General features: G+C 42.0%; 10 protein-coding genes and 1 long non-coding RNA gene across 18 annotated transcripts; 4 read left to right on the top strand and 7 right to left on the bottom strand.

Annotated features, from left to right (window-relative positions):
* The first annotated feature begins 8,822 nt into the window (after nt 1-8,822).
* On the top strand, nt 8,823-11,601 carry LOC146669169 (uncharacterized). The gene has a single exon (XM_085405631.1). It carries the CDS (start codon nt 9,928-9,930, stop codon nt 11,374-11,376), a length of 1,449 nt encoding a protein of 482 aa, XP_085261757.1. The 5' UTR covers nt 8,823-9,927; the 3' UTR covers nt 11,377-11,601.
* Nucleotides 11,602-11,675: 74 nt separating this feature from the next.
* Nucleotides 11,676-28,000, bottom strand: LOC146669168 (mitochondrial tRNA methylthiotransferase CDK5RAP1-like). Of its 3 annotated transcripts, XR_014911686.1 has the most exons (7): nt 27,239-28,000; nt 27,057-27,160; nt 26,938-26,972; nt 26,750-26,850; nt 26,007-26,677; nt 13,730-14,259; nt 11,676-12,732 (listed from the first exon to the last, which is right to left on the bottom strand). XR_014911686.1 is itself a non-coding variant. In XM_085405649.1 (5 exons), the coding sequence occupies exons 1-5, from the start codon at nt 27,522-27,524 to the stop codon at nt 18,225-18,227; spliced, it is 720 nt and encodes a 239-aa protein (XP_085261775.1). In that variant the 5' UTR covers nt 27,525-27,981; the 3' UTR covers nt 17,359-18,224. The 3 variants fall into 3 exon arrangements, 2 of the variants coding, with proteins under 2 accessions (XP_085261775.1, XP_085261776.1); XM_085405649.1 differs by lacking the exons at nt 11,676-12,732; nt 13,730-14,259; nt 26,007-26,677 and adding an exon at nt 17,359-18,418 and having other exon boundaries at nt 27,239-27,981; XM_085405650.1 differs by lacking the exons at nt 11,676-12,732; nt 13,730-14,259 and having other exon boundaries at nt 25,598-26,677.
* Nucleotides 28,001-28,684: 684 nt separating this feature from the next.
* On the top strand, nt 28,685-31,226 carry ghrh (growth hormone releasing hormone). The gene is made up of 6 exons (XM_085405651.1): nt 28,685-28,728; nt 28,952-29,039; nt 29,710-29,814; nt 30,627-30,731; nt 30,839-30,964; nt 31,061-31,226. The coding sequence occupies exons 2-6, from the start codon at nt 28,963-28,965 to the stop codon at nt 31,071-31,073; spliced, it is 426 nt and encodes a 141-aa protein (XP_085261777.1). The 5' UTR covers nt 28,685-28,728; nt 28,952-28,962; the 3' UTR covers nt 31,074-31,226.
* A 3,312-nt stretch (nt 31,227-34,538) lies between these two features.
* On the bottom strand, nt 34,539-47,735 carry rpn2 (ribophorin II). 2 transcript variants are annotated; one of them, XM_085405627.1, is made up of 17 exons: nt 47,643-47,735; nt 47,114-47,304; nt 46,918-47,013; nt 46,624-46,799; nt 46,443-46,518; nt 45,819-45,953; nt 43,948-44,124; nt 43,731-43,849; nt 43,387-43,492; nt 39,321-39,412; nt 39,087-39,201; nt 38,675-38,869; nt 38,509-38,595; nt 38,323-38,418; nt 37,756-37,831; nt 36,136-36,265; nt 34,539-34,977 (listed from the first exon to the last, which is right to left on the bottom strand). In XM_085405627.1, exons 1-17 carry the CDS (start codon nt 47,653-47,655, stop codon nt 34,962-34,964), a joined length of 1,896 nt encoding a protein of 631 aa, XP_085261753.1. In that variant the 5' UTR covers nt 47,656-47,735; the 3' UTR covers nt 34,539-34,961. The 2 variants fall into 2 exon arrangements, with proteins under 2 accessions (XP_085261753.1, XP_085261752.1); XM_085405626.1 differs by having other exon boundaries at nt 34,878-35,573.
* Nucleotides 40,059-43,355, bottom strand: LOC146669166 (uncharacterized). The gene is made up of 2 exons (XR_014911682.1): nt 40,280-43,355; nt 40,059-40,135 (listed from the first exon to the last, which is right to left on the bottom strand). It is a non-coding gene; the product is annotated as an uncharacterized LOC146669166 (long non-coding RNA).
* A 1,232-nt stretch (nt 47,736-48,967) lies between the features above and the next one.
* On the bottom strand, nt 48,968-57,815 carry mybl2b (MYB proto-oncogene like 2b). Of its 2 annotated transcripts, XM_085405628.1 has the most exons (15): nt 57,551-57,815; nt 57,019-57,115; nt 56,812-56,883; nt 56,636-56,728; nt 56,318-56,538; nt 55,644-55,776; nt 55,490-55,549; nt 55,187-55,387; nt 54,742-55,014; nt 54,527-54,666; nt 53,466-53,562; nt 53,270-53,377; nt 50,206-50,310; nt 49,985-50,116; nt 48,968-49,887 (listed from the first exon to the last, which is right to left on the bottom strand). In XM_085405628.1, the coding sequence occupies exons 1-15, from the start codon at nt 57,568-57,570 to the stop codon at nt 49,759-49,761; spliced, it is 1,881 nt and encodes a 626-aa protein (XP_085261754.1). In that variant the 5' UTR covers nt 57,571-57,815; the 3' UTR covers nt 48,968-49,758. The 2 variants fall into 2 exon arrangements, with proteins under 2 accessions (XP_085261754.1, XP_085261755.1); XM_085405629.1 differs by lacking the exons at nt 48,968-49,887; nt 49,985-50,116; nt 50,206-50,310 and adding an exon at nt 52,143-52,478.
* Nucleotides 57,816-58,115: 300 nt separating this feature from the next.
* LOC146669163 (uncharacterized) lies at nt 58,116-59,457 on the top strand. The gene is made up of 2 exons (XM_085405625.1): nt 58,116-58,651; nt 58,740-59,457. The coding sequence occupies exons 1-2, from the start codon at nt 58,618-58,620 to the stop codon at nt 59,225-59,227; spliced, it is 522 nt and encodes a 173-aa protein (XP_085261751.1). The 5' UTR covers nt 58,116-58,617; the 3' UTR covers nt 59,228-59,457.
* A 5-nt stretch (nt 59,458-59,462) lies between these two features.
* On the bottom strand, nt 59,463-64,425 carry ift52 (intraflagellar transport 52 homolog (Chlamydomonas)). Of its 2 annotated transcripts, XR_014911681.1 has the most exons (14): nt 63,933-64,425; nt 63,507-63,594; nt 63,227-63,356; nt 63,055-63,130; nt 62,830-62,901; nt 62,621-62,747; nt 62,448-62,531; nt 62,282-62,350; nt 61,895-62,049; nt 61,728-61,815; nt 61,498-61,606; nt 59,764-59,909; nt 59,589-59,689; nt 59,463-59,557 (listed from the first exon to the last, which is right to left on the bottom strand). XR_014911681.1 is itself a non-coding variant. In XM_085405620.1 (13 exons), the coding sequence occupies exons 1-13, from the start codon at nt 64,049-64,051 to the stop codon at nt 59,648-59,650; spliced, it is 1,305 nt and encodes a 434-aa protein (XP_085261746.1). In that variant the 5' UTR covers nt 64,052-64,424; the 3' UTR covers nt 59,463-59,647. The 2 variants fall into 2 exon arrangements, 1 of the variants encoding a protein (XP_085261746.1); XM_085405620.1 differs by having other exon boundaries at nt 59,463-59,689; nt 63,933-64,424.
* Nucleotides 64,426-66,352: 1,927 nt separating this feature from the next.
* Nucleotides 66,353-70,938, bottom strand: srsf6b (serine and arginine rich splicing factor 6b). 2 transcript variants are annotated; one of them, XM_085405624.1, is made up of 6 exons: nt 70,704-70,938; nt 69,846-69,988; nt 68,443-68,561; nt 67,932-68,134; nt 67,698-67,760; nt 66,353-67,290 (listed from the first exon to the last, which is right to left on the bottom strand). In XM_085405624.1, the coding sequence occupies exons 1-6, from the start codon at nt 70,808-70,810 to the stop codon at nt 66,912-66,914; spliced, it is 1,014 nt and encodes a 337-aa protein (XP_085261750.1). In that variant the 5' UTR covers nt 70,811-70,938; the 3' UTR covers nt 66,353-66,911. The 2 variants fall into 2 exon arrangements, with proteins under 2 accessions (XP_085261750.1, XP_085261749.1); XM_085405623.1 differs by having other exon boundaries at nt 68,443-68,564; nt 70,704-70,937.
* Nucleotides 70,939-71,145: 207 nt separating this feature from the next.
* On the bottom strand, nt 71,146-75,370 carry acot8 (acyl-CoA thioesterase 8). Its single transcript, XM_085405622.1, has 6 exons — nt 75,160-75,370; nt 74,119-74,255; nt 73,687-73,912; nt 72,723-72,880; nt 72,441-72,632; nt 71,146-71,437 (listed from the first exon to the last, which is right to left on the bottom strand). Exons 1-6 carry the CDS (start codon nt 75,357-75,359, stop codon nt 71,319-71,321), a joined length of 1,032 nt encoding a protein of 343 aa, XP_085261748.1. The 5' UTR covers nt 75,360-75,370; the 3' UTR covers nt 71,146-71,318.
* Nucleotides 75,371-77,691: 2,321 nt separating this feature from the next.
* Nucleotides 77,692-113,923, top strand: LOC146669159 (phosphatase and actin regulator 3-like). 2 transcript variants are annotated; one of them, XM_085405617.1, is made up of 8 exons: nt 77,692-77,942; nt 107,178-107,336; nt 107,468-107,542; nt 107,682-107,822; nt 108,759-108,989; nt 109,063-109,270; nt 111,865-112,055; nt 113,718-113,923. In XM_085405617.1, exons 1-8 carry the CDS (start codon nt 77,834-77,836, stop codon nt 113,873-113,875), a joined length of 1,272 nt encoding a protein of 423 aa, XP_085261743.1. In that variant the 5' UTR covers nt 77,692-77,833; the 3' UTR covers nt 113,876-113,923. The 2 variants fall into 2 exon arrangements, with proteins under 2 accessions (XP_085261743.1, XP_085261744.1); XM_085405618.1 differs by lacking the exon at nt 77,692-77,942 and adding an exon at nt 102,019-102,290 and having other exon boundaries at nt 113,718-113,920.
* Nucleotides 113,924-123,357: the final 9,434 nt, after the last annotated feature.

Genomic DNA, 123,357 nt, shown 5'->3' with positions numbered 1-123,357 from the left:
GTGATGGTACTGTTTCAAGTTCTCTCATTGTTTGACATGTAGGGCAGATATTTTGGTGACACTGAGATCAGCCAGACACTAAACAGCAGTGTAATATCAACGCTAGATTAGATGTTTTCTAATCCGATAAACTGAAATGATTCCAGTTTAGAGAAGATGTTTGTCGCCTGTTTGTTTGAGTGACAGGAACAGGAAACAGTGGCTGGAAATGACTGTTGTGTTACATGAGGGTAAAGAAGGGCTTTAAGCACCTGGGTAAAAACTGGACCCATGATGAAACACTACAACAAGTACAACATATTCTTCAGTTTTAATATGTGACCATACTGTGCAGACTCTATGGTAAATAACAGCGATTGAAACTTTACTGATAATTTGTCCAATTTAAAAAATGCCCTCTTCCACAAATGTCCTGTGACACACTCATTGGCTAAAAGAATGATGATGTCACACACATTTAGAATCATACCACCATTCTGATCCTTTGATCCTTTGATCCTTAAAACCCATAAATAGGGGTGAAAAGCAACCACTTTTAGTCCGTTATTGGCAGCATTTAAGTTCGCAGCATTCGAATCTTCGCCAGAGAAGCATTTCAAAACTTTTGGTCAAAGGAGCTTTTGGTCAAAAACTTTTGGATCCTTTGCAAAGTCAGTGCATCCAGACCTCAACATGTCTCAAAGAGAAGATCCAAACGGACAAGAAGTTGACCCCTACGCTCTTCCCTGGGATCAACCACTAGACCCTTACCTCTCCTCTCTTCCTTGGTGTGAACAGGTAGAAGTAGAGGACAAGCGCTTGGAAGAATTAGAGAATGAAAATCTCATCAGCAGAGAGAAGATTGTGTTATTGACACAAGAAAATGAGAAAAAGAGCGCCGAATTTAAAAAGCTGTCCTACCAGCTTCAAGATAAGGAAGCTGTTATTGATGAGAAACAATGGGAACTCCTAGATAAGGACAAAAAGATCCAAGAGCTCCAAGCAAAGCTTGATGAAGCTCTGCAAAAAAATACAGAAATCCTCCAACAGAAGAAACAAGAGGACAGAAAGCAGAAAGACATGAAGTTTCAACTCCAAAACACGGAGATACAACACAGAGTGCTAAAAGCAAGGCTTGATTACCAACTGAAAGCAAATGAAGATCTTCGTCAAGAGAAGAGGCAACATGAGATCAAGCAAAAAGAAATGGCTTGCAAGCAAAAAGACATGGAGTGCCAACTCCAACAAATACAGGAAAAAGACAGGATGCTGCAGGCAAGGCTTGATAAGACACTGCACAAATATGAGGAGTTGCTGCAAGAGAAAAGGCAACATGAGATCCAACAACAAGAAATGGATTTCAAGCTTCAGACCACCAAGAAAAAACACCAAGACTTGCAAGGAAAGCTTGACGAAGCGCTGCAAAAAAATGAAGAAATCATCCAAGACAAAAAACAGCTGGAAAGGAAGCAGAAAGACACACAGTACCAACTCCAACAGATGCAGGGAGAAGAAAGGATGCTGCGGGCAATGCTTAATAACACACTCCAAAAATATGAGGAGTTGCTTCAAGCAAAAAAGCAACAGGAGATCAAAGAAAAAGAAATGGGCTGCAAGCTTCAGAGCGCTAAGAAACACAGCGAAGGCTTGCAAGGAAAGCTTGACGAAGCTCTGCAAAAACATCAAGAAATCTTTGAAGAGAAAGAACAGCTGGTCATAAAGCAGAAAGAAGAGAAACTTCTTCTCCAGGAGTTTGAGAAGAAAAACCAAAACCTGCAAGAACTTTACAACAAAATGAAGTTCAAAGCATCTGAGCTGGAAGGAGAAAATGAAAAGCTGCAAAAACAGGAGGCAACATCTAAAGTGCTGAAAGAAAGGTTGGAAGAAAAACAAGCCGAAAAAGAAGAAGTGCAGAAAAAATGCAACAAGCTGCAGAAGCAAAACACAGAAAAAATCGAGGAGCTGATCCTCATCCTCGAGAAAAAGCAGAAAAAGAAAAAACGCTTCTTCTGGAGGAAGAACACTCCTTCTTTCACTACTGCCAATGTCACCTCTTCTTCCCCCACCTCTGCTCCAGCTTAATTCCCCCCCCCCTCCCCCCAACCACCTCTCCCATCTCCCTCCCCTCTTTTCACAGTCACCCCCCAACCAGTCCCGACAGTTGACTGCCCCCTCTAGAGCCTGGTTCTGTCATAGGTTTCTTCCTTTAAAGGGAGTTTTTCCTATCCACTGTCGCCTCGTGCTTGCTCAGAGGGGATTGTTGGGGTTTTCTCTCCTCTCTCCCTTTACTTTACGCTCTTCTTTACATCCCACCCACCCCCACCTTCTCTTTTTTCTTAATAATTGAACAATAAAAACAATTGGTCACTAATTAAATGTGTCAAATCAATGTCTTTATTCAAGAATACAAGAAATGGGTAATAGCTGCATGTGTGTTTGTGTGTGTGCATAATATGCATACTTTACGTGTTGGATCCAAATCCCACAAGGAATTAAATAAAACAAGAAGACAAACAAAAACAAATATTTCTCTCCCTTCCCAGGTCAGGAATCAGGATGAGGAAGAAATGAGGTCAGATCAGTGCAGGTTTTTGCACTACTGACATAAAGTTTCTGCTGATTAAAAAAAGTATGTCGATATTTCTGAAATACATTTGCAAACAAATAACTTTGACAACTTGTGTTTTTTCATAAAAGAAAAATCAGAGAGCAGAGCTGGTAAAACAGCTTAGCTCCGCAGGTTACAGGAGATCAGATGCCAAATACTTTTCATGACAGTCTTCGTTACTGCATAAATCTCCCCTTTTATCATTGATCAGTAAATCACTGCATATACATTCATCTAACCGTTATAATTTCATGAGTAAAGATTCTCAGATGACTGAATGGCGGTTTTAGTAAATGTTGAACTTTATTGTGATTTCTATTTTTAGAATCAATTGCACACATTTTGATTTCGTTTTGCAAGCTGCTGATTTCACACAGATCCACTGCCCAAACGTGCCTTTGAGTTTTTCATCATTTAACAAGAATAGGCTCAGGCAATCATTGTGGAATTAGGCTTTGGGAAGGTCTGGGGACAGGTATGATGATGGTGGTGGTTTTAAAGCACTGTGGCACAACAGCTTGACTCAGGGAGATGTTAAAGATGCCCGCTAGGACATCAGTCAGCTGGTCAGCACGGGCTCCGAGCACGCGTCCAGGTATATTGTCTGGTCCAGCAGCTTTGTGTGGGTTGACTTTAGTGAGAGTCCTTCTCACACTGGCCGTGGACAGGGACAGCACTTGGTTGTCTGGCGACGGGGTGGCCCTCTGTAGTCCATCTTGCATCCCATTTAAAGAAGTTCGTGTTCGCACTGCGCTTGGATGTCCTGGCCTCTGAGGTTAAGGTGTACGGCTCCTGGTTGTCAACTGACCAATTTATCATGGCAAAGCCTGTGGTGGACAAAAGATAAGAGGCTGATTATAAAAATGATCCATGCACATCTTATGACCTACAGCATGTACAGTTAACACAGCTAAATGGCTGTGAAATTGTAAAATTACTTTTGAAATAAAGCTATTCAAAGTCATTTAACTGGGACTATAATAATAGCAATGTTAGTGCTAATGTTTGTTTGCTGGCTAATTAAAATAAGCTGCTAGGTGATGGTACTGTTTCAAGTTCTCTCATTGTTTGACATGTAGGGCAGATATTTTGGTGACACTGAGATCAGCCAGACACTAAACAGCAGTGTAATATCAACGCTAGATTAGATGTTTTCTAATCCGATAAAATGACATTATTCCTGTTTATAGAAGATGTTTGTCGTCTGTTTGTTTGACTGACAGGAACAGGAAATAGTGGTTGGAAATTACTGTTGGTGTTACATGAGGGTAAAGAAGGGCTTTAAGCACCTGGGTAAACACTGGACCCATGATGAAACACTACAACAAGTACAACATATTCTTCAGTTTTAATATGTGACCATACTGTGCAGACTCTATGGTAAATAACAGCGATTGAAACTTTACTGATAATTTGTCCAATTTAAAAAATGCCCTCTTCCACAAATGTCCTGTGACACACTCATTGGCTAAAAGAATGATGATGTCACACACATTTAGAATCATACCACCATTCTGATCCTTTGATCCTTTGATCCTTAAAACCTATAAATAGGGGTGAAGAGCAACCACTTTTAGTCCGTTATTGGCAGCATTTAAGTTCGCAGCATTCGAATCTTCGCCAGAGAAGCATTTCAAAACTTTTGGTCAAAGGAGCTTTTGGTCAAAAACTTTTGGATCCTTTGCAAAGTCAGTGCATCCAGACCTCAACATGTCTCAAAGAGAAGATCCAAACGGACAAGAAGTTGACCCCTACGCTCTTCCCTGGGATCAACCACTAGACCCTTACCTCTCCTCTCTTCCTTGGTGTGAACAGGTAGAAGTAGAGGACAAGCGCTTGGAAGAATTAGAGAATGAAAATCTCGTCAGCAGAGAGAAGATTGTGTTATTGACACAAGAAAATGAGAAAAAGAGCGCCGAATTTAAAAAGCTGTCCTACCAGCTTCAAGATAAGGAAGCTGTTATTGATGAGAAACAATGGGAACTCCTAGATAAGGACAAAAAGATCCAAGAGCTCCAAGCAAAGCTTGATGAAGCTCTGCAAAAAAATACAGAAATCCTCCAACAGAAGAAACAAGAGGACAGAAAGCAGAAAGACATGAAGTTTCAACTCCAAAACACGGAGATACAACACAGAGTGCTAAAAGCAAGGCTTGATTACCAACTGAAAGCAAATGAAGATCTTCGTCAAGAGAAGAGGCAACATGAGATCAAGCAAAAAGAAATGGCTTGCAAGCAAAAAGACATGGAGTGCCAACTCCAACAAATACAGGAAAAAGACAGGATGCTGCAGGCAAGGCTTGATAAGACACTGCACAAATATGAGGAGTTGCTGCAAGAGAAAAGGCAACATGAGATCCAACAACAAGAAATGGATTTCAAGCTTCAGACCACCAAGAAAAAACACCAAGACTTGCAAGGAAAGCTTGACGAAGCGCTGCAAAAAAATGAAGAAATCATCCAAGACAAAAAACAGCTGGAAAGGAAGCAGAAAGACACACAGTACCAACTCCAACAGATGCAGGGAGAAGAAAGGATGCTGCGGGCAATGCTTAATAACACACTCCAAAAATATGAGGAGTTGCTTCAAGCAAAAAAGCAACAGGAGATCAAAGAAAAAGAAATGGGCTGCAAGCTTCAGAGCGCTAAGAAACACAGCGAAGGCTTGCAAGGAAAGCTTGACGAAGCTCTGCAAAAACATCAAGAAATCTTTGAAGAGAAAGAACAGCTGGTCATAAAGCAGAAAGAAGAGAAACTTCTTCTCCAGGAGTTTGAGAAGAAAAACCAAAACCTGCAAGAACTTTACAACAAAATGAAGTTCAAAGCATCTGAGCTGGAAGGAGAAAATGAAAAGCTGCAAAAACAGGAGGCAACATCTAAAGTGCTGAAAGAAAGGTTGGAAGAAAAACAAGCCGAAAAAGAAGAAGTGCAGAAAAAATGCAACAAGCTGCAGAAGCAAAACACAGAAAAAATCGAGGAGCTGATCCTCATCCTCGAGAAAAAGCAGAAAAAGAAAAAACGCTTCTTCTGGAGGAAGAACACTCCTTCTTTCACTACTGCCAATGTCACCTCTTCTTCCCCCACCTCTGCTCCAGCTTAATTCCCCCCCCCCTCCCCCCAACCACCTCTCCCATCTCCCTCCCCTCTTTTCACAGTCACCCCCCAACCAGTCCCGACAGTTGACTGCCCCCTCTAGAGCCTGGTTCTGTCATAGGTTTCTTCCTTTAAAGGGAGTTTTTCCTATCCACTGTCGCCTCGTGCTTGCTCAGAGGGGATTGTTGGGGTTTTCTCTCCTCTCTCCCTTTACTTTACGCTCTTCTTTACATCCCACCCACCCACCCCCACCTTCTCTTTTTTCTTAATAATTGAACAATAAAAACAATTGGTCACTAATTAAATGTGTCAAATCAATGTCTTTATTCAAGAATACAAGAAATGGGTAATAGCTGCATGTGTGTTTGTGTGTGTGCATAATATGCATACTTTACGTGTTGGATCCAAATCCCACAAGGAATTAAATAAAACAAGAAGACAAACAAAAACAAATATTTCTCTCCCTTCCCAGGTCAGGAATCAGGATGAGGAAGAAATGAGGTCAGATCAGTGCAGGTTTTTGCACTACTGACATAAAGTTTCTGCTGATTAAAAAAAGTATGTCGATATTTCTGAAATACATTTGCAAACAAATAACTTTGACAACTTGTGTTTTTTCATAAAAGAAAAATCAGAGAGCAGAGCTGGTAAAACAGCTTAGCTCCGCAGGTTACAGGAGATCAGATGCCAAATACTTTTCATGACAGTCTTCGTTACTGCATAAATCTCCCCTTTTATCATTGATCAGTAAATCACTGCATATACATTCATCTAACCGTTATAATTTCATGAGTAAAGATTCTCAGATGACTGAATGGCGGTTTTAGTAAATGTTGAACTTTATTGTGATTTCTATTTTTAGAATCAATTGCACACATTTTGATTTCGTTTTGCAAGCTGCTGATTTCACACAGATCCACTGCCCAAATGTGCCTTTGAGTTTTTCATCATTTAACAAGAATAGGCTCAGGCAATCATTGTGTAATTAGGCTTTGGGAAGGTCTGGGGACAGGTATGATGATGGTGGTGGTTTTAAAGCACTGTGGCACAACAGCTTGACTCAGGGAGATGTTAAAGATGCCCGCTAGGACATCAGTCAGCTGGTCAGCACGGGCTCCGAGCACGCGTCCAGGTATATTGTCTGGTCCAGCAGCTTTGTGTGGGTTGACTTTAGTGAGAGTCCTTCTCACACTGGCCGTGGACAGGGACAGCACTTGGTTGTCTGGCGACGGGGTGGCCCTCTGTAGTCCATCTTGCATCCCATTTAAAGAAGTTCGTGTTCGCACTGCGCTTGGATGTCCTGGCCTCTGAGGTTAAGGTGTACGGCTCCTGGTTGTCAACTGACCAATTTATCATGGCAAAGCCTGTGGTGGACAAAAGATAAGAGGCTGATTATAAAAATGATCCATGCACATCTTATGACCTACAGCATGTACAGTTAACACAACTAAATGGCTGTGAAATTGTAAAATTACTTTTGAAATAAAGCTATTCAAAGTCATTTAACTGGGACTATAATAATAGCAATGTTAGTGCTAATGTTTGTTTGCTGGCTAATTAAAATAAGCTGCTAGGTGATGTTACTGTTTCAAGTTCTCTCACTGTTTGACATGTAGGGCAGATATTTTGGTGACACTGAGATCAGCCAGACACTAAACAGCAGTGTAATATCAACGCTAGATTAGATGTTTTCTAATCCGATAAAATGACATTATTCCTGTTTATAGAAGATGTTTGTCGTCTGTTTGTTTGACTGACAGGAACAGGAAATAGTGGTTGGAAATTACTGTTGGTGTTACATGAGGGTAAAGAAGGGCTTTAAGCACCTGGGTAAAAACTGGACCCATGATGAAACACTACAACAAGTACAACATATTCTTCAGTTTTAATATGTGACCATACTGTGCAGACTGCTGATGAGTTACACGGTTACATTTCATTAATCATTGTTAAACTAAAGTGGTAAGCAGTTACTTTATCCTTTCACTTAAAATTTCCAGGAAAAACACTACCTTGGCTACTTTTGTGCTTACATTTGATCTATGCTGGGTCACTACTTTTGCACTATAATGCTGCTGCTGACACCTTGGTTCACACTGACAATTAGGAAAAAGCTGATAGGAAAAGAAGGATGGAAAATGCCTGGAATTTAGTTACACTTGCAAATACTGCTTCCTCCAAACTGCAAGCATCAATAAAATGTTACAGTATTGTTTTCTATATCTGTGCATATATCCTTATTGGTAGTTTTCTCGAAATAGAAGATCTTCATTTTAAAAAAAAAATCTCTGATAACATTGCTGAAGCTAGCGCCCACCCCTACTGCGCGTACTGCAAATAGAAAACTGATATATACTTACATCATGAAGCAGTTGATGTCTGGTTTCCGACAAATACAGTAAAGAGGTGCGTTCTCCCCCTCCATACCAGTGTTCTCAGGCACTGCTACATGGTCAGTGTCAGACACTTCACTGTCCTACAACATACCACATAGGACCACATTAGAAATGACATGTATGTAGACATGCTAATTATACCTGGCTAAATGGATGCAGTAACAAAATGTTACTTAACTACTCTAGTTATTAGTTTCCAGATGTGTGCAGTTGCTCCAGTCTTACTGACAGTATACTGTTTCAAACACCAGTGCCAACATTTTATTTTTTAAATCTTAGTATGATTCTGCACCAAGACTTGTGGCCTGTTGCTCGGTAACTTATTGTCTGACTACATTAACTACAGTTCATAAACATCATTCATTTTCTCCTACTTATTTTATTCAGGTTGTATTCCAGCTGTCATAGGGCAAAAGTACACCCTGGACAGGTCGCCAGTCTGTTGGAGGGTTATTAGAGAGACTCAGACAACCACTCACACCAACAGCAACTAACCTAACCCCGCGCATGTCTTTGGAGTTCAACACCAGTCTGGCCGAATCACAGATAAGCAGGGTGTCTGTGCTGCAGAGCACAGCTGTGTCAGAGACTCTCGACATCAATGTAGCGTTAAGGATGCGGAGCGATGGGTGCACTAACACAATGTAAATATTAAAGTTCTCGCCATTGTCAATATGCTGTTGCGCTCTTGTTCGTATTATTGCAACCATATCTCGAGTCTAGCTTACCCTAAAAGTTTGGAGAGAATTGGTCTGTTAATAAACGCGATCGATTGTTTGGGACTGCTCTAGCAATCACGTCGCATAAACAACTCTACTTCCGGTGGGAAAACTAATTAAGGGTAAAGTCGCACTAATAACACCTACCACTCGCGTTCATAAGCATACACTATGATCACTTCCACGCAGTAACGTTGTAATAAATGTAATCCCCGGTAAAGTCAATTAGCGAACACTACTGGCATGTAATGCCAATGGCGACCATTTCACAAACTGTAGAAAATGCTCAAAATGTTGTCGGGACCAAAAGTGAAGGGCTGACAGTTGTGTTTATATACGAACCGTAAGCGCTAATGTTGGTTAGCATCAGCTAAAGCGAGGAAGTTTGACACTTGCAGAGGCAGTGAACGCAGAGAGAGCTTAAAAACGCATTGTGGGGTTTTTTTGTTTAGTCTTTGCTTCGTTGCTTTGCTTCGGGATTTTTTTTGCATTAAGACGTTGCACACAAAATTACAGATATAACGGTGACTTAGCTGCTCGTTGGATAAACCCATGGATCTTAGAAAAGATCAACACTACTCGGATGTAAGCACCCGTGTATAACACAATAGGCAAAATTACGCTTGCTAACCTTTCCACATGACAGGCTTCACATTAAATAAACATTTTTTCAAATACTCACCATGATCTGAGACCGTTTAAATATTTTGTTCCTCTGAAAATATGGCAGTATGAAGCTAAACCTTTAGCTTGACGGCTAAAGCAATGCTAAGATTTACACGGAAACGATCAGCGGACATCGGTCTACATTCTTCTTCTATGGTAGCAGCCTGGGCAGAGTAACAGCCAACTTTAAACTGCGCCATCTGTTGGCACCAATTACAGTAGAAAACATTATTGCGACAACACGTTTTTGGGGGAAAATAACAGAGATTGAAACTTTACTGATAATTTGTCCAAGTTGAAAAATGCCCTCCTCCAAAAATATCACGTGACAACCTCATTGCCTTACAGAATTATGACGTCACACACATGTAGAATCTTACCACCATTCTTTCCTTTGATCCTTTGATCCAAAAACCTATAAATAGGGGTGAAGAGCAACGACTTTTAGTCCGTTTCTCGCAGCGTTGATGTGTGCAGCATTGAACCGTTCGCCAGAAAAGCCTTTTGAAATATTTGGATCCTTTGCAATTGTAACTGTATCCAGACACAACATGTCTCAAACAAATCCAAAGGGACAAGAAGTTGACGCCTACACTCTTCCTTGGGATGAGCCACTAGACTCTTCCATTTCCTCTCTTCCTTGGTGTGACCAAGTGGAACTAGAGGAAAAGCGTTTGGAAGAAATGGAGGCTGAAGCGCTCAGAAACACAGAGAACATTAAGTTCTTGATGGAGGAAAATGAGCGAAAGAGCGCTCAACTAAAAAAGTTATCATACCAGCTTCAAGAAAAGGAAGCTATTATTGAGGAGAAACAACAGGATCTCCATGACATGGACAAAAAGAACCAGGAGCTCCAAGGAAAGCTTGATGAAGCCCTGCAACAAAATAAAAAACTTGCCCAAGAGAAGAAACAAGATGGCATGAAGAAGAGAGGGCTGCACAGCAATCTCCAAGAAATGGAGCTAATGTACAGTGTAGACAAAAAAAGGCTTGATCGCACACTGCAAGAAAATGAAAAGCTTCTCCAAGAGAAAAGGCAACAGGAGTTAAAAGAGAAAGAAATGCATTCCAAGCTTCAGAGCATCAAGCAACACAATGAAAGCTTGCAAGGAAAGCTTGATCAAGCTCTGCGACAAAATAGAAAACTCCTCCAAGAGAAGATGCAAGACAGCACGAAGAAGAGAGGGCTGCACTCCAATCTCCGAGACATGGAGCTAATGTACAGTGTAGACAAAAAAAGGCTTGATCGCACAGAGCAAGCAAATGAGAAGCTTCTCCAAGAGAAAAGGGAACAAGAAATCAAACAAAAAGAAATGGATTCCAATCTGCAGAGCATCAAGCAACAAAATGAAAGCTTGCAAGGAAAGCTTGATGAAGCTCTGCAACAAAATAAAGAAATCCTTCAAGAGAAAGAGCAGCTGGACAGAAAGCAGGGAGACATGGAGTGCCAACTCCAGCTCATGGAGGGAAACAACAGGATGCTGCAGGTAAAGTTCGATGAGACACTGCACAAATATCAAGACCTGCTTCAAGAGAGAGAACAGCTGGTCGGTAAGCAGAGAGAAGAAAAACTTCTTCTCCAGGAGTTTGAGAAGAAAAACCAAAACCTGCAAGAACTTTACAACAAAATGAAGTTCAAAGCATCTGAGCTGGAAGGAGAAAATGAAAAGCTGCAAAAACAGGAGGCAACATCTAAAGTGCTGAAAGAAAGGTTGGAAGAAAAACAAGCCGAAAAAGAAGAAGTGCAGAAAAAATGCAACAAGCTGCAGAAGCAAAACACAGAAAAAATCGAGGAGCTGATCCTCATCCTCGAGAAAAAGCAGAAAAAGAAAAAACGCTTCTTCTGGAGGAAGAACACTCCTTCTTTCACTACTGCCAATGTCACCTCTTCTTCCCCCACCTCTGCTCCAGCTTAATTCCCCCCCCCCCCCTCCCCCCAACACCTCTCCCATCTCCCTCCCCTCTTTTCACAGTCACCCCCCAACCAGTCCCGACAGTTGACTGCCCCCTCTAGAGCCTGGTTCTGTCATAGGTTTCTTCCTTTAAAGGGAGTTTTTCCTATCCACTGTCGCCTCGTGCTTGCTCAGAGGGGATTGTTGGGGTTTTCTCTCCTCTCTCCCTTTACTTTACGCTCTTCTTTACATCCCACCCACCCACCCCCACCTTCTCTTTTTTCTTAATAATTGAACAATAAAAACAATTGGTCACTAATTAAATGTGTCAAATCAGTGTCTTTATTCAAGAATACAAGAAATGGGTAATAGCTGCATGTGTGTTTGTGTGTGTGCATAATATGCATACTTTACGTGTTGGATCCAAATCCCACAAGGAATTAAATAAAACAAGAAGACAAACAAAAACAAATATTTCTCTCCCTTCCCAGGTCAGGAATCAGGATGAGGAAGAAATGAGGTCAGATCAGTGCAGGTTTTTGCACTACTGACATAAAGTTTCTGCTGATTAAAAAAAGTATGTCGATATTTCTGAAATACATTTGCAAACAAATAACTTTGACAACTTGTGTTTTTTCATAAAAGAAAAATCAGAGAGCAGAGCTGGTAAAACAGCTTAGCTCCGCAGGTTACAGGAGATCAGATGCCAAATACTTTTCATGACAGTCTTCGTTACTGCATAAATCTCCCCTTTTATCATTGATCAGTAAATCACTGCATATACATTCATCTAACCGTTATAATTTCATGAGTAAAGACTCTCAGATGACTGAATGGCGGTTTTAGTAAATGTTGAACTTTATTGTGATTTCTATTTTTAGAATCAATTGCACACATTTTGATTTCGTTTTGCAAGCTGCTGATTTCACACAGATCCACTGCCCAAACGTGCCTTTGAGTTTTTCATCATTTAACAAGAATAGGCTCAGGCAATCATTGTGGAATTAGGCTTTGGGAAGGTCTGGGGACAGGTATGATGATGGTGGTTTTAAAGCACTGTAGCACAACAGCTTGACTCAGGGAGATGTTAAAGATGCCCGCTAGGACATCAGTCAGCTGGTCAGCACGGGCTCCGAGCACGCGTCCAGGTATATTGTCTGGTCCAGCAGCTTTGTGTGGGTTGACTTTAGTGAGAGTCCTTCTCACACTGGCCGTGGACAGGGACAGCACTTGGTTGTCTGGCGACGGGGTGGCCCTCTGTAGTCCATCTTGCATCCCATTTAAAGAAGTTCGTGTTCGCACTGCGCTTGGATGTCCTGGCCTCTGAGGTTAAGGTGTACGGCTCCTGGTTGTCAACTGACCAATTTATCATGGCAAAGCCTGTGGTGGACAAAAGATAAGAGGCTGATTATAAAAATGATCCATGCACACCTTATGACCTACAGCATGTACAGTTAACACAGCTAAATGGCTGTGAAATTGTAAAATTACTTTTGAAATAAAGCTATTCAAAGTCATTTAACTGGGACTATAATAATAGCAATGTTAGTGCTAATGTTTGTTTGCTGGCTAATTAAAATAAGCTGCTAGGTGATGTTACTGTTTCAAGTTCTCTCATTGTTTGACATGTAGGGCAGATATTTTGGTGACACTGAGATCAGCCAGACACTAAACAGCAGTGTAATATCAACGCTAGATTAGATGTTTTCTAATCCGATAAAATGACATTATTCCTGTTTATAGAAGATGTTTGTCGTCTGTTTGTTTGACTGACAGGAACAGGAAATAGTGGTTGGAAATTACTGTTGGTGTTACATGAGGGTAAAGAAGGGCTTTAAGCACCTGGGTAAAAACTGGACCCATGATGAAACACTACAACAAGTACAACATATTCTTCAGTTTTAATATGTGACCATACTGTGCAGACTGCTGATGAGTTACACGGTTACATTTCATTAATCATTGTTAAACTAAAGTGGTAAGCAGTTACTTTATCCTTTCACTTAAAATTTCCAGGAAAAACACTACCTTGGCTACTTTTGTGCTTACATTTGATCTATGCTGGGTCACTACTTTTGCACTATAATGCTGCTGCTGACACCTTGGTTCACACTGACAACTAGAAAAAAGCTGATAGGAAAAGAAGGATGGAAAATGCCTGGAATTTAGTTACACTTGCAAATACTGCTTCCTCCAAACTGCAAGCATCAATAAAATGTTACAGTATTGTTTTCTAGATCTGTGCATATATCCTTATTGGTAGTTTTCTCGAAATAGAAGCTCTTCATTTTAAAAAAAAAAATCTCTGATAACATTGCTGAAGCTAGCGCCCACCCCTACTGCGCGTACTGCAAATCTAAAACTGATATATACTTACATCATGAAGCAGTTGATGTCTGGTTTCCGACAAATACAGTAAAGAGGTGCGTTCTCCCCCTCCATACCAGTGTTCTCAGGCACTGGTACATGGTCAGTGTCAGACACTTCACTGTCCTACAACATACCACATAGGACCACATTAGAAATGACATGTATGTAGACATGCTAATTATACCTGGCTAAATGGATGCAGTAACAAAATGTTACTAACTACTCTAGTTATTAGTTTCCAGATGTGTGCAGTTGCTCCAGTCTTACTGACAGTATACTGTTTCAAACACCAGTGCCAACATTTTATTTTTTAAATCTTAGTATGATTCTGCACCAAGACTTGTGGCCTGTTGCTCGGTAACTTATTGTCTGACTATATTAACTACAGTTCATAAACATCATTCATTTTCTCCTACTTATTTTATTCAGGTTGTATTCCAGCTGTCATAGGGCAAAAGTACACCCTGGACAGGTCGCCAGTCTGTTGGAGGGTTATTAGAGAGACTCAGACAACCACTCACACCAACAGCAACTAACCTAACCCCGCGCATGTCTTTGGAGTTCAACACCAGTCTGGCCGAATCACAGATAAGCAGGGTGTCTGTGCTGCAGAGCACAGCTGTGTCAGAGACTCTCGACATCAATGTAGCGTTAAGGATGCGGAGCGATGGGTGCACTAACACAATGTAAATATTAAAGTTCTCGCCATTGTCAATATGCTGTTGCGCTCTTGTTCGTATTATTGCAACCATATCTCGAGTCTAGCTTACCCTAAAAGTTTGGAGAGAATTGGTCTGTTAATAAACGCGATCGATTGTTTGGGACTGCTCTAGCAATCACGTCGCATAAACAACTCTACTTCCGGTGGGAAAACTAATTAAGGGTAAAGTCGCACTAATAACACCTACCACTCGCGTTCATAAGCATACACTATGATCACTTCCACGCAGTAACGTTGTAATAAATGTAATCCCCGGTAAAGTCAATTAGCGAACACTACTGGCATGTAATGCCAATGGCGACCATTTCACAAACTGTAGAAAATGCTCAAAATGTTGTCGGGACCAAAAGTGAAGGGCTGACAGTTGTGTTTATATACGAACCGTAAGCGCTAATGTTGGTTAGCATCAGCTAAAGCGAGGAAGTTTGACACTTGCAGAGGCAGTGAACGCAGAGAGAGCTTAAAAACGCATTGTGGGGTTTTTTTGTTTAGTCTTTGCTTCGTTGCTTTGCTTCGGGATTTTTTTTGCATTAAGACGTTGCACACAAAATTACAGATATAACGGTGACTTAGCTGCTCGTTGGATAAACCCATGGATCTTAGAAAAGATCAACACTACTCGGATGTAAGCACCCGTGTATAACACAATAGGCAAAATTATGCTTGCTAACCTTTCCACATGACAGGCTTCACATTAAATAAACATTTTTTCAAATACTCACCATGATCTGAGACCGTTTAAATATTTTGTTCCTCTGAAAATATGGCAGTATGAAGCTAAACCTTTAGCTTGACGGCTAAAGCAATGCTAAGATTTACACGGAAACGATCAGCGGACATCGGTCTACATTCTTCTTCTATGGTAGCAGCCTGGGCAGAGTAACAGCCAACTTTAAACTGCGCCATCTGTTGGCACCAATTACAGTAGAAAACATTATTGCGACAACACGTTTTTGGGGGAAAATAACAGAGATTGAAACTTTACTGATAATTTGTCCAAGTTGAAAAATGCCCTCCTCCAAAAATATCACGTGACAACCTCATTGCCTTACAGAATTATGACGTCACACACATGTAGAATCTTACCACCATTCTTTCCTTTGATCCTTTGATCCAAAAACCTATAAATAGGGGTGAAGAGCAACGACTTTTAGTCCGTTTCTCGCAGCGTTGATGTGTGCAGCATTGAACCGTTCGCCAGAAAAGCCTTTTGAAATATTTGGATCCTTTGCAATTGTAACTGTATCCAGACACAACATGTCTCAAACAAATCCAAAGGGACAAGAAGTTGACGCCTACACTCTTCCTTGGGATGAGCCACTAGACTCTTCCATTTCCTCTCTTCCTTGGTGTGACCAAGTGGAACTAGAGGAAAAGCGTTTGGAAGAAATGGAGGCTGAAGCGCTCAGAAACACAGAGAACATTAAGTTCTTGATGGAGGAAAATGAGCGAAAGAGCGCTCAACTAAAAAAGTTATTATACCAGCTTCAAGAAAAGGAAGCTATTATTGAGGGGAAACAACAGGATCTCCATGACATGGACAAAAAGAACCAGGAGCTCCAAGGAAAGCTTGATGAAGCCCTGCAACAAAATGAAAAACTTGCCCAAGAGAAGAAACAAGATGGCATGAAGAAGAGAGGGCTGCACAGCAATCTCCAAGAAATGGAGCTAATGTACAGTGTAGACAAAAAAAGGCTTGATCGCACACTGCAAGAAAATGAAAAGCTTCTCCAAGAGAAAAGGCAACAGGAGTTAAAAGAGAAAGAAATGCATTCCAAGCTTCAGAGCATCAAGCAACACAATGAAAGCTTGCAAGGAAAGCTTGATCAAGCTCTGCGACAAAATAGAAAACTCCTCCAGGAGAAGATGCAAGACAGCACGAAGAAGAGAGGGCTGCACTCCAATCTCCGAGACATGGAGCTAATGTACAGTGTAGACAAAAAAAGGCTTGATCGCACAGAGCAAGCAAATGAGAAGCTTCTCCAAGAGAAAAGGGAACAAGAAATCAAACAAAAAGAAATGGATTCCAATCTTCAGAGCATCAAGCAACAAAATGAAAGCTTGCAAGGAAAGCTCGATGAAGCTCTGCAACAAAATAAAGAAATCCTTCAAGAGAAAGAGCAGCTGGACAGAAAGCAGGGAGACATGGAGTGCCAACTCCAGCTCATGGAGGGAAACAACAGGATGCTGCAGGTAAAGTTCGATGAGACACTGCACAAATATCAAGACCTGCTTCAAGAGAGAGAACAGCTGGTCGGTAAGCAGAGAGAAGAAAAACTTCTTCTCCAGGAGTTTGAGAAGAAAAACCAAAACCTGCAAGAACTTTACAACAAAATGAAGTTCAAAGCATCTGAGCTGGAAGGAGAAAATGAAAAGCTGCAAAAACAGGAGGCAACATCTAAAGTGCTGAAAGAAAGGTTGGAAGAAAAACAAGCCGAAAAAGAAGAAGTGCAGAAAAAATGCAACAAGCTGCAGAAGCAAAACACAGAAAAAATCGAGGAGCTGATCCTCATCCTCGAGAAAAAGCAGAAAAAGAAAAAACGCTTCTTCTGGAGGAAGAACACTCCTTCTTTCACTACTGCCAATGTCACCTCTTCTTCCCCCACCTCTGCTCCAGCTTAATTCCCCCCCCCCCCCCAACACCTCTCCCATCTCCCTCCCCTCTTTTCACAGTCACCCCCCAACCAGTCCCGACAGTTGACTGCCCCCTCTAGAGCCTGGTTCTGTCATAGGTTTCTTCCTTTAAAGGGAGTTTTTCCTATCCACTGTCGCCTCGTGCTTGCTCAGAGGGGATTGTTGGGGTTTTCTCTCCTCTCTCCCTTTACTTTACGCTCTTCTTTACATCCCACCCACCCACCCCCACCTTCTCTTTTTTCTTAATAATTGAACAATAAAAACAATTGGTCACTAATTAAATGTGTCAAATCAGTGTCTTTATTCAAGAATACAAGAAATGGGTAATAGCTGCATGTGTGTTTGTGTGTGTGCATAATATGCATACTTTACGTGTTGGATCCAAATCCCACAAGGAATTAAATAAAACAAGAAGACAAACAAAAACAAATATTTCTCTCCCTTCCCAGGTCAGGAATCAGGATGAGGAAGAAATGAGGTCAGATCAGTGCAGGTTTTTGCACTACTGACATAAAGTTTCTGCTGATTAAAAAAAGTATGTCGATATTTCTGAAATACATTTGCAAACAAATAACTTTGACAACTTGTGTTTTTTCATAAAAGAAAAATCAGAGAGCAGAGCTGGTAAAACAGCTTAGCTCCGCAGGTTACAGGAGATCAGATGCCAAATACTTTTCATGACAGTCTTCGTTACTGCATAAATCTCCCCTTTTATCATTGATCAGTAAATCACTGCATATACATTCATCTAACCGTTATAATTTCATGAGTAAAGATTCTCAGATGACTGAATGGCGGTTTTAGTAAATGTTGAACTTTATTGTGATTTCTATTTTTAGAATCAATAGCACACATTTTGATTTCGTTTTGCAAGCTGCTGATTTCACACAGATCCACTGCCCAAACGTGCCTTTGAGTTTTTCATCATTTAACAAGAATAGGCTCAGGCAATCATTGTGGAATTAGGCTTTGGGAAGGTCTGGGGACAGGTATGATGATGGTGGTGGTTTTAAAGCACTGTGGCACAACAGCTTGACTCAGGGAGATGTTAAAGATGCCCGCTAGGACATCAGTCAGCTGGTCAGCACGGGCTCCGAGCACGCGTCCAGGTATATTGTCTGGTCCAGCAGCTTTGTGTGGGTTGACTTTAGTGAGAGTCCTTCTCACACTGGCCGTGGACAGGGACAGCACTTGGTTGTCTGGCGACGGGGTGGCCCTCTGTAGTCCATCTTGCATCCCATTTAAAGAAGTTCGTGTTCGCACTGCGCTTGGATGTCCTGGCCTCTGAGGTTAAGGTGTACGGCTCCTGGTTGTCAACTGACCAATTTATCATGGCAAAGCCTGTGGTGGACAAAAGATAAGAGGCTGATTATAAAAATGATCCATGCACGCCTTATGACCTACAGCATGTACAGTTAACACAGCTAAATGGCTGTGAAATTATAAAATTACTTTTGAAATAAAGCTATTCAAAGTCATTTAACTGGGACTATAATAATAGCAATGTTAGTGCTAATGTTTGTTTGCTGGCTAATTAAAATACGCTGCTAGGTGATGGTACTGTTTCAAGTTCTCTCATTGTTTGACATGTAGGGCAGATATTTTGGTGACACTGAGATCAGCCAGACACTAAACAGCAGTGTAATATCAACGCTAGATTAGATGTTTTCTAATCTGATAAAATGACATTATTCCTGTTTATAGAAGATGTTTGTCGTCTGTTTGTTTGACTGACAGGAACAGGAAATAGTGGTTGGAAATGACTGTTGGTGTTACATGAGGGTAAAGAAGGGCTTTAAGCACCTGGGTAAAAACTGGACCCATGATGAAACACTACAACAAGTACAACATATTCTTCAGTTTTAATATGTCATCATACTGTGCAGTAGGCCTGTGCGATATGACCAAAATCTCATATCCCGATATCAGACATCTATCGTCCTGATAACGATATAAATCACAAAATTTTTACATTTTCTGAAAGTTCTGTGAATCTCCTGCAGCTCGACTTGCGTGAAGTGTTTCCAGCTGGGCGTGGTGTGCCTGGAGTCGAGTGTTTTATCCGATGCATGAAACGATACATTTTTAGACATAACGATACATTTTTAGACATAGGTTGTAACAGCCGCTGTTTTCTTTGTGAGTATTTATTACACGGCGTGCTGCGGGGAAAAGCCTGTTCTAACATTCGAGTCTAAGGTTTATGTTTTAGCACCTGGCGGCTCTTTTTTGCTTCTCATCCGTAAACACTCTGAATACTCTTTCACGTAATTCGGTTTATTTTGAAAAGTCTCAACAGGATCTTGAGCTTTATCCTGAAAGGTTTATGTGGAAAATAAACAAGCGGACACGCGATGGTTTTACCGTCGTTGTTGCTAACGACAACGCATAAAAACAGTCACTTGTCCGTCTGTAGTGTGGCTATATTAAATATAAGAGAAAGAGAGAACTTTAAGAAATTAATATAGCCACTACAGTGACCATCAAAATGGTGAAAAAATATTGCCGTAAACAGTTTATTTTGCGACACCACGAAACAAACGATAGCGTAAAATGAAACGATAGACGTTTTTATATCGTCATCCGATATATATCGTTATATCAAACAGCCCTACTGTGCAGACTGCTGATGAGTTACATGGTTACATTTCATTAATCATTGTTAAACTAAAGTGTTAAGCAGTTACTTTATCCTTTCACTTAAAATTTCCAGGAAAAACACTACCTTGGCTACTTTTGTGCTTACATTTGATCTATTCATATTAATGTACAGAATTCACCTGCTTGCTGCTACTGCACATTCACCCAATGTGTGTGTGTATATATATATATATATATATATATATATATATATATATATATATATATATACACACACACAACAAAAATATAAACGCAACACCTTTGTTACTGCTCCCATTCCCCATGGGATGGACGTAGAGACCTAAAATTCATTCCAGATACACAATATAACCATCCCTCCCAAACAGTGGTCACAAATCAGTCCAAATGTGTGGTAGTGGGCACATCTGCTATATTGAGATAATCCATCCCACCTCACAGGTGTGCCACATCAGGATGCTGATCTGACATCATGAGTAGTGCACAGGTGTACCTCAGACTGCCCACAACAAAAGGCCACCCTGGAATGTGCAGTTTTGTCTCACAGCAAAATGCCACAGATGCCACAAGCAATGAGGGAGCGTGCAATTGGCATGCTGACAGCAGGAATGTCAACCAGATCTGTCGCCCGTGCATTGAATGTTCATTTCTCAACCATAAGCCGTCTCCACAGGCGTTTCAGAGAATATGGCAGCACATCCAACCGGCCTCACAACCGCAGACCTCGTGTAACCACACCAGCCCAGGACCTCCACATCCAGCAGGTTCATCTCCAAGATCGTCTCTGACCAGCCACCCAGACAGCTGCTGGAACAATTGGTTTGCACAACCAAACAATTTCTGCACAAACTGTCAGAAACCGTCTCAGGGACGCTCAACTGCATGCCCGTCGTCCTCATCGGGGTCTTGACCTGACTCCAGCTCGTCGCCGTAACAGACTTGTGTGGGCAAGTGCTCACATTCGATGGCGTCTGGCACGTTGGAGAGGTGTGCGCTTCACGGATGAATCATGGTTCACATTGTTCAGGGCAGATGGCAGCTGAGAATGTCCCAGTTCTTGCATGGCCAGCATACTCACCGGACATGTCACCCATTGAGCATGTTCGGGATGTGCTTGACCGGCGTATACGACAGCGTGTACCAGTTCCCACGAATATCCAACAACCTCGCACAGCCATTGAAGTGGAGTGGACCAACATTCCACAGGCCACAATTGACAATCTGATAGACTCCATGCGACGATGTGTTGCACTGCATGAGGCAAATGGTGGTCACACCAGATACTGACCGGTTCTGGGTCCCCAGACACCCAATAGCACAAAAAACTGCACATTCCAGGGTGGCCTTTTGTTGTGGGCAGTCTGAGGTACACCTGTGCACTACTCATGATGTCAGATCAGCATCCTGATGTGGCACACCTGTGAGGTGGGATGGATTATCTCAATATAGCAGATGTGCCCACTACCACACATTTGGACTGATTTGTGACCACTGTTTGGGAGGGATGGTTATATTGTGTATCTGGAATGAATTTTAGGTCTCTACGTCCATCCCATGGGGAATGGGAGCAAAAACAAAAGTGTTGCGTTTATATTTTTGTTGAGTGTATATATTAGGGGTGCAACAATACACAAAATTCACGGTTCGGTTTGATACTTTGGTGTCACGGTTCGATATTTTTTCGATACAAAAAAATGTTCATGCCTTTTTAATTTGTCATTTATTACATTTTCACGGCACATTCTGCACCACATCTCTGTGCGTTCATCATTTGTTTGAAGCCAGCTCGCCTCCTGCAACTACTTTTCTGAGAATACGCGCTTCTTTTGTGGTTCGGACTCCTTCTGACATTTCTTTGGAGGTGGAGGAACATCACAGTAATTGCTTAAAGGAGCTTCTTCGACATCTTTAAGAGTTCTAAACAAATGTCTGTCCTCCTCCTGAAAATCTTATGTATGTAAACACGCGTTGCAACTTCTTATCTTGTGCCCGTTTTTTATTTTGACAGCGAATGCGCACCTGCGGACCACTTATGTGCAGCCCTGGTTATTTCGCTTGTGATATTGCAGCCACAGAAATTCTTTTGTCCATGAAACCATAAAGCTGCACTTTCTTTTTGCCTTATAGTCTGATTTGTCATAACTTCTCCGTTTTGTGGTAAGCTTTTCTTTGGCTGTCACTTCTTCACCCTGACCTGTCTTATTTGGCTCAGCAGAACTGAAATATATATCCTGCTGCTTTTACACGCGCACTCACATAACGCTCAGCGATTCTCTGTGCGATCAACCTCTCACATGTTTAAGCTTGCTGCAGGAGATTTCACTTGTCATGTTTGCATAGTAAGCTAACGATTGATAAGACGATGTCAGAGGAATTGGTGCGCAAATTATCATCACTCACCAATCAGTGCTGTCGCTCTCTATACACAGTTCGCACAATTGCAAAGTGAAAGCAAAAAACAAGCGCAAATTCAAACCGATTTCAATATGTCACATATTGACAGTGGCTCACCGATGCCAATGACATAATTACCCAGCTACATTTCCGAAAGAATGCAAAAGCATTGACATATATTTTTCCTTCCTAAGATAGGCCTACGGGCAGGGCAGAGATAGATTTTGGTAGCCCGACTGGAAAAATCGCTAGCCCCGGGACATCGGGCAGGCGATTTTGCGAGCCCTGTATCTGATTGAGGAATCACTCATCTTTGGAAAAGAGAGTTTATTACAGAGAAATGGCTCTTTCCAAAATAAAAGCTATACTATCCGCTTCTTCTGGGCTATATTCTCAGCAGCATATTAAACATATCAGGTCCCCATAAGGAGAATCCTGTGCTAACGGCTGTCTAAATGACTCAGGTAAAGTTTGTAGCATGCTGCTTGTTGTTTTCTGCTTCCACTTGTCTTTGCACTAGGATGATGTCGGTGTAAATGTGCAGTCATATTTGTTGTGTTCCCACTAGTGCTGTCAGCGTTAATCTCGTTGAAATGACGTTAACGCCACAACACGGCAAATCTCCGTTAACGAGCTACCGCGGATCGCCCGTGCATGGGGCTGGACGGCCAACACGAGCTAACTGCGCTAACACACTAGCTCCCACCCATGTAATTGAGCATTGCATGGCACATCCAACATACTGTTTTACTTTAGTCCATGATGCGCTTACCTTCAGGGTCATACGTCACATGAAAACCAAAATAGTTCCAAACGCCAGATCTGAATGAGGGTGGGGAGGTTCAATTTGCCATGTTGCAAGGAGAGCTTAACTTCTGTCTCGCTAGCTTGCCCTGCGCTCAGTGAATCTGCGTTCGACTACTCCGCCTAGGCTGCACTGTCGAGCGCAGATCCACTGAGCGCTCAACACAGACAGCATCGTCAGAAGGAAAGTTGATAAAATAAATAAAAATTTTATTTTGTATTGTTCATACATATGCGTACCGAACCGAAAGCACTGTATCGAACGGTTCAATATCGATACGAGTATCGTTGCACCCCTTTTAAATATAAATATATATATATATATATATATATATATATATATATATATATATATAAATAATGTTCTTCCTCTACCCCCCCGCACATGTCGAGGAGCGTGTCAGGCTACATTTCACTGTGTGTTATACTATATAACTATGCATGTGACAAATACAGGGAGTGCAGAATTATTAGGCAAATGAGTATTTTGTCCACATCATCCTCTTCATGCATGTTGTCTTACTCCAAGCTGTATAGGCTCGAAAGCCTACTACCAATTAAGCATATTAGGTGATGTGCATCTCTGTAATGAGAAGGGGTGTGGTCTAATGACATCAACACCCTATATCAGGTGTGCATAATTATTAGGCAACGTCCTTTCCTTTGGCAAAATGGGTCAAAAGAAGGACTTGACGGGCTCAGAAAAGTCAAAAATAGTGAGATATCTTGCAGAGGGATGCAGCAGTCTCAAAATTGCAAAGCTTCTGAAGCGTGATCATCAAACAATCAAGCGTTTCATTCAAAATAGTCAACAGGGTCGCAAGAAGCGTGTGGAAAAACCAAGGCGCAAAATAACTGCCCATGAACTGAGAAAAGTCAAGTGTGCAGCTGCCAAGATGCCACTTGCCACCAGTTTGGCCATATTTCAGAGCTGCAACATCACTGGAGTGCCCAAAAGCACAAGGTGTGCAATACTCAGAGACATGGCCAAGGTAAGAAAGGCTGAAAGACGACCACCACTGAACAAGACACACAAGCTGAAACGTCAAGACTGGGCCAAGAAATATCTCAAGACTGATTTTTCTAAGGTTTTATGGACTGATGAAATGAGAGTGAGTCTTGATGGGCCAGATGGATGGGCCCGTGGCTGGATTGGTAAAGGGCAGAGAGCTCCAGTCCCACTCAGACGCCAGCAAGGTGGAGGTGGAGTACTGGTTTGGGCTGGTATCATCAAAGATGAGCTTGTGGGGCCTTTTCGGGTTGAGGATGGAGTCAAGCTCAACTCCCAGTCCTACTGCCAGTTTCTGGAAGACACCTTCTTCAAGCAGTTGTACAGGAAGAAGTCTGCATCCTTCAAGAAAAACATGACTTTCATGCAGGACAATGCTCCATCACACGCGTCCAAGTACTCCACAGCGCGGCTGGCAAGAAAGGGTATAAAAGAAGAAAAACTAATGACATGGCCTCCTTGTTCAACCCCATTGAGAACCTGTGGTCCATCATCAAATGTGAGATTTACAAGGAGGGAAAACAGTACACCTCTCTGAACAGTGTCTGGGAGGCTGTGGTTGCTGCTGCACGCAATGTTGATGGTGAACAGATCAAAACACTGACAGAATCCATGGATGGCAGGCTTTTGAGTGTCCTTGCAAAGAAAGGTGGCTATATTGGTCGCTGATTTGTTTTTGTTTTGTTTTTGAATGTCAGAAATGTATATTTGTGAATGTGGAGATGTTATATTGGTTTCACTGGTAAAAATAAATAATTGAAATGGGTATATATTTGTTTTTTGTTAAGTTGCCTAATAATTATGCACAGTAATAGTCACCTGCACACACAGATATCCCCCTAAAATAGCTAAAACTAAAAACAAACTAAAAACTACTTCCAAAAACATTCAGCTTTGATATTAATGAGTTTTTTGGGTTCATTGAGAACATGGTTGTTGTTCAATAATAAAATTATTCCTCAAAAATACAACTTGCCTAATAATTCTGCACTCCCTGTAAAGAACCTTGAACCTATGCTGGGTCACTGTAATGCTGCTGCTGGCACCTTGTTTCACACTGAAAATTAGGAAATGTGTCATCAGTTACAAAAAAGCTGATAGGAAAAGAAGGATGGAAAATGCCTGGAATTTAATTACACTTACAAATACTGCTGCCTCCAAACTGCAAGCATCAATAAAATGTTACAGTATTGTTTCTATATCTGTGGATATATCATTATTGCTAGTTTTCTTGAAACAGAAGATTTCCATCCATCCATCCACTTCCGCTTATCCTTTTTCAGGGTTGCGGGGGTGCTGGAGCCTATCCCAGCTATCATAGGGCGAGAGGCAGGGTACACCCTGGACAGGTCGCCAGTCTGTCACAGGGCTAACACACAGGGACAGACAACCAGTCGCACTCACATTCACTCCCACATTCACACCTATGGACAATTTAGATTTTTCAATTAACCTATCCCCGCAAAGTGGAGAAGATTTCCATTAAAAAGAAAATCTCTGATATCAATTTTGAAGCTAGCGCCCAGCCCTATTGCATGTACTGCAAATATAAAACTGATATATACTTACATCATGAAGCAGTTGATGTATGGTTTCTGACAAATACAGCAAAGAGGTGCGTTCTCCCCCTCCATACCAGTGTTCTCAGGCACTGGGACATGGTCAGTGTCAGACATTTCACTGTGCTACAACATACAACATACAGCACGGACCACATTACAAATCATGTATATGTAGATGTACTAATTATACATGGCTGAATGGATGCAATAACAACATGTTACTTAGCTACTGTAGTTATTTGTTTCCAGCTGTGTGCAGTTGCTCAAGTCTTATTGACAGTATACTGCTTCAAACACCAGTGCCAACATTTTATTTTTTAAATCTTAGTATGATTCTGCACCAAGACTTGTGGCCTGTTGCTCGGTAACTTATTGTCTGACTATATTAACTACAGTTCATAAACATCATTCATTTTCTCCCACTTATTCCATTCAAGGTCTATTCCAGCTGTCATGGGGCAAAAGTACACCCTGGACATGTCGCCAGTCTGTCGGAGGGTTATTAGAGAGACAACCACGCACACCAATGCCAACTAACAGACTGTTTCTTCCTATCCTACGCAAGGTCACCTGGGTTGGCTGGAGGACTGTTTACTTAGCCTGGCAGGGCGAAGGACACTGTCTCAGCTGAACTCTGGACACACACACACACTGATAGACACTCATCCCCCCTCCCTTTCCAAACGCCTGCGATGCTTGTTCCCTCCCAGTGCAGATGCCGCAGACATGCTGCAGGACCGGATGTGCTGTCCATACCGGCTCTCTCTTACCCACCCCTGTTGCTTGTCTTGTGTTTTTATGGTGTATTGACAGTCATGTGCTTTTTGTGCTGTGGTGGGGGTTTTTTCTGTTCTCAAACTGTTCTCCCATTAGGAGCTCAGTCTGAGTGGATTTTTTTTTCTCCTCCTCTCACCTCATGTTATGTATTTTCTTTTTGGTTTTTCCTATCAGCCTACCTCTCTGACATGTCTTCCCAATGTGATGTTTGTGTAAAGTTCGGTCAGAAGGTTCCTTTGTAAGCGCGCATGCGACATTAGTGTGCTGCCTGCTGTAACCCATAATTTCCTTCGGGATTAATAAAGTATTCTGATTCTGATTCTGATACAGTCAAGAGACGCGGAAGGTCCCGGTATGCATCTGGACCGGCGAGGACATCTACGAGCTTCTCTCGCTCCAGAAGCTCCATCTTCAGCCTCTCCGCCATACAGCCTGAGACAAACACACCCATGAACGTACCCTTAATATGACCTCCATCATCTGAGTGCATGAGAGCTTACTCACCTAAAATTCCAATTTTCATTGGTGTGTGGGTCTTTAATCGTTTCCTCTTCATAGCTGTTAGTTGTTGCAGTCTATTCCATATTGTTTGCTCAGCCTTTTCTCTGTTAAGAAAAGAGATTAGGTTGCAAAGCTGCCATCACCTAGCACTAAATTTCAAAACTTTTCATGAGTTTGATCTTTGCTCCTACCTTACAGAGCACGTTACCAGAAGAACAACATCTGCCTGCAAGTACACGCACATCTTAAACAAACTGCATTAAAGTTACTTCTGCTAGATTCATAAAATAAAACCAGAAGTCAGCTGTACCTCGCTTAGATGAGCTGTGCGCTGATAGCCCTTCTTCTGCAGTATGGACCAGGCTATCTCTGTGTCATTCACATTCATTTGACATCCATAGGTTTCAAAATAAACTGCAACAATAAGCCAAAGAACCCCTTTAGCATCACCACAAACATTCAAAGCTAAATAAACAAATGGCTTTCACCGACCTTTCCTTGAGTTTCCCATCAACAAGCCTTCAGAGAGATAGTCATGCTTTTCTGAGGGTTCTTCATCTGCAGCACGGCTCCTGTTAGCTGGAAGCCCTTTAACGAAATCCTGAAAACTTGGACCAGATGATAGCCGACTCTTGAACTTGTCTACAGTCTTCTTCTTTTCTCTCACAGTGTCAACAGCGCTAGCCAGTTTAGAACAGTATCTAGCCTGGATGCGGCTGACAGGTGGCCAGTGTTGGGTTACTGTAAATATGGGTTTTAAAGTCCTGAGGTACTCCATGCTTAGCTAACCACAAGAGCAAAGGCTTCGTAATTCCCTATCGGGTGTATCTGGAAATGAGCGACTATGTATTTTAGTTAGCTACTTTTGCCGCAACCTAAAAACTAACATAGTGTCAAAAGTGCCTTTTTACTCAGTAAGATACAGCACGAGTGCTAACTACCTCGAGTGAATTGTCACTCAGGTACAGATATCATGTGGAGCCAAAGATGTCTTAGTATCAAGAGGAGTCACTCCCTGTTTCAAGTACCTGACGCTAATGAAACCCGGAAAAACGTGTCACTCTTGTGAAGTGTTGCTACATACTAGTAAGTTTGTTTCAAACATAGAGGAAGCTCGAAAAGAGGTAAATAGTTTTTATCTTTAAGTCAATTCAGGCGCTTATCCAGTGTGTTAATAAGGTAATTAAATGTCAGACTACAATCCTCGAGAAGTCCGTAATGTCCGTTAGACAAAAATGTCACTGTACGTCCATCTTCACGGTCCGTCGTCATAATCTCCTTAGTCTAAACTATGGTTCCGTATGTGCGACAAAGCTTTGAAGGGAACTTTAACATTTACAGAATCGGGTTATTGATGGTGAGAGACGGATTTATGTCGTTAGGTTATTGTCCAAAACTCAGCTGAGGTCGAGATGAGAGTGGCGCATGAAAAAAAAAACGTTAATGGTTTTTGTTTGTTTATTCGTTTGCTTGTTTTATTATTTACATTAATCGAGGTCTTGATCTTATAAAAATATTCAATATTGTTGCATACCGACGTAAAGTATTAATATCAGGCCATAAGAACAAAACATTGTTCATACTTATCATGTAAATATGAAATCCTGCCAAAACAGTTTCAGACAGATGCTTTTAAATAAAGTTTTTGTTTTTGTTTTTTAAAGAAGAAGAACAAACGGTGACGAGAGAAAGCAACTTCTCATATGAATAAGTGAATATGCCCCCAATCCGCATCCCGGACGCACACACAGACAGAGAGAGAGAGAGAGAGAGAGAGAGAGAGAATCATGTGTGATGTAGGCGTGACTGGAGCCACAGGTTCAGTATAAAGTGAGCATGAACTCTGGGATGAGAAACAGTACTGTTCCAGTGTTTTCTTTTGTTCGTTCTTTCCTGGAAGTGAGACATCATGAGAGTGGAAGGTGCGGAATAAAACTGCAGAGGCACTCAGGATTCTTACCAAGAAAAAAAAAAAAATCAAGGTAACTTAGAAAAAACACTCTGAATTTGATATCCATGTTTGTATAAATGTATTATTTATTCTTAAAATCATGATATTTCCTGTCACGTTATACATCTCTGCCTGCCTCAACTTCAGTTCCTTGTGCAGAGCGATGAGGCTGGTCTGGGAAACTGTGATTTCAGCGTTTTTTCTAATGTAATTTCTACTCCTGTCATTTGTTCTGGCTATCCACTCTTCTCCAGGACTAGCTGTGATGATGGAGAAAGCTGCACTGCTGCTTTGCTGCCTGATCATGACTTTGTCAGGCTCCCCACTCTACCCATCCATTAGGTAAGTCCTGACAAAATCACTCAAATTCATTAGGTGTTGTTCATTTCCATTTTTACTGAGGTTTAGGCATATTTTGAAAGTTACGTAAACCCTTTGCTTAGTTCAGCTGTTCAGCTTTGGGAATGCCGATCAATGACAGCATTGGATGATTACACAAAGGGAACATTTTTTGTAAACTCATGGCAAATCACACCAATATGCACTATATATGCATCATTTAGCTAAAATGTTTGGAAACCTTACCAAGTGACATAGAAAATTTTCTTAATATTCAAAATCTGAATGAAACATTAAATATAACATATTTGATCTCTGTCAGGATTAGAAAAATGGTCGTGTCGAAGCTCATCTAACAGTTGACTCTTTACTTTACATGTCATAGCTGTGTCCTCTGTACTTCTGCTAAAAAGGGTCAAGAAGTCTGGATTAGTCACCGCGTTATGTTTACGAGGCATCATCGTCACAGTGTCGTGTACCAAAGCTGCAGATGTAATTTTTCACGCGCTAAAGCATTTTGCAGACTGATGATATTTTCTTTTCTTTTAAATCTGTCATCTTTACAAAGACTGCACTACTATGAAATCATCGTTCTTGCTAGATAAAGGGCTATGTTTGAATAATGGCATTTAAGATGTTCTGCATTCATATAGTTCATGGGGATGTTTCTCAGGTTCGGCCAGAGGGATACATCTATCCTGATGACATCTTCACTAAAGAATCCAGCAGAGCAGCAGGAGGAAGACGCACGTCCTCCCAGGGAGCCAGCAGAGTTGCGGTCCGTATGTTAATATGGTCTGAGTGGCTGATGTAAAATATGGCTCAAAGGCTCAGCTAATGAAACGTCCCAGTCAGAGTGGATCATTTACACATTTTTTAATGGGGATTCTTGATTTATTAGAAGGTACATCATTTTCAAAGATATGTCAAAAAAATACACACAGCTGAATACAATGCAAGCAAACATTGGACTACAGATAGTCTATGCTGGACCTAAATCTTTATATTTTGACCTTTTAGATATGGAGCTACATTTTATTAAAATAGTGCACAAAGTTTTCATTTATGAATTAATTATGAAATGTGGCTAAGATCGATCCACCCCATAATACAGCCCGTGCTGCAAATATAACATATTTCTAATGTAAGATGGGGAAATATTGTTTTTCTACAATATTATGATTTCATTGCACATTACTTAAAATGGATTGTGCAGTGAACATGCACTTGTCATTACAGTATATTTTTTGGTTTCCTGTAAAAACTTCACTTGTTAATTTCTTATTTTGGTGTACTTACCTTTAAATATTTATAGGTAACCATGACTACATTGTAATTTCAAAGCAAATATGTTGAAATTCCATTTGATTACAGGGTACTTACACCTTTAGTTGCAGGCCGTATTTTAAAGTTTTACTAAATGTGTCTTAATACTTCGAACTTTAGTGTGGATGCATAAAAAGATGTGAGCAAATTGTAAATCGACCGCTGGCCAGCTCCCAGATAAATCCTGCCGCTGCACTGCAGTTTACTTTATTTTCTGCTTACACTGACTGAACTGATGCAAACTGTCCCCATTTCTGATTCCAGCTTAGGGCGCCACGCTGATGCCATCTTTACAAACAGCTACAGGAAAGTCCTGGGCCAAATCTCTGCCAGAAAGTTCCTTCAGACAATCATGGGCAAACGGCTGGGGTAGGTAACACAAGTGGACTGAAATCGCTCCAATGTGTGTGGGTTACCAGTACAAATAGCCAGTGAAAGAGGAATTATTGTGGGGTTTGTTTGTTTTTTCCCCACAGGGATGGAAGTGAGAGCTACATGAAACGTCAGTCAGATATCTATGAGGGGACATACAAGGAAGACCTCACAGCCATCCAGAGAAATCAGAGATACAGGGGGGTGCACGGGAATGTCCTGAGACACAGGTATACACGTCTCCAATCTTTAAAAAGCCTAAACATTCAGAATTTGGCTTTTCCCACAACTGCAGATTCACTAAACTGAATCTTTTCTCTTTACAGACTGCTGAGTTGAGGAGGAAAGCTTTATCATCACATTTTTTTTAACCATCTTTTATTTGTTTGAGGGTGTCCTTTAAAGAAAAGAAATGAAATCATCTTATATATTCACATTAAAAGTTGTGAGGAAATCCTACAGCCTAGCTTATCATTGTGTGTGTGTATGTATGTGTATGTGTGTGTGTGTGTGTGTGTGTGTGCGTGGGCGAGGGGCGGGTTGGGTTATTCAAACACCCAAATCAAACTATGTGACCAGATTTCATTAAAAAACCCTTTAGTGGCTTTCTGATTGTGTATCTTATGTGAGGATTGTCTCAAGAATGTGTCTTCAGGGCCACGTCTGCATTATAAATGCCAACTCTGTGTTACAGGTTTCCTGCTATGATTAACAGATGCGACCTTGATGGCCTGTTAAATGGCCGTGCGTGTTGATGTTACTGTACATCTGCACCTTTTCTTTAACATTTCAAGATGTTTCATGAGACAAAAGATGTGATATTTAGAAAGCTTGTATGGAAATGAAGTACATATTTGAAGCAATAATATATTTTACGAGTTTAAAAAGAAGTCAATCAAATCAAATCAAATCAAATCAAAATTTATTTATATAGCACATTTTTAAGACCGAAGTACACCAAAGTGCTTTCCAGTAAAATCACAATACAGATAAAATCACAATAAAATATAAATTACAAATATATAAAATATAAGATGATTACATAATCTAAATACAGAGCCAGATGTAAATTACCCTAATTCGCCTTAAATGCCAGATCAAACAAATACGTTTTTAAACGTGATTTAAAAGACTGAATGGAATCTGACGCGCGAATATGAAGAGGGAGAGTATTCCATAGCCTGGGTGCAGCAACGGCAAAGGCACGGTCTCCTCTGGTCTTCAGCCGAGACCTAGGTTGTACTAAGAGCAGTTGGTCCGATGATCTTAGTGCTCTCTGAGGGCTGTACAGACAGAGGAGATCAGCTAAATAGTCAGGTGCCATATTGTTTAAAATTTTATAAGTAAACAATAAAATTTTAAAATCAATTCGATATTTGATAGGAAGCCAGTGTAAATTTTTCAGAACAGGGGTGATAGAGTCAAACTTTCTAGTGCCGGTCAAGAGACGTGCTGCGGCATTCTGGACCAGCTGCAGACGCTGCAGAAGAGAAGATTGTAGACCCAAGTAGAGTGAGTTACAATAGTCCAGTCTTGACGTAATGAAAGCATGAATGAGTTTCTCTATATCTTTGTGTGGTATGTAGGGTTTAGCCTTAGAAATTAGGCGTAGTTGATGAAAGCTAGTTTTCACCACAGTAGAGACCTGTTTATCAAGTTTGAAGGAACTGTCCATGAAAACTCCAAGATTCCTGGCAGTATCAGTAAGGTAGTTAGCAACAGGCCCAAATGTGCCAGTCAATTGTCCCAGAGGCATATTTCGGTCAAAAACAATAATTTCTGTCTTCTTTCCATTTAAAGTAAGAAAGTTACGTGATAACCAGTCTTTGACATCACTCAGACAGTCAAACAGAGGATGTGGTGAGGATAGAGCATCCCCAGTCAGGTGAAGGTAGATTTGAATATCATCAGCATAACAGTGAAAAGAGACATTGTGTTTCAAAAGTCTGCTGTAGTCGCATGCAACTAGTAGTTTTTGCTGCCTAATGAGACTCTTCAAACACTGCAGATTAACTGGATGTCATTCTGCTGTGTTCTGTACCTGTTACACTACAGTATGTGCTGGCATTACCATTAGCCTGTAATTGTCTACTGTGGCCATCATGGGCACGCTTTATAGACTACACAACTTCACAGAGTGTGAAACACCTTCAAAGATCCCTCCATAGGGACCACGGAGCACCTTAACTCTGGGAAGGTGAACCGTTTTTATCTTGTGTGAAGACTGATTAAAAAAATATCCCTTTAAGGGACACACATGTGTGTACAATAGCGGGGAGTGTAATCACGGTACTGTCTGCACAACTGAGGAACAAACCCCAGCAGGCAGCTGGACTCGTGGCAGCACAGGTGCTGCTTCTAACATTGTCTTAATAACAGCTCTGCTCCGTTTAGAACTCTCATTAAGCTCTGCCATTGATCCATAATGCACAAACACCAGTACCCGACATTTGAATCATCCATGAATCGGTTCTATGGATTAATAATCTTCGCAACCTGTCATTTGATCTGACTTTGAATTAATCAGGGTGTGTTATCCACAATCCACGTGAGTCCAAGTGACGAGCTTTTGATGTGATTTCTATGAGTGATTCTTAATGTTTAGGATAAAAGTTGCTCTCTGTTCCTAATGCTTCCTCCAGCCTGCTCCACTGTGTGCAGGAGAAGAGCCAAACATGTTTGGCTCTTTGTGAACACACTGATGCCTTCTACGTAAAGGACAATAAATCTCCCTCAGGTCATTTTCTCTGCATCAGTGATTACAAGACTTACTGAAAACATCACAAAATGATGACAGCTACTTCACTTAATGCTGGCGTCCATTTGTAAATACAGATGTAAAGCAGTTTTCAGATAACTATAAAATACTTTGTTTAGTGCCACACTGCTGGTTTCGTTTTCTTTCAGCTCCTTGCTTAGAGAATTTTTTTAAAATACTAATAATTTTATTCTGTGATATATTTTTATCAGACGAAGCATTTTTCACAATAAATTCCTAACTTTTGGAGATAAAAGTATTCATCTTTTATCTTATATAAGCTATAGTAATAGGTTATATTCTGACTGCACTACAAAATAGCGAACTCTCCACTTTTTTTTCCCTATGCTGTGCTTTTTATTTTTATTCCCACAATCTGCTCATTTGCATTCAGTACATGTAGCCGCCCTCCACTCAGACCTGCAATAAATTCGAGGCTGCTGTGGCTCAGGAGATAGAGCAGGTCATCTACCAATCAGAGGGTTAGTAGTTCAATCTCTGGCTATTCCAGTTCAAGCACCTTAAGAGTCCTTAGGTGAGATACTGAACCCTGAATGGCCTCTGATGCATTCAGTGGAGTCTGTGGGATCACTAAAGGTGTAGCTTTTAAAAGCAGCAGTGTGACTTTGATTAAGAAAGTACTATGGCAGTGCAAGTACATTTATCATTTATCTAATGTGTTTAGGAGACACCTTTAGATTGTAGCTGGAAAAAGAAGAATGTTTTTACCCAAGCAAATATCATTTCTTTCTCCCCTACTGTGATGACAAAAAAATAAAATATATAAGAGAGATATATATATATAATCAATTTGACATACACAAAAAACCCACTGAGCTCATATTCTTCTCTATAATAAGAAAAAGAAAGAAACACGTGAGACTTGACCTCCCCAGCACCTTTATTTCCTGTTCTTCTTTACAAAAACATCCTCAAATTGCCCTCTTTTTTTACTTATTAACAGACTTTCTCAGAGACATCGACTCTGTATCAAATAGGAAACAGCCACAGAAATGTTCCATGTGTCAGTATTACTGCCAATATGGTTCATTAACAGTTGAAAAATGTTACGAGGTGAGCTGAGGGACAAAAAAGAGGAATGTACCAAAAAAAATAAAATAAAATAAGGAGGGGGGCGGGACAAACCCAGGTTTTAAAAAAAACAAACAAACAAAAAAAAAAGAAACCAACAAAAACAGCTCGCAATAAGAAAACAAATCTCACAGGAAGATGAAGTGCAATGATCAGTAGCTCCACAGTCCTCTGCACTGAGTGTTATTCCAGACTCCCAGAGACGTGGTGATATTTCAATTTCTTCCATTTGGCAACACAGACAAACTGCATGCTTTGAAGTTTTCAACTTTTCGTCCCATTTTCTCTTAAAAAAAAAAACAAAAAAAAAACAAAAAACAAAACAAAACAAGGTTTTGATGGAAACAACAAAACAATCATCTTCTTTTTTCTTGCCCCTATTTTTTCTGATTTCTGTGGAGAGATACAAAAACAAGCATTAGTTATTACAGACATGACAATGAATGAATGAATGAGAACCTCTCTGGGTTCTCACTGAGCACCTGATCACTGACAAATCATGGATCATGCATTCTGATTGTGCACCCTACCACAAAAACACAGTGTAAGTAGGCAAAAACACAGAGCAACCATCATGACCAAAATCTCTCAAGTCGTGGACGATGCACGGACATGGACACAAAACACATCTCTCAAATGTAATGGTACAACCAGAACCACGAGTGTTAGACAACACAATGGAGGGACTGTCCAAGTGGCTGCATGGCTATGGTTGCAGTGATCGTGGTGGGATGAGTGAAGAGGCAAACCAGAGGGGGGGTGGGGGGGTGGGGGGGGTGGCAGCAAGTACATGTGAACACTCGGAGTTAGAATGAGCACCACACAGCCATGCACGCTGCGAGACATTATGGAAATGCGCAGTGGATGCAGTCTGTGAGGATGCCCTTACTTCAGCCTGGAAGCAGAACCGACTCATTTGTTACAAATGGGGGAGGCTTTATCGAAGGCTTCTATACTTTGCCAATCTACTACTTTGCTCTGCAGCAATCCTGTAAGACACAGCGAGGTGTGGATAGAAGGGTTAAAGAAAAGAAAAGAGCTTCACGAGACAAAAACTAGCCTGGAAGAAGGGACAAAGTCCTCAGTTGGAGAATGACATTGGTGAAATCCTTAATTGAAATCTTCTACGTTGTTAAATGGGCTGTTGTGAGATCAAGAGGTAAAGGCGGACAATTACAAAGCGAGCTCTCGAGTCAGAGACAAATTGCTCACTCTGGCCCTCAAAGAGCTCTACATAATCACGGTGAAGAAATTGCCCCTGATATCATCACTGCTTTCACTCCTTTAGATCTTGCTGCTGTTCTTCTCTCCTTTTCCAAGTATGCACAAGCTCTTCTACTGGCAGAGAGCCTGATATCGAAATTAGCCTCTGCAGGCCCACTGAACAGCTACGAATATAGAATAGGCACTTTCCCTCAAGTTTGGAGATAAGAACTACCTAGAAGCCTCACAGCACTGAAGTCCTTGTTATCTGGAAAAGGGCTAGGCTTTCTCTCTACCATTAAGGACTCTCTAGGAGCCATTTGTGCCAGTCGCATTTGGCAGGCGTACCTCTTCACTGCTTTCTGGGCCAGCATGCGGTTTCCGGCAAGGAAAGTTACACCGCCGATGATTGCCAGGTACTTCAGAGTCTGGAACATGTTCAGGTGGGTCCAGTAGACGTACATCAGGCCCAGCATGGCTGAAATGAAACAGCCAAATAGATTTGAACATTAATGACCACCCAGCCAAGTTCCCCATCTCCACTCCTTCACAACATATAGAATGCTCCAATGCTATGATATACTGAGCCATAGTCCTTTGAATTTGACATATATCTTCATGGTAACAAAAGGAAATAATTATAGAATAAAACCTTTAATATTTTTACTGGAAGTATTACAGTGGTCCTGTGGTTTGGACAGCCAGCAACAGCCATTAACAGAACTGCAGCCACCATCCTGTTGCGCTGTAGTAGCCATTGTGCTGTCACGTCATTCACTCTAAAACTTACACTATAGCCTACATGTGTTAGTATCATGGATCACATTAGCTGGTTAATTAACATGCCAACTCAACTAGCATTTAACAAGTGGCTTCTTCCTAATGGCTCATCCTACAAAGCTTACAGAAACCACGCTCTGTCCTGACATCTGCAAACACGTTGCTGATGAGTTTATGGGCTCAGTCACTTGTTACGGGTCACACTAAATGAGTCCAATATTTAAATATTTAAACTTCTAAGAGTCCCTCAGCCTAGTGACTGTTTAGTGATCCCCAGGGAGCCGCTGGTCTAAGAAAAACTGAACCCGACCCAGTTAGCAAGTAGTTGTGGCAGGTTGCTGCCAGTCACTAACATGAGATAGGTTTCCTATCCCATTCTGGTTCTAAAAACACTACCCTGTGCAACTGGTTTCACCCAGCAGTAACCAGCCAACATTTGCTAACTGGTTGGGGAACACACATTTTTCCCTTTATATTCTGGGAAGCGGCCACTAAGAAAGCACAAATGTTCCACGAAAATGTTTTAAGTTGCGTTAAAAATTACATTAAACTGTTACAGAGCCATGAAGGTTTTGCCACGTGTGCACAGAGACATCGGGAGACACGGCACTTCGAAGGAAATTTTTTATGCCTAAAACACAAACCTCCCTTTAAAGAGAGCACTGTGGCAGGTGAAGCATCGGATCTGTGTGGCGTGACGAGAACACTGAACTCTGTGGTGATAAAAAACGCACAGAGCTAAGTCTGCTGGAATTCTGCATTGTTTTCCTGTCACAATTGCCTGTCGCACTTTTGTGTCATCATGAAGTGCCCTCGATTTCAGTGGTTTTGACACTTCATGGGAGATGTAGCCCCACCAGATGTTTACTTTGGAGAGCAATTTGCACAACAATAGTGATGATGGAAATGAGCAGAAATTTGCATTTCCTGTTGTCGTGCTTTTCTGGGTTTAAATTTTTGCTTCTTTTGGCTGCTAAATTCCGCACATGGAAAACTGACTTAATGTCACAGAGGTGTTTGGGGAATTTCATGAATAATGCATACTTAGAATAATCATTCTGCGTAATGTCAGCTGTTCTTACAGCAATTCGCTCATCGTGTAGAACAACAGCGGGCAAACAGCAGGCAGAGAAGCTGGAAAAAAGTCGAGTCTGTGGCAAAGATTTCATTTCAAACACGGGGACTAACCTGCGTGTCCCAGATGGAACAGGATGGTGCTCGGAGAGAAGCTGAAGCTGGAGATGTTGGCGCCGAGCTTGACCCACTACAGAGGAGAGAGGGGAATAAAACACAATGTGATTTTTCGTCCTCTGCAAGAGGACAAAAGAGCCAAAAAAATTGTTTACCACCTAACGCACAATGAACTGATCCACGGCAACAATGACTATTATTCATCACTGAAAATGCCAGGGGAAAAATACACTATAGCTTTTGTGATTTCAAATTAAAACAAGTATTATAGTCATAGTGGACTAGAGTCTCATTCACTGTCTGTGAAGGCTTCATACTGAAGAGCTTTTCAACAGGGGAAAAAAAGATCACTGCACAGAGCAATAGCACAGGCGGACGAGCTATCAGGGAAAGCTTGGACTGATAATGAAATAGGTTTGTTTGTAGGTGTGTCTCTTTAAATAGCAAATTACTTCCATACGTATACGAAACCACAGCTAGATGGAGAGTGGGGAAAAAAAAAAAAAAAAAGGGAAACATTTTGTACAAACATATTATTATTATTATTATTATTATTATTATTACCAGAATGAGCAGCAGCAGGAAGGGAGACAGGATGAGTGCAGTGAAGGTGTTGGAAACCACTGTGGAGGGCTTCTTCTCAGGTTCTCTGAACAGATGCTGCACAAACATGAGGAGATTGTTAAAATCAAGCTGGTTTCATTCTATCATCAGCCAGTAAATGAGATGTTAAGAGAGCATAACTAGTACCTGAATCTCTGGTTTGGGTACATAAAGAGTCTTAGGTTGAATTGTTGCCGGGGCCTCCTCATCCACGAACTTCAGAATGACGTCGGCCTTTCAAAAGATTAAAAGTGGGTGAGCAGGGTTTACGTCAGCGAGGACTCGCTATCGCCAACAGGCCTCAGACACTCACCACGTTCCACAGGATGGGATTCTCTAAAGTGGCGTCTCCAACGATGAGGTAGAGAGAATAGGTGCCAGAGATGGAGTCGAATTCTGATTTCCGCTCGGCTGTGTCCAACTCAAACTTGTACAGGTTCTTGCTGTCGGGTTCGGCCACAAACACGACCTCCTGGCCAGTTTTCTGATTGTGCAGCCGTACAAAGGTCTGCAACATGGACAAGAAACAGGTTTTTGACATCAGGTGAGGGTTTGAGCTCACCCTCCTGCCATAACCAGTGTGTGTCTTCTTGCGTTTGACTAGACGTTCACTATGAGGGCCGTATGGTCACAAACGAGACTATAAAAGCAGACGAAGTCAGAAACAAGTGTTCTGTCAGCAGTTTGCTGTAGACATGTGTTCCTGTCACACTCTGATTACACACCTGGTGAGGTGTGAGCTCCACTCCAGTGTTAATGTCAACCAGCTGGAAGGACATGGCAAAGTTCTGGTGGCTGTCTGCTGTGAAGGAGCTCTTAGCTTTGGAAGGATAGTCCACCCTGCATGTGTATTTACCAAAAAGAAAAGACAAAAACAGATGAAAATCATTTAGTATTTTACTTTCCTCTTACGGTGGATCAACAAAAGCTGGCACCACTTTTTAAATTTGATTTCCAACCTGGTGGTCTTTGTGCCGATGCTCTGGTCCTTATCCACCACAGAGAGGTCCATGTTGGTCACAGCCACCTCTGTGGACACCTTCACTTTAAGCTACAGGTGGAGACAGAGTACAAAGCAGAGTCATGAGTACAGTAGTCAAAGTGTGTGCACAAACAATGCAATGAGAATTCAGTGGTTCCCCACACAGCCTGCACACGGGCAGGCAGCCCGGGTATATTAAAGCCTGAACAGATTATCCTGGATGCAAATCACATTCTACACATCTGTGATGGATCTAAAAGGAGTGGACAATCCCTTTACTCTTGTTTTCAAAGTTTAATCACTGCTCAAATGTCTCCTTAATATGGTTTAATATGCTACTGTGGAAAAACTCAACAGCATTCAGCTGCTTCCCCAGAGAGGATCGCAGAATCCAACTCAACAGTAGCTGGACCAAAGCTTGCATCAGCAGCCCCGGAGGGCCACTCCAACCAAAATGTGTAGCAGATGGAGAGCTGGTCCATACGTGACTACACCGAGACTGCAAAAGAGCAAAATGAGAACTACAAGTGCCAACTTCAAGACGGTGCCATCATCCCTCGGATCAGAGGTTTGCTGGACTGACATATGATTTTACTTTTTTTTTTTTTCCCCACAAAGTACATGGCAAATAAAATACTTGCTGATGAGAACCTTATAAATATAATTATTTCTTTATTCATTTAAGAAATGATGGATCCCTGTTTTTCCTTCTCCATCCTTTCCTTCTTCTGCTTTCCTTCTCCAAGCTGCTGGACTTGAATGAACACAAATTTTAAACTGGTGCAGCAGGTACTTCTCTCTCTCACTCACACACACACACACACACACACACACACACACACACACACACACACACACACACACACACACACACACACACACACACACACACACACACACACACACACACACACACACACACACACACACACACACACACACACACACACACACACACACACACACACCGTTAGAGTGGTCTGTCCAACGATTTCTGTAACTGGGTTCACATCCACTTCATGTCGTGACTGGCCAGCTGCAAGGAGCCAAGAAAGCAGCCTGATTTTGTACTTCTCTCTCTCGTGTTCCCTTTTCCATTGGACACAGAGCATTTTACGGCACTTCTCCTGCGAACAACCAGGTGAAATATCCTGACAGTCTCCATGGAGAGACTGTCTGATGACGTGCACCATTGTTCCCACATACTGCACAGTATCCTGTTATACCCCACCCTCCAGCTTTGTCATGTCTCAATATGAATGAACAAGAGCTGCACAAATATGTTCTTCTAATTTTTGTTTTTAACTATATAGAAAACAAGATCATCTGCATAACCACATCTCCCTGATCAAGTTTTATTTATTTGGTTTTCAGTTAGATTGTAGCTAAAGTTCAATCTGCTGGAAAAAACAAACATGTTTTTAAGTTAGGAAATACATAAAGATTGTAGAGCACTCGTGTTAATAATTGCAAACTCATTACTGACCAAAACTATTCTGATTTCTGCCATAACTGAACATCAGCAGTGAAAGAAAGCTCCTGAAGCTGTAGAGGACCACCATTTCCACAAGCCCAACAGCAGGCACTTTGTCATTAATACAAACAGCCTGCTGGTTAGTGGGATGGGCAGTACACCAGATGTATCAGCATACATGCAGTAATTTCTTTAATTATATGAATATTAAGTCAATAATAAGTCAAATAGCACTCAATAAACCAAAATGCCTATTGTGGATTTTACAGGAGTTAGAGCTGCATCCACACGTAGCGACCAGAGCCCACAGAAAGTGATCGAGTAAAATAATCACTGGGATGCAAAGTTGGCGGAAAGCGAGTACCAATGCGAGTGCAGGATACTTTCGATTGAGATATGACCTAGTAGTAAATGCATTAAAGGGTTACCTAGGCAACTGGAGCCTGGAACGTGTGCAAGCGATGAGCTGTCAGCTTCAAAGGGAATCATTTTGTGTGGACACAGTTTAAGAAGTTGAAGCTCAAGCTACACTTGTAGTATATTCATTAAAAGGAAAGTTTTCTATGCAGTCTATGCAGCGCTGTTCAAAACTAAGCACACCCCAACATTCAACAGCTAGCAGAACCACCGTCACTGTTTTGTGTACGACTTTATCCGTCTCTCATGTCGTTGTAGAGGAATTTTGACCCCACCCTTCTTTACAAAACTGCGTCAGCTCATTGAGGTTTGACTATATTTGATTAAGGCATTAATTTAAGCACAGCTCTCTTAAGATCAACAGCATATTGATCAGGTTGAGTTCTAGACTTTGACTGGACCTTTACGACATGTTGATTCTTTTCTCTTTCAGCCATTCCAAACTTTACTGCCAGAAAGAAGAAGAGTTTGTGCTGATGTGCCGTGTTTGGTTTTTCCCAAACATGGTAGATGTACATTATGGCCAAACATCTCCACCTATTCACATAAGTTTTGCTTTAATAATCAACAGCTTCCTGAAATCAAAGCACGTAACAGTGTTTGAAATATGAACACTTTCCAAATCTTTCATATTTACAGAATGGTATTCTGGGTAATGTCATCTTTCAAGGTAGAATAACAGTACAACAGCTGGGAGGATGTTTGTGGCTACATATAAAGACGAGGATGAAGAAAGAGACGCGACATGCCCTAACGCAGACCTTCCCAAAGTGGGGGCGCAGAGCCATTGCAGGGGGGGCGCGGTATGAAAAGGGGGGGGGGAGGCTTGGACACTGCTAGCACGGGGCGCCCACACAAACGCAAAGCAGGAGATGAAGCATCGCGGAATATGTTTCCAAACCAACTTCATTCTAAGCCAAAGACTAGAAAATATGGTGAAGCATGTCTGCCCTTTGGCTTCACCTGCACAAGTGCCGAGGTAGGTCTCCCCTGCAGGATTGGTTTTCCCTGCGTCGGGAGCAGCGCTGGGCTGTTCAAATCACGGACAAACAGGATCCCACAGCTGTTTGTTTTTAAACCCATTTTGCACAGAGAGGCATTTTTTGAAAAATGGATTGATAGTAATGTTGAATATTATTACACAGGAAAAAAAACAACTACACGTAAAATAATCCCACTGTGACGCCTCTGCCTTTGTAAATGGAGGGACAGTAACTGCGTGTGTATATGTAAACATGTAAAACCTGAAGATTAACAGTATTTTGTCTCTATCTGCCATTCTGCAATTCATCTCACGTAAACAATAACGTGGCGCACAGCGTGACGTGAAAAAAAGGCACACACCTTTGACGTTGTGTTACGAACTCTGTATTCCTCGTCCACACGTAAACATAAAAAAGGAGTTTTAAAAAAAATCTCAGTTTTCGGTGATTTGAAACGCCGTTTAGGTGCGGACGAAAGGCCCAAGCACATAGAAACAGCTGCGTTTTCAAAAATACCCGTGTAGGTGTGGACGTACCGTACAAGAGTTAGTAGTTTATTTTATTATTACCTGTAATTTATTGCAGATTACTTGTATTTGCTTAATTGTTTACTAAATGTTTGAGGTGTGAAATAAACCGCAATGGAGCAAAATATGGGTGTGTGTGGTTGGAGGATGTGTTTGTGCGCGCGCAGGGCGCGAACATTTTTCTTGTAAAACAAAGGGGGGCCCAGCAAAATAAAGTTTGGGAACCACTGCCCTAACGTAACATAACATGTGACTAACAGAGAGCTGTGTGTATTTTAAGCTTTTTAGTTAAAGAAAAAATGAAAAAAATTTTTTTTGACTTTTTCATATTTGCTTGTTGCTTTGCTCTGCAAACACTAACGAGTCACATATTTGCTTCAAAACAGCAGCAATTAAAAGTGACCTTAGGTGCAGACTACAGGCCTCAGGCAAATATTTCATATTAGTTAAGGGGGGGTCTAAGACTACTTTTCTTATTGTTCTGATTGTGTGTTATTACAATGATTTATTTTACATATACCCCTGACAAAAGGGAAAAGGAGTCACTGTAAACCTAAATAAAGAACCACTGATTGGAAAAATAACAATGACTATTATTGTGCATGCCAATTCCAGCTAAATGCAGCAAGAAAAAAAACGTACCTCGACATGATTGGCAACCAGCCGGCTGTCCCCGGTCACTGCAATGGTGAACTGGTAATATCCGCTGGCTGGCTGGCTGGACATGAAGTTCAGTTCAAAGACGCCGCTGAAAAGGAGAAAATAAGAAGAACTCAGTATAACAGCTGGGGTTGCAGTCACAATTTACTGTAAAATGAAAGTACGTTGGGATATTATGTAAAGAGGATTAGAAACACAATCTACAGCCAATGACAACTGTCTGCTTTAATACTGGAGTTTACCCTGTCGTTGGGGATAAATCTCAACTTCTGGGGAACTTGAGAGACGACTGTACAGCTAACATACATTTGGATTCTTATACATACTCATTAATTGTGAATGGTGCTTGGTTGAGAATAGCAGCCTTTGAGGCCACAGCGTATGCAGATTCCACCACCACGTTGGCTGAGTCTAGTGGTTGAGACATGACATCAGTGACAAGGAGCTGTGAATCAGAAAGAGAGAGAGACAGGGTGATGTGACTGTGAGGTGATTAAAAACCACACTGAGGGCTGTAGATAGAACACGATCCATCATGTGTACCTGCAGGGTTGGCTGGCTGTGGGAAACAGTAGCTGGGCCCTGGGCAGTGACGACTACCGGTACGTGGAAGCGGTTGCCGGACAGAGCAGCGGCGGCGCTTGCCACGCTGAAAGCCTCAGCCAGAGAGTCCCAGGATTTCTTGCTGAAGATAGAATTCACCAGCTGGATGACCTGATCCTGTGTGAAGAGAACATTTGCCATCAATACCAAGCCAAATCGATATACAGTGGGGCAAAAAAGTATTTAGTCAGCCACCGATTGTGCAAGTTCCCCCACCTAAAATGATGACAGAGGTCAGTAATTTGCACCAGAGGTACACTTCAACTGTGAGAGACAGAATGTGAAAAAAAAAAATCCATGAATCCACATGGTAGGATTTGTAAAGAATTTATTCGTAAATCAGGGTGGAAAATAAGTATTTGGTCAATAACAAAAATACAACTCAATACTTTGTAACATAACCTTTGTTGGCAATAACAGAGGTCAAACATTTACTATAGGTCTTTACCAGGTTTGCACACACAGTAGCTGGTATTTTGGCCCATTCCTCCATGCAGATCTTCTCGAGAGCAGTGATGTTTTGGGGCTGTCGCCGAGCAACACGGACTTTCAACTCCCGCCACAGATTTTCTATGGGGTTGAGGTCTGGAGACTGGCTAGGCCACTCCAGGACTTTCAAATGCTTCTTACGGAGCCACTCCTTTGTTGCCCGGGCGGTGTGTTTTGGATCATTGTCATGTTGGAAGACCCAGCCTCGTTTCATCTTCAAAGTTCTCACTGATGGAAGGAGGTTTTGGCTCAAAATCTCACGATACATGGCCCCATTCATTCTGTCCTTAACACGGATCAGTCGTCCTGTCCCCTTGGCAGAAAAACAGCCCCATAGCATGATGTTTCCACCCCCATGCTTCACAGTAGGTATGGTGTTCTTGGGATGCAACTCAGTATTCTTCTTCCTCCAAACACGACGAGTTGAGTTTATACCAAAAAGTTCTACTTTGGTTTCATCTGACCACATGACATTCTCCCAATCCTCTGCTGTATCATCCATGTGCTCTCTGGCAAACTTCAGACGGGCCTGGACATGCACTGGCTTCAGCAGCGGAACACGTCTGGCACTGCGGGATTTGATTCCCTGCCGTTGTAGTGTGTTACTGATGGTGACCTTTGTTACTTTGGTCCCAGCTCTCTGCAGGTCATTCACCAGGTCCCCCCGTGTGGTTCTGGGATCTTTGCTCACCGTTCTCATGATCATTTTGACTCCACGGGATGAGATCTTGCGTGGAGCCCCAGATCGAGGGAGATTATCAGTGGTCTTGTATGTCTTCCATTTTCTGATGATTGCTCCCACAGTTGATTTTTTCACACCAAGCTGCTTGCCTATTGTAGATTCACTCTTCCCAGTCTGGTGCAGGTCTACAATACTTTTCCTGGTGTCCTTCGAAAGCTCTTTGGTCTTGGCCATGGCGGAGTTTGGAGTCTGACTGTTTGAGGCTGTGGACAGGTGTCTTTTATACAGATGATGAGTTCAAACAGGTGCCATTCATACAGGTAACGAGTGGGGGACAGAAAAGCGTCTTACAGAAGACGTTACAGGTCTGTGAGAGCCAGAGATTTTCCTTGTTTGAGGTGACCAAATACTTATTTTCCACCCTGATTTACGAATAAATTCTTTACAAATCCTACCATGTGAATTCATGGATTTTTTTTTCACATTCTGTCTCTCACAGTTGAAGTGTACCTCTGGTGCAAATTACTGACCTCTGTCATCATTTTAGGTGGGGGAACTTGCACAATCGGTGGCTGACTAAATACTTTTTTGCCCCACTGTAACTTCAGCTGGTACAGCACCTCACAAACAGATATCAGACCTCTTTGATAGGAGGCTCCATGTCCATGTGATCTGACAGGGAATAAGCAGCGGTCACAAACATGGCGGTTGCTTCGAGTCCCTCTTCAAACTGGAGGTAGAGGCCACCGAGGTCATCCAAGCGAGCTGTCAGATCCTGGAAGGGAAAAGCCATCAGAAGAGGAGTTAGAATTTACCTTAATGTCTGTCGTGCATATTGTTGCAGTGATAGATACTCTTATTAAACAAAGCCAAGGTCAGCATATGTACAAGTAACACCTCCGAGTCAAAAGTTCAGACTTCAGAGGGTTTTTTTTACTCCCGACTCCTTACTGTCACTGAGAGAGGATATCACTGACTTGCTCAGCTCATCTGTTGTTCACACCTTGTGACTGGTAAAAAGAAGCCAACCAGAAGGAAACTAAAATGCCTCATTTGAACAAAGAGGCTGTCCCAAGGCCTAGTGCAACACAAATGTGGATCATTTGCAGCTTTACATCATGCAAAGCAATCCTTTTAGGGTCAAAGAATAAAAATATAAAACCATAAGTAAATACAATAGGGCCCATTTTGAAGATATAGGATTTCTTGCTATAAATCAAAAAATAGTGAGACAGCACCATCTGGTGGTAGTTTTAAAGTTCACCTCAATTTCTTCCAGTATTCCTCCGAGCTCTGCCTGCTGGGAAAGCTGGGATGCTGTTTGCAGAGCCATGGTGATGCTGTCCAAAGAGAACACCCATTTATTGTAAAATAAGATGCATAGACTCTCTTTATTTTTATTGTATTTTTTTGGTAATGACAACTGAAAAGCATCTAACACTTACGCCATAACATTATCCTCTTTGTTGATCCGGGCTGTCAAGGAACCTACAACTTCCTGGGAAGCAAGAGGAAGCCCAAGAGAGCTGAGAGCAGTCACAGCCCGATGAATCTGAGTCATGGTCGAATCTTCACTGACTGCAGCCAGGAGGAGGTCGCGGGTTTCGTTGGATACAGGGATCTAAAGAGTTAAAAACAAAAACAATGCACACAAATGTAATTCATGCATTTCTGTTACACTTATCTCTAACAGAAAGAAGGGATAACAGACAGAGAGACACCATGAAATATTTTTATACCTCACATCCTGAAATGGCACGACTGATCTCAGCAGCAAAGAAGAGTGAATCAACACTAGTGGAATCAAGCTGAGATTTCACAAACTGGCACACATCCTAAAAACAAACAAATGCAAAACAGCCACATAGTGAAGACCGATGGGAGTCTAGAGTCCATATATTACATATGCAAATAATGAAGGACTGTTTTTCTCACTTCGTGATCGGGAACTGTCGCTCCCAGCTTGGTCAGACCTACAACTGAGTAGTATGCGGACTCCAGGTCAGTGAACTGCTGGCTCAGGAGGTTCTGCAGTCGGGCCACATCAGACAGGGAGAGGTAATGTGACGGTGTGAGCGCCTGAGCTCCGGAAAGAGCCAGGCTGAGAAAGAACAACCCGAACAGCCCTGCGGACACACAGCATGGACTAAGTAATCTGACGCCGGCTGCTGCTCGAAAGGTGAATTCATAAACACAAAATTAAATATATAATAAACAGAATAATACATTTTTATAATAGCTTCTCAACATACAATTCATTCATTCATGTAACGCTCGCTCGTGCAGGTCTAGCTACGAGCCAGCAAGCTAACGTCAGTAGGAAACGGCACACTGCGAGCACAGAGCGGTATTTTTCCACCAACGATAAAACCTGCATTTCAACAAAAGCTTACACGACATGAATAAAACCAAAGATGCACATAAATGACATTCAATTCGGCGTTTTGTAAAGGAATGTACTCACTAGACCGGTCCATGTCTTGAGGTCTAATGCAGCGTCACCAAAAGCGACGATTACTTCCGGTGTCTCAGAGCGCGACCTGTCAGTAGGGGGATATCCGGCTGTACACGTTGCATTTAAAAATAAATGCCCACTAAAATTATCATTTTTATTATTATTATTTTAATATATAAATACTTTGTATACGTGTAAGACGCACTGTAAATAAAATAATGGTCTATATTTACATTCTTTGACATCGAATGCAAACTGTAGATCATGTTCGCAAATATCAGCTGTGCCGTCGCCATACTGCAACAGGATTCTGGATGCTTTCAGGAAATTTCTAGATTTTTGTACCTATACAGCTACCGATATCACTGTAAAGTAGTATTTGCAAATCGGACTTGTTTAGTTTTTGTTTTTCATTTATAAAAACCGCATTTAAATTGTAAGCATTTTACAACTAATTTTAAAAGTACACTAATGTGACCAACTGTGCTTTTTTTTTTTGCACTTGACTTGTAAAAGCCTATATGACTTTTTTTATTTCACCATTCATTAACCGCATAGAGAAGTTTTCGTCGTTTAATAATGTTAAAGTTTTCTTGAAGCAAACGGTATTATTAAAGTTCTTCATGACCGGGCCAAGTGTCCTCTTGTGTGGAAATCAAAATATGGTCACCCTAAAGTACACCACGTGAGTCAACTGCCAAAACCTGTTTTTATCGAGGTGGTTTCTTGTGCTGATGGTGAGTACATTAAGTGTACTCCACTTACACTGATACTTTCAATGGAAACAGTTTGTTTTTGAATTTTTCACAGGCTTACATAGAGCCTTAGGAAATTGTTTTTTCACATTCCTGTGTACTCAGAAATTTAGATCTTGCATTAAGAAAATGGATTAAACAAAATGTGATTGGAAAATTCTGAAAGTTAATATCTTAATTTAAGTTACCTGGACAACTCCAACTCAAGCTAGGAAAGAACTTTAACCTCTAACCTTTAACCTGCTGAGGCTTCCTGATTGTTGGGTCTTTGCCTTGTAATATAATGTAATATATCACTAAAGCACTTCTGGATGGATGCAAACTGCATTTCGTTGCCCTGTACCTGTGCAATGACAATAAAGTTGAATTCTATTCTATTCTATTCTAATGTGACCCGATTCAAATGTTGTGAATTGGTGCCATATAAACATAATTGAACAAAATGTTGCATAAACTAAGACAGGCTCCAATTATTAGACCACACTTTCAGCACATTCCAACTAAAACAAAGCCTACTTTATACACCTTAATTTGTCAGGACTGCATCACAAAGTTGCAGCAGCATAATCAAACAGCAAGTGTATTGAACATATCAGTATTTTATTCAATTCTGCAACATTCTTGTATGACAGAGCAAACAGTCAACTCTATTTACAGTGTCACATTATTTATAATCCCCTTCACACCAACAGTTGGAACACTTTTACACCTTCACTACATCTCACATAAATGACTATTACAGATTAAAACTTGAGATGTACGCATCTTGATGGGTAGCTCCTCATCTTTAGAGATATGATTAGTGTCAATTTCTCTCCAATGTGTGGGAAGCTACAATTTGTGTGTACCGAAATGCATCATAAAACGAATCTATACATGCTAAATAGATCCTACAATAAGTGTTCCCTTCATGCATTACTGTTCAACCTGTAAATCCTCTATAACACAGAACATGGATATGGAGGGGCAACCTTTGTACAAAACACAATGTTAAAAAAACTGTTTAATCACATGTAAAACCTTTTTTTTTTCCCCCAGTGATGGCAAAACTATACAGCCTTGATTTTTCATTTACACATTCTTCTTCTTCCCCCTCAACATTCATTCGTTCTTTTCAAACACTGAAATAACAACTATGGAATTAAACATGCCTGGCAGCCTGACTCTACATCTAAAAGCAACATTCTCTTTCAGACAGGCCTAACACTGTCAATAACCTGATCGCTAACGTGTTGTTCAAACATGGCGCTAACCTTACAAGACGTGACTCTTTCTCCGCCACAAAGTACACCAGGCCCTCAGGAGAAATGGGAAAATAGCAACTGTAAGTTCTGGATAAGTAACATTTTGGCGTAAAAACACGAGCCATCTCAGGACAGGATCAGAGCCCGGCTAGGAGCGTGGGATTTTAGTGAGCGAAGGTAGCGCCGGGCTTTTTCTGTCATTATTAACTGGTCTTTAGTTTGTCCGCAAACAACCATTTCCCATTCCTTTGACATCTGTGGAGGAAAAAAAAACCCATAAACAGATGTAAATGACTTCACACTCTGATTACACTTATAACTCCTCTCAAAAGAGCAAAAAGGTGGAACATACTGGAACTGGGGGGACTGTGCTGGGAAATATGGCACTGTCACTTGGTCCCAAAAGGAAGCCCTGATCCAAAATGTTTTCGTGCCGCTTGCTGCTAAGTGGTGAAGAGCTGACAGAAATCAACATCGGTTCTTCCTGTGGCCAAAAAAGTAAGGACCAAATATCAAGAATTAGGATATGACTAAACCACACGCAGGCTAATAAAGCGTTTCCACACACTTTACCTTGATGTTGTGTTTGGCTGATTTACGTTTGGATGTAGGCATCACCTGGCAGTCCATTACATCCAGCGCCAACGACTTACGCACTTTCTTCATAGGAGGGCGATGCTGGCAATAAAAGACGATCAAATCGGCAAAGAGAAACAAGGTCTGTTAAAAATATCTGAGTGAAGAATGGAAGGAGGGTAGCAATGAGCTGTCAGCAGCTCTTAGCTCAAAGCATTCTCACAGAGTGGTGGCAGTAAGAGCCTGCTTTGGGTACAGCGACTGAACAAGGCTGCTTTCTGTGTGTGACAACTGTGATTGACAGCCCCGAGGTGGGCACTCCTGAGTGTGAAGAAAGGAGGTGCTATGTTCCAAAACTTTACAAGTTACAAAAGGCTCAGTGTTTGTGTAGCTGAAGGTCATTAACAGAATAAAATAGCATCCCCTGCATGCACCATTACAAAAACCCTTTTAAACAGAATTCCTCCGTACTAACATTTGTCAGTTTGCAGCTACGGCTCTAGGTGTATTATACTCATACATGTTGCACTCAGAATGATTTTTTCTTTAAATTATGTGGAACATAGCAGAACAAAAAGAGTGCAAAACCGTGCAGCCTATATAGTGGAAAGAAGACCACCTAAGACTATTCAGCCAGTAGGGGAAGGATATGTCATAAACAGCGGTAGATCCTTTCCCTGCCCCGGGTATTATTGTTTTTTGGCATTTGTGTCTTAAACTCGAATATTCAGTGTAGGATTAGCACTGTGTTATACTGCCCACAGTATAAGTGTACAAAAGTGAAGGGACCTGATGCATGTGAGCAGAAACACACTGCTATCACTGACAGAGCATGACAGCACATGTAACTGAACTGTAAAGTTTGATGATTTTAGCAACTTACATCTACTTACAACTGCTAGTGAGACTTTTAGTAGTTTTCCTAGGATCAGTTTCACTCCAGGTTTTAGATATTTAGTGCACAATATGTATACTATGGATGTTATGATCAGGAGTATCAAGATGTCAGAGCACCCGCACTACTACTATATTAGTATAGCGGGTCCATGGGGATGAAAAAAAAGAGACAGTTTTTGTGAATTGAGAACACTAATGATTTTTAAATTAAATTCTAGATATTGAGCTGCTAGCCAGAATTTTTTTAATTTTATGATGTTATTTTATTTATTTTTTCCAGTGTAAGCCTAATGAGCCATGATGATGACGACTTTCTTTAATTTACTGTAGTAGCATCTTCCTAAAGTGGACAAACTCAAAATTGTGTTTATTTTTATAATACATCTCAGCCTCATATTAATGGATGGGGTATCCGACCGGTGGCACTGACGTCACATCTTATGAAGACTCTAGAGCGGCTCTTCCTCAACCTCCTCCGACCACAGGTACAACATGCCCAGGACCCACTACAGTTTGCATACAAGGCGGGTGTCGGAGTGGAGGATGCCATCCTGTACCTCCTGCATAGAGCCCACTCACACCTGGATGGGGGAAAAGGCACGGTCAGGATCCTGTTTCTTGACTTTTCCAGTGCCTTTAATACCATCCGGCCATGTATGCTTCAGGAAAAACTGAACAGGATGGAGGTGGACCCCTGCCTGGTGGCTTGGATCTCCGACTACCTCACCGACAGACCACAGTACGTCAGGCTGAAGGACATCACGTCTGACACTGTGGTCAGCAGCACAGGAGCACCACAAGGAACTGTGCTATCCCCTCTTCTCTTCACCCTGTACACCTCTGACTTCTGCTACAACTCTGAATTATGCCATATTCAGAAGTTTGCAGATGACACGGCCATCATGGGGTGTATCTGGGATGATCAAGAAGAGGAGTACAGAAGTCTGGTGAGGAACTTTGTCGCATGGAGTCACACAAACCACCTGCAACTCAACACCTCAAAGACTAAGGAACTGGTTGTGGACTTCGGGAGGTCCAGAGAAGGTCCACTGCCGGTTCAGATAGAGGGGGAGGAGGTGGAGGTGGTCAACAAGTACAAGTACCTCGGGCTGTGGGTGGACAATAAACTGGACTGGTCATGCAACACAGAGCACCTGTATAAAAAAGCCCAAAGCCGACTGTACTTCCTCAGGAGGCTGAGGTCTTTTAACATCTGCAGGAAGCTCCTGAGGATGTTTTACCAGTCGGTGGTTGCTGGAGTACTTTTCTATGCTGTGGTGTGCTGGGGGAGCAGCACAGCAAAGAGGGACTCATCCAGGCTGGAGAAACTGATCAGGAAGGCTAGCTCTGTGGTCGGCATGAAGCTGGACACTCTGGTGACAGTGGCAGAGAAAAGGACATTAAAGAAACTGCTGGACATTATGAACAATGCTGGGCATCCTCTGCACACGGCCATAAACAATCAGAAGAGTCTGTTCAGTGACAGGTTGCTTCTCCCCAAGACAAGAACTAACAGACTTAAAAACTCCTTTGTCCCACACGCCATCAAACTGTTTAACTCCTCTCTGGAGGGGAGAGGGAGGGGAAACAGGTGGACAAAGGAGGGGGGAACAACTAAGCTGTAGTGCCTCTTTACCTCACTGTACAATACCTTGTGCAATACTTTTTGTAAATAGTCAACAGTGCAATAGACTCAATACTTGAAATGTGCAATTCACTTGTATTTTTATTTTTTATTCCTATTTATTCTATTTATCCCCTTTGTATATTTTATTTATATTTGTCTCTGTATTATATATATATATATATATATATATATATATATATATATATATATATATATATATATATATATATATATATATATATATATATATATATATAACAATTCTGTAACTGTAACTTCGGTCGTTGCTGTGCTTTTTGGAAGTCGAATTTCCCAGAGGAACCCACCCGAGGGATTAATAAAGTTCTATCTTATCTTATCTTATTATATTTCTTTATACTAAAAGAAAGGGGAACAATATGCAGGTGTATTAGGTTAGTAAATCTACCAGTCTGGCCTACTTGGAATCAAATGTTGGGCAGAAAGTGAGTCTGACACCAGCCTCTGACTGAAATGACTAAAAATCTGTGCAATGTATTAAAATCGGCTTTTAGTTACCACAGTTTTGCGCCTCTGTTCGGGTGGAGTTAAGCGCATCATTAAGTCGATCCCCGCATCTCTCAAGATGACCTCATTTATGTCGTCCTCGAGGTTGGGAGTCTGAGGCTGACAAAAGAGCAGAAAAGGCTGTTAACAGCACAGGAGAAAGACGAGAGCTAGCATGTTTTCCCAGACAGCACATGCTGATGCTCACCAGAGGCTGCAGAGGCCCGTACTTCTCCATGGCATTTTTAAACGGTGTTGGAGTTCGTGGGGTACACAGCTCAGACTTGTGGTTGGGTGTAACAAAACTAGAGAAAACAAAAAGGAGAACACAGAGAAGTTCATATACACTGTGTTAGATTAACAACGTATAATTCTTACTGTGAGAAAGACGCTAGAAGTCATTGTTCAGATTAACATCAGGCCCTGCTTAAACTATGTTAATGACAAAAATAAAAATCCTACTTCCAATTTTATCCACTCATTTCAGCTCAGTGTTACGTCACTTATGATCACCCTCACTGGTGGGTGTACCGCCTCACTAATACGTGTGGCTTTGAGCAGATAAGACACAAGCAGGCTGAATAGTTACAGTAATCGAGGTGCTGGCGAGATATTATGTTAGTGCAAGTGCTGCATTAAACACTGAACATAGGACTCGATTAGCCCATCGTCACCAATATCTAATCTCTCCAAACTTGAATCAGCATCAAACCGATATCTGATTTTTACACCACTTTACAATTAATGATTAGTTATTATTAATCTCTCACTCTCTTTCACAGTGTCTCTTTTGTCCTGTTTCCAAACCTCTGCCTGAGGCTTCTTCCTGTTAAAAGGGAGTTTTTCCTTCCCACTGCTGCCAAGTGCTTGCTCATGGGGGGGGGGGGGGGGGGGGGGTGTCGCCTGATTGTTGGGGTTTTCTCTCTATTGTTGTAGTGTCTTTACCTTACAATATAAAGTGCCTTAGGTGACTTTTGTTGTGATTTGGTTCTATATAATAAATGAATAAACTGAATTGATGTAAAAAAATACTAGTAATAAATGTTAATCCATTGAATCTGACATATTCAATCCACAACCCTTTGTACTTGTAGAAAAACACACTAATAATTCTAAGAACATTACATGAGATTAAAATGTGCAAGAATCATTATTATAAGTTGGTGGAGATGCTTTGATGGCATCAGATCTTCAGAAATTTGTCTGTTTTTAGATGAACCCATGAAAAACGAAGCCATCAGATGCCTCCACCAATTAGAGGACTCTTACACTGAGTTTTCCTTTTGAGTGAGAGGCGTCTTGTCTCGCTGCAGTGGAGTGGTAACTATGGCTTTCTGGCTGCACACGGGTGTGGACGTGAGAGGCGACTCTAAGTCATGAGTGTCCTGCTTAGTCCACATGTTGAGAAACTGCAAAAACACACATTTGTCAGTAGAGTGCATTAATAGGACATGACTGCGAGTACCACTGAACAAGGGACTTACTTGAGATGGAGAAAAGGGCAAGATTTTGACAGGGGTGCTCTTAGGAGTCATGGACTTGTTGGCGTCGGGAGACAAAGCGATGCACCTTCGGCTCCGGTGGCTCAGTATGGAGGGGGGTGTGACGCCCCCAGGAGAGATGGGGATGAGTTCTCCTTTGCTGCCTTTGCTTAGTTCCTGCAGGGCGCTGCCTTCCAGACGAAACTGATGTCGCTCTGGGCTGGGACTGTCCTCGGGGAGGTCAAAGGCTGCGAGGTTGCACCAGCCATCAAGATCCTTAGTGCAGAAGAGACATTTATTTGTTAGGTCAGCATGCAACCACGACTGTGAAATAGCCAAGACTGAACAGGTGCAGGACAAACTGTATAGAGAATACATTATAGACAATATAAAACCAGGACAGTTTTTTTTTTTTTTTAAATAACCCCGTAGTATTGTAGATATTCACCCCATCCACCATGTCTAACACTTCCTTCAGAGCTGGGCCAGTGGGAGACAGAAATCCGGAGCTGTCCACCACCCAGCTGGTGCTGTTCAGCGCTCCTGTGCTGTCCACCTCACTCTTGGGACTCAGACTGTTGGTTGGAGAGGGAACAGACTTTGACGGCCCAGCTTTGCTGGTGCCAGCTTTAGCTGACGTTTCTTGCAGCTATTGGAAAAAGGAAATTCTATAACAACACTAGCATAGACTAGTTTCTGATACTTAAGATAACTGTGTTATTTTCTTTAATGAATGCGAACAGTCACTTACTGAAGGAGGGATCTTCTGCTCAGAGTCCTTGTCTGAACTGTCTTGAGAGCAACTGGGCACCTGTGTAATGAGAAGAACCCAATTTCTGTATCTCACCATACATATCTTTTGTATCTTGTATCATAGAGGAGGACATCATGGAAACACAGCCCACCTGACCATCCTTGTTAACACGAGCCCACAGCTCCTCCAGCTCATTGGGCCTGAAGACCTCCCCGGAGTAGAAGCCCATCTCTAACTTCCGTTTGATGGTCGAATTCCAGTGATTCTTCACTGCATTGTCCGTCCTGTCAATATATATCAGGACATGAATTGCAGTGTTTCCCCACATACTGACTTTATTTGGCAACACAAAGTAATCCTTGCACTTGTTTTGAAAGTTGACTTATTGCTAACAACCTAGCCCTGGCCCTTCTCCTGAGACATCCAACAATGTAATACACTACCTCTTAAGTGTGTCTCACACCCTGTGGATGAAAGGATTCCAACAAACAACAGTAGACAATACTCTGCTGCGAAGATCTGCTGTGACCTACAGGCTCAGTCTAGCTGGAACAAGTCCCTTGTGGCTGAGAACAGAACAAGGACTACTGTTTAAGTTTAAGACTGTGGTGTAGGAGTCCATGCAGTCCATTGCAGGACAAGTGACCCACCAGATAGGCAGCTGATTAAATTGTTCAACAGTTGTTACAAAGTATCTGACAAGCACAGCAAAGTATCAAACTTTTCTAAGTTAAAAATTTAAGAATTCAATTCAGAAAAGAGCAGGAGTTTGCATGTAAAAGCTCATATCAGCCAAATTCTGTTTCTGGCAGAGTAGCTACTTGCCTTCCAGGGAGCAGTTTTGCGATCTCAGCCCAGCGATTGCCAAGCAGGCAGTGAGCCTTATAGATGATGAGGTCCTCCTCAGCCGTCCATGAAGACTTCTTGACACTGGGATTGAGGTGGTTGTGCCAGCGCTCTCTGCACTGCTTCCCCAGTCTGCCTTTCAGGTGCTTGGCTACCAGTGCCCACTGTTTGTTGCCATAAAGATTGACAAGCTCTATAACCTAGAGGACAAAAAAGAAAAGTTAAAAAAAAAAGAAGATCACCAGCATGCTTTTATTCACAACATATTTACTCCGTTAACACCTCTAAACTACCTACCTTCTCATCTTCCTCTTTAGTCCAGGGGCCTTTCACTAATTCTGGGTCCAAGACTTTAAACCAGCGGTGCTGACACTGATGTTCAGTATGATTCTAAAAAACAAAAAAGCAAACTCAAAATACTGAAAAAGATTTCTGTTGACATACATTCTTACAGAAAAGATGTTCAGACTCACAGGTATGTAGCTGGCTATGGTTTTCCAGTCATTTGGTCCCAGTTTCTGAACCAGCGTTTTAAGCTTCTCATCCTGTATACACACCCAAAAATGAGCATTTTTATGATCCCTGTCCTCTAAAGCCATCTAAATAGTCGGTTTACTTCAATGTTTAAATGAAGGTCTGGTTTACATTATATATATCAAAAAATAAAAATAAACAAATACCTCCTCTTGAGTCCATTTCACCTTCACTTTCCCTCCATCCCTCTGCTCTGCCACATCAGAATCAGTGTCCTGATGCATGGCCTCCTCTCCATCCTCACTGAGAGACAAACAACTGTGATGTGGACGAACATAGCTGACAGACAACTCACTACTGACCGGCCCTGGTGATGTCCGGAAGACAGCTAGATTATCGTTCTTATTTTTCTAGCAACTGCGCGGACAACAGCTCGCAGAAATAACATACTGTTTGCCAATTATGTCTGTGTTGAGCAGTGATTTATTTATCTAGTGAGATCTAAGAGAAACCGTGTTTGGCCTCAAGTTTAACCCTAAGCCTGTTTTCCGTGTCCGGAAAAAGGGCGGCACAGACACAAGCGAGCTCCCAGGCATAGCAGGGTTAGGTCAAACAGTAAAGACTGCAGTTTCCAACTGACTGTATTAAACAGAAGCCGTTAAATACTCACATTATCCCCCGTGTTAAAAAAAATAAAATAAGCACAGCTAATTTAGGTAATAAATATTAACATCTTACCCGCGCGGCCACCGGGACATTTCCCTCTATTTCTGTTGTTTACGGTCCGAAAGCGATTTCTCCGGCGGCCGTTGCACGTCATGTACATACGTACTCGGTATTATGTCGTCGTAATACCCGTGATTAATGTCTCTATGCTGTAGCCAGTGTTGGTGATGGAGGCTCGGCACTTTTCTAATGTTACAGCCTATACAACCAGCTGGTGCGGAGCGCCAGAGTTGTCCGCGCTCTTGGATTTCTATCTCGCGCTCTTCTCTGTCGTAGGAACCGGATAGTGACGTAGCTGCGCATTGGAGCTGCGCGTAGCCACAAAGAACGCTTCCGGTTTGTCCCAGCGGTGTAAATTTTGTTTTATTATCGTAAAATAATGTTTTTTGCTGTCATTTGTGTGTCCTAGTCAAACACTGTAAACACCCAATTGCTCAGAGGAGATGTTTAGATATTGTTACATAATAAAACAGTAAAACAGTAAATTTAGTTTGAAAAAACACGATTTTTCTACTAGAAAATTTCAGACACTTTCACATAAATATTTTTACTTATGAAGTCATTTTAATTTATTTTTTTGTTTGTTTTTTCATATTTACACTTTTAACTAAATATACTTTCTACCATTTCCTTCCCAGAAAATCTATAGTATGTTTGTGAACAGCTTTTAAATAATACAGTGCTTATTAGACCACCACCCAGTGTAAGGTTTATGCCACAGCTGCCTTAAATTGATAGTACTAGTATTCAAAAAGTATTTTTTTATGTTTCTGTATTGGTTAGGCCACCAGTATGTGTGAGCTCTTTAATAAAAATTATATTTTTATGCTAAAAGATTTTTTTAAACAGCATACAAAAAAATAGTTTTTAAAAAGTTTAGTGATTTTGTTAAAATTACAGCCTTAGATATAACCTAACAGATTAGTGCTCAATAAACCACAAGTAAATTAAAGGGCCTGAATCTGTACAGGGCTGACAGGTCCACCTCCTTCTCCCACTGATGATCTGCAGCTGGGTCAATTAGCAAGTAGCTCCAACAGCTTAAAAGCCAGCTGGAGCTCAGGCAGCTCTGATTAAACATGGAGACAATGGAGAAAGTGTTTGTGGTCAAAGGTAAGAAAACTGGACTGAATTAGACGTGTTCATTTGCCTCATCAGGTGATTTGTTTCTGAATTCTGTCCAACATGTTTTACCTTTTAGATATGAAAAGCTTTGAGTGCTCATCTCCATCAGAGCTTGACAGGAAGTTTTATGGGGAACAGAGTCTGCTGTCTGCACTGTCAGTGGAACAACTGTCCACATCGAGGGTGTTGAATGACACGACAGCTGATGGATTGGACACCAGGCCGTCTGTTGGAGCCTCTCTCTGCCTGTCCTCTGACACCGCCTCCCCCTATTCAGGGTTTTCAGTGAACACCATGAACACTCATGAAGCTGACGGCTGCTACCTGGCCGTCCCGTTACTGGGGAAGTCCTCCACTCCCCATATGCTCCTTCAGAAGCCAAAGCAGCCAGCTTGTTTTGATCAGTCATACAACGATCTCACCGCCTCGCAAATGTCATGGGACGTGTCTGTGATCAAGTCGGAGAGCAATAGCCCCAGATTCTACGTGGAGTCCTGCACTCTGGAGCAAACGTGGAGTCCAAAACCCTCACAACAAGAGTCACTAGCTGATGTTTCGCCCTGATGTGGCTAAAATTAACACTTTACAAGGGAAAAACGTTAGATGTCAAGTGTGATGTGTACTCCCAGCCTCTTAACACACTATGTCCAAGTTACCCCCTGCCCCGCCCTCAAATCTGTAGTTTGACATCATGTTCTGTTTTTAAGGGATCCATGTGAGGACTGATGCAGAACAGTTTGCCTTTTTAATAATCATATCAATGTTTTAACTACAAAAATATTTTCAAAGCACTGTTAAATAAAGGGTATAGAACTTTATTTGCTCTGGTATATTCTTACAATGAAAGACAATACAAAGTTATAAAATGTAGCTGTACATGTTCTGAAAAGTGTGGTTACCGCAGTCCCTCCATTGTAACTGTGTGCTCATAAGCTTTCTAATTTCAACAGGGACGTATCGAATGTTCAGGTTTCTTGAATCCAATCACAGCGGAGTGAACCGGGCCTCCGGGTCCACATCGTGTTCCTGCCAAAAGTGAGGAAAGTCATTATTGGACAAAGCCTTTAGATACAGGAAGATGTAGTTATGAACACACTCACCTGATTTAGTTTCTTGAACTCTACAACCTGGAAGAAAATGTGTTCCAAGATGTGCTTGGCATCCCTCTGCTCTTTATCCAACTTAGAAGTCACTCCGAGAATTTCACCACATTTCCGGACGTAGAATTCAAGGTCATCGTCTGTACCTGTGAACACAACCAGTTTAATATCAGGATGAGTACGATTAACTGCCTGCTTCAAAACCGGCAAGTTCAGAAATAAACTTAGTTTAAGGGAGATGTCTGGGTAAAGTGTACAAGAGGTGGGACTAGGATGATCAGATTTAGACTCATGAGCAAACATTTAACATGTAAAGAATATCTGTAGCAGGAGGATTGAAAGTTGCATCCCACCTGACGGGAGGTATCAACAGGCCTTTTTAGACTTGTTTACAAAAACAAAAACAACACTGCATTTCCTGTTATTTGTAGTACTTTTATTCATATTCCATGAACATTTCATTCACTTTTGGTGATTTGTAAATTTAAACTTTAAGTAAACAGAAAAATATCATGAAATGCTAACCTGCAGGAGAATTATGACAACATTCTTCAGACATTCAATAATTCGATTAAATTTTATTTATATAGTGCCAATTCACAGTCCCCTATATTTTATTGTAAATACCCTACAATAATAGAGAGAAAACCCCAGCAATCAGATGCTCCCTATGAGCAAGCAACTGGTGACAGCGGGAAGGAAAAACTCCCTTTTAACAGGAAGAAGCCAACAGAACCAGGCTCACGGAGGGGCAGCCATCTGCCACGATTAGATGGGGTGAGGGGAGGACACTGTGGAAGTAGAGTTAGGTAGCTGCTCTGCTTCGTGTTGCCACATGACACTAAAGATAACAACTGTGGAGGAATTGGCTGACTTTTGAAGTGTCCTGTCTTATATATAATATATATGTTGAACAGAAGAGTCTGTTCAGTGACAGGTTGCTTCTTCCCAAGACAAGAACTAACAGACTTAAAAACTCCTTTGTCCCACACGCCATCAGACTGTTTAACTCCTCTCTGGGGGGGAGAGGGAGGGGAAACAGGAGGACAAAGGAGGGGGGAACAACTAAGCTGTAGTGCCTCTTCACTTCACTGTGCAATACCTTTTGTGTAATACTTTTGTTAATAGTCAACGGTGCAATAGACCTCAATACTTGAAATGTGCAATTCACTTATATTTTTATTTTTTATTCCTATTTATTCTATTTATCCCCTTCGTATATTTTATTTATATTTGTCTCTGTATTTGTGTGTGTGTGTGTGTGTGTGTGTGTGTGTGTGTGTATAATATTCTGTAACTCTGTAACTTCTGTCGGTGCTGTGCTTTTGGAAACCGAATTTCCCAGAGGAACCCACCCGAGGGATTAATAAAGTTTTATCTAATCTAATCTAATCTTTTAAAACTAGGTCCAATTAAAAGATAAGACATAGGTTAAGTCTTAATATGTGATGCAAGAGCTGAAACTGCTGTGCAGTCCCACGTAAAGAGGGACACCTGATCAACCTATATGAGATACAGGATGACTACTGAACTGCTGTGAAAATAACCACCAAGCTTCTCACATTAGCTTATCACACATCATTAGTCTTATACGTGATAAGTAGCAAATGAAAGTCAGTTTAATGTGGAATCTCACTGCCCTGGACATGTAAGTCCTCACATACGCCTCCATCAAATGATATCTAGAGGGCTGCAGTGCATGTTTGGATGCTCCATTAGCAATTCTGAACTTACACTTATTGGTGAGCTGTGCCAGACGCACTTTCTCCGACGAGAATGTTTCGTCTAGATCGAACAGATCCAGCATGGGTGGAGGCAAATCGTTTAAGGCAGGCGGAAAGACCTGAAAGACAGGGCAGCACCTACTTTTGGCTTCAAACTTGTGGGACTTTAAGCAAAAATGTCATCTTAAGATTTCAGTGAAATCCTTTGTACAGAAAAACCCCAGGGGGAAAAAAACTCACAGCAGGCTGAAGCTGAGGCAGAGGAGTTTCAAACTGCGGTGCAATCAGCTGCAGCGGCTCAGCTTTCACATTAAGCTGCTTGTAAGCACTGCAAACCAAAGATCTGTTTTTAGCTTCGAAGGGAAACAACAGCGTTTGGACTCAGGGGAGGGTGACCGATTTCTCACCTGATGACTTGGGGTAAGGTGTCAGTCGACAGATTGAACAAAGACATATCAAAGAGAGAGGTGAAGTCCCGTGGGTTTTCGTCTCCTTCTTGTAAGCACACTCTGAGCTGTTCAGACAAACAGCCAGTGTCTGGCAGCATCGTGTAATCTGTGATCTGGGGGACAAAAAAAAGGACAAGAAGAAAAGAAGAACCTTGGCTCATTAAAAAAAAAAGAGAGAGGGAGAGAACACAATTAGAATCAGAATACTTTATTGATCCCTGGGGGAAATTATTTTTTTGTTACAGTGCTCCATTATAAACCAACATTAAGACAAGACAGACAATACGCTAACTAAGAATAGGAATGGCTAGGAAAGCCATTCTGCCATGCACTCTTCTTCCTCACCTCTGGGTCTTCGGCATCAATCTGATTCAGCTGAATGTTATCGGTCATGAGCCACTGAAGCACAACGTCCTGTGATAAAAGAAAAAGTTTCATTTAAAGGAGCTTTATTCTAGAAAGATCATGCTTTTACCTTTACCTAATAAATTACACAAAAAAGTGGACTTACCATGATTTTACTGTTCTCCTCTTTGTCTATGTATTGATCACTGAACATGTGGCAGGAACCCAAGACAGCCAGTTTGCCAGAATTCTACATTTAAAAAAAAGTAATCTCCATCTTACCACATTTCTGACCATATGGTTAGAAAAACAAAGTTGTTACTACACTGTGCCTCTGACCTTGCCATGATAGAAAGCCACGACAGGCCTGTTGAGGGGGAAGCAGACGGAGCCCGTTGAAAGAACAGCCACGGCCGGCTTCATCACGGTCAGTGTGGCACCGTACGGGTACACAAATGTGAGCGCCCTGCACAAAGAAAGACAACAGCTCAAATGTGAAGTCTTTCTCTTTAATACAGAAGATGGAGGTGTACAAGATTGAGACTCACTGTGCATTGTTTCCAACATTTTCATCTTCAATGATTCCTGTGACCACTTTTCCAGCAGCACGGCTGATCTCCCTGCAGAGGAAACAGGCAACTGAATTGATAGTTTGGCATGTATCAGCATACAGATGAAATTAGATAAATCTTAGATTATGCCAGCATAAATTTAGGCTAGAACAATCTGGGACTCTGTGAAATATACATAAAAAGAGAAAAACACTGGTGAACCTGTTCAGTACACCATTGGACACAAGCGCCTCCTTAGGATGGAAGTATTTGTAGTACACATTCCTCACCACAGCATCTTGGATAAACAAGATGAAAACAAATACAAAGCATTTTAAAAACAGCATGGGCAATGTTTGCATAGCTGTTTTCCCAACAAGGTTTCAATACGCACCATTGTTGACCATTACTCCGAAGTCCTCCAGGAGAAAATTGATGTTTGTGTCATACTTCATTTCTCCTCCTTCACCGAGCATGACCAAGATATTCCCTCCTCCATCCAGGTAGACTTTCAGCGCCTCCATCTGAAATAAAAGGAAATAACTAATGTGAAAATGTGTTTGCGGTTGAACAAATGAAAGAAGCTTAAATATTTTGGGTGGCCCTAAGCCTTGTAGAATTTTAGACTGCTTGGAAATTAGCCTTCAAATAACATCTTTTCGCCCATACATCACCTCTGACCCTGTGAACCTCTCCCTTGGACCTGCAGTTATCCACAACTTGACACTCTTCAGCTTATCCAAGGACAGCTCTTCTTTTATGCTACAGGAGACAGCACAGATTTTGCATTTGAGGTTTTGAAATTGCTGCAGAACTATGCGAAAATGTTGGTTAAGCTTGAGAAAAATGACAAAGTAAAATATAACTCAGTAAACATACTAAAGTGCTTTATTAAGATTATTACCAATACGTCCCATTTTATTATTTTACTTTACTATACTTACTTACAGAGACGAATATTCTAGCCTCCTATGTCTATATGCTTGCTTTGTTTACCAGGTCCACTGTATCACATTTACATTTAAGAGCATGTCTTAGCTGATAACTAGAGGACTTGGTACTATTTCTCTCTTGTATTTAATCGTCCCCAAACACCTTACCTTTGGATTTTCCACTGAGCTTTTAGTCTCTTCTGCATGGATTTGTAGCCATTGTTCGTAGTAAAAAGCTCTCTTTTTGAAGCATTGAAGACCACGCTGTTGCACTGTTCCTTCTCCATTATTTACCAGCTTCAGTCACCAAAGTTAGTGCTCTTATCATCCACACACCTAAAAGACGTTAAAAGCCCAAGTCAGACTTTACCATTAGTCCAGGGCTGCTATTCGCCAGCTGTAATTAGCATAGTTTTGGGTTTGCATCCACCGTCGTGTGCTAAAATGGTGTTAGCAAAAAAACAGCCAAGAAGCTCGCTAACATTATGGTTAGCCGTGAAGCTAATAGCGAGGTGTTTTCGCTTCGTTTCACTAAAGACTGCTATGGTAACGTGTCAACTGTAGCACTCTGTTTTCCCCTTATGTTAAAGCCCAGGTTTACATTATTAAATGTTAATTACCTCAAAGCGCTCTTAGAAGCGGTGCATTATGGGAAATAATGGTAACCAAGGGCGCTAACAGCATAGCAACTGGATAGCGCAGAGCATTGTGTCAAAGCAACGTACGGTTAAAACAGCTTTTCAGCGCGTTTGTTCAGTAAGCATCACTCCAAGGTCAAAATATTTGCACTTTGAAGTGCTAGATAAAGTTAAAGGAATGTTCTGTGGTTTAACGATGGTTTTTATAAACAGAAAAACTTACAAACAAGTCAAAACTTTAAAGGTATTATTTCATCCCTGTCTATTAGTGCCATCACGGTGCATACACTAGTGCGGCTGATCCCAATAACCAACCAAGTATGACAGGAACTAAAGGTCTGTGGTTCAGATGAGGTGTGGGGACCTTCACCAGATGTGCCAGCAACTCTTACATTTGAAGTATATAAGTAAAGTTGTAAAAGAGGCTCACACTCATTCCAAAAAATATATTTTTTTAGTTATGGTAAATGGCCTGTATTTATATAGCGCTTTTCTAGTCCCTAAGGACCCCAAAGCGCTTTACATATCATCCACCCATTCACACACTGGTGATGGCAGCTACATTGTAGCCACAGCCACCCTGGGGCGCACTGACAGAGGCGAGGCTGCCGGACACTGGCGCCACCGGGCCCTCTGACCACCACCAGTAGGCAACGGGTGAAGTGTCTTGCCCAAGGACACAACGACCGAGACTGTCCAAGCCGGGGCTCGAACCGGCAACCTTCCGATTACAAGGCGAACTCCCAACTCTTGAGCCACGATCGTAGTTATGATATCTGTTCCTCCAGTCTGCCTTCAGCACAAAAATATCTGCCTTTTCTGGAAGAACTGGAGTCAGGATCTGAGAATGTGTGTGGGACCCTGGAGGCCAGCTGGTGAGTCTGTAGGAGGAGATGGAGTGGTGTTCCCCCTCGGACTCTGCTGCACAGGGGTAAAAAAAGGTGTCATCAGCTGCTCTGAGTGAAACAATCCCCTGACTGCGATATGAGGAAACTCCTTGGACCCCGTAACCAGGTCAGGGTAAAGGGAGAGGAATAGATTGTTCATAGAGTCCAAATGGCTGCTGTTTAAAGGATGGTTCCTCAAGTTTGTGATGAAAATCTGACGTACGAACATCACACAACTGTGGGATACTGTCTGTTCGTGACTTGGACAGGGGGAACAAACTGTAGCAGGATCAGCCTGATATTATTTGTATCCCACTGTAACTTTACTGTATAAAGAGCTAACATCTCCAAAATTTCAGGAGTAGTTAGTCATTATAAGAAGTGTTTATGAACTAAAAATCAAGAATGTGGGGTGCTGTTTGTCCATGATTTGGAAAGCCCAGAGCGTGCTCCCGACGCTGGGGAAACAAATTCTGCCGTGGATACTTACCTTGGCATCACTGTTGTGCAGGTGAAGCCAAAGACAAGATAGGCTTCATCATATTTTCTAGTCTTTGGCTTGGAAACATATTTGGCGTTACTTCATCTTCTGCTTTGCGTTTGTGTGGGAGCCCCCCCCCCCACACACACACTTTGGGAACAACTGTGTTACTGGGTGGTTGTGGCCTATGAGGTGAGTCACATTCGCCCCTAAGTAATGAATACATTTCATACAAATCATCTACTGATGGAAATGTTGGCAGTTCCATCCCTGGCTGCTCCAGTCTGTATCCCAAAGTATCCTTGGGCACAATACTGAACACAAGTTGAATGTGGGAAAGAAAGTTAGAGAAGGAAAACGTTAGATAGAAAGCCCTTAGATGTAGGAAGGGTGCTTGTATGAATGTGTGTGAATGACGCATGTTGTATAAAGTGCTTTGAGTGCATGAGTAGAAAAGTGCTATATAAAAGTTCATTTTATAAAGCAGTTGCTTATTGCTATGTGATAGCCTCTAGCAGATTTGGAGGTAGACTCCAGGTGCCTTATTCGTGGTAAAACAAGAGACAGATTTATCTGTGAGGATTTCTCTTTTTTTTTTTTTTTTAAACAAACTAGCTTCAAATGAATGAATATTAGTAAATAAAAAAATGAAATAAATATTGTTAAACATTAACAAAAAACAGCAGAGCTTGTTCTTTTTATTCTGTTATTTTATTACAATATAACATTACAAATAAATGATGTAGACTGTTTAAAAAGGACTGGGGACTTTAAAAGGCAAACAGCTAAAAAAAACAACCATCACAAACCATGCAAATGTATTCATTACAAACAAAAGTATTAGTTGGGACTGAAAAAATATGAAGCAACTTTCGCTGCTGCTGTCAGCTGTTCGACTCAAATTGTACATTTGGACTTCACTAAAGAGAGAAATACTGTCACGTAAAGAGTTTCATCTAATAACTATTTAATTTAACAGAAAATACAAACGAAGAAACAAAAAAAAAAAAAAAAAAAAAAAAAAGACTGTCAAGAAAAGACAGATTTATAGATTCCACAGCCTCCCAGTTTGTGCCAGAAGATTGAAACCTTTCTGCTTCTGTAAACACCTCAGACAGGCCTGAGATTGTCAGAGATCCAATCAATCCTGCGAGGCCGATCTGGATCGAGAGCGAGACTTGGAGCGGGAGGCGGAGTGCTTGGCAGGGGACTTGGATGCCTCCTTGCTCGGGGGTGATTTGGAGGTATGTTTCTCTCCCCTACTCTCTGAACGGGACCTTGATCGGCTTCGTGACTTCTTACTGGACGACTTCTCCTTGGAACGACTCCGGGATTTGCGCGTGGCTTTGACTTTGGATGAGCTCTTGGAGCGAGACTTCCGAGTGCTGCTCTTGGAGGGACTGTGAGATTTGCGAGTGCGAGACTTCTCTGGAGATTTAGAACGGGAGTTCCTCTTGGATCTGGAATGCGACTTCCCCTCTGACCTGGAGCGAGATCGCCCTTTGCTGCGTGACCGAGACCTGCAACACACACACACACACACACACACACACACACACACACACACACACACACACACACACACACACACAGAGAGGGAGAGGAATAATTCATCACCAACTTGGTCTGGTCCCTGCACACCATCAACTACCAGGTTTCAGGACTGAGATGTAGTACACAATCACAGTAACTGGGTACCTTTGGCTTTCTCTGACACCATATTTCCTTAATAACATGACAAAAACATGACTTCCTGCTGCTGAAAAGTTTAAAAAACTGAACAGATGAAGAAGCAGTCCACATGAAAATGACAAATGGGTTTGCCGTCTTCGTCAAAGTGGAACCACTAAAATTAAAACGGCTGCTGAAAAGACAAAAAGCTAAATATGCTTAAAGCATGAGACAAAGCCATTCAAACGTAACTGACCGTGAGCGGGACCTGGACGAGCTTCTATTTCTGCGGCTGTGAGAGCGCCGTCTGCTACGAGACCTGTGGGTTCGAAAGTAAAAATAACTTTAAAGTGGACGTGGAAATCTGCTCACCACCAACATTACGTGTTAAGTTTAAAATAATCCTTAATTATGCTGAACAGCAATTACAGATAAAACATAAGAAAAGTGAACAAACAATAAGCATGAAAAAAATATAAGCCTCACTTACCTGGATCTGCTGCCAGAATATGAGCGTCGGCGGCGAGGTTTGTCTTCCACCAGACGAATCTTCCTTCCATTAATATCAGTGCCGTCCAGTTTTTCCAGAGCTCGTTTCATGTCTGAACGGGAACGAAATTCGATGACGCCCTCGTTGGCCCGTCCTTTATGAGCGTCAGCATAGGTTACTTCACCCGCCTGCCTCATAAAGTCCTATGACACAAATAAAAACATGACTCTGAAAATGACTGTGGCTAGTTGTGGATGACATGTGGCACGTTAGCTCTATCTACCACTGGACATTATTAAGCTGTTCCCACACAGGAAGCAATTTGCTTGTTGCACATCGATTTGAAACTGAAGTTTGGTTGTTCGTGTAGCAGCCAATCAAATCTCAAAACAGATTCATCCTGTAGGTGGTTAGGTCCAGGCTAATTTTTCTTTCTTGCAAGGGCAACTGCCATCCTCTGCTGACATGCAGAGGTGGTCAGGAAAAGGAGACAGGAGATACAAAGTCTCACCTTAAGGTCCTGCCAGCTGCACCTGCTGGACAGGTTCTCCACAATGAGGCGGTGTTCAGTGCGAACAGGTGGCCCGTACTTATCCCTGCCGGTGCGATTCCAACTGCTGTAGCCTCCACCTTCAACAAAGACAGAGAGACTAACATTTCATTCAAGGCCAGAAAACCTCAAAAAAAGGACCAAACTGGCCTAAAAAGATTTACTAGATCACTGCAGACTGAACCTCTCGTTTTTGTTCTTAAACCTCCTTCAACTATTAATTATACCATCAACTAATACCTGTGAACCTGTCTTAATTGTGTAAGTGAAGGGGATTAAAGATGCCAGTGGTTTTTAGTATAAATCCCAGAGTCCTATTGATTGTTTTATATGTAGACAGGGATCGCTTAATTTAGCATTTAAAGAACAGAGAAAATGTGCAGCACCCTATGCCCTGTGGACAAGGAATAAAAACCACTTTATTAAGAATTACACAGCAGTTCTTCTCCTTTAGTTGTATTTATTAAACAGCTACAGATTTGCCTAAATATACAAAAAAAAGGATTTTTTATTCTGTCCTTATAAGACACAACTAACGCCTCTTTTTTCCTCTTTATATACTGGGAATAATGTGATGCTTGATTCTTGCTGTTGAAGCTGTTTTAGAGTCTACAGTTTAAATATAAGGTAAGGCTCTTTCTAAATTTCTTATTTTCTAGTCTTACTGTACAATAAAATATGCCTTGTTCTGAACTCTATCCACTTGAAACTCAATGACACAAACATGAAACCTACCAAACTCTTTTACTACAGAGTACAGGGAGCCAATTCACAGGCTCAAACGCGTGTTGGCTCGATCCTCTGCGACATGTCTTGCGTCAGTAAAACCAACAGGATTCCTCACCATCACCCTGGTCTATTGGAAAAGGGTGCTGTCATCACGGCTTCCGGTTATGTCAACCAATGGTCAAAGGGCAAAGGTCACACACACATTTCAAGGGAGAAAACCCAGGCCAAACAGGTCAGGCAGTCATCGTTACCCTCATTGGACTCGGACCCAGCCCGCAGTGGACTCTTTCAAATTGAAACATCAAGCACTGTGTTAATGTCGACTTCAAATTGAATACATCGTAGCTTCACAAGTCTTACCTTTTCTTTAATCACTGTTACTCATTGGATTTTAATACAGTTCTCTTTACACAAAGGCACAATGGATTTGAGTGCTAATGGGAATAGACGTGTAAATTAGCAATGTGTATGGCAGGGCATGTCACATGTCTACAGGCAGCTTCAGTGAAACTCATTTAATTCTTTGCTTCAAGAGTCAGTGCAAGTGTAGCTCACGTTAGTTAGCACAAACGTGTAAGAACCCCACGTCTGTATGACAATCATGCTTTGCTCTCAATCAGACGTGTTCAACTTACTACGTCCCCCATAGCCATATCCGTCTCTCCTGGGTCCACGGGCATGCTCGATAACGACCCGCTCTCCACAAAGTTCCTTTCCATTCAGCTCATACACAGCATCATCAGCATCTCGCATGTCCTCAAACTCGACAAAGCCGTACCTAAGAATCAGTGTGCAGGAGTCAAAACAATGGCAAACACTAGCCATTAATATCATTACCAATTAATGCAAATGATTCATAATTAACTCTAAAGACTGTCTAATATGGTAAACTTTTAATCAGCGGCTAAGAGAACTGCTTTCCAATTTAAAAATCCTGGTGCTCCTGTCAAACTTTACAAGCAAGGGAATAAAGGGATTTGGGAAGCTATGGCAATTAATCTAGGAATATTTCTGTAAAGTTTATCATAGACTCTGACTCTATCTGATCTGATTTGGTAATTATATGCAATCTATTTCTCTAATACAGCAATTATCTAAAACTTACACTTAACTATTATATTTGTGCTCAGCAGCCTTTCTGTTTTGTAGGCATATAACCAGAATACAACCAGCTGGCAGCCAGCTGATAGAGTCCCCTTGTTTGCGCTCACTGACAAATTCTCATTTAAACTGATGATTGACCCTGTAGCGTTTCCCAAGCAGCTAGTGTAATGTTAGCGAAGAAAAATTAGCTAAAAGTACCAAAAGCAGAGCTTTGTAAAACTTAAATGACAAAAGACAGGACACTGTACCGCAAATTCAACTTTTAGCTGACATTAGCGCGGTTAGCACCGCACACTGTCCCTACTAGGGCATCAACTCTCGGGGTTAACATTAAAATAACATCAAGCTAGCTCACTAGCTAGCAGCTAAGAAAGATGAGACGGTCTTACCCATTTTTCAGGTCGATCTCTAATAATTTGCCATAGCCACTAAAAAACCTTTGAATATCTTTCTCTCGAACATGGTAGCTAAGTTTGCCAACATAGACCCGAGGCATGCCTGAAAATATTGGGCAGAACAAGTTAAACACAACTTGTTTGGAGCTACACACAGGCCTAGGCGACGCTCGAGGTTAGACTTCCGGAAAAAACAACTTCAGAATAAAAGCTGACGAAAATGTAGGCACAAAGTACACACTTCAGTTTTGTGTGTGTGAAGCTTGTACATAAGACCTGTGCGGTACCTTCACACTGTACATGTCTCTTTTGACTTATGTGAATATTCAAGTCTTTGCCTTGATAAGGAGAATTTCCTGTAGGAATATGAATGAAGGATTGAATCATGTTTATGTGTGAGAATGAAGGCATTTCTCAAACAAATGACAAGCGTGCATCCATTACAACTATTTTAGTCTTTATTGACGGAAAATACATTTATTAAAAAAAAAATTAAAAAAAATCATGCTTTCATATATTAATTTTTAAACGTTTAGAATTCTTTTGCTAATCATATAATTAGATTATACAAATAAATTAGGGTTTCAAAAGGAAACACATAAAGTATCCCTATAATTTGCTGGGCTCAGTGACTGGTTTCACTCTCAGGACACCCTCCTGGGAACATGAGGCAGCCAGCATCCCATCTCTTCTCCACATTCGGCCCTGCACCAGTCCCCTGCTGCTCCCTGTAGGGCACAAAACAGAAAGTCATTTCAGGAATGGACAAAAGGACAAGCAAAGCATAAACAAATACAAAGTCTTTGAAAGTTAGAACCAAATACACAACAATCATCATCACTGATGATGGTACTCAAAAATACTACTGTTACATTAATACTACTTAAGATAAGATTTTATTGGTTCCACAACGGGGAAATTTCAAGGTTCAAGGTTCTTTATTCGTCACATGCATAGTTATACTTATGCATGGGGGGGGGGGGGGGGGGTTGTTTTTGCGGTACCTCAGCTCAGGTACAGATATCAGAAGGAAAATACAAAAAATACAAATAAAATAGAAACAAATATAAAATAAGTAAGATAATACACAATATACAACGGTAGCATACACAGTGATTATAGATATGGTTGTGGAAATATGCAAGACATAAACTATATAGCTTAACATAACTATTCTACCACTACTATTCCTATGTAAGTAATAGATATCTATAAGTATAGATATCAGACATCAGAGACATCAGAGAAACACTTTAAATGTTTTAGTATTATAAATGGTATACACAGTTATTAGTTTAGGTAGTTATCAACATAATTAGACTAAAAGACTTAAAACAAACACAGATGATGGATTATAAACACTGTAATGAGGATGGGAACAGATAACTCATGGGGTGTAACAATAATCATGCACTGATGAACTATCTATCTATCTCCCATGACAACAAATTATAACAAAGAAAAGCTAAAAACAATATTTAATCTAATAAAAATGAAACACATACCATGTGTTCCCAGGGACAGAAAAACAAAGACTGCTTTTCAAACGAGTTCAAGCTACTAGTTTGAATAATGCAGGACATTACTTGTGGACTTTGTTTCAAAATAAAAACAAAGTGCTTACCTAAGAAAACAGTGAAGCTGGAAACATGACCGGTCATATTCTGATGTTAAAAACATATGCTTTACTGTGTTCTGCATTCGTTCTTGAGATGTGACCAACATACTGACCTGCCCATGGGCTCTCACACTCGTACAGCATCCACTCATCACTGCGGAACGTGCTGTGGAACCACATGGAGTGGTCGAGCGAGGCGGCGAACTTGGCCCTGTACTCTGGGTAAGGCAGCAGCACTGTGCCCAGCAGAGCAAAGTCTGACACATAAGCAGCAACGCAGCAGTGTAGCTTCATGTTACCTTCCCCTACGCAAACACACAACAAAAACAGCTTAGCATGTACCATACGTCTTACTCTGATCTCAAACACGAGGCAGGATGACAATGATATTTTACCAATATGTCCTCGTGCTCGCCCCCAAAACAGCCTTCTTGGTTGCTCTGGACCCAGTCTGTAAAAGTGTGCTGGGTTGACTGGTTTTATCTCAATGGGGACTTCATTAGCCAGCAGTTTTTTCAGGCCTTTCTTTGCCTCCTCTGCCAGGTCAGATTTACTGCAAAACAACCCACAGACAGAGAGAAAACACAGTTATATGTTTGCTTTATTTATTCTAACTGCAGTTCTTTAGTAATGCATAATAGCAGTGTTAGCAAAACTGTTGTTTTAAACAATAATAATAAGTTTTACATTTTTTGATGTCTATGAACTTCAAGATTTTTGACTTCAAAAATAAAATGCTAGTGTGGTTTCTCCTGATTAATGATCCTAATCCATGAAGTTTGCATAATAAATAAAGTGAAGTTTTATATGATTATAACTAAAGTGAATACAAAAAACCCCACAGGGTACCTGAAACTAGACAGATGGATAATGACAAATTTAGCAGACTTTATAGCTGGACTGAGATATTAGTGTTGTAAACAACAGCTTAACCAACAGTTAAATCTAAGTTTTAATCAGCTGATATGTGTCGTAGGAGAAACAACACAATCTGGACTTGTCAAAGTGAAAAAGCTCTTGTTAGCACTTCCTCTCAGCTCCTTACCGTACACGCTTGCAAACAAAGACACAATGCAGAAAGAAAACAGTGAAGCTGGAAACATGATTATAAAAAAGTTTTTTTTTAAAAACAGCAACTAAAGCGATCTGCAATAGTGTCGTTCACAAGACTGCTCCTTGGTCACACACAAAGTTTTGGTCAGTGTGACTTTAGAGGCCATTCTGCCTGAGGAAGCCTCAAAGGTGCCTAAAATTTACAGAAAACAGTGACTTGGAATGTTATTTTATATAACTTTAAGCACAATTTGGATCAGACGAAGGCACAGTCTAATCCACAATAATAAATAAAGTCAATGCTACCTGAGGTAATGGTGAATAAGTTCCTCCACGGTGAGGAGGTCTTCAGGCGGAGGGACCACTGGCATGGGGAACTGGTGCTGCAGGGGGCTGGGCTGCAGTGTTTGGAAGGAGGCTTGGCAGATTAGTATGGGCTGTCCATGCTGGATGGCCTTCACAGAGCGCACGGTGAAGCTGCGGCCATCTCGCGTGCGGTCCACCTGGTAAAGCACCGGAACCTTCGGATCACCTGGAAAACACCAAGAACAGTAAAGTGCTATCATAACTGACTGAAAATGAAAACAGGTGCACATTTGCTTGTACAGAAAAAGAAGAGGAGATGAAGCTATTTAAGCCCATCTGTATGTTGTCTCTTTCTCTCTGTCTTTGCTGACTTCCAAATGGATTCTTTGTAATGTTATTCTTTCATCACCGAGGAAGTTCAGCTCATCTTACCTGCTCGGACAAAGTAGCAGTGCAGGGAGTGGGCGTACAGGCTGTCGCTCACAGACTTGGCCGCAGCCACCAGGGCCTGGCCAACTATCTGACCTCCAAACAGACGCTGAGTGCGGGGCACCCAGTGGTGGGTCCCCCTGTGGGAACAGAGGATACACTGCTGAAAGGTAATCAGGCAAATGCTTATAAAAGGTGAACTGAACTTACCACAGGACGTAAAGAAAATTTGTGTTTGGTGGATTATTTTATTTATATACCATTTGAAATCCTGTTTATTTCCCCTTAAATGGTGCCACATTTGGATCTATCATCTTTCGCCTCCGTTGATGACAAGCCTAGCTTTTCCAGTGAGGGAGACGCTGCCCCACACCATCACACTGCCTCCACCAAAAGCTGGTGCAGAAATCAGTGTAGTGTTCTCTACATCTTCTCCACACTTTGACCCTATGATCCCGTTGCTGTCGCAGAATATGAACTCATTGCTGAACATAACTTTCCTCCCAACACGTTCTCATCCCAATGTCTAACATACCGACGCAATGTGCCAAATCGTCGGCATGAGAGCCAAATATTCCACATAACAGGGAGCGCATCCCCTGTTATATGGAATATTTGGCCTTAAATTTGGAGTTGGTACTAGGGCTCCATCCAGATAATGCGGCAGCTTGGTTTTGTGGAAAACAGGCTTGAAGTTGTCCTATGCATACTTTCAATAAAGGCCATAATTTCGTTGTACATGTACAATGACAACAAATGCCTATTCCATTGATTCCTAATCAGTCAAACGTGGCGTGCTTAGAGCAGACACCTGCTGACCGCTGTAGGAGGGTCCATGCTCACAGGTGCTGCTTGCTAATCAGGAGCCAATCAGGTCCCTGGTTGTCAACACCTGTGGTACCAGAAGCTCAAAAAGAGTCAGCAGCAGATAGAGAAGGTTTGGGAGGTCGCTGCCTACAATGACGTGTTTTAAATATTACCTTCCTGTTGTATACCGAGCGGGGACCAGTGCACATCAAACAGCGAGCTGCAGTGGAAACTTACCGGTACAGGTCGACATCCAGCTTCTCCAGGTTTAAAACGCTGGTGAGGAGGACGCTTTTCAGGTCCTGCTGATACTGAGAGTTACGGCTCTGCGAAACTTCATCTTGTTCTGATTTCAGTGCCTCATTAGCTTCCAGAATTTTGTTTTTATCGATTAAACCGCTATTTTCATGACATCCGCCGAGTTCTTTCTCCGCCATGTTTGTTTGGAAACTTCTTCTACACTGTAAAAGGAAAAAATGGTGAAAAGTTCATAACTGCCACCTAGCGTTGGGACAAAACACAGACATTTACTACTACCATTAAGTACCAAAGTTTCTCAGCACTTGAATTGGATCCATTTATTTTGCACTTTTGCAAAGACACGGATCGGGTATAACATTATGAACGCCTGACTAATATTGTGTTGGTTCCCTCTTTTTGCCCTGACCCATCGAGGCATGGACTCCTCTAGACCCCTGAAGGTGTGCTGTCGTATCAACACTAAGGTGTCTATATTGTGATTAGAAAATTAACCACCTGACTGGTTCACTGCATATTTGTGCAGCGTTTATATAGCAGGTCTTCCTTTACATTGTTAATGTTGTAGTGTGTTATCATTGGCATATGGCAAAATATGTAAATGAGTGTCTGAGAACAACATGTTTATTGATTTGAGTTTTACTCTGACGGCATTTTGAAGGGAACGTCTTAATAAGGAGGAAACAATACGTCTCTTACTTGTCGAGGAGTTATCAGTCTTCTTAGCTGTGCTTGAAACGGTCAGAGCAGAATAATGATTTTCCTTTACCAGTCATTCTGGTCATATTATGGCATTTACAGGGATGGCGTTAGGGACACTCATGGACAGTTTAAAGTATTTACAGTTGGTTTACTGTTTTCATTTCTAAATTTGGTAAGCAGTCACAAGATAGTAGGTTTTAGTATACATTCGCAAACAGTTTCCAGACCTTTACAGACTGTTGTTAAAGAAAATTAGATAAATGAGAGACTACACAGTGTTACCCTCTCTAGAGGGATTTGAGACTGCCATCAAATTCCAAATAGTCTTTAACAAAAATTATTTAAACACTTGACATACTTTGTATTGTGAATAAAATATGAGTTTTTAAGATTTGCAAATTATTGCATTGTTTTTATTTACATTTTACAGTGTGCAGTGTCTTTGTACCTTTCATCAACTCAATAAATCCAACTATCAGCTTTTTATTAAAATTTGTCGTCTGTTTGTGGTTTTAAATTAAAATTAAATTATTAGTTAAATTTTAGTTTAGAAATTCCATAAAACTGTCATCATTAATTAAATATCGTATATACAGAAATCGAGCAGCAGGCCAGAGACGCAGAGATGACTATCAGGAAATGTGCATCATCTGTGTTGAGTCAGCGACATGTATCCACAACTCTTCAAAAGCTGTACCAAAAGAACAATTTTCTATGTGTGTGCAGTTAACCTGATATTTAATCTTTTCAAAAACGATTTGTAAAAAACAAAAAGGTTCTTGCTAAATGTGAAGACTTTGTGCACTGCTGCAATCTTGAGTTGAAACTGATTTTTTTTTTTTTTTATGTTGCTGTTGACTTTGACTTTAAAGTGACTGATTGTTTAAGGTTGACTGTTTTTGTTTTTGTTGAAAAAAAAAATTTGTTCACTGCAGGAACCATGACTGAGTCAAGTCTATAAACTACAGTTTTCAGTGCGTCATTTGGGAGAAACATTTTCCCAAATGTACTTTACATTATACCTGCATGTTGTTATGTTTTTGTTTGTTTTTTTTACTTTCTGCTTTGTTGATGGAAATGTGTTGATAACATGTTATACTCATAAGACCAACCTTTTTAATACATAATCACCAGTGATAACTGCCATTTCAAACCCAAAGCTGAAGTATCTCACATGTAATAGTGTTACGTCTGTGTTAATGACTTTGGCCATGGCAGTGAACTGAAAACGATGTCTCTGGCACTGATGTCAAATTCTGACTGCTATGCACTGCCTCTCCTCCTTATATTCAGACGTATTTGGTGCTTAAAGTGATTCAAGCGTTGATCTGAAGTATTAAGGAGAGAACAGCGCAGCAGACTTCAGAGGGATCGAGCAGCACAAACTATGAATTTAACCAACATTGACATGGTTTGCATGAACTGGACAGAAGGCTGAAACCAAAGCATGGATTCAGACGAAGATTCCATTAAGAGGCTGCCCATTTTCAGCTAATACCAAGCAGGCCATGACTCTGATGCTGCCTTCAGAGGCTGTAGGATCTATTGCTTTCAAATGTGGCCTGATATTTAAGACATTAAAGGGCAAAGAAAAAACACTAAAAGGCACAAGCCTTTCTTACCAAATTGCACAAACCGGGACTGCAACAGAGGACAGATTTAAATGGAGTTCTTTATTATATGAATTTGAATCAATATTGCGCTTTCCTAGTTTTATTTACCACTCAAATTCACTTACTACCTGTTAACGTTGCTGATTTTGCGAGCAACACCTGAAGGCGCCATGATGCTGCGCGCGTAATGGATTTCCCCAGCGCTGCTGCTTTTCGGGGACCAGGAGCTGCAGCTGCAGCACTCCGACCACATTTAATCCGCACCACCTCTTGATGCCGGTGACCTTGGCTGACGGAGATCGCCCCTTTCAGTCTCGTGTCGCCGTCTTGTTTTCACCATGGCATCATCGGATGGGCTGGAGGAGGACTGTGTGTTGCAGCGGGGAAGATCTCAGAGTGACCCGAGCAGCATCACCGAGGTCCGCCTGGGTGAAGCGCACAGAGCAGGTAAGAGGAGGGGGGCGGTAATCCGACTGCTTGTTGGACATGTGTCAGCTGTCTCATTTACTGCTGCTTCACGCGGTCGACTGGGTAGGCGTGACATCACGGAGTCCGGGCTCGCCCGCATCCAGTCACGCAGACTGCACCCGTGGTGGTCCCACTTCATTTGTGTGCTTGTGTTGTAAACGTGCGTCATTTACTACCCAGTGCTCGCTCTGGCTGTGAGAAGTAGGCCTTCTGTGTGGCTGCCTTTAAAATATCAACCACACCGTAATGAATCAGGCTATGATGGGTTTTTTCCCCCACTAGTGTCATGCAGGTCATATGTAGAGTCCCCCTTTTTAAGCATTGCACTGATTTTATCCCAATAATGGCATCCAGACTTGTAACATCAGCTCCTCATTGCCCAAATCTCCTTCACATCATCAAGCTGTGACATCTTTGAATAAACACGATGTCATGATGTAGAACTGGGTGTTCTCTCTCTCCTCCCCCTCACTATTCTCGCTCTCTTATTTCTGCATTTGTGAACGAGGTGTGTGCTTGCAGCATGGGGGCACACAAGTTGCTATCACACATGGACTGCAGTGTGTTGAGCCGAAGCTGACGAGAGTGCTGGTTGTGTATTTGGCTGTTTCCATGGTGATCTAAATGGCAGAAGGCAGCGCTTGGCTCTCCAACTGTGAGACGACATGGTGTTTGTCTGTCTGCTCCACACTGGTGATGTACAGCAGCCAGCAATTCAAAGCGAAATGCCACTTAGGCCGTGAGTTGTGCTTATTCGTGAGGTGGGATTCGCAGTTCCACCGGGAGTCTGTGGGAAGGCGTTCACTGTTGCTGTGTAGATGTGAAGCAGGAGTCATAAAAATGTTCTGCTTTCAAAGGTACTGAGCGACAGACTCATGTGAAAGTGAGTTGATTATTTGCAGGCTGGAAGCACAATGCTGTTTGTTTGCCAGCAGTACATTCAACTGGTTTCAGGTAAACGGCAACCTCAAGGTCCGAAAACTGAAGCCAACACGGAAGTGCCAAACACTACACTTCCTCTAATGGCCACTAGAGGCTGGCTTCTGGAATGAGTCAATCCTCAGATGATAAAATGTACAACTTTACATGTTTACAGCCTCACACTTAAAAGCTTTTGGCCGTTATGAATATTTCCCCTTTGTAACAGCTGTGTGGAGGGTGATTTTTCTTTAAAAAAAAAAGAGTCATCCATCTCGATACTGTTAATGCTTAAAGTTAAGGGTGTGGCCATTTTGATTGTTTGCTAACATGGGCAGCTAGCTGGTTACTGAAATGAACTCTTGGCCATATTTATGGTGGTACCTTGCCCCTAACCCCTCCACCACTCCACAGTGATTATGCATAGAGGTTTAAACCATTTTTTTCCTGCACCAGGCCATGAACATGGCTTTTAATGCTGTGAAGTTGGGCATTTCAATGAGGGAGTCCTTGGGGTTTGACTTGCTTTTGGAGTCAGCATCAAGTTGCCATTAGATGAAATGCTGTCTTTGTATGTTCTGCGTTGGCTTCATTCCAGAGGCTGTTGCTCAGTGGCTCCAAAAATCCAGAAATATTGCATGGCATCATTCAAAATGGCAATGTTGGGACTTGGAAATACAAATTCCAAAAGCAATGCGTGCCTACATACACCCATCTTTTATATACGGTCCATGGTTTCACAGCCAAAGTGATGAGTGCAGACATTGATGCTGCTGTATCTCTACAAATAAGAGGCTCAGTTACTGAATCACAAGTGTGGGGGTTGCAGTATAATGCACATGACAGGATTCATTCATCTTGTGGCATGCATGCCACACTTTCATTTTCACCAGTGTGTGATGTTACAGTCTGTTTGAACATTGGACTCCTTCAGCTGGCTGTCTTTAGAGAAGGAGAGCCACAGCAATGCTGCAGAAGAGGATGTTCAAGTTCTCTCGCTGGCGGCGAATACCGTTGTGTTCATGCCTTCGGTTTCTACTGCTTGTCACGTTGTTGTGGTTGTTATAGTTACGTAACAGCGTTGGTGTATATGTGAAACTCTAAGGCATCACTGGCAGGGTTGTCCTGTCATATGCCGCTTATTACCATTTTTATCTAAATGTCAAATAGGCTCAGATCTCATTTCATCTCATCTCTGAAGCACTGTGGCAGATTTCTCCCCAAAAGCTGGACATTTCCAGTGCAGCATTAGACAGACAGAGCTCAGGCAATGCAGCAAGTGCAAACCTGCCTGTCCTGTTCCTCCCCCACTTCTCCATCCCCTCAGATCGGTGCTAACCCTTTCCGAGCCCCCTACTGCGGCTTTGATCCTTCTACTTGAAGAATCCTATCCATTAGAGGGGAGGGAAAGGGGAGTGACAGATCACTGATGGTGGTATTATCACAGCACCCAGCTGGGCAATGTCAAACTGAATCAGCTGCACAATCGACCGGACTTAATACAAATGACTTCTTACAATGTAAACATTTCCTCTGAATTACAAGGTTGTAACCAGAAATGGAAAATCACTTGCCATTTGTGCTTAGTCCTCACTCAGTGCTTTTAGCATCTGCTAAGCACTGAAGACTGATTTAACCCAAATACTTGTTACCCTGAAGTTTAAAGGTTGTCAGACAGGTCTTTGCTTTACCAACTAGTCAGCAGGCTGAGAACAGAACAGCATGCCATGTATTAAAATCTCTCCCTATGGACTTCGTTAAGTGGTGATAAGCAGCCGCCTTGATCAGCCCATAGAGGTTACATCATTGTCTCTGCTAGAGATGGTGCAGAACAATATGTGCCGCCAAAAACATTGTAGCCCAAAGGTGGATTCAAATTCAGGGTGTACAGGGACAGGGTGGAGCAACAGTTTGACAACCCTCGGAGTATGTGGCAGGGACTAAACACGATCACAGACTTTAGAGGGAAAACCAGCACACCGCAGACCACGGCCTCTCTGTGTGAGGATCTAAACGTATTCTACGCTAGATTCGACACAGCGAACACCATGAGACCGGACAGTGTGCGCACCGTGGATGACGTCAGTGCGCACACTGTGTCTGAGGAGGATGTGCGGAAGTGCTTCGGGAAGGTGAACGCACGCAAAGCTACTGGTCCGGACGGGATTCCTGGCCGCGTCCTCAGGTCATGCGCGGCTCAGCTGGCTGGAGTGTTCACGCACATCTTCAACCTTTCCCTCTCTCTGTCTGTAGTCCCAGCCTGCTTCAAAATGGCCACCATCGTCCCTGTACCCAAATCCTCCACCATCTCCTCATTGAACGACTGGCGACCTGTAGCCCTGACCCCCATCGTAAGCAAATGCTTCGAGAAGCTGGTCAGGGACTTCATCTGCTCTGCACTACCCGACTCACTGGACCCTCTACAGTTTGCATACCGCCACAACAGGTCCACTGATGATGCCATAGCCCTGACACTACACACTGCCCTGTCACACCTGGAGAAGAGAGACACGTATGTGAGGATGCTGTTTGTAGATTACAGCTCAGCATTCAATACCATCGTTCCCTCGAAGCTGGACAGGAAACTGCAGGATCTAGGACTGAGCAGCTCCCTCTGCAGCTGGATCCTTAGCTTCCTGTCTGACAGACGCCAGGTGGTCAGACTGGGCAGCATCACCTCATCCCCCATCACACTGAACACTGGTGCTCCACAGGGGTGTGTACTGAGCCCTCTCCTGTACTCACTCTACACCTACGACTGCACAGCCACTAACAGCTCCAACATCATTGTGAAGTTTGCGGACGACACTACAGTGGTGGGTCTTATCACCAACGGTGATGAGACGGCTTACAGGGAGGAGGTCAGCGCCCTGACCCACTGGTGTCAAGACAACCATCTCACCCTCAACGTCGCAAAGACAAAGGAGTTGATAGTGGACTTCCGGAGGTGCAGAGAAGTACACACCCCCATCACCATCAACGGCGCTGCTGTGGAGAGAGTGAGCAGCTTCCGGTTCCTTGGAGTACATCCGGCTGAGGATCTTACGTGTTTAGTACACACAAACAAAACAGTGAAGAAGGCGCAGCAGCGCCTCTTCTTTCTCAGGAGACTGAAAAGATTCGGCATGAGCCCCCGCATCCTCAGGACCTTCTATCACTGTGCCACTGAGAGCATCCTCACTGGATGCATCACCACCTGGTATGGCAACAGCACCGCCTACAACTGCAAAGCTCTCCAGCGAGTAGTGCGGTGCTCTGAACGGATAATTGGAGGTGAGCTTCCCTCCCTCCAAGACATCTACAGGAAGCGGTGCCTGAGGAAAGCGGGGAGGATCATCAAGGACTCCAGTCACCCCAGCCATAAACTGTTCAGACTGCTTCCATCAGGAAGGAGGTTCTGCAGCATCCGGTCCCGTACCAGCAGACTGAGAGACAGCTTTTTCCATCAGGCCATCAGACTGCTGAACACGTCATAGACACCTCAGCTTCACTACTGGAACTTCAACATTATGCACTCCACACTGTATATAAATGCCACTTGTTTTGCACATATTCAACTCTGTATATTTTATATATTTTATTATTATTATTATTATTATTATTATTATTATTATTATTATTGTTATTATTATTATTATTATTATTATTATTATTATATTTTTTACTATTTAATTTGTAAAAATGTGTACACACACACACACACACACACACACACACACACACACACACACACACACGTAGGAAAATATTTAGTATACACATCCAGAAATGCATACACTATTATATATTGTACATATATTTATTAGTTTCAGGTTGGCCATTCTTGTATTTTGCTCGTTTGTGTTGTTGTGTTTGCACATCTCTGTTGCTTGTGGGGCTCGCACACAAGAATTTCACTCGCATGTGCTGTGCCAGTGTACCTGCACATGTGATGTGACAATAAAAGTGATTTGATTTGATTTGATTTGAAATTCACATTTTGGCATTTACACTAAGAGTCAAAAGTTTGGACATACCTTCTCATTTAATGTTTTTTCTTTATTCCATATTGTAGATTCTCACTGAAGGCATCAAAACTATGAATGAACACATATGGAATTATGTAGTAAAACAGCCACCCTTAGCTTTGATTCCTGCTTTGGACACTCTCGGCATTCTCTCGATGAACTTCATGAGGTCGTCATCTGAAATGGTTTTCCAACAGTCTTGAAGGAGTTCCCAGAGATGGTCAGCACTTGTTGGTTCTTTTGCCTTCACTCTGCGCTCCATCTCATCCCAAACAATCTCGATTGGGTTAAGGTCAGGTGACTGTGGAGGCCAGGCCATCTGGTGCAGCACTCCATCACTCTTCTTCTTGGTCAGATAGCCCTTACACAGCCTGGAGGTGTGTTTGGGGTCGTTGTCCTGTTGAAAAATTAATGATGGTCTAACTAAATGCAGGATGCTGTGGTAGCCATGCTGGTTCAGTGTGCCTTCAGTTTTGAATAAATCCCCAACAGTGTCACCAGCAAAGCACCCCACACCATCACACCTCCTCCACCATGCTTCACGGTGGGATCCATGCATGTGGAGACCATCCGTTCACCTTTTCTGCGTCGCACAAAGACACGGCAGGTGGAACAAAAGATCTCAAATTTGGACTCATCAGACCAAAGCACAGATTTCCACTGGTGGTGTCCACTCTTTGTGTTTCTTGACCCAAACAAATCTCTTCTGCTTGTGTTTTTTTCTTAGTAGTGGTTTCTTAGCAGCTATTTGACTATAAAGGCCTGATTCACAGTCTCCTCTGAACAGTTGATGTAGGGATGTGTCTGCTACTGGGACTCTGTGTGGCATTTATCTGTGCTCTAATCTGAGATGCGGTTCCTGAGGCTGGTGTGTGGAGGGGTGTGGTTTGTGGCTCGGCTGCAGAGGACGTGTGGAGTGAGGTCCCAGTGTGGTGTTAGGGGGGAGGCTGACTTGCACACCTGACCTCCATCATCGAATCATGACTCCTCTTTAAAGGATGTTGCCAGACAGGAGGGGAGAGCGGTGTGGCAGCTGGTAAGCTGCTCAGACAGAAAGTGCCTAAACGTATACACAAGAAAACGCATAGCAACGTGCAACACTGTGTGTGTGGGTTCTCATTCGTGCCACGTGATGACTCGGATGAATGTATCCTCAGCAGCAGAGGTGGCTCTTGGTCTTGCTTTCCTGGTGCGGTCCTCATGTGAGCCAGTTTCATCGTAGCGCTTGATGGTTTTTGCGACTGCATTTGGGGATGCATTAAAAGTTTTAGCAATTCTCAATTTCCCTTTAGCTCTACATTTTCATTTTACAGTTTATATTGCTTTTAACTAATCTTGCTAACCGACTAGCTCACGAAATGTTGCATATTTCAAAAGGTAGTCAGTAAATTAAAATAAAATAATGCAGACTTACATACAATAGGCTATTCATATTAATGTACAGAATTCACCTGCTTGCTGCTACTACTGCACATTCACCCAGTGTATATACTATATGTATGTATATATATATATATATATATATATATATAATGTTCTTCCTCTACACCCCCCCCCCAATTTTTGCACATGTCGAGGAGCGTGTCAGGCTACATTTCACTGTGTGTTATACTTGTATAACTATGCATGTGACAAATAAAGAACCTTGAACCTTGAAATACAAAACTAAAATAGTTTAGTGAGACAAAACTTGCAATGTGTATAGATAAGAAAAGGTTTGCTAGCTGCCTAGCTTAAAGCAGGTAGCATTGTTCAAAATGCAGGCTGAAAAACAATAAATAAAATAATACAGAGTGTTCTCATATAGTTTTCCAGTGCTGTGATCAATTGTCAGCAGTGTTTTACAGTTTACCAGATTTACTACCTGCAGTCTAACAGCTGAAGCTTTTTGCTCAACAGGGTTTATTTTTGTAATATTATGAAGCAAGCTGCAAGCAAGTACACACACATAATGTCAACATTGATAATGATAATATATATGATACAGTATTATCATTAAATGTTAGAATTGAACGTATCTTATTAACTGTATTAAGACAGAAAATTCTTTAAGTTAAACGAAGTATTCATTTATGCCAAATGTACTGTTGCTTGTGCACTAAAGATGTGAAGCTTGCTGACACTGTAACATTGCCCTGTCCCTCCCTGCTGTTGCCTTTAGCCTGCAGGAGCCTCTTCCCTTGCTCCCCTCATCTCCCTATTTGAGTCACTGCTGTTGTACTAATCTGACATGCTGCTCCGACATCAAAGGCTTTCTCCCTGGACTCCTCTGCTGTTCTCGTACACTGCACCCCACCACCATCACACCGCCGCAACCCTCGGTTACTGATGGGCCTCAGTTTAGTCCTCGCATTCAGTCAGAGGCGATGGCGGCAGCCTGATGAGAAGATTAGGATTCTTTTTATTTGAATTCCTCATGTTTTATTAATCAGGAAGCCTTTACATAAGCCGGTTTGTCTCATTCCATATTCACTGCTGTGATTGAGAGGACAGAATAGCAAGCCTGGCACCTGGCAGCTCACTCCTACATGCATGTTGAGCTCAGCGAGGAACGAGTGCTAAATGTCTCCACATGAGTCACTGCACAGCAGCTGCAGTTGGAGATGAGACAGAATAAAAGGTGTGCATAGCTGGAAATAGAAAACAATAAAGCAATGTCACTTCCATTGTCCTCATGTGTGTCTGTGGAAATGTCAGCTGTAACAGCATTTGGCAAGAGCCTTGTCATAAAGTTTTTGGGTTTCTGAAATCCATGTTGTGAACCTGGAAGACGTTTTCTTGTCTTCACTGCATACTTAAATTTCCCCTCTCACAGTCTGTGTGAATTACCCATGGGTATGCGGCTTAGATTTTAACATGAGATACAGAGAAGCATGCAGCTGCAGACTGTTTACCCTAGGTCTATCAGCTAGTTAAAGGATACTTAGATTCTCAGTATCTTACCTTATGTTATTTCACTAATATGATTCTAATATAATATATGAATGAAACTTTGTCACACACAGTGATTGTTACCATCTAGTTGTTTTAAAAAAAGGATTTATTATAAATCACAATTCACGTGCAATGTTCAGTGCATATTAGGCTTAGTGGTCACCAAAATTTGTATCTCCAACTCACCACAAAATATGGAAGGAAGAATATGAAAAAGTGGCACAGGCTAGCAGATCAATAGATGGACATAGCTACCACCTAATAACACGTTTGTAAAGTGCTGATGTATTGACTACCACCATGTTGGGCTTTTTTTCTTTTGCTTTAAACTAGTACTGATTGCATTTGGTTTAGAGGTTGGCGTGCTCAGTTAAGAGCTAATGCCGGTAAGCTTAGCTGGAAAGATGCGCTGAACAGAAATCAGTACTTTCCTTCCATCTAATTAGTAATAACCACAGGTTGCAAATAAAATGCTGGTAACACCACAAACATGATTGAAAGGTCCAGTTCAGTGAATTAGTGGACGCAAACAGACAGCTGGTGGCTTAGCTGGCAAAGCAGTATTTCCAGTCTATGTCTATACAGGTTTACGCCATGTAGACCTGTGTCTACATGGCGTAAACCTCATTTTCAGAGCATCTAATATCTGCTATTATTTTTTTACCGTGCTGAATTTTGACTGCTTCTTGATTTTGATTGTTTTGTGAGAAGTTCAACTTCTCAGTTCAACTCAACATTAGGTTTATGGTTTTCCAACAGGTGGTAGTACATGGTACCCAGACCTTTTTAGTGCCTATTTGGCTGGGGTTTCAGGCGATCTGAGGCGATCCAAAAATGTGACATCAACAGACTGCATTGGCTAGTCAGTTGCATCACTCCATGAGTGTCTCATTCACAAAAATCTAAACCGCCATTTTTTTAAACCCAGTAAAGAGGGAAATCCATCCATCCATTCATTTTCTTCCGCTTATCCGGGGTCGGGTACCCGGGACAGCAGCCCTAGCAGAGAAGCCTAGACCCCAGCCTCCTCCTCCAGCTTGTCCGGGGGAACACCGATGCGTTCCCAGGCCAGCTGAGAGATATAATCTCTCCTGTGTGTCCTGGGTCTCCCTTCTGGTGGGACATGCTCAGAACACCAGGGAGGCATCCTTGTCAGATGCCCAAACCACCTCAACTAGCTCCTTTCGATGTGAAGGAGCAGCAGCTCTACTCTGAGCCCCTCCCAGATGGCCGAACTTCTCACCCTTTTCACCCAGAGAGAGCTTCAGAGGAAGCCCATTTCCGCCGCTTGTATCCGCGATCTCGTTCTTTTGGTCACTACCACAGCTCGTGACCATAGGTGAGGGTAGGGACGTAGATCGACCGGTAAACTGAGAGCTTCACTTTTACACTCAGCTGTCTCTTCACCGCAACAGACCGGTACAGCATCCACATCACTGCAGCCGGAGCACCAATCCGTCTGTCGATCTCTCGCTCCCTTCTCCCGTCACTCGTGAACAAGACCCCGAGATTCTTAAACTCTTCCACTTGGTGCAGGAACTTATCCCTGACCCGGAGTGGACATTCCACCCTACACAAAAAACACACTGCATTCCCCAATTCTGACAAAAAGCCTTATGCACAGCAGCAGGTATACCATCACGCTATAACAACCCCACGCACATTAGGTGGTACTCGATTGTAATGGAAAACATGTGAAATCCAGTTGAGGCAAGTCGAGCTGTGTCAAGTAGGTACTAGTGGAAAAAGGCTTTAAGTGTTACCTTAATTTTTCAGCCTGAAAGGTTCTACTTTAGGACAGACTACACGGATGCTACTGACTCCTTAAGGCAGTCCTGTCCTGTCATCATTTGTTGCATCGTTTTATCAGAAGAAAGTTCCTTTGGTTCATTTTCATGCTAACAGGCAAAAATACTTCCAGGGTTTTATTTGCTTCTTTTAAAATCTAAACTCACTATATAATTAACCAAGGGGTTCCCTAACATGTGCTTAGAAATGCATTTCCACCACTAAAAAGCGCTTTGGGTGCCTAGAAAAGCGCTATATAAATCCAATCCATTATCATTATCTGCAGCTGGAGTAGATATGAGATTTGAGACATTTTGAAAGACTTGTTAATAACTTACATAGTGGCAGAGCCCTGAATATGCTTCTAAGTGGGTTCAAGAGCAGTTGAAAGGTGAAACACAGCCACAAGAGGGCTCTACTCGGCAGATGGCTTAATGTTGCATAAGTGCAGTGAGCAGTCACTGTCACGGCAAGTCCAGCACTGCAGTCACCAGGTCTCTCTCAAAAAAGAGGGACAGCACATGGTTTGTTCAAGGTCATGCTGCATACGGTGAGAGCGGGCAGACTCCTTCCTAGGATTAATCAGCATTACTCTCCATGTTTTAAGAGGAGTCTGAACTGGTATTGAACTGAGGGGCACTTCAACTCAATATTCACTTCATGTCAAAGACCGCAGGGATGAGCGCAGTGAAGGCAATATTAGAATAAGTTTCGAAATCTTTTGAAATTCAATTAGAGGTGGTTACAACTGCACACGGGAAATGAAACTTTGCTCATCTTCACACCCCTCTATTTTCAGAGCTGATGCAATTCCTCTCAAGCTCTTTTTTTGTGATCTCATGTCTGTTTCAAAAGAGGAACATCTTGAAAGCAGTGATGAAGGATTTAACATGGACAGCTTGGCCATGATTAATGCGGAGCATTCCAGAAGTGATGTGACTGTAATGTAGGACTATAAATGAAATGTGGCTTTGCTGAGACAGTAATGGGTTGTTCAGAGTGAATGTTACCCTTGAGTCTTTGGTGCAGCATTGATTCTTTTTTATTGGTTGGCCAAGGCTCAGTAGTACAGTGGCTAATTCAAAAGCACTTCGCTTTTTTCCCCTCCCTGTTTTTTTTGTGCCAACTCATCTCTCATACCCTTGTGCACTATGCAGAGACATCGCTGGGTTCCACTGACTACAGGGCCCTGGGGAGCAACGCAGCAAGCAGGGAAAAACATGACGTCACTGTTGGCCAATGCCATGAGAGGACAAAACACTGTTATGCAGAATGCTGTAGCTAGGTCATTAAAAAAACTGAAGTCACCAGTCCAAAATAATATAAAGGAAGTGATCAATTTGGCGGTTCGGTTTGGTTCGATACTTTGGTGTCACGGCTCGATATTTTTTTCGATACAAAGAAAATGTTCATGCCTTTTTAATTTGTCATTTATTAAAATTATAAATATATATTTTAACTCAAAAGTACAGTTTTTAAATGTAATGTTGCTGAAACAACAAAATAATAAAAAAAATCTATCTGATCGAGAAATCACTCATCTTTGGAAAAGAGTTTATTACAGAGAAATGGCTCTTTCCAAAATAAAAGCTGTACTATACGCTTCTTCTGGGCTATATTCTCAGCAGCACATTAAACATATCAGGTCCCCATAAGGAGAATCATGTGCTAACGGCTGTCTAAATGACTCAGGTAAAGTTTGTAGCATGCATGCTTGTTGTTTTTGTCTGCTTCCACTTGTCTTTGCACTAGAATGATGTCAGCGTAAATGTGCAGTCATATTCATTTTGTTCCCACTAGTGCTGTCAGCGTTAATCTCGTTAAAATGACGTAAACGCCATAACGCGGCAAATCTCCGTTAACAAGTTACCGCGGATCGCCCCGTGCATGGGGCTGGACAGCGTCAACACATTAACGAGCAAACTGTGCTAACACACTAGTTCCCACCCATGTAATTGAGCATTGCGTGGCACATCCGACATACTGTTTTACTTTAGTTTACCTTCAGGGTCATACGTCACATGAAGACCAAAATAGTTCCAAAGGCCAGATCTGAATGAGGGTGGGGGAGGTTCAGTTTGCCATGTTGCAACGAGCTTAGCTTCTGTCTCGCTAGCTTGCGCTGCGCTCAGTGGATCTGCGCTCGACAGTGCAGCCTAGGCGGAGTAGTCGAACGCAGATCCACTGAGTGCTCAACACAGACAGCATCGTCAGAAGAAAAGTTGATAAAATAAATGAAAAATTTTGTATTGTTCGATACATATGCGTACCGAACCGAAAGCACTGTATCGAACGGTTCAATATCGATACGAGTATCGTTGCACCCCTAATAAATATAGATATATATCTATATATATATATATAGATATGTATGTGTATATGTGTGTGTATATATATATATATATATATATATATATATATATGTGTATGTGTATATGTATGTGTGTATATATATATAGTATGTGTATGTGTATATGTGTGTATATATATGAATAAATAAACATCAAGGTCTTGGTGAGTAGGGCTGGGCCATATCATACCGTTCATGGTAATATCGGTATAATGTTGGGCAACGATAAGAAAATGAAATATCGCGATAGAATATGGGTAAAATGCGCATGCACGGTAGCTTTGTTTTCATACGCACATGGCGGAAAAAGCATGACAGCGACAGAGAATGAGAAGGGCTAAAGCGGATCGTTGAATGAAACGGGTGAACCAGAATTGGTTTGTAAAAATGCTGCAACTTCAGTGGTGTGGAACTGGTTTAGCTTTCGTCCGTCATATACACAACAAAGCACTATTTTTGGTAGCGCATGCTAGCGGGCCGTCGTTATTACCGTGTTGTTTGGAAAATACGGCACACTTGAAATCAATCCTTTGATTTTTCTGAAAATCGAGAGTGCCCCTTATAATCCCGTGTGCCTTATGTATGAATTCTGGTTGTTTACTGACCTTGAAACGATTTTATGTGGTACACGGCGCTCGAAAATCTGTCAAATGTTTTAGTACGACTTTGCTAAGCTACAAACCCGCACCGCTTGATGGATTGTCGGAGCATTACGGCTATCGTAGGCAGGCGCCTCGCGGAGTGATACGTACTGTGCTTCAACATAATATTACCGTATTGTGTGTGTATAACCTCTTTTTAAGTTTTGTGGATATTATACATGGTTATGCTGAGGATATGTCGGACAATTTCCACTGGAAATGCCTTTTGGTTAAACTGTCAGCAAGGAATTTGCATTTGCACTGTTACATTTTTATATAACTTTAATGCACATAAAAAACAGCTGCTTGTTTAAGTGAAAATACATTGATGGTTTTTTTGCACTAATAAAGTTGTGGAGTTGTAAAGTATTTTGTCTAGTGTCAATTATATCGTCAGTTATATCGTTATCGCAAATTTTCAAATGTATATCGTGATAAATATTTTTGGTCATATCGCCCTGCTCTAGTGGTGAGTACCCGTGCATATTTGAAAAGCACTTTATAAAGCGCTTTAGAAGAGTCAGTTGGGTCTGAAGGCTACAAGTTCAAATTTTAAAAAGAGGTGTATAGTATTCCCGAGTACTTCAAGTCATTTTAGCATAACACAGCGGGGTTAAACTGTTAGGGGCTATAAAATGTGTACGTTGCATAATGGGTGATGTAAGCACTTGGGTTTGTCAACGGAAACAAATAAGAAATAAGAAAAGGTCTCTGGTTCTGGTTTTGAGCAACAACCTTGCGGCCTGAAAATTTAAGCCAATGGGAGAAGTTCCAAAATCTGCAGTTCCTTGTGTGGCGACTTGAGTCAGTCTTCACAGACACAATTTAAGAGCACAAATAAACACGTTTAGAGTCTGTACAAGGAGCAGTTTTGGGCTCTATAACTATTTACCATTATATATATTTTTGTTTATAGCTCACATGTTTAGCTTTTGTTTGGGCTCAGGCTTAAGGTTCAAGGTAGCCAGCAGCTGTCTCCTCAATTTTATCCCCAGACCTGGCCCTGTGCTGTTAAGTGAGTGGACCAGTTCTTCCCGTAATGTGCTGTATGTATTGCTGATACGCTGCATCGCATTCAAAAATCAAAACACTGAGTTTTTTTTGTTTATATTAGTTACAAAATATCAAAATTAGGCATTACAAACATAAAATAAGCAATATGAGTAAATAAAAGAAGTGCTACTGGAGCCCCTCAAACACCACAATCATTTCATGGTTTGAAATGATTGCAAAACAATAGAGAAATCGAAATATTATGCTTAAAATATCAGTTCAGGCACTTGGGAAGGTTTAGAAAAAAATACATCAATGTATATTGTTAATGTCTTCAAAATAAAATCCTCTGATTACTTTTTCAAACCTATCTAAAGTGCCTGGACTTGGATTTCTTGTGCAGTTTTTGGAGCATAGTGTTTTACAAAATATGCAATGTGGACTTAAACAGTAAAAGGTAATCAGCTTAAATTCTCAGAAATGTGAATTATGCTCTCCGTACTATCACCACGTACAAAGTACTTAGGGCCTATTTGATAACGAATGGAAAGGAAGGACTGCAGAGCTGGTGATAATTCTATGTTTTGTCCTCACAATTTGCTGTTTTTAAACTTCAGGGCAGAAACATAATTTCCTAATCAGAGTGGTTAAGGTTAAAAAGCTTTAGCAAACTGACACAGTGGACTGGTAAGGCTTCTGACTTTGAAACTGAAACCCGAGAAACTTCCCGAGCAATTTGACCATCTCGGTGAATGAAGCGGGAGCTGTCTGGCATAAGGATGTAATTAACATCAAAGCAATAACATGTGATGATGTGCTAATTCTTTTTCAGGGCAGGTTTTTCCCCTCTCATAGAAAAGATGAATATAAATAGGCTGATAGTCTTTGTCTCTTTGTCTCCGAGTACACACTTGATTGAACGGCAGCACAAACACGACTGGTATGGATGTACCATCCCCTCCCCGCTGCACGCACACACACGCTACTGTCTCCCCTCCCCCCAGCTACAAAACAAAATCTCTACAAAAACAAGGATGTCTCCCATACACTGGGACTTTAACATGCTTCTCTGGTGCGTTTGAGTCCTCGACAGTATCTGCAAAATTAAAAACAGAGTGGCGGTGAAGCCGTGCCCAGAGAGATGAATGGCTTGTGGCTTGTATTTATTGCTCTGCATGCTGCCCACAGTAAGCTTAATGTTTTCACACCAAACAGAGCTTCACTTTTGTGCCTTACTGTGATCTCTCTGCCTCTGATCTGCACTGCAATGGAGCAACCCTGGCTTTACTGCATGTTTGTAGTAATAGTTTATGCATCTCGTGTCTTAACGTGAGCTTACCGTTTGCTATATGTGTAACGGAGACAGAGATGTACCCTGCGACTGGGCCAGACATGCTGGGGGAAGCGATTCGAGTTAAGCTGTCAGCCATTTACACATAATGTATCTTTTATGAATGTTTCATGTGCTGACCTAATTCCTTTCAGAGCCGAGTAAATGCAATATGTTGCACATGAGAAGACACCAGAGCATCCAGCTGATCCTTTTGACATCCTCGGCCCACGACGAGGGGATAGGAAGGGTCGGCCAAATGGAAACAGAGCTGCGATGTGAAAGTCGAGAATAGAGGCTGTAGACCGCCCCGGCAGAGTTATTTTCAGCCATTTGTTTCTACAAAATCTACACTGCATCCCACAGAGATGGGGAATAAAACAGACACACAAGCAGATACTGTACTTTGCTCTCCGCCTTACGTGTAATTAAACCGCGCGCTTAAGCCTAGAGTTAAGAGACTGATCACTCTGACAGACTTGAATGTTTCAGCAGTGTTAAACAAGGACGAGGATCAGGAAGAGGAGGGGGAGGAGGGGGTGCTGCAGCTGCAGAAATCAGTGTGGGTGCTGTTGCTGAACTCCATCTAGAATTAAGTAAAATCAAACTGCTGTTCCAATGTGACGAGAGCTAACCCAAAGAAATTCATGCAGGGAAAAAGTGTGGCTGCTCAGAGTCGTCTCAAAACACAGATGTGTCACGTTATGTGATTACAGTGACAAACCTGTTGGATTTCACGAGCTTGCCAGACTACCGCGAGAGCAATTAGTCGCATCACTGATGGACTCGATACCGGAGGCTGTCTTCACAAGTAAATGAGCAAATTCAGTTTGTGTTTACGTTCACCTAACTGGAAGCAGACATCACATTTATGATCCTTGTAGTAAGAAATGCAAAGGCCTTGTAGGGAGCATGTCAGGTTTGATAGAAGGGTCTTTTGGTTTCATCAATCTTTTCAATGATTGTTGTGCCAGGAGGCACTGAGGACCACAACAAAACTTTCAGCTGTACAACTGAGGAAGCTTCCGACGGTAGTCCGTTAGATGTTCAGGTTTGTTTAGGATCATTGTTCTGATGTAGTGGCCTCTCTTTTCTAACAGTACAATAGTAAAAAACCCTTACTGGAAGGATGTGAGGTTTGATACCTGCGATCGTGGCTCAAGAGTTGGGAGTTCACCTTGTAATCGGAAGGTTGCTGGTTCGAGCCCCGGCTCGGAAAGTCTCGGTCATTGTGTCCTTGGGCAAGACACTTCACCTGCCGCCTACTGGTGTTGGCCAGAAGGGCCGATGGCGTGATATGGCAGCCTCGCTTCTGTCAGTCTGCAGCTGTGGCTACAACTGTAGCTTGCCTCCACCAGTGTGTGAATGGGTGGATGACTGGATGTGTAAAGCGCTTTGGGGTCCCTAAGGGGGGACTAGTAAAAGCGCTATACAAATAAGCTCTTTTGTCTTACCCTTGTATGCAGAAGCTCGGGCTGCTGTGAAAGGCTTCGTAAGATGAACTGATCTCCAAAAGGTGTATAATACAGGCATTTTCATTCTAAACAAGCCAAAAGGACACTAATATTGTCTTTTAAAAACATGCAGGTTTACTGAACTGGCCAAAATAGTGTGTGACCCCGATGGTATAACATGTAAGTAAATCTTGATGCTTCTAATTTTAAAATCTACTTTACACTTATACAGACAGGCTTGTGGATCTAATGTAGTCCTGTTTTAAGTATTTGTGCATGCTTTACAGTTTATTGAATGGGGAAAGGGGGCCCACTGATATTGCTAATTAGAGGCCACGGATATCTGTGCTACACCACTGCTTTTGTGCTCCAGCCTTATTAAACTTTAATCACAGCAGAGGCAGATGAAACATAGTAATAAAAGTGGTCACCTAATGTTAATTGTTTGGTTGCATAACAATATTAAGCAATAATTGAAGACGGCACTGATTAATGGCCTCCTGCCATAGAGCTCTCTAACGGGAAAATGTGTTGATCAGACAAAAAAAAACCCAAGACCAGTTTTGAAGACATCAGCTAGTTCTCTGGGAAGACGATTAAACCAATAAATTAAAATAAAATGTAAAAAATCGATAAAGTACGCTCTTGCTCTGCCCAGGCAGCATCCTGGCCTCCTCCCAACCTTGAAACCTCTCCTTCAGAGGAATCCCAGAGACTGTTTTGTTTGCAGCTCACACACTCTACGCACTCAAGACTGTGTCTTCCCCACTGCTACAGTCCCCCCATCTGTCACTGTGACACTGCACTGGCTCCAAGGCTACGCAGGCTGTGGTTGTACCTGATGAATGATTAAGCAGATTTAAAGGGGGCCAGGGCAGAAGTGGAGTAGCAGCAGCAGAGGCCTTTAGGAGCACTTACCTTTTAAATGTGGCTGCACTGCCACGGTGCAAAGCCTGCTTTGGAGTGAAATGCCACAGAGTCAGTCTCCTACGGCCTGTGGAGCTGCTTCCAGCCTGGCATGGTTTGCCTCGTGAATCGCTGCCTTAATGTAGAGTTTGTAAGCAGTTCATGTATCATTTGTGTCTTTGTGAGCACATATTTGAATGATACGCAGCTTTAAAAAAAATAATAAAAAAAAGTGTAGTTAAATGTGTAGTTTAAATAGAAATGAGAAATCTGAATACGAATATCAGACTAATTTGATTATTCAACATTACTTTTCGTTAACCCTCATGTGCCTTCTGATTCGGTTACTTTGTGGCTTATCTCTGATGCTCAGAAGCTCTCACTCCAAAGAGAATGTGACCATGCTGCTGCTGAGGCTTGCAATCAATTTTAAAGTGCTTTGGTGCAAATTGCTCCACAAATGGACAGTCCATAACTGCAGGTTTGAGCATTTATACTGCTGATGTACAGCACGTTTCTCCATCTCCCTCATCCCCCCTGTGACTGCACCACAGTTAAATTCACTCTACAGATACACACAAACATAAAAAAGTGCATACATCTACACGTCGCTGCCAGTGATCATTTACAGTCATCAACAGTAAAAATGCAAAAGTGCCCTAATGATGTGACATCTTATGTTATGCAGTTTTACATCATCTGCAGCAGCAGATTGATCGTGCAAAGGAACGTCAACACGTGTTGGTGCTATGTCTTTATCATGATATGACGGCAGTGTCATTGCAGAGCTGAGCATAAATTTAACTGAACAGTAAAATGACACCATTAAATAAATGCAGAATTATTAGAAATATTTGCTCCTCCTGTTTGTGAACAGACAACTGACACAGGCTCACTTTGGCACTGAGGGAAAGTTTAAATATCATAAACAAGTTAAAATTGACACTGAACTTTACAATGGAGCAGTTTGCATACATGCGACTCGTGCTTGTCTCACTCTTATTGCAAATTGTGTTACCTAATTAGCAAATTCATCTTCGTGATATCCCAGTGTGAAACTTCCTTCAAGACCTGTGGTTTGAAATGAATGAACAAAGTAATTATAGCTGTTTTTCCTTTGGGCATCTCCAGTTCAGGGCCCATGGTACAGATATTTTAAGGCGGATATTAACTCTCTTGTCTATTCCTAGATGGGTAGACCCACTGCTGACCTTGTAGTCACACAATTTAAATTGCTTAATTTAGTTTATCTGAAGTGATTCATTAAAAATCATTACAGTTGAAATCAGAAACACAGCAGCCGTGTTTAGCCCCCTTTCCTTTCACCAGAATTAATTCAACTGTGTTGATATTGGATTTAATGTTGCTTTAACTGCCAGTGATAGCTGCTCTGCAGCCGTGTTACTAGCAGTTTGTTGAAACCTCTGGGAGGTGCACAGCGATTACAGCAGAGGTATCGCTCATAACTATGATTTGGGAAAGAGGGCTGGTGTTTATGAATCCTGGAGAAGCAGACATACAAATGACTTTGTTTCCACTGAAGGGCGGTTACGATCAGGCTTTCTATCATCATAAAACAGGAAGTTTATGCATATGCCCATGCAAAGTAGGTTTTAATGTGCTCTATGTTGCCTGTTTGAGCCTCTACTACAAAGTACACACTGCATTTCTTTGCATTCTCTTCTTTGTGTAGGTCTGACTTCCCCTTTTCATTTTTTTTTTTCCATTTTTTTTTTTTTTTTCCCGCCTGTCCCATTTGGTTCTTTAGCCATCAGAATTGTTGTCTGAAGACCAACAAGGATACCCAATGGATTTACTTTGCCAAATGGATCATCGTGGCATTGCCGTATTGGTCCATTTGGTCGATCTTTGTTTTTATTATTTATTATATTTTATTTTCAGATGTTACAGACGGGACAGACATGAGTGAGAGATAGGAAAGGGAGAAAGAAAGAGGAAGGAAAGGAAAAACAGAAGGGGAGAGGGACAGTGAGAAAGGGGGGGGGAGAAAAAAAATCTCCTGGATCACCTGTTGAGAGAAGAATAGAAAACAAGCAAAAAAAGACAAAAAAAAAAAAAGAAACAAAGCAACATACTAAACACAACACCATCGCATTAATCTAGCTAAGTGTAAACAGCAGTAAATACTAAATATTCAATGTTGTTGTGCAGCACGCAGGACAGATGTGCTTCGAAGTAGCAGCCAAGAAAGGTGTAATTTGGGTCTACGAGCAGTGAACACCCGTGTGCATACCTGTGTGGATCAGCGCGCTTGTATTCCAAAGGTTTCTCCATGTAACGATCTGCTAGGGAGTGTGGGGGGGCCACAGCCCCGTCCTCCAGGGTGTGAAGCAGGTATGGAGGAGATCAAAACTCCAGACATCCAGAGGCCCCCAGAACACAAGAAACCATGGAAGACCAACAGAGGGGCAGCCGCGCCACTGTTCCAGTAAGAGCTGAGGAGAGTCCCAGATGAGGGTTCACTCAGCAGCCGCGGAGCAGAAGCCAGGGGGAGTTGCAGTGACGCGCCCGTGAGCTCCGCCGGCCGCCAGCTGTGCCTGAGTGACTGAGCCCCAGGCCGAGAGGCCGGGGGCACCCCACCCCCGAAGGGGCCCGAGCGAGCCCCAGGCTCCAGGCCCCGATAAGCGGCCGCCAAGGAGTGAGCTGGTGTGTACCTGGACGCCCATCCCCGGACACAAAGAACCACCAACGCACCGACACCTGAGGGAGTCCGCCACCGGCAGGGGAAGTGGTGGTAGGTGGAGATAGGCCTGTTTGAGCCTCTACTACAAAGTACACACTGCATTTCTTTGCATTCTCTTCTTTGTGTAGGTCTGACTTCCCCTTTTCAACTAAAGTACTAACACAACCCTGACAGATGTGCAATTCTGAAAATAATAGTACTTTATACAACATATAGAGCCTATTAAATTAAAATGAACTATTGGTAATTCTATCAAAAATATGACTCTGATTATGTCATCACCTCACACGGCTGCATGGGCCCCTGAATATAATAACAAGCTGTAGACTCCAAAAATACAAAGCATTAGTGCGACGTCTTGCAGTATAATCAACAATATATAACTGCACACAAGATGTACAGTAATATATTAAAGTCCTTCTAGAGGAAATTCTGTCACCTGACACCCATCTTGAAAAATACCTACATGCACTTAAATGGTTATGTTGAAGCATATCTTCATGAAACTGAGATAAAGACAACATATAGAATCATAAGTCAAATCTGATGACTTTCCCTTAAAACAAGATTATAAGAAATCTTTCTGCACCACAGATTTAAATTCAGTGTTCTCCCAGTGCTGTGTTTCTCTTTATGTCTCTGGCTTTAAAATTGGACAGTTTGTATCTATAAATGTACAAAGGTGCAATTTCCTATTAAAATGTCCCCGTGCACGATATCAGAGCCCACACTGACACTCCACAGTGGGAAGCAGCCATCACTGAAACTATTAATGACACGTCGTGACTTTTTCCAGCTGTGACAACAGGCGATTTGTTTAATATGAATGCTAAAAATTGTCTTTAGTAATAATAATAATAATAATAATCTTTAGCTGTAACTACTGAAGCAGTGCCTTTAATATTTCTACATGTGGGCTTACATAATGGGGTATAGTCTTGTTTTTTCATCTTCAAGTTAGCCAGCTTGAGGTCATGTGTCAGTTCCTTATTAACTGGTCAAAATGTGCTCGCGCAACCTTTTGGCCATATTAAATGAAGCCTTGTAAATATTGAATGAGACGCTATTCGGTGAGTACCCTACATCCTTGTTTATATTCTTCGCTGACTGCTAGTGTGTCCCTAAGGAGATATCCAGCCACGGACTTTCATCATCTCTGATGTAACTCGGCTCTTCCTGCTGTTAATGTATGAGGGGCCCTCTGAAGGATCGATGAGAAATCACAAAAGACTTTATTTACACATAAGTGATGTTGTTTGATAAATTATTAAATCATCTGTGTTTCAAGCAGACTTTACGGAAGTCGAGGAAACATATCTTTAAGAATAGATCTAACAAGAAAGGTTGCCTATTTAAAAATATGCACAGGAAAAATTGAAAGTGGTAACCCTGTGTTCTTGCAGTGGCAGCTGTACTGTCTGAACAAGAGGCTTGCAGTTACTAGTGTGGACATATTTATCTCTTTATCACCAGTCATTTTTCCTGTGGTATAAATATCTGTCCTCAAGTAGGTGCCTGATCTTTTTATATTTACTTGCTATTGTCTGTTTGACTAAAGGACAAACTTGTGAACCGGTGATTTTCTTTCCTCTAGCCCAAACACCAGGCTGACTTTGAGGGCTTTGAGTGACGTCACTTAACTTTTTCGACACATGTTCACATTAGGTTGAACTTTGGTGACTTCTTGACTCTTTGTCTAGCATCATTGTGGCCATTTAACAAATTGTGTAATTTATGACCATTAAGCATTAAAGCACCTCTTTAAACTTAACTGAGCACTTAAACATTTGGTGATGGGAATTTTTACTATTTTTATACATCATATAGACTTTGTGGTTAATGAAACTGAGATATTAGCTTTCATGATAATCATAATGGTTAGCTGAAACAAAGCACCAACCTCAAGAGCTGAAAAATCAAACAAATATGAAAGTGATTTTAAAAGATTGCAGTTCCTCAAATGGCCCCTTGAGGCTGCTTCCAATGGTGAGTCAGTCCACGAAAACGCGCCCATTTTAATTCTTTTATCAAGCATTTTTGCAGCATTGTACAAGATAGTTTGGGCGTCTGTGGTTACTTAAACATAAGTGTCCCCTTATAATGATAAACAAGTTTTAAAAGGGGGAAAAAACTCATTTACATGGATACTGGTGAGGTTCAAAGTTAGGGGTGTGGTTGTTTGGCTTGACAGGTTGGTTTACCCAGACAGCTGTTGCCCATTACGGTCTGCTAGGCCTCAATTATTACACCTCACCTCTTTTTGGAGTATTTTAATGGGTTTAAGAGTATTGCTTGCTCTTTGGTTCCAAGAACACCCCGTCTAAGAGGTTTGTGCTTCATTTTTGGTGAATTAAATTCTAAAATGTTATCAGTCTGTTAATTAGCAGAGGTGTATTCTTTGGATCCCTACATGAAAGATAGGAGTAGCTACTGTGACATCCCATTTTGAAGCCTTGAAATGAGTGTTTCCAGTCTTTGTTTTGAAACAGTAAAGGTTTAAGGCAGGGGTGTCCTGCAGGTTTTAGATGTGTCCTTGATCCAACGCAGCTGATTTAAATGGTTAAATTACCACCTCAACATGTCTTGAAGTTCTCCAGAGACCTGGTAATGAACTAATCATTTTATTCAGGTGTGTTGACCCAGGGTGAGATCTAAAATCTGCAGGACACCGGCCCTCGAGGCCTGGAGTTAGACACCCCTGGTTTAAGGCATTTCCATTGGCTTCTTTTTATTGTGAGAAAGACTCAGAAGTTCATGTTAGTGTCTAAGTTGTGGATGCAGCTTGCTCAGCACTTCAGCTTCTGGTCTACTAAAAAAGACACTAAGCTGCTCTGCTGCTATAGAGTCCAACACCAATAAGTGATGTCATGGTGGCTTTGTCCATCTTTTATATGCAGTCTTTATATGTGGTCTTTATCTACAGGGGTGATCGTGGCTCAAGAGTTGTGAGTTCGCCTTGTAATCGGAAGGTTGCCGGTTTGAGCCCGGCTTGGACAGTCTCGGTTGTTGTGTCCTTGGGCAAGACACTTCACCCGTTGCCTACTGGTGGTGGTCAGAGGGCCCAGTGGTGCCAGTGTCCGGCAGCCTCGCCTCTGTCAGTGCGCCCCAGGGTGGCTGTGGCTACAATGTAGCTGCCATCACCAGTGTGTGAATGGGTGGATGACTGGATATGTAAAGCGCTTTGGGGTCCTTAGGGACTAGTAAAGCGCTATATGGGGCAGGGATAGCTCAGTAGGTAAAAGTGGTCGCCCCATGATCGGAAGGTCGGCGGTTCGAATCCATTTAACGGCTACCCTGAGGTACCCCTGAGCAAGGTACCGTCCCTACACACTGCTCCCCGGGCGCCTGCTTAGTGGGCTGCCCACTGCTTCACTGAGTGAATGGGTCAAATGCAGAGAAAAACAAGTAATTTCCCCATGGGGATCAATAAAGTATCCATTATTATTATTATTATTATTATTATTATATAAATACAGGCCATTTACCATTTACAGTCCATTTTCAATTCATTTTTAAATCCCCAAGAGCAAATTTAAACCCATACAATTTAATCCCATTCATTTAAAGCAAGTGTAATCTAGGTGTTTTTAACATTATATCCTCCTGAGAGCCAGCCTATTCCTTTATGTCCTCTCTAATGGACATTTGTTTTTGGTCTATATCTTTTGACTTATTTGAGCTAGTCCAAATGACCTTAATAGAGAACATCCTGGACTTTCCATTGATATCTCATGTATTTGGGCGGGTTATTAAAGGCTATTTTAGGATACAAAAAAAAAACATGTACAAAAAGCATTAAAATCCCTTTACATTAATTATTATATATAGTAATGCATATATGACGTATATTATACATTAAACCCTGTTAATGTTAAACCTGTAGTCGCGGCTAAGCAGCTGTTAGCAGCGTGTATGTTTGCTACTGTACTACATGCACAGTACAGTGTGTCAGAGTGTATTGGTGTATTTGCCCTCCTCCTCCCGGCGGAGGGGCGGGGTCCATATGATTGCACATCAACACTCACGGCTAGCTGCAGACGCAACTCGGTCGCTCACACTTTCTCCACTTTCAGCTCACTCCCGGCGTTCCCGTCGCTGTTTAAACAACGTTTCCGCAACTTTTAGGAAGAGGAAATTTGAACATAAAGTATTTTTTAAATTATTATCATTGTGTGGTAATTCAAGAAAGAAAAAGAAGAGGAAGAGAAACCATCAGTCTCTGGTTCAGCCGCTCCGCTCTTTGGGAAGATATGATGTGAGCACCGAAGCTGCAGGAGGACTGGATAACCGCGCATCCTTTAAGTAAGTGCTTCACGCCTCACCGGCACGGATTTATGGCTCGTGGAGATTAATAACCCCTAACATAGTGCTGCTCTTTTACCTTTTTTTGCGCGGGGGTCATACGCTGCTTGCCTACCGTGGATATCATTTTCCTCTGATAATCTTATTGTGACCCGTAGCGTTCAGCAGCTAGCCTGTACCTAATATTGTTGTTCTTTCACTGCTATGACTCTACAGATGAACGACTCTTTGGGGACTTTAGGTGTAACATTACTGGAAACGACCTCTCCCTGCTGACTGACTGTTTTTATGTTATCTGCAGCACTAAACTCATGACAGATCATTTGTAGTGTAAGTGATGAGGCTGTTGTAACATTTCCAGGAGCTCTGTGTTTCCCATCCTCAGCAGCCTCATTATGTGCACAGCTTTTCTCTAGGTTACTGTGCACACACTACAGAATCTGACTTTCACCACTTGTTTTTTTTCCCCTTTGCTCCAAAACCCTCCACCAAACAAGTGTCCTGCATTTGCAGAAAGCCATGCTGACGCCCTTACCACTTCAATAAATATTTTAGCATTAGTTGTACAAATGAAACATGCAGCATCTCCCTGACTTACATTATGCACACTTGCACGCTGAGACGCGATTGGCTGCAGCTCAGCGTCTCTCCGTGTGGCAACAAGCCTTCCCCATCCACCCAGCAACTCCCTATTCCTCATGCTGTGGTGAGTCTCTCTGCCTCTGAGGGCCCTTTCTGCAGCATCCGACGTGGTAACCATGGCAACGGAGCCTGACCCTGGGCATGCTTACTACAGGCTTGACCTGGATTTCTCTCTACATGCCAGGCAGGGGCGCATGACTTGGGCAACTGACCCGCTTCTCACATTGATTGGCTGTCGAGCAGTGAGATCAGAGGCGACGATACGCTGCTTGTTCAACGAATCAATGAACTCACTTGTGATTGGCTTTGTGTCACTGGGTGTCTGAGTAATGTGTTTGTAATGTTAACACATTTGGTAATGCTGTTCTGGGAGACGAGACGGGTGCTTTGCCAGTTTTTCTAGGATGAAGACTGGCTTTTCTTTCTTTTCCTTTTTTTTTTTTTTTTTTTTTTGAATTAATCTAATGTGCCAGTAGGTTTAATCGTTTTGGATTGTGCACTAATGCTTGGGGAAAAAAAGACATCTGAAGATGATTTCTAATCCGTGTAAGTTAAGATGATCTCTGGCTTCTTGTTGCTTGGTTTTGGAGGATTTGAGCTTAATAATGAATTATTTTTAATTACATATTTAAAAATTTTCTAAAATTAATTTTTGTTTAGCACTTTTGCGTCACATGCCTGGTTTCATATCCACCACCTGGCTGGTTTCTGTGTGGAGTTTGCGCGTTCTTCCTGTGTTTGCGTGGGTTCTCTCTGGGTACTCCGGCTTCCTCCCAGAGTACAGAGACATGCAGTTAGTGGGGTTAGGTTAATGGGTGATTCTAAATGCTAAATTCCCCTTGCTGCAAATTTTGAGTGTAAATGCTTGTTTGTCTCTCTGTGTAAACCCTGTGACAGGGGCAGCCTGTCACCCCGGCAACCCTGAATTGGATAAGTGGAAGAGAGAGAAATTAATTTATTACGAAATTCTGTCCTTATTTTTTTTTACTTTTAACTATTTACTTCTCTTCATTCCAGGGAAACAAAGCAATCTTTGTCAAAAATGACTGTGTTAAAGGTACTTTTTGTAAAAAACTTCTATAAACTACAGTTAAAACTTTGACCACAAGATGGCAGTGTTTTAAATGAAAATGTTAGTGTAGTTGCCTGCTGCGCCAGAATTAAATGCACAGTACTGTGCAAAAGTCGTGAGCCACCCCTCATTTGATCATATTTTGGTAGGAAATGGGACATAGGTGCATTGATTTATTGAAATATGCAAATACAAAAATAAGAAAAAAACTGAGTTTATTCATTTCTAACAAGCTTGAAAGTCAATATTTGGTACGAGCACCTTTATTCTTCAACACAGCTTGAAGTCTCTTGTGCATCTTTCTTATCCTTTCTTCAAGTTGTCTTAAGGAACAGTTCTCCAGGCTTCTTGAAGGACATTAAACGCTCTTCTTTGGACACGATCTCACGCTGCTTCAGTAATGTTGAGCGAACCATGACTGAGCTTCCACCATGTTTTAGAGACAGGAGGCACTCACAGTTGTACCCCTCTCCTCATTTCCATAGTGGTTATTGATTTAACCACAATTTTCAAATTTGGATTCATCACTTCATGAGACCTGTTGTCACTAACTTTCAGGTCTTGTGTAATTTGGCACACCTCGGTTTCATCCCATGAACTTGGTGCCTTTTTTCTACTTGAACGATTCACGATTCACAGTGTTAAGTAGCAAGGACTGGACTGAAAATGAGTGAAGAATCAGCCAATTTCTAAAGAACTTTAGCAACATTGTTCCGTTGGATGTGGAAGATATGTTCCTGATATGCACCTGTTTGGCAGATACACTTTTTCCTGCTTTTTAAATTGAGTTTTTTTTTTACTATTTATTCCCTCTTTGTTCCAGGGAAACACAGAATTCCTGATAAGCAAAGTGACCACACAGTGTTTAATATCTAGCTAGCACAAAACTGCAGATAAATATCGGCTACATATAACTGTATTAAAATGTCAGTGTGTTTGCTCACGCTGATGTCACTGGGACCGGCTGCAGATATTCAGTCGATATTTCTGCACATCCTTAGTTTCAAATATCAGCTGATTTTTGACCTTTTTTGTGTTACATTTGCTTGCCTTGCCTCCACACAGACACACACCCGCCCACCTGTGGAATTTCCCTGTATAAATAGCGGCACATTCAATGTCTTCCTCTTACTGTGTAATTCGAGTGTATATGTAATTCATTTCTGGAGGGATAAGTGAGCAGATGTTGTGGATTTAGTCGCCTTTGACAGAAAATGGAAGTGTTCATAGATCTGTCGCTGCGCAGCCCACGGCTCAGCTGTAAGATCCCCGAGGTGTCAGCTTGTTGTCGGAGCCAGACTGTGTAGGAGTGCCTATTTCTGTCCTCTCTCTCTCTCTCTGTGTGTCTCTCTGCCACTCGGTGCATCATGACTGAAGTCAGCACGGTCAGCCTCTTTGCTTCTCTGCCTGTCAATGTGAACCCTCGTATGCAGCTTAGCGTGCAGACTTAAGAGCACTCGAAGGAGTCAGAGTACCTGCTAAGAGGGAGAGCCATTGATTGAGTTTGTCTGTGGCAAGAGATCAAAGCTTCAGTGCAAAATTAGTCTATATGCAAAATGTGAATCTGCAGCTGTTTAGATTGTTGCTCTGAAGCAGTGAAATATTTTTAATTTGCAGCTTTGCAGATGTAAAGATTTCCTTGCCCTGCTTGCCCTCAGTGAAGACTAGAAGCCACTAATACAAGTGATTAGTCATCACGCAGCGATGATATTATATTGGTCATTTTTAAAAAGTAATATAATATAATAACTCTGATATTCCTCATTAATTGTGAGTGGTGTTAATTCAAAGTGGACACATTTAGGAACCGCAGGAACAGAGAAACCACATCGGCTCATAAGGATTCCTTCCAAACACAAGTTTGTCCAGGATTTACAGTCCTGTGATTTTTCTCCAGGCTTTCTGAAGCTCTTTCAAAGTTTTTCTCTTTATCACTCATTTTCAATCCAGCCCTCGTAACTGTCCAATATCAGAGGATTTTCTTTTTGTTTGTTGAGCCACTTAACTCTGGTGGGCAGTTAATACAAATAAATAATAAATAAATGAAAATACTGACAATAAATTAGTTTAAAGGAAAAAAACCCTCTGGTCTTACTTTTCTTGACAGAGTACATAATTGCAAACTTGAGCATCTTCACTGATAACTTTAGCATATTGGATAAAATAAAAATGACAAAGCTGAACTTTGGGGAGATCATCTGCAGCTGAAGGTAATGTTATTGCAATACTCAGCTTATTGCGATTTTTAACATTTTGCAATAACATCGTATCGTGGGTGAAATTCTGTGATAATATCGTATATGGTAGACATACATCTTTATAGTGTGTTATGAAGGTTTCTTGTTTTTAACAGTGTCAGCTTGAGCTCTGGGAAATCTTGGTCAGCATCTAAACTATTTTAAACTATTTTCTGGTCTTTTACTGAGGGGAAAAAGGAAATAATATGCAGTGTTTCCTTGCAGTCTTGCATTAATGGAGTAATTATTCAACCACTGACAGAACATGAATTGTAAAAACTTGAATCACCTCTTTTCAAAAGCAGGCCTTCCAACACACGCTCATCAGTATCCAAAAATAAAAACAAACGCCGGACTAAAAGAGACAACAAAAATAAACAGTGGGGGCTCGGAGGCGGGCAGGAGGTTCTAAAGGGCTGTCAGTAGCTGCATGCAGGATTTGTACGACTCTGTCACTAATGCACGATGTTTCGCACGCTGATGTTTACTTCACTGAGAGAAGAGTGCAGGCTGAAATGGTGTAAAATCAGTGTGGAGTCAGGCTGCAGATGTCTGCTCTGATGACCTAAGGAGAGGCATTCGAGCTGAAGCTGATTTTATTTATTCCCTACGTCGTTTAAAAGCCTTCCATTGTGTGCGTGTTTTGGGGCCGGCGAGGTCTGGCTGCCGTCGAACCATGTGAGTCACACGGCAACAATGCGATTCTCTGTCCTCTCCCCTCAGCACCGCTTCTCCTCAGAAATGAGGCTGGAATCAATAAGGTGTTTGCAGCCAGTGACCCACATTTACTGCTCTCAGATGATGAGAGGTTATCGGTAAACGAGGGATTCAAGAAATTCCTCCAGTCCTCACCGTGCTCGTGACGGATGTCGTGAACGCCTGGGTGGATTTTGTTTTCTCAGCCCGTGTTAAAGGCAGCTGTGTTCTGTATTGCAGATGTGATGGACCAGCAGAGGGCTCTGCATTCAGGTTGCCTGGTCTCAGGGGTCCGTACGCCTCCCGTTCGCCGCAACAGCAAGCTGGCCAGTCTGGGACGCATCTTCAAGCCCTGGAAGTGGAGGAAAAAGAAAAACGAGAAGCTGAAGCCCACAGGAGGTGAGTGTGACGCCGTGCACTTCCACGGGTGGCGTTAAACGCTGAAAGCCATAACATGCAAATAGTCCCACGCGCTCTCATTTCCTTATGCAGTCTGAGGACCGGTTTGATTAATGTTTGTGTTCGTGTAGCGGTGGAGAAGAAGGCAGCTGTACGGCAGAAGAGAGATGACCTCGTCAGGAGGAACCCCGGGGAGACCGAGACAGGTGCAGAACCACAGATGAACACACGTTAGCGCACTAGCACACATATGACTCCAGGCTTTGCACGGTTCACTTGCTCAGCCGCATGAGGCCTAAACTGCCACGCAGACTCATTCCTGTCGCCTCTGTGTGCTATGTGCAGAGTCAGATCTTGCTTGTGGGGGTAACAGTGAGGACCTGGACACCCCCCCTCACTCTGACGGTGAGGACAGAGACGAGGAGCCGGTGGCACCGCTGGCCAACACTAATGAAGACCTGGGCAGTGATTTAGAAAGCTCAACAGGTACAGCGATGTAGGCTCAGGCTTTGTGTTCACCTTGTTGCTAGCACTATTTTCTTTTTATACATATCCTGTAACTGCCTCACAAAAATGCTGCTTTATTGCATCAGTTGTGCAAAACTGCTAAACATATTTGTCACATCTCTAAGAAACTTTAGGAAAACTGTTTTTAGCATCTTTTAGCTCATTGTTTTGATTTTATAGCTCATCTGTTTTTTACTGGATAGTCTCACATATGTAAATTCATCACAGCAAACAACAGACCCACACCACGCTGGGGGACACAGGGAAGCATTTATCGTGTAAAGATGGGAATTTCCCAAAACAGTTGGTTTATAACAAATATAAAAAATACAGGAGAGTAAATAAAGGTCACGACTTGACCAAAAGTATGGCTCTTAGCGCTTAGCTAATACTGGCCCCGCCAGTATCTCAGCCAGCTATATTTGCCATTATTTTGGTATATATATTAAAATTAAATAGAAATTCAAAAGAAAGGAAGAGATGAAAAACATTTCAAATATGTTATAAAAGTTTCTGCAACTTCCTTGTTGACATGTGTTCACAAAACAAAGAAAACAACCACCTGATGCGAGTCAGAGTATAAACAAATAATCCATGACTTGTTGTAACAGTGCAACAATTATTTTAAGGGCTCATAAATAACAACACACAACAAATGTCAGAAATCTGTTTGTTTTTCACGTGTCTGAAAGAAAATGTAAAAACATCCGCCAATGTTTAAATCGCCAAATATGGATACAGACTCTTCCTTACTTTAGTTTCTATTTTCATCACCTGATTTAAAATAAGTGATATTGATTATAAAATGGGTTTTCCGAGTGCAGTTGCGCTATGTCTCTGATTGTCCACTAGGTGGAGCCAAAGGCTTCAGAAACTCACTAAACCTTTCGGCTTACCTTCGCTGTGTGCTTTCAGTACAAGATGTGACTGAAGTGGCAAAGACAGCAGGTGATCAGAGTCAGAGTGAAGATGGAGAAGATGAAAGCACCTCAATCAGTGACCCCAGCGAAGAGCAGATGCAGGGCAAAGCCGAGGGTATCGAGGGGAAGCAGGAGGCGGCGGCGACCAAGCCTCAGAGACGAGCCAGCACCCCTCCTCCACCCAGCCTGCCTGTCAAACTGCTCACCAGGCTGGGCAGCTTAGAAGGTGCGTCCAGCAGGACTCACACTGATGTAAAACCAGCGTTCGGTATCTGACTCGATGTGTTTCGCTTCTCCAGGTGCTCCTCCAGTGCCGGTGAAGAAGTCCCCTGCCACCTTACCCAGGAACTTCACTCTGCCCAAAGACCCTCATGGCTCTCTGTTGAGAGGCAGGATCTCCACACCCACCGGGTCCCCTCACCTCGGGGCGCTGCACCCACAGCTGCCCCCCAGCTGCATCATTGAGGAGCTGCACCGCGCCCTGGCTACCAAACACAGACAGGACAGGTCAGGCTTGATGTGCAGCATTTCCACCACGTCTCTGTTTGTGTAGTTGCCAAAGAACACAAACAGCATTTTGGTCAGTGAATGGATTTGCATTAGTCCTGTTAGACAGAAACTCCCACGACAAAAATGTAACCAATGTGGAGCCAAAAAAAAGACCACAGGCGTCGTGTAAAAAGAGGAAGTATTTCTAAATATATTTCATGTATGGATTTTAAAGACCTGTTTTAAATGATGACCCCTTCAGAACAGAATCCAACTTATAATCAGCTTAATCTCACCAACAACATATTGGGACAGTTTCTTTTTAACAAGGAGCAGCCACGTCTGACCCCCTCTGACCTTCAGGGGCAGCTGTGCTGTGTGAGGATATGCTTCACGCTCGTCCTTCAGGACATAGTGGAAGGGTTGGAGTCATATGTGAGCGTTACTCACAGACTGGAGCTGCAGGCCAGCAGGCTGTTGATTAGATTTAAAGAAGCAGCCTTCTGTTTGAGTTTGCCTCCCGTTAATGCTGACCCAGACAGTGTGTGCACGTGGACAAAGATGCTAATCTTCAAGTGCTAAAAATGAATGAAATGAGGATAAAATATGAACTTTTTTTGTATTCTAGTGCAGAAACCAACAAAATGTGAACAAGTGTTTAAAAAAAATGAATGAATGGACTAGAGATGGCACGATACCACTTTTTTATGTCCGATACCGATACCGATATCATAAATTTGGATATCTGCCGATACCGATATGAATCCGATATAGTGTTTTTTTTAATCAACAAAACTGTTTTTTAAATATCTTGCTGCATTTTGTATAAGTTCATACTCAAGTTTAAAACAACAACTACACTAAAGCTATTCTGTTATACCTGTATGCAAAAAAAAATATTTCATAGTTCAGCAATACTGATCAATCTAATAAACTTAAACCTACACCATCCTCCCTATTCTGGTATTTTAAAGAGTACTTAGCGTAAATATTAAGCAACCTAACTAATAGGGTTCCAACTCCCAGCAACAACACAAATAAATAAATAAAAAATAGGGAACCACCCCTCACGCTCCACCTCATGATGCTTAATCGACGTAATCAACCTTAATTTGATGCAGTGTGAAAAAAAATGCACAGAAATCAATTATTTTTCAAGAAATATTAAATAGATTCAACATCTTTCTTCAACAAAATTGCAGACTGCACAGATGGTACCTTCCCAAAGGAAAAAGTACTATAGCTTACTAGGGTATATATATATATATTAGACTTAATAGTTACTATATACAGTAATGGACTTCTATTCATTTTGCATCAAATTAAAACTTTGGCTGTCAGATAATTATTTATTAAAAGCTAGACATTTTAAATGAGAATAAGAAAGAAAAGTATGTCTTTGTGCCCCCTTTTCCCTGTTAATGCCCTATCGGCCCCCCTGGCTAAACTTTGCTAGATCCGCCCCTGCACAGTTACCAGCCGTCAGCTGTAGAAAAAGATCCTCGAGTAGAAAGTAATATTAAATAAATTCTAACAACAGCTTATCGAGCTTAAACGTGCTGCTGTTGTTCAGCCGCTGGTTTCCTCTTTCTGGTGCAAAGTGGGCCAAAAGCAAACTAGAGACACGGACTCGCGACAGAAAAGCCGATCAGCTGATCGTTAAGCAGTTTCATGATCGAAGTAGCAGCAGGAGAGGCAGTCGTTTGTTAAGCTTAACGCAGGAATGCTTTACAAACATTCAGAGATGGACTTACACACTTGCTTTACTTCTCTCGGGGTAACTTTGTCAGAGATGAAATGCCAGGTTGCTAGCGAAGCTCCACATGCTATCCAGACCACCGACAGGTCCCGTATGCCACAGCCGCTCTATCACGTGATGCATACTGCTCCGACGTGCTAACGTTCTGAGGTGAGTTACGGCGTGTTGCAAGTTTTGTGAGGTGCTTTCGTGATATTTAATGGATCGGATTACATTTTTTATTTTTCTCCGATATCCGATCCAGTAATTTAGGTCAGTATCGGACCGATACGTAATATCGGATCGGTCCATCTCTAGAATGGACGATTGATTGTGTTTAGTTTTCTCTAGATTTGCTTTGATGTTGGAGCTTGAACAAGGACGTGCAAGTAAATGCTTCACAGACCTATAGTATTATTGGTATTTTGAGTGTTGTTGTTGTTTTTTTTTTTTTAGATCTGTAAACCTGTTAGTGAAGCAGAAAACAACAGAGAGGGATTCCCGGTGTATTCAAAGCTTTTCATCTCTTATTTTGCCTTTGGAACCCAAACTGAAGCTTTATGCAGTTTAACGACTGTTTAGTGCTCTGTTTTATAGTTTACAGTCAGCTCATGAAGATAAATCAGTCTGTTGTTCCAGTGTCTTGGTCACAGGATTGTTACATTGTGATGCTTTAGTTGTGCGATTTCTGCCTGGGCTGCAGACACAACCTGAACTCTTTAATCACTTCAGTGACTGCTGCTCGACCACGTTCGGTGGTAAACTAACATTTCAGCTGCTCTCTGAAAGATGAGCCGTGCAGCATCTCAGTCGCTCAAACACAACAATCCACCACAGCTGTAACTGACAGACATTTCGTGACATGCGACCTCAGTTTTCAGATGAAGGAGGCGCGCTCGTCTCCGAAACGCCGTCCGGAGGGCCGCCTGTCTCGCACGTCCAGCACAGAGAAGGACCCGGCCGGAGAGTCCGAGAGCAAGAAGGAGTCTGACGAGAACAAGGAGAACTGGCGTCTGGATGAATACTTGAGCGACCAGGACAGCTGGAACGAGTCTGTGATCTCCGGTATGTGTGCCGACAGCCGACTTGTGGTATGATGTTTGCTTTACTGTTATCGCCCACGTTCTGTACAGAGCCCAAATCTGGGCACCCTGTCAGTGGATAATGAAGCTGCATAATCTGTGGTGATGTTTGTTTATACTCGCAGCCTGACGGGGAGATTTACATGGATGATGAATGGCATACTTGCTGGTGTTAAGTTTCAGAGCCTGTCAACATCTGCTCTGGTGGCCTAATTCTTAGCTGTTCATTTGGGTCAGTGGTGCTCGGACTCCTGCCGTTAGCATGTCTGCGACTCTGGGGGAAAAAATGTTAAAAGGGTGAACTGTGGAGCTCACTGGAGACTTAAATAGCACTGCCACAAAGGTTTACTCTTACCCAGAAAGGGTTAGTCGCAGAGATCGTGATGCTAATGTGTGGTGAAGGAGATGCTAACAGGATGAAAGCAGGAAAAAAAACAATGAATCAAAGGGAGTCACAGCTCAGATTTAAGAATGGTAGCAGTGCATCTTTGCACAAATCAGATATTTTTGGATACTATGAATGCCTTTAATGGCCTCTTTTGTCAAGCAGAAACATGTGGTGTTAAAACTTAGAGCCCAAAAACGGCAGTTCTTTCAGTGGACGAGCGAGGCTCGGTAATAATTTGAATATTTTTGATGCCTAAAGTTGGGTTTAGTTGACACTCCTCCGCATCAAAAGGAGCCAGTTGAGGCCCAGGATGCCTTCTGGGCATCTTGGCTGGCTTGGGAACATCTTGGTGTCCCCTCAGAAGTGTTGGAGGAGGTGGTCAGGGGAGAGGGGAGGTCCGCTGCCCTTGCGACCTGGAATGGCAGAAAATATGCGGATGCTGGGATGGGCATTTGCTTTTACCAATGATTCCAGACACAAACTCTGCCTCATGAATGTTTGTGTCAGGAAGGGCATCCACCACAAAATCTGTGCCAAATCAAACATGTGGATCCATCTGCCGTGGTGACCTCAGCCAAGTTCTAACATTAGTCTAAGTAATTGGCAGGTATCCGTGTTTGTGCACAGCAGGCATGTCACAGTTGATACTTTCATCTTTTATATGCAGTCTGTGTTCTTTTAAATTGAACATAAACTCAAAATATTTAAAACATGAAAGGTTTGATGGAGACGAGCACTCAGTCAAGGTGTGACATCTGATCTGCTCAGTCCGATCAGTTTTCCTGGTAAAGACAAAAATACCAGCTAATTTCCCAGGAAACAACTACAGCACTGGGCATCTGTGAAGGGAGGGAATTTTATGGAAATACTTCAACATGCTTCAGTCTGCAAGAGACGTGCAAGCCTGGGTGAAGATTTTCTGTATTTTTTTAATCAAGCCAACTCAGCAAACATGAAATCAAAGCTTCACACTGGCTTAAAAAAACCCGTTAATACCGCGGAGCAGACCCGAACTTAATCCCGAGTTTGTGGAAGGTGTTTTATGTAAGAGAACGAGGGTTCAGACCTGTCCACTCAGACTCGGGCTCTAATCAAATGTGTAGCTGTTGCGAGGAATGTGTGAAAGTTCACAGGCTAATTCTTAGATGATTAGAATCAGTTTAGCAGGTTAAGCTGGAAAACTATGTGCAGCAGCTAGAAAGCCACTGTACAGCCACTGTACAGCCACTGACGTTAACTTGTGTTCGACGACGACAGGGACCCTCCCACGCAGAATGAAGAAGGAGCTGCTGGCTGTGAAGCTTCGGAACAGGCCCAGCAAGCAGGAGCTGGAGGACCGCAACATCTTCCCCGTCCGCAGCGATCAGGAGCGGCAAGAAATCCGCCAACAGATAGAGATGAAGCTGGCCAAGTGAGTCGCTGTGTGTGGAGCCAGACCAGCATCCCACCCCTGTCTGACCCCCACCCCCTCATCGTGCTCTGTCTCATGTATGTCCGTTTCATCTCTCATCATCGCTGTTGACTGCACTTTGCCTGCTTGTCTATTTCCCATATGTAAATAATAATTATAATGATTATAATAATATGAATGATAGATGTCCTTGAATGCAACACAGAGGCTTTTAATGCACATTCAGTTTGTGCCCTCAAACTGAGATGTGTAAATCTCTGCACAGTGTAAACCGGTAACAAGTACAGCAGAACATTGTTTTTACCGGTACACACAACACTTTAATCACATCCGATGCGGTAAATGAGACAGAAACCATTTACAGACAAGCAGATGCACTTCCTATGACTGTGCACAGAAAGTTCACCAAGAGGGCAGATGGCCGTCAATGAAAGGAGGGAATGGAGCTAAAATATTTATTTATACCTGCTCCAAGACAAAAAGCAAACATCAACTTGGTTTTTGCAAATATTTCATTGAATGCAATATTTCCATTTATCAGAGTTGAAGTATAACAACATTAATGTTACATTGCTGTTATCACATAATTACTAGAATCCTGCTAATATATGCTCGATTGTTTGAAACAGAAACGTGTATAAAAGAAGCATCAGGCTGAGGTGGCTGTTGTCAGGCAGATCCTGCTAGAAGTTCTCTGCTCACAAATACTGTAACTACCTGTGTCAAAACTGAGCCTTTTCTATATGGAGCTTAATGAAAAGTTCCAGACATCCCAGGAATGTTCATTTTGTGGGTTACAGTTCAGCTCCTTGTGAAACTTTCCAGGAAAGGTCGTTTTCCCTCTTATTTCTGAAATACACCGGGTATCTCTGACGTAGCTTCACTCTGTCCTTTACACGTTTTCCCATCACAGCCAGAGAATTTTAAAAGCAGGACATATAATCCAGAAGGAGACTTTTATTATGAAAATCATCCCATGTGTGTTTATCAGAGCATGTCAGTGAAACGTTCACTGAGATTCGCTGCTGCCGGTGAGAACAGTTGGTGACAGTGAGCCTAGATTGTGTTTAAAAGATGGATTTAGCCACTGTGATGTCACCCTTTATATATTTATTTATTCATTCATTCAAATTTCATTCAAATGTAGCCCTTTGGCTGCTGCCATGTTGTTTTTTTCTGGCCCAGAAATAACCGTATTTGTGCAAGAGGTTGGAGTGCTGAGTTATCAGCTTGATTAGCATTTTTCAACCCCAGTATTTGCTGCTGGAACCAGGCAGTGACCGAACACACTACAAGTCAACCTAACGCTTTTATTTTCAGGTGTCTACAGCAGGGGTCTAATCTAATCTAGTACTAAACTTTCACGTCATGTTTTAGTGATTACCAGTTTTCTTGAATATTTTTTTTTATTATGCAAAATATAAAACATCTCTCCCCTTTAAACACTCCTAAGAAGCCATCATCGTCATACAAGCGCCATCACTCTTAATAAACCTAAAAATTAAAAATAGGCCATGATACTTGATTGAACATGACGTCGAATGTGTTTGTTGCCACTTGTCTCCTAAAACAATGAATCTGAGCTAAATGGCAGTGGGATCTAGAATTTTATGAGTCCTTTCCCAAAATTCCTGCACCTCCCTACATGTGCCTTCTCCTCATTTTATACATCTGTGATGATCTTGGATCACTTTGACATAGATCACGTCAAGTGTACCAGCCATCCACATCATACAGATACAGTCGCCTAAAGAAATGGTGTAATGCCTCCATAACCATGCTCACAACAGCTACGTTCACACTGCAGGTCTTAATGCTCAATCCCGATTTTTTTTTGATCAAATACGATTTTTTTTTTTGTCTGCTCGTTCACTCTACAAATAAAATGTGACAGCAAACGCGCTCTAGTGTGAACCCTCAAAGCGGCCAGCATGCGCAAAAGAAGACGTCACACACAACGCGCTCTGTTTAGACCCAGAGCAAACAGTATTGTTTGACTGATGGGCCTTAATATAAAGACTTGTTTCGGACTTTACGTTTCCCAATTTTGCTTTAAGTTATAAAGTTATTTTGTTCTTTACATATGGCCTAATAATGATCCTTATTGCTGTTTTAGAGGAGCGGTGCTTCAAAGGATAGTTACAGATTTCTGTCAGAATCTGCAGATTATACAGTACAAATAAAATGTTCACATTCCTCCAACGTTGTCTTCCCAACAGTTTCACTGGATGGCCAACAAGTGTTCACGATGTCTTCTCCGGCGCTGATAATTGGTGTCTGTCTTGTGTCAGTGACGTAAAAGACGGAGACAGCAGTCGCTTTCTAAAACATCAGATATGTATCGGATTCAGTACCACATACGAAAGTGACCCAGATCGGATTTGAAAATATGGGATTTGTGCTGTTCACACTGTCAAACCATGATCAGATATTGGTCGCAGAGGGTCAAAAAAGTTGGATTTGATGCGCTTTCGCCTGCAGTGTGAACGTAGCCTAAGTTGCTCTGTTGCGTGTAGTTCCATGTAAATAGTGCAGTCGAGTCCTACCTTTATAAAGCTCATTCATTTTTGTTGTAATGCACACCTGTGTGAATTTTACGCAGTGGAAATGTATTATGTATTATGCAGGTTTGAAAAAAGAAGGAGACACCTTTCAATGAGTGTATATGTGAGCAGGCAGAATGAATGCTAGGTTATTTGAGAGTTTCTGTGCTAACGTGGGTTTTGGTTCTTATAGCGCTTTTCTAATGAGTATTGAGCACCAAGTGATTTTTGCTACAAGCCTCATTCACCCAGTTATAGACCCGCATTCATACAAGCAGTTTTTTCCTATACCTAAGCAAACACTAACTGGTGGATGCATCGGGGTTCAGTAGAAATCGATCGACCAACCTTCTCCTTGATAGGACTTCCTCCTGACCCAGAGCCACCCCAGCTGTTTTCCACATCAGCTGTGTGTAGATTGTAAACATAGCGATTGTTGTTGCTCACCTTTGCTTGGATGTGCTTTTCTGGAATGTGGAACAGGATTTTCTGAAAGGCAGAGCAGAAAGGCCACGCAGATCATAATAGTATTTGTCATCTTATGTAAAAGGCAATAGGCTGTTACTACGGTGACTTTAATAGGATTATAGTGACTATAAAATTAGATTTTCTTTTGTGTGTGTGAATAACACAGCGACAGGGTGTTCTGGTATGCTTCTGCAGCGTCAGAATTGAGAAGGAAAGTTCATATTTCTCCGAGTCCCCAAAATAAATGAGTTCTTTGGAACACTTTCATACCACGGTGAGATCAAGTGTGGGCGTTGGACAGTAACACAGGCTCTCTCCACAGTGAGCGACTCCGACTTTGAGGACTCACACAGAGTCGATGCTGATTTTAGAGCTGTTTGCACTTTTCTCTCAGAGGACTATTAACACATTGAGTTGTTTTTCATACCTTTGTTGATACGGGCAGCTGTGATAATAGCCTGTTAGCAAAGTGTTCACACCTCACTTGTGCTTCCGAGGCTGCTAAGTGCTGTAATTCGACGTTGACCCGCTTTCAGCGAGCTGAAATAGAAGCTATTGTTCTCAGAGAGTGACAAACAAGTGCAAGTTTCTAATTAGCTTCTCCAAATGCATCGCTACGGCTCTCAGCTCTGAAGACTGAATTACAGTAAACGTGTTTTCTCAGCTGAACAGCTTCAAATCATGTTGCAGTGCAGAATGCTGTGACATTTTCTTCAGTGATAGCTTATTATATGTGCATATGAAAGCCTCTAAATAATGCAATAGTTAATAAAGCACCTGCGTTATACTGTAATGCTGTTTGCTTTTGTTGAACAGGCTCCTTTAAGAGCAGTCTACTGCTGTAATCAGTCAGTTTGTAGTAACCGTGGGTCGGACCACTGCGTGTGATGTGCAATATGCATTGTGATGATGATGATGATGATGAAGATGATGATGCAGAGGATCCTGCCGCTTTACAGGTCCTCTCAGCTCTATGGAGAGTTTTAGCTTCTTTGAGCTTTTTGTTTTGATTTTATTCATATTTCTCAGCAGAACAAAGAAACTGCTGAAAGGAGGCTTTAATTGTACTTCAGATAAATGCCTCTGCTGTTCTGTGTTTGCTGTGTTTCATAACGAAGTTGTTGTATGTTCCTCTATGAGATGATTGGGAATCTTTGTGGTTGCAGTTTCGCTTGATTTGTAATGCTACAATCCAACAAATTTCTCTTAAAAGCACTTGTTTACTTTACTGAATGTAACACTGTGCTGTTATAGACTGACTATAAGGGCTGCTCAGTTCCCATGCCACATTCTTGGCTTTCTATGAGAAAGACTAAGACTAAATCACTGGAGGTTCATCTGTGGAGGATATGAGAGACACTGTGGTGATTCTCACTGTGGAGTCTGCCCGTGAACCAAACCACAGACAATAAATGGGAAGTTAAGCGGCGGATACCAATGTGACTCTAGTGTGTCTAAAGTGTTGTTGGAACTATTTTTTACCAGAGTCAGGTGGTTTCCGTCATTGGGTCTTTCATGTTCACACAGACGTTTTTTTTTTATCTTAGGTTAGATAAGATCACCATTGATTAAAATGTTGAATAAGCAATAAAATGTTGTTTGTCATACATGAGGGGCATTTCAAGTCTTATACAATAAAGATGCTTTCTAAATATGAATACTTCATACTTTAAACCAGTGTTTCCCAACTGGTGTGCCGCGGCCCACAGGTGTGCCGTGAGAAATGATCAGTTATCTGGTTCCACCTGATTAGTACTCGAGCGATCGGCTTGAGTAACGCGCAGAACAATTACATACCTGCTCTAATTGATTGGGTTGCAAACTGCCAGTTTAACAGAAGTCCTGGAGAAAATTCGGACCCAGATGAAGGCCCTAGCATGAGTAGTGGTCAGAAGAAAGCAAAAGAGGTATAACTGGGGACAAACGAGCCTGGTGTGCGGGAACATGCCGTGTGACTTTTCTAATGTGAAATATGTGCAGTGGCTCTAAAAGGTTGGGAAACACGGGTGTAAAGTATGATCTGGATGTGTTGCATTATATCCTATTGTATAATAATATGTGTTTAGGGGCTTAAAGGTGGTCTGTTGGATTGACGTCTGGTGACTGTGGAGGGTATTTGAGTACAGAGAACTCGCTGTCGTGTCAGGAGATGGCTGCACTGTGGTGCTAAAGGGATGGATGGCAACAATACTGTGTGAGCGTAATGTGGAGAAGATTTCCTCTACGCCATTACGCCATCACCAACCATGAACCATTGATACAGGAAAGGTTGGATCCATCCTGCCATGTTGTTTGTGCCAAGTTCTGACCCTGCCGTCTGAATGTTTCTCTAGAAATGGTCATTAGACTAACAGTCAAGAGGCTTTGGCAACTGAAACGTCACATGGAGTCAGTGAACTCCCTTGATGTCCTGGATGTAATTTCCTTCCGTATCCAAACACATCACAGGTCAGAGCAGTTAATGAGAGAGATGAAGAGTCTGAGCTGAGAGAGAGGTGCTTTCCATTCCCGTCTCCCCACACTGAGACGGGAAACAAGGCGCTGAGTGTTTGATGAAGCCTAATTAATTTACAGCTAAGCCTTTTGCTCCCCGCTTTGTAACTTTGTAACTGTGAGAGATGAGTAAAGCAGGGAGACATTCAGACAGGCTACATAATGCTTCTCATGAGCTCCTTTGAACCAGGCATCATGCTTTTTAATGTGCCTTTTTCCTGCGCTTTCACCAGAGGCATTTCACAGCTGCGTGCTAGTCTGGATAGGCACCGTTCCTATGCCTGCATGCAGTATACGCGAAATTATCACAAATCCAAACTAGTTCCAAGCACGCCTCCTTCCATGTGCACAGACACATTTCAGCAAGTAACTGCAAAATAGAAAAAAAAAAAAGGCTTCGTGGGTTTTTTCCCCAAAACTTACTTATCTTTATTCTGCAGGGGGCAGTGCAGTGAGACCCAGCTTGACCCCAAGCAACACTTATATAAAGTCAACTCCTGATCACTCTTCCATAATGAAAACAGAAAGCGATCAATTGTGTGTCATAAGTGCACAGTGTAACAGTGGGGCTCTGGGTATGAACAGTGTGTGCACTGTGTTAGGTAAGGACAGAGGTCAGCTGCTCTGTTGTGAGCCAAGGTTCCTGCTGATAAAACCCAGTTCACTGTGTGCTACATTACTGCAGCGATTAGTTTTGTGACTGCAGCTCTATACAGTATATAAGCCTCCACATACACCAAAGGTACTAATTATGTTTCTGAAACAAGCAGCAACCTGTGGCCAAGTTCAGTTCATCCAAAAGTGAGTCGGTTCCATAGACTGTCCTGTTAAAATGCTTCTCTTTATCGTAGGAATAATTTCTCCTTATAGGTACATTTTATTGTAACTAACCTGTTGTACTTGTATTAGGACTTAAGTTACACACGACTGTGGAGTGGGGAAATTTATGCCGGAGTGGTGTCTGAAACCCCAAACTGTGACCCACATCTGAACCCTCGAAGTGTAACTACACCTCAGTCGACGCCGCACGCGTCTGCTGTGATTCGCCTGTTCAGCGCCCTCGATACTTTTTCACCACCTTTTTTAAATTTATCAGTATAACAATCATCCTCTCAGCATAAGGAATAATAATCGATAAAATGTCAATATGAGCACCTTGAGGCAACTGTTGTTGTGATTTGTGATGTAAATAAAGTTGAATTGAATTGAAAGGAATCACAAATGTAACAGTCGGAATAGATGTGAGGGAATGTACGAAAGACCGGGGAAAAACCTCCCAGCATTTTATTAATTTCTGTCATGGCTGGCATAGCTATAAACACTCAGAGCGGCCACATACTAATTAACACATAATTAACCGGCAGTGCCTTAAATGACATCAGCCACTTGTGTAGGTTACATCAGCAGGATCTACAAAGCTTCCCTGCAGAAGTCCAAGTCAGGCCTTAATAGAAGCATACCCAAGATAGCTGAAACCCTCATCTAGCTCAGCTAGTTCTGGCTGAGCAAAACTAACAAGTTGATGACCATGAAAATAAAATTGCACCTTTAATTTGCAATGTGCAAAAACCAGTGGGTGACGTCACAATTGGCTACATCAATCTTTTATATACAGTTTATGATTCAAATGAGACATTGAGCCAAAAGCAGGCATAGTAAAGTACATCGTGTCATTTTAAACAAAGAGCCAGCTGGGTGTAAAGCCTTCTTTTTCAGATGTGCAAAAGTTATCTGCGGGTAAAAATCTGCAGTTGAATTATACTGACATGAAGATCAGAGAGCTGGCTGTGACCTCAAAACAGATCATCCATGAAAAAAAGAGTCAAAGCGCAGGAAGTGCACGCATCGAGAAGAAAGGGGAAGCCACTGGTGTACTTGAAAAATAAATAGAGCACAAGACGATGACAGAAAAATCCTTTGAGCTGTGAAGACGGACACCAAAACGGCGACTTCGCTGCCAGTCTGTAGAGCTGTTGTGGTATGTGTCACAGTTCACAGGTTTTAGAAGACTTAAGCAGCAAAATTTCAGAAAATATCAAAAGATGTACAGCTCGAGGTCGAGCAGAGAGAGTCCAACTCACAAAGTGGAATTTGCCGAATATTAGAGGAAAGCTTTATGTGGGTGCCGCCATCCAGACTCCATAAAATTTACATGTTATTTTGCTGCTTTTGGGACTAGCTGAGCCTAACGGCAGCATTCAGAGACGTACTCATGTGTTGTGTCTGCTTATGTACTGAGGATTTCTCTGATCTCAGTGGCTGACCTCTGATTTACAGACAGACAGACAGTGATTTAACACATACCAATGCAACCTCAGCTTTTATCAGTGACAAACCTGGAAGGTCTTACACAACTGCAGTAACAAACAGCCAATAAAGGCAGCTGCTTTATGGTAAAAAGAGAAGCACTTTCCCCAAAGGTGATACTGCTTGCTTAAGCAGTGTCATACTCATGGTCGAGTGCGCTCTGCTTGCCCGTCTGCCTGCAGAGAGCTCTGTTGGCCGATGGAGGCAGTGTAGAAAGTGTTCCAGCCAGTCTGTGGGCCACGCTCAGTTGTGCTGTTGTTCTGTCATCCAGCCTCACAGGAGAGCGAAGTTATAACATTCAACTAGCTAAAGTGAGACTTGGGTGTTAAAAACAGTGGAAGCACTGTCTGCACCCTGGCTGAAATGTCCCTTTATGTATTGATTGAGGTAATCTTCAATTCCAGATGGACTGTAACAAGTGTCCCATCCAAGCCATTAAGTGCCTGCAGTTTTGCTGTGTTTGCAGGCTTTCTCACAGGTGCTGCCTCGCTCAGCTCTGACCCAGACTGGCTGGTCAACAAGACTCATCTACATGAACTGAGTCAGGGCTGCGGACAGCTGAGGCGTGCCATTGTTTAGATTAACAGAACTGTATGTTTGTCTGCGAGCGTCTCCGTCCCGCTGACCACGGGCTTCTGGCACAGGACGTGATGAGTCTCTCCCTCCCAACAGCGGTAAACAAACGCTGATTCGGCCTCTCCCGTGCCTGCTCTTGAAACACCCATCCTGCACCGGTGATTTTGTCCGCGATGAGTGAATCACACTTAATGTGTCGCATTGAGTGAGTCGTGCTGAATCAAACAGAGCTGTGTTTGTGGAGGTGGCTGAGCACTGCGTGTCCTGGTTAAAGCTGTGAAGGGCCTTGGGAGGCACAGCTGTTTGTGCAACATCAGGAACAGAACAGCCTTCGTTAGGGACAGAGAACAATCAGTTGTTCTCACCTTGAGTCATCTGCAGAGCAGCAGCACACATGACAGACAGCTGCACGTTGCCCTGAGCTGATCCAGTCAACATTTTAAAGTGGCTTTGTCCCGAATTTAAATGTGATTTTTAGATATTTTTTTCAAATTGTTTTTATAAAGTAGGTTTTGCTTGTGTAAAAAGGGACGTATCCTAGAAGTCAACACTGCATTTTCAGAAATGCAATACAGTACGGATGTAAGGAGTAAGGAGGTGCTGCAGAACTGCACTACACATTTTGACAGGTTTGAGAAGCAAACATTATTCAGCAATGCATAGATGAAGCCGAGGTGATAGCAATGTGCTAAGCTGTTTGCAGAGAGAATTTAATGGTTTCATCAGTATTTACAACAGAGACAGAAGTTTGAATTATCTGCAATCCTGCAGTTTTGGCATGTTTGTGGTCTATATACTAGAGGCTCAGCCAGGACGGCAATATAGCCTTAAAACTACGTCACGATATTTCATGGAAACTTGTGATAACAGTATTTCACACGATATTAAAAATAAATCTGGAACATTTTATCATGACTGCAGTGTGCAAGCAGCAGCATTTAATAGTGCTAACAGTGAAAAATGAAACAACATAAAAGATCTTTTGATTCAACTTTTCAGTCAGCTGCATGTGACAGACTACCTGATGAACGTGACTCTTTAGAAACAAGGTTCCAGCAGCATCGTTGTAGTGTAATAGCAGGGACACAGCATTGTATCC

Source organism: Rhamphochromis longiceps, linkage group LG5 (genome assembly GCF_057381845.1).
Source record: "Rhamphochromis longiceps isolate RC_006_pf linkage group LG5, R_longiceps_female_GT1.1, whole genome shotgun sequence".
In the NCBI taxonomy this organism is placed as follows: Eukaryota; Metazoa; Chordata; class Actinopteri; order Cichliformes; family Cichlidae; genus Rhamphochromis; species Rhamphochromis longiceps.
This window is presented reverse-complemented; position numbering and strand designations above follow the sequence as displayed.

Bases quoted from the DNA above. Each gene is read 5' to 3' on its own strand.
- LOC146669169 (XM_085405631.1), top strand. From the start codon at position 9,928: ATGTGTGCAGCATTGAACCGTTCGCCAGAAAAGCCTTTTGAAATATTT.
- LOC146669168 (XM_085405649.1), bottom strand. From the start codon at position 27,524: ATGGAGTACCTCAGGACTTTAAAACCCATATTTACAGTAACCCAACAC. The intron at 26,851-26,937 runs GTAGGAGCAAAG...TTTTCTTAACAG, and splicing joins CTGGTAACGTGCTCTGTAAG to AGAAAAGGCTGAGCAAACAA. The intron at 18,419-26,749 runs GTGAGTAAGCTC...TGTCCACCACAG, and splicing joins AATGAAAATTGGAATTTTAG to GCTTTGCCATGATAAATTGG.
- ghrh (XM_085405651.1), top strand. From the start codon at position 28,963: ATGATGGAGAAAGCTGCACTGCTGCTTTGCTGCCTGATCATGACTTTG. The intron at 29,040-29,709 runs GTAAGTCCTGAC...GATGTTTCTCAG, and splicing joins CCACTCTACCCATCCATTAG to GTTCGGCCAGAGGGATACAT. The intron at 29,815-30,626 runs GTCCGTATGTTA...TTCTGATTCCAG, and splicing joins AGGGAGCCAGCAGAGTTGCG to CTTAGGGCGCCACGCTGATG.
- rpn2 (XM_085405626.1), bottom strand. The intron at 46,800-46,917 runs GTATAAAAATAT...TTAACTCTTTAG, and splicing joins GTGCCATTTCAGGATGTGAG to ATCCCTGTATCCAACGAAAC. The intron at 45,954-46,442 runs GTGAACTTTAAA...TTTCCCTTCCAG, and splicing joins GAATACTGGAAGAAATTGAG to GATCTGACAGCTCGCTTGGA.
- mybl2b (XM_085405628.1), bottom strand. From the start codon at position 57,570: ATGTCCCGGTGGCCGCGCGG. The intron at 50,117-50,205 runs GTAAAGTGTGTG...TTTTGGCCACAG, and splicing joins CAGCCAAACACAACATCAAG to GAAGAACCGATGTTGATTTC. The intron at 49,888-49,984 runs GTATGTTCCACC...TTTCCTCCACAG, and splicing joins GCACAGTCCCCCCAGTTCCA to ATGTCAAAGGAATGGGAAAT.
- LOC146669163 (XM_085405625.1), top strand. From the start codon at position 58,618: ATGGAGACAATGGAGAAAGTGTTTGTGGTCAAAG. The intron at 58,652-58,739 runs GTAAGAAAACTG...TTTACCTTTTAG, and splicing joins GAAAGTGTTTGTGGTCAAAG to ATATGAAAAGCTTTGAGTGC.
- ift52 (XM_085405620.1), bottom strand. From the start codon at position 64,051: ATGGAGAAGGAACAGTGCAACAGCGTGGTCTTCAATGCTTCAAAAAGA. The intron at 62,902-63,054 runs GTTCACCAGTGT...TTTCCTCTGCAG, and splicing joins TCCAATGGTGTACTGAACAG to GGAGATCAGCCGTGCTGCTG. The intron at 61,816-61,894 runs GTGAGAAATCGG...TTTGGTTTGCAG, and splicing joins ACCTTACCCCAAGTCATCAG to TGCTTACAAGCAGCTTAATG.
- srsf6b (XM_085405623.1), bottom strand. From the start codon at position 70,810: ATGCCTCGGGTCTATGTTGGCAAACTTAGCTACCATGTTCGAGAGAAA. The intron at 68,565-69,845 runs GTAAGTTGAACA...CTGTCTTTGTTG, and splicing joins ATATGGCTATGGGGGACGTA to AAGGTGGAGGCTACAGCAGT. The intron at 67,761-67,931 runs GTAAGTGAGGCT...TCGAACCCACAG, and splicing joins TATTCTGGCAGCAGATCCAG to GTCTCGTAGCAGACGGCGCT.
- acot8 (XM_085405622.1), bottom strand. From the start codon at position 75,359: ATGGCGGAGAAAGAACTCGGCGGATGTCATGAAAATAGCGGTTTAATC. The intron at 72,633-72,722 runs GTAAAATATCAT...GTGTTTGCGTAG, and splicing joins GCGAGCACGAGGACATATTG to GGGAAGGTAACATGAAGCTA. The intron at 71,438-72,440 runs GTCAGTATGTTG...TGTGCCCTACAG, and splicing joins GTGTGAGAGCCCATGGGCAG to GGAGCAGCAGGGGACTGGTG.
- LOC146669159 (XM_085405617.1), top strand. From the start codon at position 77,834: ATGGCATCATCGGATGGGCTGGAGGAGGACTGTGTGTTGCAGCGGGGA. The intron at 107,543-107,681 runs GTGCAGAACCAC...TGCTATGTGCAG, and splicing joins CCCCGGGGAGACCGAGACAG to AGTCAGATCTTGCTTGTGGG. The intron at 108,990-109,062 runs GTGCGTCCAGCA...TCGCTTCTCCAG, and splicing joins CAGGCTGGGCAGCTTAGAAG to GTGCTCCTCCAGTGCCGGTG.